Source organism: Chenopodium quinoa, unplaced genomic scaffold, assembly GCF_001683475.1.
Source record: "Chenopodium quinoa cultivar QQ74 unplaced genomic scaffold, ASM168347v1, whole genome shotgun sequence".
In the NCBI taxonomy this organism is placed as follows: Eukaryota; Viridiplantae; Streptophyta; class Magnoliopsida; order Caryophyllales; family Amaranthaceae; genus Chenopodium; species Chenopodium quinoa.
The window spans coordinates 2,249,552-2,389,119 of NW_018742461.1; the positions used below are offsets into that span (position 1 = coordinate 2,249,552).

At 37.2% G+C, this 139,568-nt stretch overlaps 20 protein-coding genes and 3 pseudogenes across 27 annotated transcripts; 7 read left to right on the top strand and 16 right to left on the bottom strand.

Moving 5' to 3' along the window:
* The first annotated feature begins 4,017 nt into the window (after positions 1 to 4,017).
* On the top strand, positions 4,018 to 9,028 carry LOC110718682 (putative disease resistance protein RGA3). The gene is made up of 3 exons (XM_021897568.1): positions 4,018 to 8,321; positions 8,455 to 8,531; positions 8,701 to 9,028. Exon 1 carries the CDS (start codon positions 4,837 to 4,839, stop codon positions 8,236 to 8,238), a length of 3,402 nt encoding a protein of 1,133 aa, XP_021753260.1. The 5' UTR covers positions 4,018 to 4,836; the 3' UTR covers positions 8,239 to 8,321; positions 8,455 to 8,531; positions 8,701 to 9,028.
* Positions 9,029 to 11,134: 2,106 nt separating this feature from the next.
* LOC110718690 (uncharacterized protein At2g17340-like) lies at positions 11,135 to 18,296 on the bottom strand. Its single transcript, XM_021897578.1, has 12 exons — positions 17,816 to 18,296; positions 16,777 to 16,842; positions 16,214 to 16,280; positions 16,033 to 16,101; positions 15,732 to 15,872; positions 15,330 to 15,458; positions 15,145 to 15,231; positions 13,998 to 14,072; positions 13,823 to 13,900; positions 13,651 to 13,728; positions 11,641 to 11,703; positions 11,135 to 11,546 (listed from the first exon to the last, which is right to left on the bottom strand). Exons 1-12 carry the CDS (start codon positions 17,974 to 17,976, stop codon positions 11,466 to 11,468), a joined length of 1,095 nt encoding a protein of 364 aa, XP_021753270.1. The 5' UTR covers positions 17,977 to 18,296; the 3' UTR covers positions 11,135 to 11,465.
* A 3,730-nt stretch (positions 18,297 to 22,026) lies between these two features.
* On the bottom strand, positions 22,027 to 22,761 carry LOC110718949. Its single transcript, XM_021897887.1, has one exon. It carries the CDS (start codon positions 22,759 to 22,761, stop codon positions 22,027 to 22,029), a length of 735 nt encoding a protein of 244 aa, XP_021753579.1.
* Positions 22,762 to 24,955: 2,194 nt separating this feature from the next.
* LOC110718700 (exopolygalacturonase-like) lies at positions 24,956 to 27,249 on the bottom strand. Its single transcript, XM_021897587.1, has 6 exons — positions 26,905 to 27,249; positions 26,673 to 26,813; positions 26,382 to 26,558; positions 25,898 to 26,187; positions 25,542 to 25,770; positions 24,956 to 25,440 (listed from the first exon to the last, which is right to left on the bottom strand). The coding sequence occupies exons 1-6, from the start codon at positions 27,127 to 27,129 to the stop codon at positions 25,213 to 25,215; spliced, it is 1,290 nt and encodes a 429-aa protein (XP_021753279.1). The 5' UTR covers positions 27,130 to 27,249; the 3' UTR covers positions 24,956 to 25,212.
* A 717-nt stretch (positions 27,250 to 27,966) lies between these two features.
* On the bottom strand, positions 27,967 to 29,911 carry LOC110718697. The gene is made up of 2 exons (XM_021897584.1): positions 29,469 to 29,911; positions 27,967 to 28,395 (listed from the first exon to the last, which is right to left on the bottom strand). The coding sequence occupies exons 1-2, from the start codon at positions 29,646 to 29,648 to the stop codon at positions 28,222 to 28,224; spliced, it is 354 nt and encodes a 117-aa protein (XP_021753276.1). The 5' UTR covers positions 29,649 to 29,911; the 3' UTR covers positions 27,967 to 28,221.
* Positions 29,912 to 31,430: 1,519 nt separating this feature from the next.
* On the top strand, positions 31,431 to 32,281 carry LOC110718693. The gene has a single exon (XM_021897581.1). It carries the CDS (start codon positions 31,595 to 31,597, stop codon positions 32,111 to 32,113), a length of 519 nt encoding a protein of 172 aa, XP_021753273.1. The 5' UTR covers positions 31,431 to 31,594; the 3' UTR covers positions 32,114 to 32,281.
* A 3,106-nt stretch (positions 32,282 to 35,387) lies between these two features.
* On the top strand, positions 35,388 to 37,916 carry LOC110718683 (pentatricopeptide repeat-containing protein At2g03880, mitochondrial-like). Its single transcript, XM_021897569.1, has one exon. The coding sequence runs from the start codon at positions 35,458 to 35,460 to the stop codon at positions 37,375 to 37,377; it is 1,920 nt and encodes a 639-aa protein (XP_021753261.1). The 5' UTR covers positions 35,388 to 35,457; the 3' UTR covers positions 37,378 to 37,916.
* A 241-nt stretch (positions 37,917 to 38,157) lies between these two features.
* LOC110718951 lies at positions 38,158 to 43,836 on the bottom strand. The gene is made up of 5 exons (XM_021897888.1): positions 43,616 to 43,836; positions 42,687 to 43,322; positions 39,765 to 40,543; positions 38,840 to 39,453; positions 38,158 to 38,730 (listed from the first exon to the last, which is right to left on the bottom strand). Exons 1-5 carry the CDS (start codon positions 43,834 to 43,836, stop codon positions 38,158 to 38,160), a joined length of 2,823 nt encoding a protein of 940 aa, XP_021753580.1.
* A 455-nt stretch (positions 43,837 to 44,291) lies between these two features.
* LOC110718689 (aminoacylase-1-like) lies at positions 44,292 to 48,250 on the bottom strand. 2 transcript variants are annotated; one of them, XM_021897576.1, is made up of 5 exons: positions 47,636 to 48,246; positions 46,319 to 46,771; positions 46,026 to 46,163; positions 45,479 to 45,718; positions 44,292 to 45,167 (listed from the first exon to the last, which is right to left on the bottom strand). In XM_021897576.1, the coding sequence occupies exons 1-5, from the start codon at positions 48,038 to 48,040 to the stop codon at positions 45,057 to 45,059; spliced, it is 1,347 nt and encodes a 448-aa protein (XP_021753268.1). In that variant the 5' UTR covers positions 48,041 to 48,246; the 3' UTR covers positions 44,292 to 45,056. The 2 variants fall into 2 exon arrangements, with proteins under 2 accessions (XP_021753268.1, XP_021753269.1); XM_021897577.1 differs by lacking the exon at positions 44,292 to 45,167 and having other exon boundaries at positions 45,504 to 45,718; positions 45,994 to 46,163; positions 47,636 to 48,250.
* Positions 48,251 to 48,636: 386 nt separating this feature from the next.
* Positions 48,637 to 51,815, bottom strand: LOC110718699 (annotated as a pseudogene).
* Positions 51,816 to 51,846: 31 nt separating this feature from the next.
* Positions 51,847 to 56,719, bottom strand: LOC110718688 (annotated as a pseudogene).
* A 422-nt stretch (positions 56,720 to 57,141) lies between these two features.
* LOC110718685 (aminoacylase-1-like) lies at positions 57,142 to 61,036 on the bottom strand. Its single transcript, XM_021897570.1, has 5 exons — positions 60,518 to 61,036; positions 59,682 to 60,125; positions 59,424 to 59,561; positions 58,385 to 58,624; positions 57,142 to 57,820 (listed from the first exon to the last, which is right to left on the bottom strand). The coding sequence occupies exons 1-5, from the start codon at positions 60,950 to 60,952 to the stop codon at positions 57,707 to 57,709; spliced, it is 1,371 nt and encodes a 456-aa protein (XP_021753262.1). The 5' UTR covers positions 60,953 to 61,036; the 3' UTR covers positions 57,142 to 57,706.
* A 4,706-nt stretch (positions 61,037 to 65,742) lies between these two features.
* On the top strand, positions 65,743 to 68,587 carry LOC110718952 (disease resistance protein RGA2-like). The gene is made up of 2 exons (XM_021897889.1): positions 65,743 to 66,767; positions 66,820 to 68,587. Exons 1-2 carry the CDS (start codon positions 65,743 to 65,745, stop codon positions 67,754 to 67,756), a joined length of 1,962 nt encoding a protein of 653 aa, XP_021753581.1. The 3' UTR covers positions 67,757 to 68,587.
* A 2,968-nt stretch (positions 68,588 to 71,555) lies between these two features.
* LOC110718953 lies at positions 71,556 to 71,999 on the bottom strand. The gene has a single exon (XM_021897891.1). The coding sequence runs from the start codon at positions 71,997 to 71,999 to the stop codon at positions 71,556 to 71,558; it is 444 nt and encodes a 147-aa protein (XP_021753583.1).
* Positions 72,000 to 79,504: 7,505 nt separating this feature from the next.
* Positions 79,505 to 84,859, bottom strand: LOC110718687 (aminoacylase-1-like). Of its 3 annotated transcripts, none has more exons than XM_021897571.1 (5): positions 84,348 to 84,858; positions 83,131 to 83,583; positions 82,492 to 82,629; positions 81,089 to 81,337; positions 79,505 to 80,044 (listed from the first exon to the last, which is right to left on the bottom strand). In XM_021897571.1, the coding sequence occupies exons 1-5, from the start codon at positions 84,750 to 84,752 to the stop codon at positions 79,925 to 79,927; spliced, it is 1,365 nt and encodes a 454-aa protein (XP_021753263.1). In that variant the 5' UTR covers positions 84,753 to 84,858; the 3' UTR covers positions 79,505 to 79,924. The 3 variants fall into 3 exon arrangements, with proteins under 3 accessions (XP_021753263.1, XP_021753264.1, XP_021753265.1); XM_021897572.1 differs by having other exon boundaries at positions 79,511 to 80,044; positions 81,089 to 81,328; positions 84,348 to 84,855; XM_021897573.1 differs by lacking the exon at positions 79,505 to 80,044 and adding an exon at positions 80,053 to 80,543 and having other exon boundaries at positions 84,348 to 84,859.
* Positions 84,860 to 85,196: 337 nt separating this feature from the next.
* Positions 85,197 to 88,142, bottom strand: LOC110718954 (aminoacylase-1-like). Its single transcript, XM_021897892.1, has 5 exons — positions 88,131 to 88,142; positions 87,352 to 87,483; positions 87,027 to 87,212; positions 85,988 to 86,227; positions 85,197 to 85,423 (listed from the first exon to the last, which is right to left on the bottom strand). Exons 1-5 carry the CDS (start codon positions 88,140 to 88,142, stop codon positions 85,310 to 85,312), a joined length of 684 nt encoding a protein of 227 aa, XP_021753584.1. The 3' UTR covers positions 85,197 to 85,309.
* Positions 88,143 to 106,013: 17,871 nt separating this feature from the next.
* On the top strand, positions 106,014 to 113,380 carry LOC110718694. 5 transcript variants are annotated; one of them, XR_002510949.1, is made up of 8 exons: positions 106,014 to 106,732; positions 106,904 to 107,085; positions 107,338 to 107,490; positions 107,645 to 107,734; positions 109,040 to 109,159; positions 110,338 to 110,859; positions 111,983 to 112,528; positions 112,831 to 113,380. XR_002510949.1 is itself a non-coding variant. In XM_021897582.1 (5 exons), exons 3-5 carry the CDS (start codon positions 107,657 to 107,659, stop codon positions 110,632 to 110,634), a joined length of 495 nt encoding a protein of 164 aa, XP_021753274.1. In that variant the 5' UTR covers positions 106,344 to 107,085; positions 107,338 to 107,490; positions 107,645 to 107,656; the 3' UTR covers positions 110,635 to 111,976. The 5 variants fall into 5 exon arrangements, 1 of the variants encoding a protein (XP_021753274.1); XR_002510947.1 differs by having other exon boundaries at positions 106,015 to 107,085; XR_002510950.1 differs by having other exon boundaries at positions 106,016 to 107,085; positions 112,156 to 112,528.
* A 5,048-nt stretch (positions 113,381 to 118,428) lies between these two features.
* Positions 118,429 to 122,070, top strand: LOC110718692 (putative disease resistance protein RGA3; the record flags this gene model as incomplete). Its single annotated transcript, XM_021897580.1, has 1 exon — positions 118,429 to 122,070. A coding segment is annotated over one exon (1,293 nt), but the record flags the coding sequence as incomplete, so codon positions are not given.
* On the top strand, positions 120,415 to 122,070 carry LOC110718691 (putative disease resistance protein RGA4). Its single transcript, XM_021897579.1, has 2 exons — positions 120,415 to 121,269; positions 121,613 to 122,070. Exon 1 carries the CDS (start codon positions 120,433 to 120,435, stop codon positions 121,216 to 121,218), a length of 786 nt encoding a protein of 261 aa, XP_021753271.1. The 5' UTR covers positions 120,415 to 120,432; the 3' UTR covers positions 121,219 to 121,269; positions 121,613 to 122,070.
* Positions 122,071 to 122,364: 294 nt separating this feature from the next.
* LOC110718684 lies at positions 122,365 to 127,967 on the bottom strand (annotated as a pseudogene).
* A 4,538-nt stretch (positions 127,968 to 132,505) lies between these two features.
* LOC110718698 lies at positions 132,506 to 133,266 on the bottom strand. Its single transcript, XM_021897586.1, has 2 exons — positions 133,013 to 133,266; positions 132,506 to 132,929 (listed from the first exon to the last, which is right to left on the bottom strand). The coding sequence occupies exons 1-2, from the start codon at positions 133,217 to 133,219 to the stop codon at positions 132,789 to 132,791; spliced, it is 348 nt and encodes a 115-aa protein (XP_021753278.1). The 5' UTR covers positions 133,220 to 133,266; the 3' UTR covers positions 132,506 to 132,788.
* An 11-nt stretch (positions 133,267 to 133,277) lies between these two features.
* Positions 133,278 to 134,030, bottom strand: LOC110718696 (protein MAINTENANCE OF MERISTEMS-like). The gene is made up of 2 exons (XM_021897583.1): positions 133,519 to 134,030; positions 133,278 to 133,438 (listed from the first exon to the last, which is right to left on the bottom strand). The coding sequence occupies exons 1-2, from the start codon at positions 133,753 to 133,755 to the stop codon at positions 133,319 to 133,321; spliced, it is 357 nt and encodes a 118-aa protein (XP_021753275.1). The 5' UTR covers positions 133,756 to 134,030; the 3' UTR covers positions 133,278 to 133,318.
* A 4,536-nt stretch (positions 134,031 to 138,566) lies between these two features.
* On the bottom strand, positions 138,567 to 139,292 carry LOC110718955. Its single transcript, XM_021897893.1, has one exon. The coding sequence runs from the start codon at positions 139,290 to 139,292 to the stop codon at positions 138,567 to 138,569; it is 726 nt and encodes a 241-aa protein (XP_021753585.1).
* Positions 139,293 to 139,568: the final 276 nt, after the last annotated feature.

Below are 139,568 nucleotides of genomic sequence, written 5' to 3' on the forward strand. Positions count from 1 at the left end.
TCTTATGGGTTGGTGGTACCATTGTAGGCTCCCACCAACACGTTCTTAACCTTAGCCGGCTGAGCCGCCTCGGTTATATCCTTGGAGAACGCAGAAGGGTTTTCCCCAAGGTTCAGCAGCTGAAGCTGCCAGTCTATAGGCTGGACATTCTGTGCTGTCTGACCTCCAAAGAAGGTCGGCTGCATGTATGTATGGTGATCCATACGGCATGTATGGCTGTTGAGGCACATATGAGGCCGGCTGGATAATATGAGTGCCAGTACGCGCGGACAGGCCGCGTGACTGACTCTATCGGTTTGTTTTAGAACACCTCATTGAGGTATTCAAGAAACTGTCTTGATAAGTCGACGTTGATGCCGACTCAGATAATTGTTGACTTCTCCTTTGCTGGATTAACATCCGGGCATCGGAGAATGTCTTCTTTGAACCATCCGGCTGTACATGTCGGATGACCTTCATCTTCTCTGATTTAGGGAATCGAAACTTGGTTAGGTCAACCACTGGCCCAGTTCCCATCCTTTGGCTTGGGATGAGGAGTAGGAACACGGTCCTGAACTGGTTTCTTCTTCCTCGAGAGAGAAGGCTTTTTGGCCGATTGACCCCTGTTAGAGCCCCCAGCCTTCTTATTTAGGAGATTCTTGATCTCCCCTTTGAAACTTGCCATGAATTTTATGAGCTCGCGCGACCCTGGTGACGGGAGTGGTACCCTTCGCCGCCTGGGGTTGTCCAGCCGGTATACTGGCTGGGTTGCTTGGACCAGCTTGCTCATTGCCCTATTCCCTTATTTCCAAGGAGCGGGTGCGTCTGGTTCTGAGTGACCTGTCTGGGGCCACATAGGTGTCGACCTGATAATCGTCACCGCTGTCTTGGTCAGTATAGGCCTCAGCCTCGGCCATCATCCGTTTGCCTTCAGCAAGCGGTACAAATTCTTTGGATGCCATATTAGACGAAGTGCTCTCCCCACATACAGCGCCAAATGTTTCGCGGTATTTCTGTGTCCTTCGGGAGAGTTACAACACCAAGACTAGAATCTGGTCGTTTGTACCTGCAAAACAACGAAAACTCCGGTTGGGTGGGGTTTCGCCTTCGACAATCAAGTTAGAACGTGTATGAAGTCTGTAATAAATGCGCCTTCGACAATCAAGGAGTGTGCTCTCGAATCTCTAGAACAGGATTAATTATTTGCAATTAATATTGCTCAAGTGTATTGAATGTGCCTCCAAATGGGAAACATCTCCCTATTTATAGGGTTTTGAAGTATGTGCCACGTGTCCAGAGGAGATTGGCCCTTGTGGACCACTCTGAAGGTGACATGTGTCACATCTGATTGGTCCACGCGACATAGGGTATTTTTACCCTAAACACTTCTCTCGTTTCTATTTATAGTCTTATTATATAGTCATGTGTTATTTTGTTAGATTTTTTTCTATATGTAGTTTTATAATATCAAGACTTAATAATTTTTGGTAATATGTAATTGAAAATATTTATGGTAAAGGGATCATCTTAAGGACCATGCATAGTCAAAATGAGAATATAAAAAAGAAACGGAGGAAGTAAGACTTTTCGTTAATTTTTCGTATTAACTTTGACCTTGACTAATATGTAACATAAAAAATTGTTAACTAATTGATTTTGGGTTAATCTATGTGTAGTATATGATAAAAATATACTTGTGTATTTTTATTGAAATTTAATTAAAGATATTTAAAGTATATCAAGCTCATTAGCATTTAGCAAAGGTGCAAAATAAAAGTGATGTAACTATTATGAAAGTACAAAGTAACTTGGGACGATTTACCAAAGTAAGCCTTATTAAAAAAATAATTTGTAAAATAGATTCATGACCAAACTATTTACCAAACTAAGTTTTCAGACTAAAACGATGCCTCAGTCAGCGTTTTACATGTTGTCTGTTTTTTTTTTTAATTTCGTAATTTTTAGATTTTAAAATTAAAAAAAAAAATTACGCAAAAACGCTGACTGAGTCAGCATTTTTGTGTAATTTTTTATTTTTAAGTCTTCGTTGGCGTCTTGTAACCCTCGTCATCACCGTCAATTTCAATCATTCTCGCTTCTTCATCACCATAAAACGATTCTCCTTTGTTGTTGAGATTCTCTAATTTACATAAATGCCCTTGTTCATGTTCTTTGTCTTTGTTTACGATCTGAATTTTCCATGATTTGGTATTTTCCTTGAAAAATAAAATAAAATAAAAAATAGAAAATAAAAATTGGTTTATGTAGAAGAAGGGAGGAGAGAGAAAGAGGGGAAATCAGGAAGAAAAGTGGATTTGGTATTCATAGTACACACTTTGGTGAAGGATCGAGATTTTACTTATTAGTTGCTTGTTACGCCATTGTTGAAGCTCCAAATAATGACGCTTTTTTAATTGAGGACGAGGTGGGTGTTCTATGAATATTCCAGAAATTAAGAAAAGAAAAAAAAAATTAGAAATTAACAATTTTTTTTAAAAAAATCAACATTAACAATTTCTATGAGGACGATTCAGTTTGATTTTTTCTTTTTAGAAAAATCAGGGGTAAAACACTATTTGAGACAACGCTTTACCCCACAAGCTTAGTTTGGTACATAATTTTACCACACATTTACTTTCGTAATTAGTTTCGTAATTAAGCTTAGTTTGGAGAATCATTTAGTAACTTGACTATTTTTACTAACTTATATTTTTTTTAAGGTTATGACTACTTTACCAACTAATACTAGATTATACCTATTTAAAATTATGACAGTCATACAATGTAAAATATTCAGTAAAAAAAGATGATATGCAGATTAATTCGAATAGAAAGTATTGATTTGTATTCGAAAGTGACTTTACATAGTAATAATTCGACCATAATTCTAATTGTTCCATCTTCTCATTCTCATTGAATGGTGGTGCTAGGTAGTTTCGGTGTGTTGGGTGGTGCTAATGGCGGTAGGTTATTTAGTTTAATTATAGTTGATTTTTTTTTTTTTTTGGTTTGATTAATACTTATATATATGCCCTTATTTTTCACTAATTACACTTAAGATCTTTTGTCTAGGAGTCCGCAAAATACCTCTTCATTGCGAGTAACAAGAACCGGAGGTAGTATATAAACACTTCATTTCTTTCTTGTACTATCCATGTGGGATAAAACCACATACATAACATTAATACTTTTTTTTTACAACTAACATTATTGTTGGAAATTAATTCCCACACCTACTTGACTACTTCCACAAATTTTATAGGAAACATTATTATGTTGGAAATTAATTCAATTCTTCCATAATTATTATTTAATTAGGAAACGAATTGAATGTGTACTGTGTAGGTATGTAGGCAAGGCAGGAATAGTCCAAGCTAAGAGAAAACTAGCTACAATAAGTATTGTACGAAATAGTGTTGAGCTCAAACTTCTTGACTAAAGGGCCCATCAATCTAATGCTATTGTCTCGAACATATGGAGCTTTTTCTATAGTCGTAGAACTATCTTTAAGGAGTTGCCTGCACGGCTCCCGCAGCTCAGCAACCGTGCCATGGTAGTGATAGTACTTCATTATACTGTTAGGCAGTTGTGTTGATTTGCCTACAAAGTTCTCTGAACCATGAATCCCTGTTGCATACACACTCTTTGGTTGTATAGAGTACTTCTGATCTCTCCTCATTTTTTTCGCATTCTTGTACACCAACTTCTCGAAACCACATTTCCTGATAAATTTGGAAATAGTAAGAAATTTGCACAAATCAACAACGCACCATAACACAAAAATGATTAACCCAATCTTTAAAAGACTGGTTGATAGCGAAAAAATAAAATAATATACCTTTGTTACATTCAAGTCAATATCTATTTCTTAAATAGCGAATTTCTTACTTTTTTTGGTTTTTTTTTTTTTTTTTTTTGAAATATCAAATTTCTTACTATATATTTTGCTTAAATAACTAAATATATTAATATCCAATTTTTTTTGTTGGCAAAGATGACTCAAAGTTCAAAAATTGTGTTAAATAATTACATTATTAAATGACTAATTCTACGTGTTTTGTGTATTTGTGTTGCTTCTAAATTCTAATATTCTCAATCAAAGTTTATCAATCATGTTGTTAGTAAATTCCAATATATAATTGCTAGAGGACCAGTTTCAAATTAGCCATCACACACCTAACCTAAAGATAATAACATGTAATTAAACAAGTAGATTCATGTGCAACTTGACCATATTATACGGAGAATGGACAATAAACAGCAATAATTGAGATTACACAAGTGGTTGTGTACTCTGTTCTCATGCCTCTTTCCGCATTTCATTCGCCATTGTCCTTTTAGGAAGCTCCCTTCAAAAAAAAAAAAAAGTACTTTTAGGAAGCTGCTAATTTCTACTCCATTTACTTAATTAGCCATCACCCACCCAACCTAATGATATAACATTTAATTAAACAAGTACATTCATGTGCAACTTGACCATATTATTCTCATGCCTCTTTCCGCATTTCACTCGCCATTGTCCTAGCCTTTTCTTCTCTTTAATCATATTTTGGTTATTTTAAGTACTTTTAGGAAGCTCCCTTCAAAAAAAATAAAAAAATACTTTAGGAAGCTGCTGATTTCTACTCCATTTACTTAATGTTCACATGTTAATTTACACCGTCCAATAATGAAGTGAGCCCCAGCAGTAAACAATTGGAGCTGATTATATATGTTTGGTAGTGGTGAAGTACATACTTATTCATTCAACACTACTCAATAATTATTCCTTATTCAAATTACATAATTATTCATTCAACACTACTCAATTATTACTCCTTATTCAAATTACAGCTTCCTTCTAAATCTAAATCTTCAATGGCCGAACTCGGAATCACCATTGCTGAAAAGCTCCTCGAAGTTACTGCTTCTGTGGTCATCAAAGAGATTTGTGACATGTGGGGTTGCAAATCTCAACTTGAAGACCTCAACAAAACTGTCTCAACCATCAAGAATGTGCTCCTTGATGCTGACTCCAAGCGTCAACTCTCCCACGAAACACGAGGCTACATCGAGGAACTCAAGGCTGTTGTTTATGATGCTGATGATCTGTTCGATGAGTTCTTCACTCTTGCTGAGCTCAAGCTGCTTGATGGCAAGAGGGATGATAAATTCCTTAGAAAGGTACGCCGCTTTTTTTCTGGTAAGAAAAAGGAGGTGAGTCAAGCTCATAGGATGTCTCGTCAGGTTAAGGACATTAAGAAGCAGTTGGATACTATTGTTAGTAACCATCACAAATTTAGGCTTAGTGTGGACTATAATCCTATTTGTAGAAGGAGGGAGGAAACTTGTTCCTACGTGGATGCAGGGGATATCATTGGGAGGGAGGACGATAAAAAGGTTGTCATTGATATGCTGTTAAGTCCCAATGATGTTCAGGAAAGTTTCCGCTTAGTGACTATTGTGGGACTGGGAGGTTTGGGCAAAACTGCTCTTGCCCAGCTTGTGTATAACGATGAAAGGGTTGTAGCAGAGTTTTCGGATTCCAATTTGAGGTTGTGGGTTTGTGTGTCCGATCAAGATGGGGAGCAGTTTGATGTCAAAGTCATTCTTTGCAAAATTATAGAATTACTTTCTGGTAAAAGGCCTGACGATACCTCCTCAATGGAGTTTGTGCAAAAGCAATTTCAAGAGCAGTTAAGAGGAAAGAAGTACTTGCTTGTTCTTGATGATGTATGGAATGAAGATTGTGAGAAATGGCGTAATCTGTGCAGGTTCTTAACGCTGGGTCAAGAGGGTAGTCGGATTGTGGTGACTACACGTTCGGAGATGACTGCAATGATTATTGGAGAAAAACATACGCACAAGCTGCAAGGTTTATCCGAAGAGAATTCGTGGCTCTTGTTCGAGTCTGTAGCATTTGATAAAGGGGAACACGAGCACGCAAGTCATCTTGAATTAGTTGTAATTGGGAAGAGGATTGTTGAAAAATGCTACAATATCCCATTGGCTATAAAGGTGGTAGGAAGCCTTCTATTTGGGCAGCCTGTGAACAAGTGGCAGACATTTGAGCATAGTGGATTTGCTGGAATTGGAAATGGTGATAATGATATAATGAGTATACTAAAGCTTAGTTACCACAATCTTATACCTTCTTTGAAGAATTGTTTTAGCTATTGTGCACTGTTTCCCAAAGATTTTAGACTTGAAAGGAAGGTGTTGATTAGCCTTTGGATAGCACAAGGCTACATTGCTTCGCTGGACAGAGATCAAAGCATAGAAGATGCAGCAGAGGAGCATTTCCTGATTTTGGTACGCAGATGCTTCTTTCAGGATGTAGAGAAGGACGAATATGGTGACATTGAGTACGTGAAAATGCATGACTTGATGCATGATGTTGCTCTAGAAGTGGGGAGGGAGGAAATTGGTGTAGTGAGTTCTAATACAACCAAATTGGGAGATAAAGTTCGTCATATGTATTTTGCTCGTGGTACCTTTTCACAAACTTACTCATTTAAGAGTAAGATACGTTCGTTGATTTCAAGGGGTGATTACAAGTTCCTCTTTTCCAATCACCTGGTGTTGGGTGATCCGGTTGATGCACGGATTGATAGTTGGATTGGTCTAAGGGTGTTGTGCTTGCCGTCAATGGGTATGAAAAGGTTTGATTCAATTGGTAAGCTACTGCATTTAAGGTATCTTGACTTGTCTGAGAATAGTCAGTTACAGGAACTCTCTGATTCTATTACTAGACTACATAATCTGCAGACTTTAGTTTTAAAAAAGTGCGAGGGTTTGAGGGAGTTGCCAAAAGATTTTAGCAAATTGGTAAAACTTAGGCACTTGAATTTAAGTGATTGTGATAATTTGAGTGGTATGCCTTCGGGCATGGATAAATTGATAAGTCTTAGGTACTTGGATATAAGTAATTGTCAAGAGCTGAGTAGTTTGCCTTCCAGCATGGATAAATTAACTAATCTTAGGTACATTGATTTAAGTAATTTTAATAGTTCAAAGTTAACTAGTATGCCATCAGGCATGGGTAAGTTGACTAATCTTAGGGTGCTTCCATATTTTGTGGTGGGTATGGAAAAGAGAGTTTCAACAGAGGAGCAATGTATGGGAGAGCTCAAAGAACTTAAACCCCTGACCAACTTGAAAGGTGGCATACAGATCAAAATCGGCGAATTTTACAAGAATGATGGAGGAGAAGAGTATTTGAAGGGTTTGAAATATCTCACTGAAATTTTAATCAATTTTTGTGATTATGGAAATGATGGATGTTTAGAGTGGGAAGATGTGATGGAAAAGCTAGAGCCACCTTCAAATCTCAAGACATTCTGCTTGTGGGGATACATGGGTACGACAATTCCAAGGTGGGGTAGAGCACTTGATAACTGGGCACTCTCCCTCCCACTTCTTGTCAATATCTGGCTTTATGGCTGTAACAATTTGGAGCAAATACCATTGTTGAGTAAACTGCGTAATCTGAAATTACTAAGACTTGAATCTCTACACAAGCTGGAATATATGGAGAATACAAGCAGCAACAATGCCAATGAAGGAGAAGATTTTACGGCATTCTTTCCCTCCCTTGAATCACTCTACATTTACAAGCTCGGTAGTTTGAAAGGATGGTGGAGGGAGGAGGAGTTGGTTGAGGATGAGGATGATGATGACTGTATCTTGAGGAGTAGCTTCACATTTTCTCGTCTTTCCAAATTGGAAATCAATAATTGCCCTAAGTTAACTTCATTTCCTTCCTGTGGAAGTCTCGAATATTTGGACTTGGATGACGTTGACGTGGGTCTTCTAAACTTTATAAACTCTCCAGTCAATGAACTACACATAAGCCAGAATAAGGTGGAGAGTTTATCAGAATATGGGGATGTATTCCGGAAATACAAATACACTTCTTACCTAAGAAGCCTTCGAATTTCTTATTGCTCAAATTTGAGGAGACTTGGAAGAGGGGGGTTGGAGCATCTCACTGCCTTGGAGTCATTAGAGTTTCTAGACAATGAGCAACTTAGCTTCTCTGAAGACGAGGTCGATGACGATGGCATGCCATGGAAATCCCTTCAACACTGTCTCCGTTCCCTGTATATTAGTGGAGGCAGGGCCATGAAGTCACTCCCTGAATCAATCCGGAACCTCACCTCCCTTCAGAAACTTAAGATAGTTGGATGTCCAGAAGAACTAGAAGAAAGATGCAAAGAACCAGATGGGGAGGACTGGCCTAAGATTCAACACATCCCCCACAGAGTAATACATTGGTAGTATTAGTCATTAGCCAATTATCTAGCAAGATTGACAGTTTCAATTTTGTATATAGCTTGTTCATCGGGGTCCTCAACCTTCAGGTTAGAATTCTGAGTCACTTTTCTGTTTAGTTTTGAAGCACTACGTGTTGTTTTCCATTCAACCATCTACGCTTGTATGCTTGGGTAGAATATACTACTCGTACTTATATAGTGTACTGGTAATTAATTGCAGGTGAAGGCGTAAATAAATATTTTCTTGAAGCATGAAGTTGATATCAAACTTTCATTATCATAATTCATTATTAAAAGGTATTTTGATCATTTATATTCTTGATTTGTAGAAAATTGAAGATTTTACTTTTTGAGTGGATGGTGTACAATCTTTTATTTTCGCATGTATGTACTTTGCCTGATGATTGACTGCCTATGAACCCTCTTATAATTCTATAATGTCCATGTACTTGTTAATGTGCTTCAGATTGTACTCATGTGGAAGCTGCTAAGAGCGTCACTTCATTGGATGAACATGATGTGGAGGAGTCAACCAATTCTCAAGTCTCTCTGACTATGGACGGTCTGCAGGAAGCTGCTGTGAGATTTGATGTGGACGACTGCAAGACTTGGTTTGACAGAGTGAATTGTAAAAAAATCTTTCAAGAACGTATGACTTAGGATCATGTAAATACTTCATAGTCTGCGCCTCTGCAGTGCTTGTTAATTTCAAATAATGTATTGTGAAAGAAAAATATACAAATGACTCTTTCAGACATGTAAGCACGGCAATGCAACATTTAGTATTGTTTGTATCTCAATTTTCTCCTTAACAAAGTAGAGTATCACTGAATGAAAAACTCTTGAGTTTATATAATAGTGAGATTATTTCCTAAACTACTTGTGTTACAATGTTACATACATTTTGTCACAAAAGGTTTGGTCATTAGTTCATCACAAATCTTGTATGAGTATTGTTTTGAGTTAACAATATTCTCACTTTCAAGAGTAGAGATCGAAGTCATCGAACAACCATTTTAACAAAAAGTATTACAGGAGGGCTGATGATGTTGCTTGCTCAGAACAAAGTATCATGAGAATTTAAACCTCTTACACATAAAACTAAATCCACCCAATGTAGCCATTTTTCAAGAAGCAGCCTAGGAGCATAAGAAGTCAAGAAGGAAAGAGCAATTATTGGAAACTGAAAATTATAACATCCAAAGTCCCAGTATAATAATAGTGGAATGCAGTAAGAAACGATACAAAAAATGGGGGTAATAAAGTAATATGGGTCATATATTACAGAACGGCTAAAGGGAGCGTAATCATTATTTTGAAATGGCTAGTGTAATTGTTATTTCGAAATGGAGTACTCATATCAGTCATATGGAAAGGAGAAAACTTTATACACAGTTGTCAGTGAGTTCAGTTCTGCACTTTGGCCGTGCTAATAACATCAATAAACCCGTAAGTTTGTGAAACCTAAAACATGAAGTATGGAAGTTCCAAATTTACACAGATGAAGCTGAATCAAGTGAAGTCGTCACCAGGCAAACAAAACACCTGACTGTTTCAGCAACAGATCATTCTGACATGCTATGTAATAGGAAGTACTTGAAATTGGAAGAGTGAAATCCTCCAAAGAATTATGATGCAGACTCTTGGGTCTTCTAAAAGAAAATACCTCTCATAATTCATCTTTGGAGACGGAACCTTTAGCTTCAGCATGCTCAGCATAAGATGCATAAGCTTTGATAATAGACACATATATGTCGACTCCTTTTAGATACTCTGCTTCATTTAAAAACTGCCACAAGGAAAATGTGTCAGAAATATCGAGTATTTCTTTTGCTTGTAAAGGAGACCATAAGACATGCTCCGTAGAAGTTAGTAGGATTCATGATTGCTAAACGCAACTGATAAGCCAGCCTTGGATTCCAAAACAGAACCCAACAGATTGAAACAAAGGCAAGAATTGGTGAGTTTTTATGCTAGCAGCCTTACACATTGAGAACTTTCGAAATGTTAAGACTTTAACTGCTTTTCTAGTGTCTGATATCTACTGGGTGCACCAGAAATATGTCATCTTACACTTTACTATAAGGTGTAACTCATTATTCCTAAACTAGTGGATATGCTAGAACCCATGTCTGTATACTCCTCTTGTAGGATATGATTTCCCATAATTGTGTGTGAGGGAGTAAAAATCAATTTTGGAGGGTAAAAATTAACTCCCTATAAACCCACCCACTGGCTTACTGCTCACACTGACCTTCAACGAAAAGAGATAATGAAGTATATTCCATCAATGAGAACAACAGAATTATAAGTTGGTAAGATTAATTCCATCCCGGCCACAGCCAGGGTTCAAATATAGTGACCATTTTCCTTCCCGGTTGAGCTATGTAGAGAGTGCGTGGTGGCAGTTAAATCTAATTCTTTTGAGTAAAACAGAAAATAGGAAGGGGGGTTTCACCCTTCCTTGATTCATCTTTGAAAATGGACCGTTGATGTTTACCGTGTACTAAGTAGCTTCATTTTTGTTTCTTATATGCAGGGAGTTTTTGACGGGCCTTGTGAAACTTTGTTAGACCATAGAGTAACAGCTGTAGGGTACGGTTCAACAAAGGGATCAGATTACATCATTGTGAAGAACTCATGGGGACCAAAATGGGGAGAACAAGGATACATAAGAATGAAAAGAAACACTAGGCACCGCGAGGGACTTTGTGGTATTAACAAAATGGCTTCTTATCCAACTAAGAACAAATGAAAATTTTGACACAAGTTTCTTTCCTCAATCACCCTCCTTCCTGCCTTTGCAGCAATCCAAGCAACAAACAATAATAAGTGTATATGTTTATACAAGTTTATCATTGAATATGATAAACATCATTCTATGTATTTCTCATGAGAAATAAGGAAATTCAAAACATTTATTCCGATATCTTGTTGGTTCTCACATTAGTATTACTATTTTCGAGTACAATAAAAGAATGGAAAGTATTTCTGTTCCACAGCCAGAGCATTAGCATACCAATACATGTGTAAATAAGACTATGAAATGGCCTGTCAAAATGGCATTCTACATGAGCGAATTAGCCTCTGGTTTAATGCAGAATACTCAAGGAAATACCAATAATATGCTGTACAGGAAAACCAGCACGTCACCAGGTCCTGATATTGCACATCTGTGATACTTTAAAGAGAGTAAAAGGTGATTCTTTTTGTGGGCATCAAAGATTTACATCAATCAGAGACCTCATTGTATTTGAAGACACAATCGTAAAGCCTTCCTCCTAGAAACTGGGCAACTTCTGGATGCTTTACCTGTGACCAGCACAAAGGATGAGCAAGTTTCTCTATGCATGTGAAACTTTCCTGAACTAAACACAGATAAAAGAGGCATAAACCATATATATACCATTCCTATCTTGATGGAGTCACACTTGAATTGAGCATACAGATTTGTCTCTATTCCACGCCCCTGCAAAAGTGACGAGGAATCCAAATCAGTATTATATGAAAGCTAGATACACAGTTCAATACCAAAGCTCTATAGCAATTTTCTATAGGTGAGAGGGATTTACTACATATCAGCAAAACTGGTAATATAAGTTGCTACAATAAAAATAAACAATAAAAAAAATATAAAGAAAAGAAAAGGAATCAACTCTACAAACTCCAGATTTCAGCTTTAGTTCTAAGTATCCATTGTGGTATGACCGCGTAGACCAAATATTTAAAATTAGTCATATTCACACTTGTCACATTATTTTTAAAAGTAACGAAAGCTGAAAACAAATAACTACTCTAGTTTTCTGGCTTAAATGAAACAAAAACCTAAAACTCACAATGACAGAATAAGCCCTAAGCTTCCAAGAAACAACAAAACTGCTGCATTAACTAATTGCAACAGGAAGTTTTGAGGATAAGAAATCCTGAGGGAACAATGAAAGTAGATTAATTGAGGTATGTTAGTCTTGGCAAATTGTGAAGTCCAAATTATTCTCTAACCGTTTTCAAAATTTTCTTAAATTACTAGTTTCCATTAACCAAGTAGAACATAAAAGAACGAACATAGTGGTTTTTTGAGGTTATAGTTACTGGATGGGTTCACTTTATTAATGTTTTTTATTAGGAAAGTGGAATAGATGTGGGTACAAAGGGAGGGGAGAAACATTAAGAGCATGTTTGGTAAGAGTGTTTTTTTGGTTTGGAAATGGATTCAATTAAACCATTACCGTTACCAAGTGTTTGGTTGGAAGGCTTGGGTAACAATTACCATTACCTAAGGGTAATGGTTTCCACCCACTTGTTACCTCTCTAAAACCTAAGGTAACAATTACCCTTACTCTCCTCAAACAAAAATAAAGGGAGATAGGTTTAAGTGATTCCTTTTCATGGTTAAACCAAACAAATGAAAAGGTAAGAGTTAAATGATTCCTTTTCTTCCTCTTATTTGTTTCCTTTCCCCTCCATTTCCATTATTCATACCAAACGCCCCCTAAAATAATTTGTAATAGGGAGTCCATGAAAGAAATAGTAGTATTGCAAGTAATATGGGATAGGCCAATAAGGAGGAGCTGCTAAAAATATGGGAAGAAGGGAATAATACAGAGTAACAGAGTACTACGGAGTAGTTTATAGTCTTCTTAAGAAAAAGATAATATGAAAAAAGAGGTGTGGAATCGTAGTACATGAACATACTGGTAGTAAATCTTAATCGTGATACAGAAGTAAAGTTTAAAAGGCCAGTTAAAGGGTCTTCTGTTAGAAAATTCAAATCCTAGTTGTTATGACTTAAAAACACGGCCTTGCAAATAAACACACTATGACACTACTGTACCATAATTATGCAAACTCTGAAAATTGAATTCTCTGCATGACTGCATAGCACTCTAACAGAATCCAATCACCTATAACAACTACAAAAGAAGCAAAGAGAACAATGCTGAAAGGCCCGGACAGCAATCAGAAATCTGCTGAGATTGCCAGATCATATGTTGTGGCCTTGTCTATTGACCCATCAATTGGATTTAAGACTGAGTGCTGGGCTTCGTTTGTCCTACAGCTTCACTAGCGCCTGTTTGCTCTTAAGTTCAGAAATTCTAAAGCCTGGTGTTACCAAAAATGAAAAAACATGTACTTTCCATATATAAAGGAGATTTACACTGGTAACTAGTAAGACAAATAGTTCGAGAATTCATGATGAACCAATCAGTCCAGCTTAGATTAGAGTACTGAAGGAGACAACATCAAACCCCTACAGAAATGTGTGAACTAGAGTTCTGTGATTCAGTCACGCAGTATTCTTGTGTTGGCTAAAAAGAGACCATCTGACCCATACTGCACATTTTGTTGATGGGTAGATGCATGTTTTGTGGTATACACACATATCAAAAATCATTAGAAGCACAGCAAATTAACATACCATTCCTTCCAGAATAACTAGGTCAGCATCACTAGCTACATATGCAAGTTCTTGTGACACGCTTCTAAGATCAATGACCTGTCAGAAAGTTAATATGAAGGACATCATATAATAGATTCCAGAAGAAAATGCATTTGAATTCTGAAAGCTAAATTTATAACTTTTCACTGACCGGCAAATCATTGCCAGAATTGGCAATCAAGAGTTTAGAAGTATCGACACCCATGAGCTGTCCATTTTCATCCTTCAACTGATAAAGAAAATAGGAATACCAGCAAGCCCATAAATTGAGAGGCATTACAAATGGACAGATTTTAAGAAAGGCATAGTGTGAGATGCAAAAGTACCTGTGATAAAATATCAAACAATTCTGTATATGTAACATCATTGATAGAAGGCAATTCATTGGCTGCCAAAATAACCTGCAACATTACAATATGTTGAAATCAAGGTAATGGAATCATCTGCCATACAATGTGTATAGAATATAACATAATCTCAAAGCTGATCATTGGAAAGGTACAGTTAACCAAAAATTAAAGCTTCTAGACAATAAATGCATGTTCGAGTATTATTTTATTAATTTCAAAGTATATTTTTCCATAAATAACCATACCTTTTCTCATCATTCTTTTAATCAATTTTCGAAGATTATTAGTTTTTAAGTGTATTACTGTATTGCTCACCTTTCTTAGCCTTCTGTTTTCCATATTTTTTTTGTTATGTGTATAGAAATTAAAGGAATTACCTAAAGCTGAAAGAAATTGTTCCCCTATACAATTATAAGTCAGTGCAATCCAAGGTCGAGGGAGCAGTTCATTGCACAATCTTCTATATTAAAGGGCCACAAACACATCACCAATTGCAGCAGTTGAGGTTTTATCTTTTTTTCAAATCCTACTCTTCAGAAGGTCAAAAAAGGTATCCCCTTATACTTCCTTTCCTTTTTCTAATTACATCTGGTATTAAGTTCTTATACTCTTCCAAATTTCCAATCCTCATCGTTTTTAAAATGAACCACTAATTTCTTTAAGACAGCTCCATTATAATTACACCTCACTTTGTTGATTGACAAGATATATTGTCCTATTAAATACAAACAAGATTGATTTACAAGAACATGGCACATTAAAAGAGATAATTCTCTAACTGTGAACCAAGCCATATCATAGTCTGTCAAGCACCATTCTCAGATTGCAACAGGCCCAACTTTCCATACATATATTTCATTGACAAAGACAAACCAGACAGATTTGCAAGATAACTGTAACAAGAAATAATTATTTTGCATTCAATAGATAAGGTCAGTACGTCACAGCTGCTGTGAGCCAATCCTATGGTCGAGGACCAATTTCATATGATTTTGTATTGATAGGTGATGTGGAAGGCTTCAGATTTTGGAGGACTGCAATCCTCCAAGTCGGTGTGTTAGTGCAAATTGTGTGTGTACCAGAGTGTTAAGTGGCACTGTGTGCAAATCTTGCAAAAACAAACCTGTGTACCACGGCGTAGTAATTCCCTCGCAAATGGTAAAATTCCCAAGATTATATCTGCACCAGAATTATCAACAAAAAACACAGCCTGTCATATCGAAGTAAACAGACTGACTGTCAGCACAAGAATTACGAGTAAATAAGAATCATTTGAATGCAGTACTATCAATCCAATTAAGAACTCGCCTTTGTCCAAGACTTCTTACTCCAGTTCAGTTTGAAAGTGTCAAGATCATCAACTACCCAAGGTCGAGGGAGCAGGTTCTGACAACTGGCCAGAAAGGACATCCCATCCTTTGAAAATACTTCTGCAAGCTACACAGAATACAGAACATGAAAAATTCAGCAAGCCAATATTTTATTTTGACAACAGAAGAACAGAATTCAGACAAACCTTTTGTGCTTATTTTTATAAAATAACTTTAATAAAAAAAAAAAAAAAAAAAAAAAAAACCAAAAAATATCTACAAAGATCCAATTGCAATCCAATACTTCTGGCTAATTGTATTTTTGAGATGAACAAGTAAAGTTATCATATCAATTACTAAGAAGACAGTGACCAATGTATACAGCACAATGTAGGGGTACCTCTGCAGAGCCAAGGTCGAATATGTTTCCAGCAAATATTCCTTTGACCAGATTCTCCAAACGTTTAACTGGATCCTCAATAGCATCATTAAGACTCACCACATTGCGAAATAAAGATATAGCCTTTGCATTCTCGTCATCCTACATATTATAGAATCGATATAGTCAGTAGACATATTGACCAATTGTACAACAGCACAAGTATCTAACTCATCTCATATAAGTTATTATAATGCAGACTTTATGTGATGACCGTAAACATTGGAAGAGCTAAAAAATTATCAATAACCAAATCTATTACCTTAACTTTTTTAAATATATCTCTAAATCCTAATTCCCGAAGCACTTGCTCCCGAAGCCTGCAAAGTAGCTACATTGCAGAAGAAAAGGAAAAGCTACAGTGAGAAAATTGCTAGGATCAAATATATAAATCACAAAAAATATTTCAGCAGGACTTCTATAAGGCTACAATTATCACTTACAATGCAATCAGGAGGGCCACCATGACTCTCTGGGTCTTTCTTCAAATCTTCAAGTATTTCACCATATCTTCATAAATACAGATGGTGTCAAATAGTATTATTTGGATTACAAGTTTACAAAAAACAATGCACTTCCATTATTACACTAACACTCAAAATCTTAAAGCTAAAGTACTGGTTCTAGCACAAATTTAACACTCTTCGCCAACCATAGACACAGGGGTACCAATTTCCCCACAAATCTTTAAGCTACTATGTATTTAGACCAAATAGGCAAACACTAAGATAGAAGACAAATTACATGTTGCATATTAGTGCACTAAAAAATTGCTTTTGGTCAGATTAGCGTAAAGTTTCAATCATGTAAGACATTATGAATCAGAAGAAGATTCGCGGAATGCCAAATAAATGAAAAAACAAAGAAAGAAGCAACAAAATTATTGTGTAATCTCACAAGCAACTTGAATAAACTACTCTTCTCAAGATATTTGCATCAACTTTAGGAGTTCAACCATGCAGAGAAGAACTTCAGCAACATATAGAAACTTGAATGTAAAATCTACCTTTCTGCAAACTTTTCAGCTCTAACTTTAGCATCTGGCACTGTGTTATCGTTCTCTGCCCGTTGTCTGAAACAGAACCAAGCAAAAAAGCCTTTCTTTATAAGCTTCATGTAACATATGTATATAAAACTAAGCAGCTCAGAGCACCAAGGTGCACTGCACATCATTGTATAGCATATTTGACAAAGAAACTATCCAAATAGATAGTAAAATAAAGTTAGGCATTCAACAACTTCACAACAGCACCATACAGCAACTTGATCTTATAAGAGACGACATTATCAATTATCATTCTTTCCCGCTGATGGATGAGCGTAAGTTAGTTCATTATACAACTAAAATAAGTTTTAATACATTCGAGTAAGTTCATATTAAAAAGTTCGGATTGGAGCTAATAAGTTGAAAAGAATGAAACTTAAAGCCTAAACTTTTTTCTATTTATTATTTCCATTAAACATTCAAGGTAATATGTTTAATGACTTATATTAGTCATCAATTCTTTATTAACATCTGAGTCCCAACCCCAGCTAATAAAAAATAGCTAGTACTTATAATTAAGCCGCATATAATTAAAAATTTAAAATGCTTCTCTACGAAAATGAATTAGGCCATACTTTTCCAGATTTCACTCTAATAAATTAAAATTTAAGGCCTAATTAATTCGCATTAATGCTAATGAGTTCGATACACGACTTAAAATAAATCACAATAAGTTCAGATACGGGTTAATAAGTTCAGGAAGAAAAGAGCCACTCAACCTGTTAAAGGTCAAAATGATCCCAATCCCCATCTCCTCCTCAAAAAACATTAAACAAATAAAAAACAGAAAAACGACAAATTTAATGATCATAATGCTTGAATTCTACTAAAATTGATGCAAACAAGAATTGAATCCAATTAATAATACACCAGATGAAAATCAAAAAATCACACTACAACATTACGCAAACATCCGATTAGCAAATCACAAAAATTCAAAATTCGCAACAAAATGAAACATCAAGAAATGAGATTTAAAAAGGAGAAAGAAAGAAATTACTTGAAAGAAGGAATGGAATTAGCGAAGAGATTGATCCAAGAAATTTCAGTAGGAGTCGGCTTTTTAGGGTTATCATTCGGAAATCTGTAAGGAATAGTACAAGCTCTATAATTCGATTCAATTAAGAAAGGAAATGCCACCATTTCCGATGAACTCTCCATTGATATTCTCTCTGTAAAAAGCTGCGTTGTTGAATTTGGGAGTGTGAGAGAGAATTAGAGTGAAGAAGGAGGAAGATGGAGAAAATTGGAAGAAGAGGAGAGAGAAAAAACGTTGGAGAAGCAACCGTGTGTAGTGGTAATGAATGATCCAGGGGAGTGGGACTTTATAGATGCCACTTTTGTTTATTGTTTTATTCTCTGTTTTTGGTTTGTTTTCTACCTTGGTTACAATGGTATCGACTATCGAATATGGAATTTTTTTTAGGTGCACTCGGGAGTCGGGATCATCTATTTATTTTGTTTTAGGAAATTGTTTTTAAAATTTATATACTTCCTCCGGTTTCGATTATTTGCAACATTTACCTTATTGGGGTGTTTGCTATTATTTGCAACAAATAGAATTTTTTTCATATTTGGTACATTTTTTAATTGTCAAATCGGTAATGCCCTTAAAAAAAACTGATTATAATCTAATCACAAGATTAAGTCCACTTACCTAAATTTAATACCCACCCAATTAATATAACCATTCCCACCAAAAATTTAGGGTTCCCATCCCATCCCATTTACCCTCTAGTGTTCATCTTCCCAACCACCATATTCAATGCAAGTTCTACCCACCACCATTAATGGCGACTGTTCAAAATCCTCGTTCTTCCCCCTTTCTACACCAGTTATTCCTTGTTTCGTCTTTTGCTGTTTCACTCTCACTATTCTCACAGAAACTTCCTTCTTTAACTCACTCTCTCTCCATTTCGAAACCCTAAAAATTGGCACATCAGGGTTTTCCACTACCTATTTCTTCCAAATTTTCTGAAAAATGAGTTCCCCTAACCAAAAAAAGGAAGATCCTGAGGTTATTGCCACCTACAAGTGTCACCCACGCACGGGGAGGATGCATTTGATAGGTACACGCACTGCAATGTACCTTGATATGAAACGTCGAACTGGAGGGGGGTGCAAAGCTGACTCCTTACGTCTCCGATGAGGAGCGTGGTCCAGATCTGGGCAAAGATGTTGAGGTTTCCATCAATAAGCCTCCTGAAATTGTTGTTCTTGACAGCGATGATGATGAAACCCCAATTGCAACCCCTGTCCAGGCCAGATCCGTTGCGGAGGAGGTGGGAGTGGTCAGATCTAAGACTACGCAAGAGTTCTGTGGGAAAAAGCGCGTCAGATCTGAGTCCCCTAAGGCTTACAGTGTTGAAAGTGCAGGGTCTTGCAACCCTTTCACCACTACCACCAACTAATCTAGCAGCGTAACGCATTTCTAAACCTACTTCTTATTCAGTCCTTTATCTCATGGTTTTTTATTTTTCTCTTGATTTGATGTGGCGTTCTTTGAAAAATTTGCGTTGAGTAGCCTGATTTTCATGCTTATTTCCGTATTAAGTATGTGGTATATGTGTTGTTGGTATTTCATGCTGGTTGCCCTAATTGAGATTGATTGCTAGTAACTGTGTTGTTGGTATTTCATGCTGGTTGCCCTAATTGAGATTGATTGCTAGTAACTATGTTGTTGGTATTTCATGCTGGTTGCTCTGTATCCAAATTGAGATTGATTGCTAGTAACTGTGGGATTATTGAGTGTATTGCCCTGAGGCTGATGCACATAATTTCTATGATGTTGGCTGTATTGCTTGCTTGTTGTGCATCTTCACCTGTTTGGAATTCTGTTGGGTGGTGGTTGACCTATTCATGCTCTGTCTGCTATTCTTTGTGGTTAGTTGTGTGCTTGGTGGTTGGGATGTTTAAAAAAAATTGAAGAATTGTAGAAAACAGGTTGGGCTGTGTAGGCTGTGCTTGTTGTCCTAGGCTTGTTGTTGCCCTGAGGCTGATGCACATAATTTGTATGTTGTTGGCTGTATTGCTTGCTTGTTGTGCATCTTCACCTGTTTTGAAATGGGATTTGTTAAACATCGCCCGCAAATCTCCACATAAAGCCCACAAATTAGACATGGTTTGACAATTTTGCCCATTTCTAAAATCGTACCCAAAGTGAACAAATCTCGATCTAACAAATGTGGAGTCGTACTGGGTTGCCCAGGGAGGCCGGAGAGGCGAGGGTCGCCGGAGATACGTCGTCTTCGACGGAAAACGAGGTGGCGCCTAGTTTGGACGCCGGAACCATGGCAAGGACGTCCAGGCAAGGCGCCACAACCAGTGCACTAGCGTCCAGGCCAGACGCCACAACCAGTGCACTGGCGTCTAGCCCAGGCGCCTCAACCAGTGCACTGGCGTCCAGGCCAGGCGCCACCACCAGTGCACTGGCGTCTGGTTTGGACGCCGCCCTTACTTTTTAATTTTTTTTTTTTTGCCTTTTTTTTTTTAAAATTATGTTTATTAAATTTATGTTTTGATTTAGGATGTGGAAATTTATGTTTTTTATTTGATTTTATAAAAAATATATATACTAGACTTATAAAAAATAACACATAAAATTAATAAATATTAAAAAAAAAAATCAAACACATTAAAAAAAATTAGAAAAATTTTCTGATTTTCCAAAAAAAAAAAAAAAAAAAAATTAAAAAAAAAAAATTTAAGGCAGCTGGGGCTCCTGGCCAGGACGGCCCGTGGCTGGTGGTGGCGCCAGGTCCGGCAGCCACGTACACCGGCCTGGCGTCTGGGCAGGACGCCCAGCCATAGTGACTGGCGCCTGTCCCAAACGCCACTCACCGTGGCTGGGCGTCCTGCCCAGACGCCAGGCCGGTGGACGTGGCTGCCGGACCTGGCGCCACCACCACCTTGCCGCCACGAGCCACCACTACCTTGCCGCCACGAGCCAACCACCTTGCCGCCACGAGCCTCGACATCCCCGTACTTTGATTTTTATTGAGGTTGTGTTTTTTTTTTAAGGTCAAGGGCAATATTGTAACTTCAATATAAGTTTGTGGGCTTTATGTGGAGATTTGCGGGCGATGTTTAGCAATCCACTTTGAAATCTGTTGGCAATAGGTTGACCTATTCATGCTCTGATGCACATAATTTGTATGTTATCTAAAATTGTTTAAAAAAAAATTAAGAATTGTAGAAAACTGGTTGGGCTGTGTAGGCTGTGCTTGTTGTCCTGAGGCTAGTGCATATAATTTGTATGTAGTTGTTGGATGTATTGGTGGCTTGTTGTGCATCCTCACCTTTGAGGAATTCTATTGGTTTCTGGTTGACATGCTCTGCATGATATTGATTCTTGTGTGTGGTTTGCTTGGTGGTTGGGATGGTTAACAAAAATTAAAAAATAGTGGGAAGGTGGTTGGCCTGTTTATGTTGTGTTTGTTGTCTTGAGGCTGGTGCACAGACTGATGACCAATTGGTTGCCTGCATGAGAGTCCCTGTATGAGTCCCCCCATGTGATACCTGTCCCTAGGTGAATAGAGTCCCTCAGTGTGTTGTGTTGCGTGTGCCTGCAAATTCCAAGTGATGAAGGGACTCATTTGACACTTAACATTCATAACTAGGAATTGCTCCAACAACTCCATATAAGAGTTGTTGTTGAGGGAACCAGTTATTTAATGTTTGTGAAAAAAAAAAACCCCATCTGATGGAATGATGCTTCCAGCCTGATTTGCACATATAAATCATCTTGTTTGTAAACACTTGTAAATAATTGAACCATCAATGAAGTGGTACCACTTACCAAAAACTTGTACATTTCCCAACAATAGGATCTTAAGACTGCCTTACAATAATAGTTTGCAAAGATTTAAACAAAAGACACCTAACCAATGATTGAAACAGTGTACTTAATCAAAATAAAAAAAACAGCACATACTGTGTTGCATGCTTGTTGTTTGATTTTCAATGGTTATGTGTGGCAGCCTCAGTCTGTTGATCTTCTTCATTTGTTTGAGTTGAGGTCAATCAGCATCTACTTGCGTAGCTTCATCTTCTTCAATACCTTGGCCTTGGTGGACTGGTATGAAAATGTTGTTGAGGTAATTAACAGCCTGTTGCACCACATTCTTGTCCACCTCCGTGGCAGCATCCCCATCCTCTCAAGCCTTTTTTTGCCTTTGTGGGGAGGGATAAAGTTATTCCCTCCTTGGTTTATCAGAATTCTTCCATAAAACATTGTAGACTTATCCAAATTTGCTTGTTCAACTCTGGGTTGAACATCTGATAAGCCTCTGTCACTCTTTCAATGAGTTCCTTTAGGTTTTTTGGGAAGGATTGGTATTGTATTGATTGGATTACATTGAATAGCCCTAGATCCAACACATTTAAATCTGGGGACTGAAGTGGTTGGTAAATAAATTGAATGTTGAATCCCTCAGAGTGACAAGCTGTTTGAAATTCCTCATCCCTAGGAATTTGATGAGGACTGGCATTATCCCACTGAATAAATATGTCCTTGGGTAGATGGGCAGGCCATTTAGCTTTGATTGATGGAATGACATTGTTGATTAGCATTGCTCTTATGGCTTCTTTGTTGATATTCTGTGTTGCCTTGATTTCCACAGCACCAGCATCCCTGTTTTTGCTTTTTTTCTTTGCTATGCTTTCATAGACAAATGGAAAAATTCCATACTTTCCATCATGTATTAATGCTCCATTAGGACCAAATATGGGTTTGCCAATTGCTGCCATGAACATACCTTTAACTTTGAACCTCTTGGACTGTTGGCACATATATGGGTTTGCCTCATTTGGTAGAAGGTAGAACCTCCTTGTTTCTGGGTTCAAGTAGAACCATTTTTCATCTACATGGATAACTTGTTGCATGTCCACAAATTTGCAATCCCCATTCTGAGTGGCTGGCAGTAAATGAGTTAACACCCATTTCATTCTTGCTATTTTGTGATTGGACGTCAATGCTGGGTGATTTGTTGCTGTATGTGTTCTCAATCTGCCTTGTTTCTTTAGCTTGTGGATGGCTGAATGTGAGATCTTGAGAGCACATGCATAGCTTCTCTCTGTTGTCCTCTTATTCAATGGTGCTGACTGTAGGAACTCATTAGTGTACTGTCTGGGTTTGGGTCATGTTTTGCCCAGTTTCTTGCTTCTCACATCTATGACATTGCCCTGTGCCATTTGTGTTTTGATGTCTGTAAATAATCTCAGGATGGTTGACCTGTGTACATTGAATTTTCTTGCTTGTTTTGATAAGTACCCTCTGGGCAACTCCCCCCCCCCTCTAACTTCAGTAGAAAACCATTTACCAGCTCCCTTTTTTGCTGAGTAGTCAGTTGTTTTCTTGCTGTTGGTCCCTGAAATGAGTCCTCATGCTGATTGTTGTTGCTGTCATTCAGTTCAGTCCCTTCTTGGTGGTTTGCTTGACTTTGTCCCATACTGTTTTCATCGTTCAGCATCTGATCAATGCCAAAATATGGATCATTTGCATAATCTGACATGTTCAGATTACTAATTTTACTAAGTTCCAGTTGTCAGGTACTGGTGATGAGGTGTGGGGGCTTTTTTTTGAATGGGTTGCTGTTACTGAACCAGGGAAGAAGAAGATGAAGCTGCAACTAACTTAGTACTGTAGATTTTCATGTCTGGAATTTAGGCTGAACATTTATTTTGGGACTGATTTTTCTGTCTGGAATGTAGGACAACTATTTTGTAAAGAATATTTGTGAACTATTATTCTAGTAGCTTTAAATACCCCCTCTTTGAATGAAAAATTTAAAGGGGGGAGGGAAATTTGAATGGGTTTTGTAAATTTGGATTTGGTGGGAAAAAAAAATTCGGTGCTTTTTAAGGGGTTTGGTGAATGACTTGAAAAAACAGGAGGGAAAAAAAATTTAAGGGGAAAAAAAGGTGCCAAAATAATTGGGGCCACAACACCCCCAATTATTTGAAATTTTGGGACCACATGTTTCCCTTTTTCCTCTCTCCTCATAAAATTAGAATATCTTTCCCTCCATTTTTAATTTATTAATCACCTACCCCACTACCCAATTTTCCACTACTAAACACTTCATAAAAGTTTTGCATTGGTATCCGTAAACGGTACCATTGTTGCAAATAACCGAAACCGGAGGAAGTATGTTTGTCGATATAGATTTGATGATGCGTCGTGTAATTTTTTTTTTTTTTTTTTTTTTTTTGACAAAAGCAAATTATATTGATAAATCAAAGTTTACAACATACGAAATAAAAATTAAACCTTACTACTACTTGGCTTTTAACATTTAAGCCTTTCCAACTTTCGACACTAAAAACCAAAATGCGTCGTGTAATTTATTGATGCGTAAATATGTCCACTTGAAAAAATACAAATGAGACAAGTAAAGAGGGATGAAGGAAATATTCTTCATTTTTTTTCTTTTTCAAATAATTATTTCTTCCATCGAGTCCGATTATTTTTCACACTATTTCAAAATATTCTACTGTTAAACCAATGCCTTTTTTGTCATGTTAAGGTTAAGGAAGTTGAATCCAATTTGGTTCTTTTATGGCCTCTCCACTTAAATTGGGTAAATAAAATGTTTCTCTTTTCCACGATAATTATGTTTCCCCATTTTTTCACTTATTTGTATGACATGAATTTCAGTGACCAAAAAGGGTCAAATCCTGTCAAACCACTAGAAAATTGTCAACCACAGGCGCTTTTCAAAAACCATTTGCTAGCAATAAATTAAGTGGACATGTTTGCCTTCAACTAACCTAATAGAGTAATAGGTAAGCTTGAACAAGTGGTTAAGTACGCTTACTGATAAACCAAATCTTTTTTCCTTACCAATAAAAGAGATTGAGTAATAAAAGATAAAAAAAAAAAAAAAAAAAAAAAAAAAAGCATGATAAGTGCTAAATTGACTAGGGAATAAAAAGAAGTTCACTACTTGAAAGATGGCATGAAGCTTCATTCAAATGTTTAAATCTATGCTTCAAACTCTATAATTGGCACTAAAAAACCGACTTCAAACCAGCCTTGATTGATAATGGGCCACTCACTAATAGTTCGTATGAACCTTCAACTTTTTCTTTACAGATTTAAGTATTTGACCAACTGTAATATTAAGGTCCAATTAGACCATTTAAAGTAAGTCATTATCTACTTAGGACCTAACATAGTGTTGTCAATGTCTCCAACTATAGTATGATTGAATTATGCATAGAAATGAAGTAGATAAAACTAAAAAGTCATTCTCTCAAAACAAAAGATTATAGTACTCATCCACACCATTAGAAAACATTAGTATTAGCACAAAAATGTTCCATCTAAACCCCTCAGCTAACTGATACAACAAATCAATCTCAGCCTACTTGTTACTGCAAGATCTACAACCCTTATTAAGGGCATGGAGGAGGCATCTGGATACCAATGTATCTTGCTTTTACATTCTCACAAGTCGAAACCGGATGTCGTTCCCCTGATGTCAAATTCAAGTGAACATTCTGCAGGAAAATGTTCCTGCATGGAATTCCCTTACTACATGAAAGTGTCACTGCTACTTCAGACAGTGAAGTACCCCTGATGTTCTTAAAGTATATGTTACTCAATCTTACCCTTGATGGTGCCTGCAGGAAAAATTGCATAGTAGTTACATAATGTCTGTTAAATTATCTCATTTAGCTTAAATTTGGTGGACAAAGATTATATTGATGTGGGGATTAATTACCTCAGATGAACACGAGTCGAAGGGGCAATATGCCTGATCAATAATAATTGGATTCCTTACATGCTTCATCACAATGTTCTCGAATTTTATGTTAGTAGCCGCGCTTCTACCAGGAGAATTAGCCCATGTTTTGATCCTAATCCCATTTGTAGTCCCACTAATCGTACAATTTCTTACAAAAAGTCCATTTACATCTTGTTCATGCAGGTATTTTCCCAAGCTTCCAACACTAAACAACCAACAAACTAGATTAATCTAAATCACAAACATCAAAAATTAAACCTACTAGACTATAAAACAAATTGGTCCTATTCCTATATATACATGAATTATGATTGAATGTATGTAGGTTATACCTTATACCATGACCTGGTCCACAAGTGATATTTGATATGGAAATTTGAGAATTTCCTTGGCCAATAGAGATGCAATCATCCCCTGTACCAATGTTCAACCAAGAAAAACGAACATTAGAGCTACGTTCGAGGTGAATGCCATCCGTGTTAGGACTGTCTTCTGGGGCCAAAATCTCAAGTTTACTCCCTTCAAAGTCTCTGCATTCTACAAGAGCTAAATGAAAAAACTTGCTGTTCAGTGAAGTTATATCATGAACAGTCGTTCTGTTCATACCCACAAACTTCAAATTCTGCCACAAAATGAACAAAACAAACAGTTATTACACATAGAGTATAACACAAGTTTCACCACAAATTTCTTTACATAATCAACATTTTCATTTTCATCAATTTCTGTCCTGTACTACTGCAACATTGAAACTGAATTTTAGTACATAAAGTTCTATACTTATATCAAAATTTGTAAGAGAATATTGTGACATACAGTAGGAAGGAGGTCACAATTAGAACTAGTAGGGCAAGTGTTGTAAGGCCAAGCTTTGGCACCTTGACCATCAAAAACTCCACCTCCTGTCAAGGTAAGCCCATTGATCCATGCAAACTCGATCCACCCGGATCCAAATTCGTAATCAGATAAGTCTGTTTTCGCTTTCAAAATACCCTGTACAAAAAAGATCAGTATAATTTCCTCAATCTAGCAAACTTTCTACAACATTTATAGATCAAATTAAAATCTATCATTTAAAAACTACCGCATTTTGTTCATCAATTTTACCTTGAGTAATACTGTGAGAGATGTTACTTGCTCACAAGGACCTCTTAACTTAAGAGGTCCTACGAGATAAGTTCCATTAGGGATCAAAAGAGTAACATTGCCTTTAGAGTTACATGCTTTCTCCCAAGCTGCATTAAAGGCCTAATCCAAAATCATGTAAACCAACATTAATCAATAATCCCATTTTCATACCAAATATCAGTTTTTTTTAACAGAAATGAATTACCCTTACCCAACTATCATCGCTTCTACCATCAGCTCGAACCCGAAAACTCCTGACATTGATGATAATGCCATTGCCGAGTTGTAAAGTTGTAGAGTTTCCTAGATAAAATGTGTTAGCAAAGATTGCATAGATCAAGAAGTAGTAGTTGATTGTGGAAATTCTGCTCATTGTTTTTGTTCTCCTAGTAGTAACTGAAGAACCGTTTTTATAGAGAGTGCTATGCAGTTGCATGGTTAAATTCTACTGACTTTATGCTAGTGGACGGTTATTTCTATAATAACCCTTAAAAGTTTTGAAGTCAAGAACTGTGTTACAACTTCCAACCACGTGCTACTATTTAATTTTTTTAAAATAAAATAATTTCTTTAATAATCTTCTTTTGCAAAATCATTTAGCTAATAATTTTTCCTTTAATTGGGTAGTTTTGGCTGGTTATTTTCGTTATTGGAGAAGATGGAGAAAAAGAAAGGAAGAAGTAGATAGGGAAGTTGCATAATGTTACTCCATTTGACAAAGGAGTGACATTTTTAATTTTTAGGCTGTAACATTTATTTTTCTTTACAAAGTTGAGTAATTGAATTTTTGAATTTCATAAAATCTTGTGCTTGGTATTCAACCCCTAAATCATATGAGGATGACGATGGTGGTATGTTAACAGATGACACTTTTTGGTTCAAATAGTATTCTCTGTTAACCTCCAGCTATAGTCTCGGCGCTGTGAAGCACCAAATTGCTGTGTTGTGTTTATGTTGCCTTTGTTGGTGGGAGGGAATGGGGGTGTTTAAAAGCGAGGGAAGAAGCAGTAATGCTGTTGAACATGAAAAGTCCACACTTAAACCTTACTGTAGGTTCAATAAGAGTGAAGTATACTAGTATGTATCAAATGTGAGTGTACATATGAATACTAGTATGTGTGAGTGTGCAAACGCAATAGCGTATCCGAGCACTACATCGTCACGTGACCGCAATTTCAGTCCATCCCATCTGTAGAAACATGGAAGAGAAAGGGATAGCAAATCAACCATGGAGTCTACAACAGGTAACCACACAAAAATGACGGGCGAAAAAAAAAAAAAAATTCAAAATCTTTTGCTTCTGGTAAGTGCAGGTCATCTTTCAATTGCTGAATAACCATATACCACAGAGACGTATATGTAGTTCCTATTGCAATTATAAGCTACCATGTACAAAAACAATTAATTGAAATGAATATAAACTTGCTCTGCACATAGATGCATACACAGTTACTCTGAAAGCAGCATACAGAGCAAAGTTTCGCCGAGATTGCAGCTACTGAGGCAAGTAAGCTGAAGCCAATAGCAATCATTTCTTAGCCTTTGAGAACCTCAAGCATCGATATTTCTCCCCACTGACAGTGATCTCAAGTGCTCCATCCTGGTTATCTTGATTTGATGCAGTTCCCATGAGAACACTTTTCTCTTTCTCCAGATTCTCTCTTTCCATCTTTAGTCTTGCTTCTTGACGAGCAATCTCGGCCTGCACAAAGAGAACAAGATCAATTCCTCTGAAAAAAAATTAAAAGACCAATCAATGAGAAAGAGAAAAATTAGCTCATATGGCAGAAAAAAGAATCAGCAACACACGTACTGCACAATTGTCACCAACTTATAATGATGGTGCAAGAGACACGAGACGTTAACTTAAATAAAATGGACAGCAGAAACTACACCGTTTTTTTTTTTATCTCATAAGCTTTCTTATTATCAACTCTGACTTCTGAACTATCCTAAAATTCACCTGCTTAGACATCAAAATTCACCTGATCCTAAAAAGGCATCAGTTCTCACTTGAAACAGCATTTCTATACTACATCATTGTATTCTGTACAAGACAAGGATTTCCAAGGAACCTATGCATTAAACATGGATGCGTTTTCAATTGCACCTGTGACACTAAACTAAGACTTCCTAACTTATTATGACAGCAAAAGCAAAGAACTTCGGAAATTGGTTGAGCCTGCCTTAGCGAATGAGAGATGATCGTCTCATTGTCATAGATTATTACAAAGTCATAGTAACCTTACTAACATTAAGCAACTTTACCAATAACTATCATTATTTGAAAATGCGCGATGGCAGCTTAGCTAATGATACCACTTAATAACACCCCAAGGGTTTACCATCCATAACTCATTAGCCAATGGTTTCGTCTTTCCGAACCCATCAAGTTATGCAAACCTCAAACTAGCAGAGTCAGCACTGCAGTTGTAAGAAATTTAACAAAATCAACATTATATTTCCTCAAAACTATAACCAGCTTCAATCCAACCCAATTATATACCAATTCAAAAATGGGTCAGCAAAACTACCCTAATAATCTACAAATGGCAAAAATTTAACAAAATCAGCACTACAATTTCTTGAAACAGTAATTAACATAACCCCTAATTAACCAATCATTAGGTCAGCAACACCATACATAAATACCACATTAATTCCTCAATTTCGCAACCAAAACACCAATTTAACCAAAACCCAATTGAATTGAGAAATCTAAGAACAATTTCATCAAAACAACAAGAATTTGAAGAAAAATGAGCTGAAACATACCTCTCGACGAGATAATTCAGCTTTCCAAGCAGCTTCACGTTCAGCGACTTCACGTTCACGTTCTTCAATGTAACTCTGCATTTCTCTCTCCTTCATAATTCGATCTTGAATATCAGCTTCCAAAGCTTCCTTTAATTCTTGAACAAACTTATCAACCACTGATTTAATCCTCAACGACATTGTCACTCCTCAAAAACAAATTTTACCCAGAAATTGCAGGTATAAATTAGGGATTTGAATGAAATCCCATTGATGATTGAAATTTGATGACAGAAAATTAATGGGTTTTCTGGAAATTGTTAGTGTTAATTTGGGGAAATTGAGTTGTGGACTAGGTTTAATTTAGAAAGTTGGGGAAGAAAGAAGGAAGAGTGTACGAGTGATTGAATGGAAGCAAAAAAGTGGACGAAATGAATATTGGCCTGTTCTCGGCCCATTTTTGGTGCTTTTTTCAATGAGAGTGATAGATAAGGAATCATTTATTTCATAGTCATGGGAATAATATGAAATTTTAGACAAGTTAATTGAAAATTAGTATTGATTCCTAATTAAATAAGTTAATGATTTTTATAAACATTTATTACATAAGAATGCGTGATAAAATACACGTCAATTGGTTTTATTGATGTTAACCATGCTTAATGATTTGATTTCTAACTCGACATGTAGCTCTAAAGGGTGATACATCAGTTTTCTTTATTTGATAATGGTTATATGAATCCCTTAATGTATGGATTTCTTAATGTATGAACTTCTTTCAAAATTAGTATTCTCTACTATGTAGTTGTGGATTAATATTACAAATTCCCTATTTTTTTTTATTGATTTAGCTATTTTACTATTTTGAACTAGTTATAAAACTTATAATCATAAAGATTACACAATTTGGCCATCTATTGGCCAGATTTCCTTGTGTAAAAAGGTACTGTGTAAACAAAGAAGTTGGATGTCTATGCTATATGATAAACCTAATAACAAAATGCACGCTAAGAAAAAACTTTGGATAGCCTACAAAGTTTGATGAAAGATTGGATTTGATGATGAGAAATTGACACAGTTGGACCATGGTATGAAAGTTATGGAACATCCAATATGTTCCGATTGTAGCTCAAACGGTCAAACCCGTCAAAAACTAAACAACTCAAGCTTACATATAACAATGTTGAAAACAAAATTACAATTCCAAAACATATGTTATAAAAGCTTCATCTTAAACATTAGTACAATACTCAGTTATACGAATGTACATCTATGAATCTATACTCCACATGGACCACCCACAAGTATTAAGATAGCCACCAGGCACATCCATATGCACCACACTCTTGAAAAAGGCCCCAAAGCCTACACTCACTGCAATCTGGCCACAAGTTACTCAAAGTCCTTCCAAGCTTACAATTTTGGACAACATAATGAAAAAGTAGTACTCACAAGATTAAGGACAAAAGTCAAAAAGTGAAAAGGCAGTGAAAGAAGAGTTGGTTATATTACCGCCAATTACCAAAGATTTCAGCGTCATCATCGGAGACTAAATATGACAAATAACCCAGCGGCGTTCTTATGTCTTTTTCTCTCCTCTCACCCCTCCATGGCTCCACCCCCCTTTCTTTATTAACTGTTTTTTATTACATTTGGCCCCGCCCTTAACATGTTTTTTTACCGACATATAATCACGCGATACACCAACCTTAAGTCCAAAAATATACTTCCTTCATGTTCTTAAGTGCTTTAATTTAACTGTCACGTATAATTATATACTAATGGGAATTTAATTAGATATATTTGTTAATATAAAAGTATGATTTATATTCTGTAATATCCATAACTATCAGTCTAATACAACAATTTTTTTTACATGTAAAAAATCACTAATAAAGTAAAATATGAGAGTAGTATATGATTCTAATGTATAATTTGACCTTTAATATTGTTATATGCTACAGGGTATAATAAGTATATTTAATATAAAAAAAAATGATGAAGTAACACGTTAACAACCCAACAACATATCTTCCAATTCCATTTTTTGTCTCTCTCATTCCACATTCTTTCACTACCTCTACTCGCTCACTTCTTCTCAAACTATCTATCTTCAAGCCTTAATCCAAACTCTAGAAAATTATTATATGATCACAAGAAATCCACGAAACGCTGTCGTATCGACTCCAATGGCGAAATTACTAGCAACTTCAGTGGCATTATTACTGGCAATTGTCATCGGAGAATCACGGGAGCTTCGGCCATCAGAGCATGGATTACCGTACCAGAATCTTCCAGTGAAGTCACCGGACATGATGATGTTCTTCGGCGAACAAGCCTCTCCGCCGGAGAAAAAGCCGCCTTCACCGGAGATTCTAGATAATTCGAACAAAACGGCGTCGTTGGATACGTGGTGGAGAGAGACGCCACCGGGTAAGAAAAAGGAGAATAAAGTAAGAAATGCGTTGTTAATTGCAACAGTAGTTTGCGGAGGTACAGGTGTCGTTTTGTTATTGGCTGCTGCGTTTCTGTTTGCGGTTCATTTTTATAGGCAAAGATTGGAAACATCGTCGGGTTCAACTATTGTTGTTGCTAATAATAATGTCAATCAATCTGCCTCTGTTTCTGGTAATGATACTGGTGCAACTGTTCCCAATAATAAGTGAGCTACTGAGCTCAGATTGTGGAGATTTTATTTATTAATTTATTTTATTTCGAAGTTATTAATTTTTTGTGAGAGATGAATTATCGTTGTATTGTAAGAATTTTGGTTGATTTGTCATGGAATGAGATGCACAAAGTTGTTAATTTGAGTGGTATTGACTCCTGTAGTAGATTTGCTAGTGTGGTACATGTACATCTTTTAGTACTATATCATCGGTTTGTAGTCATCGTAATAATCAACCTATTCAATTGACTTGAGTCCACTTAATTTGAATGTAAATATTTAGAGTAAGAGAAAGATTGGTTGATTTTTGGTCTAATTAGAGTGGATTTACCAACTTAAATCTTGAATAATGCATTATATTTGGTGTTGCAATCATAAAAGTGAGAACTTAATTTTGAATTGAAAAAAAGTCCAAATATTTAGCTAATGGGATATTGGGTTAATTGGGATGTCATTGATTTTCTAAGTTTAATTTCAGTTTACATTTTAATATAATTATATTCCGTATAATATTTACAATTTCCAAATCAAGAATACAAAATTGATGGGAAATTGCACTTGCTCATAGATGTTGTACCGCTTGCATCATTACTTTTGGGATCATAAATTACAAATTTGAAAATAACAATTAGTGTACACCTTTATGCATGGGAGAAAGAAAATTAAAGGCCAAAACAGAATCTCTCAGATGATTGCCAATCTCTTTATTCAAGGATGATTCTACAAAAAAGAAAAAAAAAAGATGAATAGAATTGCCTTATATTGGAAGGAAGAATACTAGAATAGGTCTTCTACTTGAATTGTATGAGGGTTTTGATTGAAGGAGTTGCCAATATTATGCTTTAGATATTTTCTTAAAAATATTTTATAAATTTTTTTTTTTTGAGAGAAATGTAATGCTTTAGGTAAGAATTTGCTTTCTCTACAGTAATATTTTTTACTCTTTGTGGATAAAACATAAAATTTAAATTAATATGGCCCATCCTCACATGCTGCTAGGATGTCTTTTTTTTTTCAATTAGTCATTTTGTACTTATTCCAAGCATCATGTTGATTAACTTACATTATCATCTTTCCATGGGCTACACTAAGGTGTTGTTTGGCTGATCTTCAAATATGTGGAAAATAAAAATCATGAGAATTTGCAAACAAGGTAGTTGTTTGGTTAACAACAAAAAGTGAAAATGGAGGAATTGGTAATTCATGGGAAATTTTTACTTCTCACAAAACATGGGAAATTTAATTACCTACCTCCTCCTTAGTCACTCAAAATTCCCATGAATTTCAAATTCCTTTATAAGAACTAAACAACTTATGGTCATTTCATAAAAATTGTATGAAGGAAATAAATTCCCATAAATTAAAATTACCATAGGAATTTAATTCCTATGTTAATCAAACAGGCCCTAAGTCACTAACAACCTCATATGATCTTATTTACATATGTTTATCCAGCTATAGTTATTACATCATCTATATAGCTTTTGTGTAACTTTGGTAAACCTTTCTAACACTACTAGCCATATTACTATTAATTCTATATACGTTTCTTTCTCAAAATGTTAAATCCATTTAATATGATAAGAAGTGATGGATAAAACCTGACATGGCTACACGAGTTAACTTGATCCAACGAACTTAGCAAGTTAACTCCACTAAGAATTTAATATAAAGAGAATCTCCCTCCTCAAAAAGCCCAAAGTCGGCTCAATTCACCAACCTTAAGTTTTGTAATATAAACCTTACCAAATAAGATGATTAATACTTAATATCATAATATCTAATAAGAAATAGATCAATTACAATATTTAAAGGAATGGGAATCTCAATTTTTTACTTTATTATATTTAATATTAAGGTTTGATTGCTACCATAGCAATACCAACCAAATGCTTCACATAGATTAAAAAAATAAAAAATAAAAATAAAATCCAAGTAATAGTCATTTCTAAACTCGTTTAACAAGCTAATTAGGTTCGATTCTCATTACAAACTTGCAAGGATTTTTCCCTTATTATCATCAGTTGTCAAAACTGACTTTTTATTGATACGTACCCTGTCAATTGAATTAGTAAATGATTCACTTTACCTTAGTAGGGGGTGGGTGGAAGCTTATACAAATCAACCCATTCTTACAAGATTAGACATCTTACCATCCAAAACATAATCAATGAAACCTAATAAATGCACCATATGTCTTGTCAAAAAAAATAAAAATAAATGCACCATATGTCATCAATTTTGGTAGGCTATCACACGAATGTCTAAGAAGAACAAAGGCCCAACGTAATAGACCTGATCAAGTTTGGCCTGACCCGACCCGACTCGACTCTATTATGGGCGGGTTTTGGACATAATTTTCTAGCTTCGGTCCGGCCCGGCCTGCCCAATGATCACCTCTACAATATATATCAGTAGTTAATGCCCGAGGTCACGCTCAGCCAATGGTCGTCGCCAAAATTGAACATTTACTATAACAAAAATGAACATTTTTTAATTAAACATATTTTACAATAATTTTGTATTTCTCAATAATCAAATGTTCATTTTCATGCAGTATGATGTTCATTCTTATAAAACAAATGTTCATTTCATACCGTATGATGTTCATTCTTATAAAAATAAATGTTCATTTTATTTTTTAATTAATACAAATTTTTGTATTTGTTCACTTGTATAAAATGTTCATTTTTATAAAAAAAGACGTTCAATTAGCATTAGAATTTATAATTTTAGACATTAGCATTTTGTTCATTATTAAAAAATATATTGTTGATTTATTTAATTGGTGTTAAATCATATAGCTCAATTGCAAGATATCTATCAAGAGAATTGAACAAATCAAGGTTTTTAACTTGAAGCTTAAAAAAATTGTTGATAAATAAGCAATAACATCATATATTCATTTTTATTTACAACCGAAATGTTCAGTTATATAATATTAAATATATAATATTTTTTTTCAATTTTATAATCTCTTTATTTTACTCTTATATTATAAATATTTATTTTTATATAATACAATATTCAAAAATAAATATTCATTTTTCTTCTAGTAAATGTTCATTTTTTTTTTCTAGTAAATGTTCATTTACTGGGCATAACCTACTGGCTTAGCGCGACCTCAACCAAAATTTTATGAGATATTAATGTAGTTGCACAACATTTAAGCCCACATTCTAGTCAACTGTTGCCCAACATATTAGTGTTTTTTAACATTTCGTGATTTTACTACACTTTCATCCCATTTTTTTTTGCAAATGCATCAAAATGTTGATAGATTTTAAACTTTAATCTGAATCCCTGAAACAATATAATTCTAATCTCTAACCCCAGTTAACTATGAATTTAGTATTTTCAAAGTTAAAATCAATCGAAAAATGCTCTCTGTTCTTCTTACGTTCATACTTAGTACCAGCAAATTTAACAGAAAATGCAGCAGTTTTTCCAAATTTAATCGAAGAATTTACCAAATTCTGCTATCAACGAGATTTACCCAGATCAATAAATTCTATGAAAAGCTTGGAAAATCATGGTTTAATGGCGGATTGTGTTGCTTACTCTGAACTCATCAAATGCTGCATTTCTAAAAAAGCAATTGAGGAAGGAAAACTTGTTCATAAGCATTTGGTTTCAAATGGGAACAAACCCAAATCTTTTTTACTTAGTATGTTGGTGAATATGTATGTAAAATTTAACCTTTTGGGTGAAGCAGAGAAGCTGTTTGATAAAATGCCTGAGAGAAATGTTGTGGCTTGGACTACAATGATATCAGCGTATTCTAATGCTAAGATTAGTCATAAGGCTTTGGAGTTCTTGATTTTGATGCTTCGAGAGGGTGTTAGTCCGAATATGTATACGTTTTCCTCTGTTTTGAGAGCTTGTGATGGGGTGTTGAGCCTTAGGCAGGTGCATTGTGGTTTATTTAAGTATGGCTTAGAGTCCGATGTATTTGTAAGGAGTGCTTTGATTGATGTTTATGCTAAGTGGGGTGAATTGGATAATGCACTGGCTGTTTTCGAGGAGTTTGTGACCGGAGATTTGGTTGTTTGGAATTCCATAATTGGAGCTTTTGCACAGAACAGTGACAGTGATGAGGCTTTGAATCTCTTCAAGAGAATGAAGAGGGCTGGTTTTGCGGCTGAGCAAGCAACATTGACAAGTACTCTGAGAGCAGTTACTGGGTTATCATTGTTAGAATTAGGGAGGCAGGTGCATGTTCATGTGCTGAAGTATGATCAAGATTTGATCCTCAACAATGCCCTTTTAGATATGTATTGCAAGTGTGGTGGGTTAGATGATGCGCGTTTGTTTTTTAGCCAGATGAAGGAGAGAGATGTTATCTCTTGGAGCACTATGATTATTGGATTAGCTCAAAATGGATTCAGCAGAGAAGCCCTTGATTTATTTGAGAAGATGAAACAAACTGAGACCAAACCAAATTATATTACAATGGTTGGTGTCTTATTTGCTTGTAGCCATGCTGGTCTATTAGAGGAAGGGCAATATTACTTTGAGTCCATGAAGAAGCTGTTCGGTGTTGATCCTGGTAGAGAGCATTATGGATGCATGATTGATCTTTTAGGAAGGGCAGGTAAGATTGATGATGCTGTTAGATTACTCCATGAAATGAACTGTGAACCCGATGCAGTGACTTGGAGAACTCTCCTTGGCGCTTGTAAGATTCACAAAAATGCAGATATAGCTATTTATGCTGCCAAGCAAATCTTGAAGCTAGAACCAGATGATGTGGGGACGTATATACTACTATCAAATATCTATGAGAACTCTCAGAGATGGGAAGATGCCATGAGTTTGAGAAAGACAATGAGAGAAAGAGGACTTAAGAAGGAACCAGGATGCAGCTGGATTGAAGTAAATAAGAGAATTCATGCTTTCATCTTCCGAGATATGTCACATCCTCAAATAGATGACATTATCAGAGAGCTAAATCAGTTAGTTCTGAAATTGAGAGGGGTAGGTTATGTTCCTGATACAAACTTCATCTTGCAAGATCTTGAGGGAGAGCAAAAGGAAGATTCGCTTCAGTACCACAGTGAGAAACTCGCGATTGTATATGGGTTAATGAGCTTGCCTAGAGCAAGTATTATTAGGATTAAGAAGAATCTTAGAATTTGTGGGGATTGCCATCTCTTTGCAAAGCTTGTTGCTAAAACAGAGAAGAGAATCATTGTGATTAGAGACCAAGTAAGATACCATCATTTTCAAGATGGTACTTGTTCATGTGGAGATTATTGGTAGAAAAATAGGGTAGCAAGTGAAGTACTATAACAGATGAAAACAACCGTGTCGTTAATGGGAGATTTCTTGTCAAAGTTGGCAGCAAGAAGGTAAAGATAGAAGGACGGCTTCATTGAAAGTTTGGAGAGCAGAAAATTTACAGAGAATTTTCTAAGAAGTTTACAAAAACATAGAAAAAGTGTGAATGAATGAATTAGCTTTCTTATCAGCTAAAATATATATAACAGAATTTTGTAACTAACTTGTAACAAACTTTTCCTTAGCTGATGTCAGCAATCCAATACTCATGCTTCTTGCGTGTGTAGTCCAACTCAGCTTTACACATGCTCCTTCAATTCCTCATCATCATCAGTTATTCTAACACCCCCACTCAAACTATGCATTGTGTTAACCATGCCTAGTTTGGATAGTAACTCATTGAACTGTCTTGAGGGTAGTACTTTTGTGAACAAGTCTGCAATATGTGAAGTTGTAGGTAAGTATGTAATCTGTATTAATCCTTCTAACACCTTGTCTCTTGTAAAATGAACATCAATCTCTATATGCTTTGTCCTCTCATGATGTACAGGATTTTTAGCTATGTGAATTGCACTCTGATTATCACAGTGTAGAGTTACAGGCTTCAAATTCTGAACTCCCAATTCTTCTAGTAATCTCACAATCCATGCTACTTCTCCTGTTGCTGCTGACATTGCCCTGTACTATACTCTGCCTCTGAGGAACTTTTTGACACAACACCTTGCTTCTTTGACTTCCAAGTTATAGGAGATTTTCCTAAGATCAAAATGTAACCTGGATGGATCTTCTGCTATCTAAACAAGCTCCCCAGTCTGAATTAGAAAAGGCTTGTAATATCAACTTTTTTGCACCTTTCAATAAAATACCTTGCCCTATTGTCCCATTTACATATCTCAAAGTGTGTTGTAATGCCCTGAAATGAGGCATTCTAGGTTCTTGAAGAAACTGACTGAGATGTTGTACAGCATAGGATAAGTTTGGTCTGGTATGAGTCAGGAAATTCAATTTCCCAACAAGACATATGTATCTACTAGGATCACCATAAAGATCTCCTTCTGTTGCTTGTAGTTTAATGTATACAGGTGGAGGAGTTACAGCTGTCCTATCTTCATGTATATTAGCTTCTTTCAGCAGTTCATTTGTGAACTTCTTTTGTGACATACTTGTAGCAGCATCCATGTACCCAATTTCCATCCCAAGAAAATAGCTAAGCTTTCCCAGATTTTTGATACTGAAAACAGCATCAAGATGACTTTTCAATCTGCAAATTTCCAACTCATCACTTCCTGTGACAATAATGTCATCTACATATACTGCTACTATGATGATGCTATTCTGTTTTTGTTAATGAGATAAAGAAAGAAAAACAAGTTAGAAGTGACTAGCTAGAGAGAGAGAAAGGCGAGAAAATTCAAACTCCCATCTTCACAACTGGAAAAAAAACTTCATCATAGTCAATCCCCCACTTCTGATTATAGCCCTTAGCCACCAATCTTGCTTTGAACCTTTCAATAGAACCATCAGCTTTGAGTTTGATCTTGTAAACCCATTTACAACCAATGGCCTTTTTTTTAGGAGGGAGAGAAACCAAAATCCAAGTGTTGTTCTTTTGTAAAGCAGTGAGTTCTTTATGCATAGCTTCAACCCATCTATCATCCTTCACAACCTGTAGATAAGAAGTAGGTTCTTGCAAGCTTTCTGCAGCTGAGACTAAAGCATGTATTGATGGTGAAATATGGCTGAATTGAACAAGACCACACCAGTGTGACTGAGAACTGCTGGATTCACTAAGGTTACATATGAAGTTATCAAAATGGGATGGAAACTTTGTAGGTCTGGAACTCTTTCTCACTGTGGGAGCAGGACAACTAGTAACAGTTTCAGATAAGTCAGTAGAAAGAGATGTGTCTGGTTGCATGTCAAGGGAAGAATCAGAAGAAGAAGTAGGGTCAGTGGGAACAGGAGTATCATATTCCCTTATGATTACAGGAAGGGAATCATAAGAGAAAGAGGAGAAATCAGTGGAAATGGGAAGGAAGAATTTATGCTGTGTTTTGGCTGAAAAATGATAAGGAAAGTGTTGTTCATGGAAAACTACATCCCTGGATACAAATATCTTCAAGGAGTCTAAGTAAAGCACCTTATCCTTTCTGGTAAGAAGAGTATCCTATAAACACATGAGGTTCTGCCTGGGTGTTCAAATTTTGTTCTGTGCTGTTTTGATGTTGAAACAAAACATAGACAACCAAAAACCCTCAAATGGTCTAAGGAGGGTGCTAAGCCAAATACCTTTTCATATGGTGAACAATTACCAAGAACATGTTAGGGCATTCTGTTTATTAAATGGACATCACACATGACACACTCACCCCAAAACTGTATAGAAAGGTTAGCTTGGAAGAATAAAGCTCTGGAAGTTTCAAGAAGATGTTTGTGTTTCCTTTCAATAACCCCATTCTGTTGTGGTGTATCCACACAGCTTCTTTGTTGGGAAATACCCTTTGCAAGAAAGAAAACCTTTAATTCCCCCTCACAAAGCTCAGGAGCATTGTCACTCCTCACCATTGTAACAGTTTTGACAAACTGATTCTCAACATACATAACAAAATTTAAAAAAATTTGAATAGCATCTGATTTGTAATGCATTAGAAATATCCAAGTCATTCTACTGAAATCATCAACAATTGTCAGAAAAATTTTACAACCATTGTGGGTGGGATCCGGATTAGGACCCCATACATCAATGTGTAAAAGTTCAAATGGTGCCTTGGACTTAATACTACTAACAGGAAAAGAATTTCTAGTCTGTTTGGCAGCAGGACAGATTTGACAAAAACTATCCAGAGTACACTCTTTAATACAAACATCAGAAACAGCATGATGCAATCTATTGACAGGAAGATGCCCTAACCTAAGATGCCATAACTTGACTTTATTAAGATCATTACTATGTACAATAGCATCAGCAAGAGACTCTGTATGACCTTTCTTTTCTAGGACTGAATCATCCAAACAGTATAGTCCATTCTTGAGTTTACCAAGAAGAGTTGGCTTTTGTGAAAAGCCTTGAATATAACACTCATTGTCAGTGTAAATAGCATGACAACCTAAATCCTTACACAACTTACGTATAGAAATCAGATTATACCTAAAATCAGGAACATATAGTGCATTATTCAACACTATATGACTGTTTAGTGTTATTGTACCTAAGTGTGTGATTGTCACTTGTTTCCCATTAGGTATAGTGATTGAATTTTCTGTACCACTATATTGATTTAATGAAATACCCCAAATTTTTGAGTATTCGAGGACGAACTTTCGTTTTAGGGGAAGTAGATGAATACCCCAAATTTTAGAGTATATTTAATCAACGAATTTTTGAGTATATTTAATCAACGATTTTTCTAGTATAGAGTTTTAAATTTATAGTTATTTTTCAAATGATATATTAAAAAAAAAAAAAAACTGATTTTGAAAAATTTATAAGTATTATTATTTTCGGATTTATTAAAAAAAAAAAACTGATTTCGGATGTTTTCAGAAACTGATTTAAAAATTTGAGCTTATCTTTTCAAGAACTTTGAATTGAGACTTATCTCCGGAATACTCTAGAGAAATTTAACCTAAGTTTTCTAAAGTTATATATATACCTAAAGCCTAAAGCTGATACAATACCCATGCCTCTCAATTTACCAAGTCGTTATTCTCGACCGGTCTTTCGTCGGTAAGCGATGGTTTTCTTATTTTGATACACTGATAATGATCTCTTACCCACTCAATTTCTGTAAACTATCGCCTGTTGTTGTAGTTGACGAACTGGAAGGGGGGTTGTTTTCTTAAAAAAAAAGGAGAATGGACACCATTGAAGAAGAAAACTATGGAGTTGGTGCGTGGGAATTGTAGTTCAAGAGGAGATGAATGTTGTAGTGGGCCATCAAATAAAGCAATACCTTATAATCCTAACACAGTAGACTTACAAGTGTTTTTTTTTTGTTATTTCCGTCTCGTGCTACTACGTACTAACTTCGTAATTAGACTATTAGCTATACGAGTCAGACTAATTTAGTTTTATTATCTGTTTATTTGTAGACGGAGGCTACTAGGTGAACGTTTCGAAGGTTACCTACCTTGAGATTTACGCGTAACTCAAGGTAAATTTCAATGTCCATCATCTTTAGAATCACGTTAGGAAATTGTTTTAAATTATTGTGTGCCAACTATGTGCTTACGTAATTATATGTGATGGATGTGTTACCGTATGATATTCTGGAATTATATTATATACTAGTTTTCTATAATTGTGTACTAGTATAATATTTTCGAAAATTTGATTATTTAGTATCGTATGAGTTTTTATATAGTTAAAATCTTGGGAATTGGATGATTGATTATATGTGGTTGATGGTCTCCAAGACCTATTGAGAAACGAGTTGTAACTAGTATGTCCTTTTAAAATGACTCTGTTTTAAAAGTACAGAAACTAAAATATTGTTACTTGGGATTAAATTGATTTGTGCAATACTCGTGTGCAATGTGATCGGACAATTTAATCTATTAAAATGTACATTAAATTAAGAAGGGAAATGAAACCCGAAAGGGTGAAGAACAGGTTGCCCACTAGTGGTTATGGTTGCTACTAGTTGGTTTAAATTGACGTATATTGCTGTTTAGTCTTCCTCCTAATCAATGGGTATTAGTGAGGGGTGTGCACACTCAGGACATTCTGTTTAATTTATGGCCATTTGGGGTTACGCGCGACCCCTCTGTAAAGTAGGTGGTGACAGGGACTAGTCCCGGCTTACTGGTGTTCTCTTTCCCTTTCTTAACTAAAGTAATAAAATTTATGTGACAATTTGGTTTGACTTATTATTGTAATGTCGATAAAATTGGGTTGTGTAAAATATTTTTCGAACTAAAATTATTATTTTACAGGATGGAGTTGGAATTACTCGGTTTATCTGATTTTGGGAGTTTTCTCTCTTTTCTTGTTTCCGATTTATTTTGCAGGTTGGTAAAAGGGTACTCGGTTACGTGTGAGGAGACGTTAGAATAATCACGTAGCTAAGACATTTTAGTTAATTCTGAACTTAGTTATTTTCCTTTTATTTAATGTTTTACGGTTTGGATGTAACGAATATTTAATTCTTGTCGCCACTTAGATCACTTAGTTATAAAATGGTATTTTGTTTTTGCTTTGCACTTGTTTTCTACGGAAAATAAGTGTAACAGTAACACTCCCAAGCTTCGATGTCGGTTTTGAAAAGAAAAGGGTTACTCTTATTGTTTACAAAGACCCGAATTTTGGGGGTGTTACATTTAAAGAATCAAACAAGGATCTATCATAACACATATGATCTGTAGCTCCACTGTCCAATATCCAATTTCCATGAACTGGAGAGGTGAAACAGAATTTACTTGCCACATGAGCAGATTTAGTCTCTCCTGAACTTGGTGGCTGCATTTCTGCTTTCTGTTGAGTCAACTGATACCTCAAGAATTTTTCATACTGCTCTCCAGATAATATAATCTCATTCCCCTGATTCTCTTTCTCTTCATGACCAGTAAACTCTACATTTGCAGCCACTCTTTTACCCTTACCAGAATAGTTAACCTTGCAATGATCATAGTAGTAGTTGACTCTTCTCTGATCATTGTGTTTGTGATTGTAATAGCTCTGTCTGTTTTTATCTTGATCAAAATATTTCCTGTTGTTCACAACAAAAGCCATAGGTTCAATGGAGTTACCATGCGTCTGATACAATTGTTTGTGCTTTTCTTCTTGTACAGGCAGTCTGTAAGCATGTGAAATGTTAGGCAAAGGATTCAACATCAGTATACTTCCTCTGACCACCTCAAAACCATCATCGAGCTTCATTAAGAACTCAACCAACCAATCTTCTGTCCTGCTGTGACTTGAGCAATCTCTGAGTAATATCACCGTTACAAGTTACAGTTGATGCAAGAACACATAGGAATTGGATCAATAGCATCTAGCTGATCTCAAATCATCTTTATCTTGGTGTAAAATCCTGAAATATTGTCTTGATCTTGTTTAATCTCATGTAAGGCTTGTTGTAGAGAGTATAACAAAGCACCAGATGATTGCCCAAATCTTCTTTCAAATCCATCCATATTTCCCTAGCTGAAATATAACACACTTCTTGCTATGTCTTGTTCTAAGACACCTAACAACCATGAAATGATCATATTGTTGCACCTTTCCCAAGCAAGGTAAAGATCACTAGTTACAGCAGGTTTAATCAAACTTCCATCAACAAAACCAAGCTTATTTTTGGCTGATAAGTGAATCAACATTGAACGCTTCCAATCTCCATAACTGTTTCCATCAAACTTAAAATTCACCAGTTTCTGACTAGGATTATTAGATGGATGCAAATAAAATGGTGAAGTAGGATTTTGTGAAGGATCTATTGCCATTTCTATACTTCAATTACAACCACAAAATCAAGAGTCTAATTCAATATCAAACTCAGTACACAATTGTATCACAAACAAATGTTCACCAAACGATTACTCCTCAAATGCAATAAGAACTTCTGATTGAGCAACTAATTCCAGAAGAATGAACAAAATATACTGAACTTCAATTGATCGTAGTACTGTCTTGCAGAATTTGAACAAAGAATCAAGAAATTTGATCGAACTTGAACATCAGAAAACTTCGAGAATTTGATCGAAAGAAGAATACCTCAAACAAACAATTTCAGCAAGAAATGATCAAGAACTTCTTCATCACCAGATCGTAAACCTGCTCTGATACCATGTCAAAGTTGGCAGCAAGAAGGTAAAGCTAGAAGGACGGCTTCATTGAAATTTTGGAGAGAAGAAAATTTACAGAGAATTTTCTAAGAAGTTTACAAAAACATAGAAAAAGTGTGAATGAATGAATTAGCTTTCTTATCAGCTAAAATATATATAACAGAATTTTGTAACTAACTTGTAACAAACTTTTCCTTAGCTGATGTCAGCAATCCAATACTCATGCTTCTTGCGTGTGTAGTCCAACTCAGCTTTACACATGCTCCTTCAATTCCTCATCATCATCAGTTATTCTAACATTTCTCTCTGTCTCTCAGTTTTGGGAAAGAATGTGAAGAACTGTTCAAAAATACAGCAAGAAGAAAAATTCTGTACTTTAACTGTCTCCTTGAGCAGGACAGATTCACCGTGGTTGTGAATTATTTGTTGTGATACTATGTGTAATAACTTCGGCTGAAAATCTATGAACAGACCAATCGGAATAATTTGAGGAATGGAAAGCTTCATTGATCGCCATTTCTTCCCTCCCTCATTTTTTTTTCCTGTATGCGTGTGCGAGAGGCGGGGATGAGCAGCCAAATTATAATGATATTTGTATCTGAAATAATAAGTCACGAAAAATTTGTTTATTTATTTATATGTTTGATTGTATATAACAAAGCACTGTTGAAAGACGAAGTACAAAGATGAATTCAGAAGCTTTCTCTATAAATAGAAACTAAAGTTAACCAACTAAAAACTGATGCATTTACAGACCCCTATAACTTTTGCTTAATTGACATTCTTGAAGGATTCGAGTTGCTGCAGGATGATTACATTACAACCTGTGAGAGCAGTATCCCAAATCCACCTTTCTGGAAGTGCTGATAATTTTCTTACTACTCGTATTTAGAAGCTTTTGCTTCTGTCTGTTCATCATAAGACGCAAAAGCGTTGATAATAGCAGCATATATGTCTATACCTTTGATATATTCCTGCTGATTTAGGAACTGCCAAAAGTAAATTCATGACTGTTAGAAACAGAAGAATAGATTAACTTGAATTTAGAATTAACACTGCAGAAGTGAAACAGACAATCTGAATCAAAAGTACAAAGCATTTGAAAACAGAAAGAACAGTAAATATAAGTTTGCAGCAGGTAAATCAAATACTTACTGTTAATACAAAGTTTTTTGAGAAAACCATTCCATGACAGCATGGAAGAGAATGGTTTTCAAGATATGCAATGCAATTGCCTGGCTACTTTCAGCCTTAAATTTTCTGATTGACGTAATCATGAATAGATAAATTTACTATCTACCTCATTATGGTCATGTGCAAGGCTTGGAGTATTTGCAATGGGAGAGAAGCCTATTGCTGGCAATCCTCGTTGTCTAAAGAAACTAGCATCTGTTGCACCACGGAATATATCCGGCTTTTCCAGTTTCCCTCCAGCATTCTGAACAGATTCTTCTAAGAGAGCCCACCATGGATTTGAACTATCAGCAATCGTGACAGCTGGCTTACCAAATATGTCAAGTGTAGAAAACTTCTCTGTAAACTGTGCATATGATTCTTATCAGCCAAATGGAAGAAGAAAGAACAGAAAAACTAAATTTGCAGGGATATAGGAGTGAACTTGAAGTGGAAAGTAAATGGAAAAGGAAACTAGTATATCAACCACCGGAAAACTTAAATGAAAGCAAGTATGTCATTGTCAAATAATGACTTGGTTGTTTATCTGAAGATCAAATCAAAATACAACCATAATGGAAGGATTGAGCATCACTTCAGTTAGACAATAACAAGTGGGAATTTAATTTGATTATCACAAACCTATAACAATTCCTATAGGCAGCACCTTCTACCTCAAATGTCATGTTACGGGAAGCAGGGGCCCATTCCTCAGCAATTCGTCTTTCCAGTGCTGCTTGATCAGCTGTTGGTGGAACCCGAATATCAATACCTGCTTCAGCTTCAGAAGGTTGCATATTCATGACAAAACCCTGATAAACAAGATTACCTCTTCATTTAAGAATAAGAACTAAGGTAGGTCTACCCTCACTATAAAATTAAGGCCCCTTACTAAGTTGTTACACCTAATGTAACTTATGCATATATGTGAGTTATTGAAATAAAATCTGAACAAATGCAGACTTACAGTATGAGATCGAGTGCCAGCTTTCAGAAACACCAAATTTACTGAAATCAACTCTCCTGCTGTTTTCAAACCAGCCTTTAGCATGTCAAATTCTGATGCTCGAAATCTCCTTATACTTTCAATACTCTTCAACAAGTTCTCCATTGCAGTATTATCATACAACTTTGCCCCATGCCCAGGTGCTCCTGCAGCCTTAATCACCAGCCACATCGGTGACCTGTCTGCATAATATGCCCGATACTTCTCATCTGCTGAAGGTCCTCCTTCATCTAGTACAAAAGCGACATTCATCTTTTCAAACACATCAGACTCCGCCAACTTCTCAGCCCCATCACGTCCCCCAATCTCCTCATCAGGGACGTAAGACAAATAAATGGTACGAATGGGCTCAAAACCAGAATCCTTTAGCTTCCGAATAGCTTCTAAGTACTGCATACCTACACATTTCATGTCCTGCACATACATAGACAAACAATGCATTAATTCGTCGTAGACCCTTACTAGTGCCATAATTAATTTCATTCAAGGTTTAAAACAGCCTCATAGGAACTTATGGAGAAATGACTGGAAATTTTGACAAAAAATACAATCTGTTTTAGCTAGCATTAGCTGCAGTTGGTTCTTCACAGGCCATAAGCATGATACAAATCTTTCTATACACCCTATTTTTCAATTTTCAAGAGAAAATCATATTATAGACCCATAATTTTACTTTAATCTAATAGTTCATTCAACAATCAACACACTATTTCAAGCTACCGTATACTACTCCCTCCGTTTTTAAATATTTGTTGTACTTTCCATTTCTAGCCATTTTTATTTTTTAAATACTTACTTCATTTTCTTATCTGAAAAGCTTTTGCAATATCTAATGCCAATACAAATCATATTTTATTAATTTCATACCCTCTCTCCTTCAATTCTCTCGACAACTTATACTCTTTACAAATTTTTATTCTTTCACCTACCCCACTCATCTCTATATTTTATTACTTTTTTCAATTTCTCCTAAAATTGCTTACATGAAAAAATGGAACAAAGTTTTTAAAATCGGAGGGAGTATAAGTATAAGTCACTCCCACATCATTTACTGTATGAAATTGGGTAGGGAACATAATTCCCTACCTAATTTTGTCAATCGCTTTTTCCAAATATGTCTCGTGGAAAAGCCCTTAATTACGAGGGACATGACATCCTAAAGTATTGAATTTTACTTGGGTGTTAATATTCATCAAGTTTGTCAATTACAAATACAAAATAACATCACTAAAACAAAATTAACCATAAAAAAATTGTGAACTTGATAGAAGTGCTTGCCTGAGAACCTCTGGCATAAATATTACCAACAGAATCAATGTGAGCTCCAAAAGGGTGATAAGTCCACTTCTGGGATTCCACCGGAACGACGTCGGTGTGAGAGTTGAGGAGAACTGAGGGCAAATTGGGGTTTTTGCCAGGCCATTTGAGCAAGATTAAGGGTTTGTTTTTGACAAATTCAATAGTCTGAGATTCAAGAGACAATGATTCTGCTTGAGATAGGATGAAATCAGCAGCTTCAAAGTATTTGGGGTTTGGATGAGCAGTGTTAATCTGCAGATATTCTTGGAATCTGGAGATAATTGAAGATGATGGGTTTGGGCCATTTGGGGTTGTTTCGCAAGTGATGAATAGTAGAGAGAGAAAGTAGAGATGGAAAAAATTGTTGCAGTTGACTATTTTCATTGGTGTCACCTGTGATTCTATGAATCAGAGATGGGGTTTTACTTGAAGTTCTCGGTATAAAGGCACAACTGAAAGGAGAACGGAGGCTATAAAAGTTCTATGCTCCGGGTTCGAATGCCGGGTGCTAAGTTATGTTCACAAGCACCATGGTAATCCCCACCTTTTTTTAGGTAGGGGTATGATACTTCACGCACCCGGGGCACGTAGCTGTATAATTTGTTTGCATTTATTGGCGCATGAGGTACACGCAACTCTTTACATCTATCATAAAGTGGAGTAGTTGCTAAACTAATGCAATAGTTGTTTTATTTATTTATATACACGCATCACAAAATTATTGTTAAATGAGTATTGAAGTACTTGTAAGTTGTAACACAGGCTTTTTACACACTTCGAGTTCATAACATGTGCCAAAGTTACAAAGCATTGACTGAATTGTTCTTCTGAAAACTAGTTTCTGAAGTCTGAACCACAATTTGATTAAATGGAGGTGCTATAGGATGAGTACAATGTGACAGAAGAGTGGCGAAATCCAGATATCTCAGTTAGGCTTGCTTGCTGTTCTTTTACAGCTCATATTTAAAAGCTTTAGCTTCAGCAGGCCAAGCATATGATATTATGATGCATAAGCTTTGATGATTGATGGGTATATGTCAACTCCTTTCAGATATTCCTCTTGGTTTTAAAACTGCAGAAAGAAACATGTTTTTGTTAGAAGAAATGCCAAATTCTAAGCTAAAAGTATGCTTGGACTTAAAGACTGTAACATTAGATTTTCTCCAAGCATACTAGAAAACTGTATGGTTTCCCATGTAAACGCCAGTTTGCATTGCCATTAGCAAACACTAGAAACTGTTGATTAAATTACATTGCTTAAAGGTTCAGCTATGGAAAACAGATGTTTACCAGTCTGACGCTATCTGAATCAAAAGAAACAGACAATCTGAATCAAAAGAACAATGCATTTAAAAAAAGAAAGAACAGTAGAGGATAAACCGAAACTTGCAGCAGATAGATCAAACACCAACTATGAATACATGTTTTTGAGAAATCTGTTTCATGACAGCATGAAAGAGAATGGTTTTCAAGAAATGCAAGGCAATTGCCTCGCTAAATTCAGACTCAAAGTTTCTGATTGACATTCACAAATACATAAAAAAAAGTACTATCTACCTCATTATGGTCATGTGCTAGGCTTGGAGTATTTGCAATGGGAGAGAAACCGATTGCTGGTAATCCTTGTTCTCTAAAGAACCTAGCATCTGTTGCACCGCGGAAAATATCCAGCTTTTTAAGTTTCCCACCAGCATTCTGAACAGCTTCTTCTAAGAGGATCCACCATGGATTCGAACTATCAGCAGATGTGACAGCTGGCTTACCAAATATGTCAAGTGTAGAAAACTTCTTCAACTGTCCACATGATACTTAGCAGTCAAATGAAAGAAAAAAGAGCAGAAAAAAACTATTTGCAGGGATATTGGATATAAGTGGAAAGAAAATGGAGAAAGAAACAAACATGTCAATCAACTAAAGCTTAAATGAAAGCATGAAAGCAATTATGTCATTGTCAAATAATGACTTAGTTTTTCATCTGAAGATCAAATCAGAATACAACATGAAGGAAGGATTGAGTGTCATCACAGTAGGAATTTTATTTAATAATCACATTAGCCGATAAAAGTATTCCTATAGATAGCAAATCTTACGGTCCTACCTCAATTTCATGTTGCGCGAAGCAGGGGCCCATTCCTCAGCATTTGTCTTTTAAGTACAGCTTGATCAACTGTTGGAGGAACCCGAAGGTCAATACCTGCTTCAGCTTCAGAAGGTTGCATAATCATGAAAAAACCCTGATTGACAAGAATAAATCTCCATCTAAGAAGAGGAACTAAGAAATGTCTAAATTGTCGACCCTCACTACAAAATAAGCCCCCTTACTAATTTCATACACCTTATGTAAGTAATGTGTTATGTTTTTTTTTTTTTTTTTTTTTTTTTTTTGGTGAAAATGTGTTATTTATGTGTATATGTGGATTAATGATATGAATGCTGAACAAATGCAGACTTACAGTTGGAGATTGGGTGCCAGCTTTCAGAAACACGAAATTTGCTGAAATCACCTCTCCTGTGGATTTCAAGCCAACCTTTAACATGTCAAATTCTGATGCTCGAAATCTCCAAATACTTTCAATACTCTTCATCAAGTTCTCAATTGCAGTATTGTCATACAACTTTGCCCCATGCCCAGGTGCTCCTGTAGCCTTAATCACCAGCCACATCGGTGACTTGTCTGCATAATATGCCTGATACTTCTTATCTGGTGAAGGCACTCCTTCATCGAGTACAAAAGCCACATTCATTTTTTTGAACACATCAGACTCTGCTTACTTCTCAGCCCCATCCCGTCCCCCAATCTCCTCATCAGGGACATGAGACAAATAAATGGTACGACTGGGCTCAAAACCAGAATCCTTTAGTTTCCGAATAGCTTCTAAGTACTGCATACCTAGACATTTCACGTCCTGCATATACATACGTAAAACAATAATTCGTCATATAACCTTATTCGTGCCATAATTAGTTTCATTAAAGGTTTTTAACAGCCTCATAGGAGCTTATGAATAAATGGCTGAAAAATTTGACTACGTATATACATTCTGTTCTAGTTAGCATAAGCTGCTGTTGGTTGTTCATAGACCATAAGCATAATACAAACCTATCTATACAACTTGTTCTTCAATTTGTTTTAAGAAAATCATAGTCAAGACCCACAATTTTCCCTAAATCTACTACACAACACACTATTCAAAGCCACTAGATTATAAGCCTCTGATAATTCGCTGTATTAGATTGGGTACGGGAACACAATTTGCTACCTAATTTTATCAAAGCTACTATATACTATAATTCTCATGAAAAGCCCTTAGTTATGATAAAGTACTGAATTTTTACATACAATTATAATATTCATCGAGTTTGTCAATCAAAACAAAAACAATTAACATCATTTCAGAAAAACTAACCATACAAGAAATGTTAACTTGATAGAAGTGCTTGCCTGAGAGCCTCTGGCATATATATTACTATCAAAATCAATGTGAGCTCCAAAAGGGTGATGAGTCCACTTCTGGGATTCTACCGGAATGACATCAGTGTGAGAGTTGAGCATGATTGAAATTTGGGGTTTTTGCCAGGCCATTTGAGCAAGATTACAGGTTGTTGACAAATTCAATAGTCTGGGATTCAAGAGACAAAGATTCAGCTTGAGATAGGATGAAATCAGCAGCTTCATAGTATTTGAGATTAGGATGAGCTGTGTTGATTTGAAGATATTTTTGGAATCTGGAGATGATTGGAGATGATGATGATGGGTTTCGGGCTGCTTGGCAAGTGATGAATAGGAGAGAAAGAAAGTACAAATGGAAAAAGTTGTTGCAGTTGACTATTTTCATGGGTGTGACCTGTGAATTCAGAGAGGGGTTTTACTTCACTTGAAGTTCTCCTGATGGTGGTAAAGGATATGAAGCCTCAACTGAAAGAAGAGAACAAAGGCTATAAAGTTCTATGTTTCGGGTTCGAATGCTGGGTCCCACGTTCAACATTCACAAGCAGCATCACATCCTGAACACATCAAACTTATGTACCTTTATTTTTCGGGAAGTTTATAATATTTTACGCACCCGGGTGCACATAGCTGCATGTTTTTTTATGCATCAGTGGCGCATGAGGTACATGCAGCTTCTTGGTACATCATATAGGAATTTGGGGGTGGGGGGGGGGGAGGGGTGGGTTATTATGTATCACAATTGGAGCAGTTGCTGAAATATATTATTGTTAAAAATGACTATTGAAGACTTGAAGTATTATACAGGGTTTTTACATACACACCCATAACATTTGCCAAAATTGACAAAAGCACTGAATTGTTCCTCTGAAAACTGGTTTCTGATCCATAATTTTATAGAACGGAGGTGCTGCAGGATGACTACAACAAGACAGAAAAGTGGGAAAATCCAGATATCTCAGCTAAGCTTGCTTGCTGTTCTTATACAGCTCATAATTAGAAGCTTTAGCTTCAGTATGCTCAGCATATGATGCATAAGCTTTGATAATTGACACGTATATGTCAACTCCTTTCAGATATTCCTCTTGATTTAGGAACTGCAGCAAGCAAACATGTGGCTGTTAGAAGAAATTACAAATTTAAGTTAAATTATGCTAGGACATAAGCTTTTAGTGCTGACAAATGCAGAGAGAGCGACCATCAAACACCAGTTGTCACTGCTTGCAGCCTTGCATGTTATTAACAAATAAACTTCTGTTTCATGTTTTTGAACTTAAATTTGCAAGTAATGCTATAGCAAAAGAGGCGAGAGGGTTAAGTTTCAGCCACTTTCAGGCATTCTTATCTGTATTCCTAAACTGTTTATTATATCAAAAACAGAGAACATTAGAGAGTGTACTGTATTTCTAAGTTTGCACCTTGGTAAAACATCCACCATATATGAAAAAACAGAGGCAAACCTATAGTTTAAAAGTTTAAAGGCTTAATAAGAAAATAAAAGAAGCAGTATGAGCACTTAGAAACACAAATCTGTGATTGCAACAGACTAGGTTCAGGATACTTCAGAGGAAAAACACCAAGGAAATGCTAAGATTGAAAGAAGTACTAATATTAGATTTTATCCTAAACATGCAGGATCTAAGTATGTATCATCTATACTAATATATTAAAAGGCATTTCTAAGAACGTCGATGTGCCACGTAGTCACTTTTGTATTGCGCCACGTCACCTTCCCAATATCTCATGCCGCCACATCATCACTCAAACAATCTTAATTATTACGTCACGTCACCCAATAAACCAATATTATTGTATAACACGCCTTATCACCCAAGTAACCAATATTACTCCATATAAAAACATAAAGATAAGGAGATTCGAACCATCAATCTCTTATAAGAAAGATGGCTATTTAACCATCTAAGCCCCTTATCAACTATGTTATTACTACGTAAAATAATTTATAAAGTGCACACCACAAGCTAAGGTTCAATTAAAAAAATATATAAGATACTCAAAGAATAATTCAGTTTTGTTTTGACAATGACAATTTCAGTTTTGAAAATTAAGCCTTTAAAAAAATTATCGATTGCACGTCTACAACAGTAGCAACCTGGGGAAATGCCAAGGCTACTCACTAGTTTCCAATTATAACACGGAATTGTTGATTCAAGACATTGCAACTACCACTACAACTCATACCCACTTCTCTAAATTTTAAATATACTGCAGCAAAGGAAGATAAATGTTTACTTATGGACATGTATTAGCTCGGAGTGGTCAATTAATAATTAAAAAGAAAATTATCATGTACCTCATTGTGATCATGAACTCGGTCTGCAGTATTTGCTATGGCAGAGAATCCTATAGCTGGCAGACCTCTTTGCCTAAAAAAACTAGCATCTGTTGCGCCAAGGAGAATCTCCGGCTTCTCAAGTTTTCCACCTGCATTCTGAATGGCTTCTTTAAAGAGGAACCACCATGGATTTGAACTGTCCGCAACTGTGAGGATTGGCCTACCAAACTTGTCAAGCAAAGGATCCTTCTGAATAAACTGGCAAGCAACAATCAACACAGTCAAAGCAAACACAAATTAGGAATAGAAAACCTCAATTACACACACAAGGGCAGAATAAAAGTTATACTTAGAATTGCTTATGGATACATACAGAGTTACAGATAAAAGTTATCAAGCACCCATCTATGTGAGAAAGTATCAGATACATAGCATTAGAAAGACAAACAGCAAGTTTACATGCATTAAGTAGGCTGCACTAGGAACCAGCACTTATTCACTCCAGATCTTGCTGCCAGTTTTATTTCCTTTTACTGAACCCTCCCCTCCCTCTACTCTTGCTGCATCACATTTTCTTTCAGGCCAATACAAGAAAATCCCAAACTGTTTACTTCGTCAGCTGAGAATTTACAAAATGAGCAAATTAATTATATGGACCAAGTAGTTTTTTGGTTCTTTTGACAGTTTATACATGTAATTTAAGATACACTGAAAAATATATATCCTAGGACTCTGGAGGGTAAATCATATACCTGAGTACCTGACTCAGTCTTTGTTATCAAGTTCAAAATCTAAAACACAACAGAGGAGGAAAAGATTACTACTGAAGCATATGGCTGGTCATCAAAATAAAGGCGGGACATTTAGGAGGTCAATTGATTACCATGGAATTAAAAAAAAATTGATCCTTGAGACAAACAACTCCTACCTCAAATGTCAGCGTGAAGCAGGGACCCACTCCTCAGCAATACGTTTTTCAAGGGATTTTAGGTCAGCTGTTGGTGGAACCCGAATGTCAAAACCTGCTTCAGCTTCAGAAGGTTGCAGGTTCATGACAAAACCCTGACAAACATTAAGAAGTCCCATATTAATGGAGCTGAGACAATAATTAATTGATATGTTATAAAGCTAGATTAAGCAATCATAAAGATTATGTATTTTCAATCCGGGTAACAGGGACCCCACGTGTATCAGTTTCAGAATGAGAAATGATGAATTAAACTGGATAAAAAAGCTCACTTTTATGCCTGCTAAAGCTTTGCCCGAAAAAAAGGTAAGCAACCAGTTCCAAGAACACAACATTAGCTTCTTAGAATCTAGAAACCTTTCTAAAGCTCTGCATAAAGTTAAGACCTTTATACTCAGACATTTGTTTGTAAACAAAATCCACCAAACGACCAATGACTCACAGTTTTAACTTTACATAGTCAATTTTATGGATTAATGAAATTGAAGCCACAAACTTACTGTAGGAGTTTGTGTGCCAGCTTTCAAAAACACCATATTTACTGAAGTCACCTCTCCCTCATCTTTTAAGCCAGCCTTTACCATATCAAATTGTGATGCTCGAAATCTCCGTATACTCTCAATACTCTTCAACAAATTCTCCATTGCAGTATTGTCATACAACTTTGCCCCATGCCCTGGTGCCCCAGTAGCTTTAATTACCAGCCACATTAGTGACCTCTCCGCATAATAAGCCAGATACTTTTCATTTGGTGAAGGCATTCCCTCATCAAGCAAAAAGGCCACATTCATTTTCTCAAACAATTCTGACTCAGCCAACTTCTCAGCCCCATCAAGTCCTCCACTCTCTTCATCTGGCACATATGACAAATAAATAGTACGAGTAGGCTCAAAACCAGAATTCTTTAGCTTCCGAATAGCTTCTAAGTACTGAGTACCCACACATTTCATATCCTGCATGGCTAGGGTACATGGTTATTACATCAACTATCATATCCACATACACACAGACAAATCAATGCATTAATAACAGAACACGCAAGATACCCATAAGATGATAGTGTGCTAGCATCGGTATAAGAATTTCTTCAGACCCGGGAGTGATACAGGGTATACAATTATCTTATAAGAAAACATTACTATCCTCAAGTTTAGAAAACATCATAGTAACTTACAGATAAATGGATAACAGCCATTAGTTCAATGAAATACAGAACTTTTTACATATTACAATTTCATTTTTCACCCTTATTAGAGTCCAAAACCCACTATCTCAATTCTCAAGATTCAACATACAACGCCAATCTATATTCGCTGTAAAACCATTGCCCTTTAGACACAGAATTCAATACTCAACTGTCCTGGGAATGAAGTAGCAAACTAATAACCCCACTATCTAGAAAACGGATACTCCCTCCATCCCATAATAATTGACACACTTATTTTCATCCGTCCCAAAATACTTAACACTTTACTAATTATGGAATGGAACCACTAATAAAAAAGAATTTTCCTATACTCTCTTTCGGACCACAAACCCCAAAACCCAATTAAATCCTGTATTTTCTCTCTCCTCACTACCCCTATATGTGTCCATACTAACGTCTCAAGTATTATGGGACGGAGAAAGTACTGTTTTTTATTAACTTTTCCTTGAATGCTAACCATTTAAATCGAATGTTAACAAGTATTTAATTTCTCAATATACCCTTAATTACTTTAGGTGTCTTCTAATGAATGCATATTATAATTTTAATTACAAATGTGACAATTAATGGACATATCAATAGAACTTGATCAAAAGATACAAAAAGAATATAAATTTAAATAAAAAAATTAAAATATTGATTGGAGTGCTTACCTGAGAACCTCTAGCATAAATATTGCCATCAGAATCAATGTGAGCACTAAAAGGGTGGTGCGCCCATTTGTGGGGTTCAGCCGGAACGACGTCGGTGTGAGAGTTGAGGAGAACTGAGGGCAATTTGGGGTTTTTTCCAGGCCATTTGAGCAAAACTAAAGGCTTATCTTTGACAAATTCAATAGTCTGGGATTCAAGGGCTAAAGATTTAGCTTGAGAAAGGATGAAATCAACAGCTTCATAGTATTTGGGATTTGGATAAGCAGTGTTAATTTGAAGATATTCTTGAAATCTAGAGATAATTGATGAAGATGAGTTTTGGGTCGCTTTGCAAGTGATGAATAGAAGAGAGAGAAAGTAGAGATGGAAGAAGTATTTGATCTTACAGTTAATCGTTTGCATAGTTTCTTTAGAGAAATAGGTTTTTCGCTTAAGCCTTTACTTAATTTGCTTCTTTCAAGTTTATTTGACTTTCTATGACAAAGCATGTACTATTAACCTCCAACTAATTTGGATTCGAATCGGTTGTACTCCAATTAGGATAAATACACTTGTAATAAATGTTGGATTACCTAAATACTTATTAGTACAAGCATTGAAATCGGCAATAATGTGAATTAGAATTTAGAAGCATATAAGTTTGTATGAATGTCAATTAACTTTGTTGGTATGATAGTTGACCTGTAGAGCTAGGTGGCTTATAAGAGGTGTTGGTTCAATAAGATCTTTCATCTTACCTTAAAAAAACATATAAAAAAAAAAAAAAAAAAACTTTGTTGGTATGATATTTGATACATACAGGCATACAGCTTAAAGTCAGTTTAGTTCAAAGTGATGAAAGGCGAAGGGAAAGGGGGATGGGAGAAAGTAAAAGAATACCCAAAATTATCCAGTGTGTTTGGTCATATTCAATTGTTCAGAAAAGGAATCAAGTTCCCTCTTTCCTTTTGCTGTTGTTTGGTACAAAGTGCCAGAAAAACAATTATTAAGATCAAAGATTCAAAGATAAACATTGAACATGCATAACACCCAGAATTACTCAAAGTACAAACCTGAAAAAAGTTCCTAATTGATAAATTATTTGAGCCTTAACAATAGATACAAGTGAAGTTCCAAGAAGTTTAACTGTACTTTATTTTTGTAGCTGCAATAGTGACCGAAATCACTTGAAATCTTCACCTAGAAACGACAAATGTTTCCGCCCCAATTCAATCAGCTCCTGGCAGAATAGTCAAGTGAAAGGTGGGGCCAATCACTAACAACAATTCATCCTAGAAAGTCTCAGCTTATTTCCATAACCGGTCAGCATATGTTGCATAAGCCGGGATGATAGAAGCTTATTTATCTGCTCCTTTGAGATCTGTCAGGTTGCACCAAGTTATAAACAATGGTGTTAGAGAGAAGTTCAGTTTGGTTGCATGGGTGATGAGGATGAAAAGTACAGTTTTCTAACAATGGGCAAAGATACTAATCGTTCTTTTACAACTCAGCTTTGGAAGCATTAGCTTCTGTCTCCTCTGCAAAAGAAGCATAAGCTTTGATTATAGAAGCATATATGTCAACTCCTTTAAGATATTCCCGTTGATTTAGGTGCTGCAGCAAGTAAAAATGCAATTGTTAGAAAGTAAGTATAAACCTAATGTAAATGATACAAGTAGTTTGTAAGAATGCAGAGTAGAAGAGCAACAATTGCTGGCTCCCACAGCACACCGAACAACATTCAGAGGGTTGTATTTCAGTTGAGGACCTGAATTTAAATCTGATACAACTGGATAAAGTTTCTAGTACATCCTATATAGTGCACAAGAATAGAAGTTAAGTTCAAAATTTAATCAGCAAAGTATAAAGAAGACTCCAAAAGTATCAAGTACATAAAACACTCCTAACAAGTACAGAATTACTAGTTACAAGTAGAAAGAAATTTTAACCAAAACTAGCACTTATGAAGTTAACAACTCCACACTAGTAACAGGCTGGATACATAATCTATCTCATATTCTCATAAAAAGGCAACCTTGGTAACATGCAATGTAAATATGTGCTTGATTCCACAAATAAATTTCTATATCAATACTTACAATCAGAAAGAGAGCACATCAAATTTGAAATTGTTTCCACCTGAAAGATAAAACAAATAAGGCAGAAGCTATTATGTACCTCATTGTGGTCATGTAGAAGGAGCGGAGTATTTGCAATAGGAGAGAATCCAATAGCTGGCAGACCTTGTTGCCTAAAGTAACGAGCATCCGTTGTTCCAAAGCTTACCTCCGGCTTTCGAACTATTCCACCAGAATCACGGACAGCTTTTTCTAAAAGAATCCACCAGGGATTTGAATCATCAGCAGCTGTGAGAGCAGGCTTGCCAAATTTGTCAACCACAGGAACCTTCTGCTTGAACTGCACATGCCAAAACCATATCAGTCAAACAGCAAAGGGGATATCAACAAAGTACTAGTGTAGGGGTGTAACTATCACATGTACACACATGCGTCTTCCCAAAAATTCATGATACAGTCTGCACTATAAAATATACACTTGTTAGTATGTGCACCTAAACTTGGGATTTGATATCTAAAGGTTGGATTCATGTACTTTCAGTTCAAGTTCAAATTCTCTGCAGATTAGAGCTCATGCTTAAACAGTCCATGAAAACCTCGGTGATCAATTGATTATAATTTTATTATAATTACAAAATTGAAAATTATAAGTTAAAAAAATAAAATAAAAACTATTTGACTGAAGCCCATAAAGCACATTTCTTACAAGTTTTCAAGCCTTATAGCACATGTAAAAAACTTACAACGTTACAAGGCTTCAACCATAGAAGAAAAAATTCAACATGTGGCCATATGAACAGGAATTTACATAACAGATTCAGATGATAAGAGAGAAGAATAATGCTCTTGCTGGCATTTCTTGTTCATTGATTCTTATCAATTGCAATTTGTGATTAAGCTTTTAACATTCCTGATGCAGTCTATACACTTGAATCCCTTTCCGAGGCAAGTTCTAAACAAGTAGAGCCATAGAGAACCACCACAATTGAAACAGCTACATTAGTACAGCATATACCATCGGATCAAATAATAGCATAAGCATGCATATTAAATGTGAATCACAATGCAAGGCAACAATGGTTATTATTTCATTGTATGAATCAGCAAGAAAATAATCTTGTAAATCAAGCAACTGCTACCTCAAATGTCATGTTGCGTGAAGCAGGAGCCCACTCCTCAGCAATACGCCTTTCAAGTGATTTCTGATCAGCTGTAGGTGGAACCCGAATGTCAATACCTGCTTCAGCTTCAGAAGGTTGTAAATTCATGACAAATCCCTGACAGACAATACCAAAATCACTCAAGAACAATTGTATCTTAGGCAACTGTTATCTAATGATTCTCATCATTAGCATGAGACCCTTTGACACAATAAAGACAGTAAGACACAGACTTACAGTAGGTGTTTGTGTGCCAGCTCTCAAATATACCAAGTTTACCGAAATCACCTCTCCATCAGTTTTCAAGCCAGCTTTTATCATATCAAACTGCGACGCACGAAAACCCCTGATACTCTCAACACTCTTCATCAAGTTCTCCATTGCAGTATTGTCATACAGCTTTGCCCCATGCCCAGTAGCCTTGATAACCAGCCACATTGGTGATCTCTCCCCATTATATGCCAAATACTTCTCATCTGGTGAAGGTATTCCCTCATCCAGCACAAAGGCCACATTCATTTTCTCAAACACGTCAGACTCGGCCAGCTTCTCAGCCCCATCCCGTCCCCCAATCTCTTCATCCGGCACATACGATAGATAAATAGTACGAATTGGCTCGAAACCAGAATTCTTCAACTTCCTAATAGCTTCGAAGTACTGCATTCCTACACTTTTCATATCCTGCTTGCACATTGATCAACATCCATCATAATTTCATAATCACATAAATTTATAAGTAGAAATGATGTACATAAACAACAGGATGCATCTTATAAATCACTTTCAAATTGGAATATTTCCACAATATCATAACACCTTAAAATAGACTTCTTTTTTTTTTCTTCAGAAAATACATTTTTCAACCATATTATAAATCAGACTTTACAATTAAAACATATAAACCCTGATATGACCCAGTTCTTCAAACTACCAAAAAACAGAAAGGTATAAGCTTTCAAATTGCTACTTTGATAATCATAAACTGCAATGATACCCTTTAATCAATTTGCATTCAACACAACTTACCAAAAATAAATAAATAAAAAATAATAAATATTGATGAAAATACTTGCCTGAGTACCTCTGGCATGAATATTTCCATCAGAATCAATGTGAGCACCAAAAGGGTCATGAACCCACTTCTGGAATTCCACTGGAACGACGTCGGTGTGTGAATTGAGGAGAACTGAGGGCAAATTGGGGTTTTTGCCAGGCCATTTGAGCAAAATTAAGGGTTTATTTTTGACAAATACAATAGTCTGAGATTCAAGGGATAAAGAATTAGCTTGAGAAAGGATGAAATCAGCAGCTTCATAGTAATTGGGGTTAGGTTGAGCAGTGTTAATTCGAAGGTATTCTTGGAATCTGGAGATAATTGCAGATGATGGGTCTTGGGTAGTTTTGATAGTGATGAATTGAAGGGAGAGAAAATAAAGAATGAAGATGAATTTGAAGCTTATTACTTTTGGCAATTTCATTTGCATGAAGTTTGTTTCCAGTGCCAACATAATTATTGTGAATTTCTCATTTGAGGAACACGGTTGTAAATTTGTACTTTGATTGGAAAAATAAGGTAATAAAGAAAGCGTATAATAGTGACAGAATGATAGAGTAACAATATTGTCCGAGTAATCACAGACCAACATATTAAGGGGGTATTTGGGTTGTGGAATATAGATATGAGGTATGAGGTATAATGTATGAAATTAGAATGATTAAGGCCTGTTTACTTCACTTTAAAAAAATAATATTCAGTAAAAATAATTTAAGTTCAGCAAAAATAATTTTAGTTTAATAAAAATAAGTTAAGTTCAGTAAAAATAATTTCAGTTCAGTAAAAATCAGTTAATATAAAGAAGAAATATAATAGAGAATCAGTAAAAACAATTTAAATTTAGCAAAAATAATTTCAGTTCAGTAAAATTAATTTAAGTTCAACAAAAATAATTTCAGTTCAGCAAAATTAAGGTAACGTGAACAGGGCTTAAAACCCATATCATACGTATAATTGTCAAAAGTATGAATTTTAAATTCATACATCAAATCCAGGTATTGGGTTTAGAAATCTTGGGGGAGGTGCCTTTGGCTCATTTCATTCCTTAATATCAAATAAAAGGAGTGAATAGTGAGAGATTCCATTCCATAATTGAGTCAAACACATAGTATTAAGTATCAAGTTCCAACCCAATATCACCTTCACCTCATTTCTGATTTCAAACTCATACCAATCTACGAACCAAACGTCCCCTAACGAAATTACCCAATGGGCATACAGTGTGTCCGTGTAGGCAGTCGATGTAGCCAACTACTTCATACACGAGTAAGAATTTGTGTTATTCCAATTATGGGGTGTTTAGTATGTGAGAATGAGAGTTGTGAAAATAAAGAGTGGGAATGGGAATGAGATTGAGAATTGGTGAAAATATGTCAATTACCTTGTTTGGTACTGTAGTAAAATGAAATCGGATAGATAATAAATAACAAATTTAACAAAATACCCTTATTAACATTTCTTCACATCACCCACCTTTTTATTAATGGCAATAGTTAATTTATCCATCTTCCAATTCCCATCCCTTAATGCCACCCCTATTAGGTCATGTGCTACCCACGTGACCTAGAGTAGTCCCAACAATTAACCCTTCTTTTGAGCATTTGCAATGGGAGTACTCCACCCCATTTTTCTTCAAATTGGGAGAATACTCCCATTGTAGGTAATATGCCCAAAGTACTCCATGTTGGAGTATTTGGAAGCATACTCCAAAAACGGAGTAGTATATGGCTAGCTAATTGAAGTCAGGAGGTTGAAATAGTGGGATTAAACAGCCCAAAAAGGTACATTCAAAGTTTGTTCTGCGTTGTGAATTTCAACTTTATACAAACTGAGTATGTCATGCACATTCTTCAGTAAATTTCTCTCAGTCTACTTAATCTGGGTATAAGACCTTTTAAATTTTCCAAGTCCCAATTTTTCTTACTACTATGAATGCCTGTATTTCTCATTCCATCCTAATTTAATAATTTCAAAATGAAATATTGCCATCTTAATTAATTACTATTTGTTTAATTTTTACTCGTATTTTAGGTAATGCTTTCAGGTGAGCTTTGAGAAGCGGCTGTAATTCCTGTTAATTCAATGGGTTGCATTTCATTGCCTACGGGGCTCATGCTTCAGGTTTTTGTCCAATTTTTGACTATTATTGCTTTTGTTTTTGGATGAAAACTTGTTTTTTTTAAAAAATAAAAATAAAATTAAAGTAAAAGTTATGACAGCATATACTGAAACTCTGAATAATTTCCTGATACGATTGCCAAGTAAAATCAAAATCTCACAGTAATATTAGTATGAATGATTTGTATTCTTGCTGAGTAATGAGATATTGATTTTCTGAAACATGGAAAAAAAGTGCAAATTAATTTGGTGTCATAGTTTTCATATACTATGAAATATTGCACTGTACAATATAATTTAGAAATTAAAAATTAAAGTTTGAAATTTATCATCTAAAAATATAATAATCAGTCATTACTTTTAAAAATCATCTAAAAATTTTAAGTTTTGAGGAGAGAGATGGGGATGAAAGTAGAGTTAATATGTTAACTTAGTTAAAGTTAGATTAAACATATGTTATAAAACATAACATATTTTATAACAAAAATTTTCATTAATGCCATTTTAAAAATGATTTATACTCTTGATTTTGAGAATAAGGAAGATTTAATTGTTTGTTAAAGGGGTTGTTTATATTCTTGCTTTTGAGAATAAGGAAGATTTAATTTTTGAAAGAATGGTGTACAATCTTATTTTCATTTTGCTTGTTTGCCTAATAATTGGGCCTATGTATCCTCCTATAATTTTATGATTTCCAGGTACTGGTTAATGTTTTTCAGATAGTACTTGATTATTCATTTTAATATGGTGTTTTTTTTTTTTTTTTTTGAAACAAAAGTACTCCTTACTATGTTAGAGCATGTACAATGGTGGTGATTCATGAATCTCCTTAATTCTTCTCTCTCATTCTCTCCTTTTGACACATCATTTCTCTTTCTTCCACGTCATTTTTCACTATCTCCATCCTCTTCCTCTTCCTCTTTCTTTATTTTTTCCCACAACAAAGGGGATTCATGAATCCCTTCCTTTCTATTTTTATGCCCACCATTTTCTATTAAATTAGATATTTGCAAATTTAATATGACAAATTATTATAATTAGATTAATGACAATTTTAATATATTACAAAAATGTACAATTAATGATAATTTATAATGCATAATTAGTAAATAGAACGATCGTCACACATATAATAAATAGTTAGAAAGGAACATTGCAATACATTATGTAAAAAGATTTTGAAATATGGCAAATTTAGGTCATTTTATAGAGAAAAAAAAAAATATAACCTTTAGTGTTTTTTTTTTTAAAAAAATAAGTTACCGTTTTTTTTTTTTTTTTTATTACCGTTTGAATATTTTTAACCGTTGTAAATGTCAACCAATTACAAATCAACAAATGTTAGCAAAAGCAAGCAACACGTGAGCCCCTGCCAACCCGGCCAGCCAGCAGGAAGCTGCCACGTCGCTCTTGCTTGTCCCCTTCCCCACCTTTTCCAATCCCCTTCCCCAAAGAGGATTTACCATATTCCTCTTCCTAAGAGGACTCCCCATTTCACCTCTACAATGAAGGGGATTCCTCTTAAGAGGAGAGAGAAGGCTAGGAGGAGGGTGAATCCCCTCCATTGCACATGCTCTAAGAGACGGAGTGGATAAATTCAAAAATAAATTTGAAACAAAAGTACTCCTTACTATGTTAGAGACGGAGTGGATAAATTCAAGAATAAAAAAACCACAAGTAAGTTGCAATACTTATGTGCTTTCATAGTTGATTCATGTCCCCTTAATCATCTTCTCATCACTTGTCAAGTTGTCATATATAGTAAGCTATTCTAATATATTAGAGAGTAATAACTAATAAGGGTTTCTTAATAAGTTTAGATTTCACATGTCACTCTCCATTTGGGAGTTTTAATCCATATCATCTACATTCAATTAAAAATATTAAAACATGGTTTTTCCTAGATATGATCTCATGACCTCAAGATTATAAGATCATGATCTCATTGACCCGGACAACGCCCAGCCTAAAACTAGTTTACCTTTTCAAAAATAACAAAAAAAAAAAAAAAACACCATGTTAGTTTCCATGCTAATCGGCATTTATTATGCTGTCTTCCTTTAAAATAAGCAATTAACCACTCCCCTACGGTTTACCCTATATGTATTGATCAAAATCCCCTTTCCTAATCATACTCTTTTAGAAGTTTTAGTCGTGCCTATGCAAGAGAAAACAATGTGATTGGATTAAAAACAAACAAAATTTTGATCACTTTTCTCAAAGTAGTATTGAAATGCAATAGTGTTGCCATTTTAATATACAATGGATAAAATATTACACTTTCCCTCCATCTAACTTGCAAGATGAGATCATTTCCAAATATATAATTACAAGTTACGGTGGGAACATTACTACAACTATTACTAAATAGGATAATGTTGAATATGTTTGAATCTACTTGTCGCTTGGAGGGATCCAATAGGCCATTAGTTATGGTTTGTAACATGTAATTCACATATTATTAGTTAACCAGACTGAATTTAGCTTCCTTTAATTATTTGTGCATTTAATTTGTTACGATCGACTTAAGAGGTTGACTAACTACAAATGGGCATACTGTGTGCATTTTCGTGGAAGCTGATACAAGAAGACAAAAATAAATTAATAAATGAACACAGTATCTAATAGTGGATGGTGCAGGACATTGTATATTATAGTAAGTGTTGAGGATATAAGTCACTACATTACCAAACTTTAGCTTTCTCCTTGTAATCTTTGCTTAATTTTCCATTACTTCACCTGCTTTATTATCATCTTACTGAAAACACAATGGTCCAACTCGGAATCGCCATTGCAGGAGGCTCATTGAAGTTATTGGTTCCGCAGTCGTCAAAGAGATTTGTGACATGTGGGGCTACAAGTCTCAACTTGAAGACCTCACCAAAACTGTGTCCACCATCGAGAAAACGTTCCTTGATGCCGACACCAAGCGGGAGCTCACCAACGAAGAGCGCGGCTACATTGAGGAGCTCAAATTTGTTGTTTATGATGCTGATGATTTGTTCAATGAGTTGCTCACCCTTGCTGAATTGAAACAACTTCGACCCCCTAAACAAGGGTAGTAAGCTCATCAAAAAGGTACGCTATTTTTTTTCTTCTGATAACCAGCCTGGTCTAGCTTATAGAATGTCTAGTCGGGTTACGGAAATTAAGAAGCAGCTGGATGAAACTGTCGATAACCATAGAAAATTTAAGTTTAAGGTCGACAATAATCCTATTGTTAGGAGAAAGGAGGAAACTTATTCTTATGTGGTTGCAGAGGATATTATTGGGAGGGACGATGATAAGAAAGTTGTCGTAGATATGTCACTAGGTCCGAATGATGTTCATGAACATTTTCGTGTCGTGACTATAGTGGGGGTCGGAGGGTTGGGAAAAACCGCACTTGCTCAACTTGTATATAACGATAAAAGGGTTGAAGAAGAGTTTCCGGATCCCAATTTGAGGTTGTGGGTTTGTGTCTCTGATCAAGATGGGGAGCAATTTGATGTCAAGGCAATCCTTTGTAAGATTGTAGAAGTAGTTCAGAAGCTTAGTGATACTGCCTCATTAGAATGGGTGCGAAAGAGGATTCAAGAGATATTAGGAGGAAAGAAGTACCTGCTCATACTTGATGATGTTTGGAATGAAGATCGTGATAAATGGCTTAACCTGCAAAGCTTCTTGATGATCGGTGAAGGGGGTAGCAGGATTGTGGTAACCACTCGTTCAGTAGAGACTGGAGAAATTACCGGAGACAAGAATATCTATAAGTTGGAAGGTTTGTCCCAGGAGAATTCTTGGCACTTGTTTGAGACTGTAGCATTTAATAAAGGTCAAGAACACGAAAATCATCTTGAATTAGTTGAGATTGGGAAGAAGATTGTTAAAAAATGTTGTAACATTCCTCTTGCCCTTAAGGTGGTAGGAAGTCTTCTTTTTGGTCAACACATGAATAAGTGGCATTCATTCAAGAGGAGTGGTTTGTCTGAAATAAAAAATGGCGAAAATAAAATTATGTCTATATTGAAGCTGAGTTACCACAATCTTAGACCCTCTTTGAAGAATTGCTTTAGTTATTGTGCAGCATTTCCCAAGGATTTTGAAATAGAGAGGCAGGAGTTGATTAGCCTTTGGATGGCGCAAGGATATATTGAGTCACTTGACGGGGGGTCAAAGCATAGAAGATGCAGCAGAGGATCATTTTTTGATTTTGCTACGCAGATGTTTCTTTCAAGATGTAAAGAAGGACGAATATGGTGCTATTCTGCCAGTCAAAATCCATGATTTGATGCACGATGTTGCTCAAGAAGTGGGGAGAAAGGAACTTAGTGTGGTGAGTTCTAATACATCCGAATTGGGAAATAAAATTCGTCATGTATATAATGTTAGTGATAACTGTCCACAAAGCTCCTTGCTCAAGAAGAGTAAGATACGTTCATTTATTTTGAGTCGTCCTCGTCATAGAACTCTGGCGGAGAGTATACAAATGGACCGCTGGGTATGCCTAAGGGTATTGAGCTTAAAGTCTGCAAATATTAAAACCTATCCTGATTCAATAGGTAAACTTCTCCATTTAAGGTATCTTAATTTGTCTAGGAATCACATACTAGCGGCACTCCCTGATTCTATCATTGAACTTCATAATCTACAAACTTTACTTTTAAGTGATTGTAATAATTTGAGGGAGTTGCCAAAAGGTTTTAGCAAATTAGTAAAACTTAGGCACTTGGATCTAAGTCGCTGTAGGGAGTTAACTGTGATGCCTTCGGGCATAGGTAAATTGACTAGTCTTAGGCACTTGGGTTTAGAAGAGTGTTATAAGTTAACTTGCATGACTTTGGGCATGGATAAGTTGACTCATCTTAGGGTGCTACCCTTCTTTGTGGTGGGTAAGGGTCAGAGAGTTTCAAGTGAGGAACAATACAGTGCAGAACTCAAAGACCTTAAAGCATTGGCCAACTTAATTGGTGGCATACATATTAAAATTGGTAAATATTACATAGAAGGCCTGAATAATGGAGAAGATGAATACTTGAAGAGCATGAAGCATATCGTGGAAGTAAACATTGGTTTTGATTTTGACATTGATGCTTATAAAGATCCTGACTTTGGAAGTTATTGTCAAAGTTGGCAGCAAGAAGAAATAGAAAAAGTGTGAAAAAAATCTATTTAGCTCTTTGACAGCTAAATATATATTACGGGAGTTTGTAACTAACTTGTAACAAACTTATTTCCTTAGCTGATGTCAGCAATCTAATACTCATGCTTCTTGCGTGTGTAATCCAACTCAGCTTCACACATGCTCTTTTATTTCCTCATCATCATCGGTCATTCTAACACCCCCACTCAAACTATGCATTGTGTTAACCATGCCTAGTTTGGATAGTAACTCATTGAACTACTTTTGTGAACAAATCTGCAATCTGTGAAGTTGTAGGCAAGTATGTAATTTTTTTTTTCCTTGTAACACCTTGTCTCTTGTAAAATGGACATCAATCTTAATATGCTTTGTCCTTTCATGATGCACTGGATTTTTAGCTATGTGAATAGCACTCTGATTATCACAGTGCAGAGTTACAGGCTTCAAATGCTGAACTCCCAATTCCTCTAGTAATCTTACAATCCATGCCACTTCTCCTGCTGCTGCTGACATTGCCCTGTAGTCCTGTACTCTGCTTCTGAGGAACTTTTTGACACAACACCTTGCTTCTTTGACTTCCAGGTTATAGGGGATTTTCCTAACATCAAAATGTAGCCTGAGATTGATCTTCTGCTATCTAGGCAAGCTCCCCAGTCTGAATCTGAAAAAGCTTGTAAGATTAACTTTTCTGCACCTTTCAGTAAGATACCTTGCCCTATTGTCCCATTTTCATATCTCAAAGTATGTTGTTGTAATGCCCTGAAATGAGGCATTCTAGGTTCTTGAAGAAATTGACTGAGATGTTGTACAGTATAGGATAAGTCTGGCCTGGTATAGTGGTATGGGTCAGGAAATTCATTATCCCAACAAGACACCTGTACTAGGATCACCATAAAGTTCTCCTTCTGTTGCTTGCAGTTTAATGTTTACAGGCAGAGGAGTTACAGCTATTCTATCTTCCCGTATATCAGCTTCTTTCAACAATTCCTTTGTGAACTTCTTTTGTGACATACTTATACCAGCATCCATGTAACCAATTTCCATCCCAAGAAAATAGCTAAGCTTTCCCAAATCTTTGATACTGAAAATAGCATCAAGATGACTTTTCAATCTGCAAATTTCCAATTCTTCACTTATTGTGACAATAATGTCATCTACATATACTGCTGCTATGATGATGCTATTCTGTTTTTGTTTAATAAAAAGAGAATAGTCATTCTTAGACTGTTCATAACCCATGGACCTCTAACTCCCCCACTAACTTGGCAAACCATTGTCTAGAAGCTTGTTTAAGCCCATACAATGATTTGACAAGTTTGCACGCCTTGTTTTCTGGGTTATGAAAACCTTCAGGGGTTGTCATATACACCTCCTCAGTCAAGTCACCATGCAAAAAGGCATTATTGACATCCAATTGATGCAAATGCCATCCCTTAAAAGCAGCCAAAGCTAAAATGCACCTAACAGTTCCCATCTTCACAACTAGAGAAAAAACTTCATCAAAGTCAATCCCCCACTTCTGATTATAACCTTTAGCCACCAATCTTGCCTTGAACCTTTCAATAGAACCATCAGCTTTGAGTTTGAGTTGATCTTGTAAACCCATTTGCAACTAATGGCCTTTTTGTTAGGAGGTAGAGAAACCATAATCCAAGTATTGTTCTTCTGTAAAACAGTAAGTTCTTTATGCATAGCTTCTGCAACTGAGGCTAAAGCATGTATTGATGGTGAAATATGGCTGAATTGAACAAGACCACACCAGTGGAACTGAGAACTCATGAATCACTAAGGTTACATATGAAGTTGTCAAAATGGGAAGGAAATTTTGTTGGTCTTGAACTCTTTCTCACTATGGGAAGGAAAGAGATGTGTCTAGTGACATGTCTAAAGAAGAACTAGAAGAAGAAGTAGGTTCAGTGATAACAGGACTATCATCATCTTCCCTAATGATTATAGGAAGTGAGTCATAAGAAAAAGAGGAGAAATCAGTGGATATGGGAAGGAAGAATTTATGCTGTGTCTTGGCTGAAAAATGATAGGGAAAATGTTGTTCGTGGATGAAGCACCTTATAGCCTTTCTGGTAGGAGGAGTATCCTATAAAAACATGAGGTTCTTCCTGGGTTCAAACTTTGTTCTGTGCTGTTTTGATGTTGAAACAAAACACAGACAACCAAAAACCCTCAAATGGTCTAAAGAAGGTGCCAAGCCAAACACCTTTTCATATGGTGAACAATTGCCAAGAACATGTAAGGGCATTTTATTTATCAAATGGACAGCACACATGACACACTCACCCCAAAATTGTATAGGGAGGTTAGCTTGGAAGAATAAAGTTGTGGAGGTTTCAAGAAGATGTTTGTGTTTCCTCTGAACAACCCCATTCTGCTGTGGTGTATCCACACAGCTTCTTTGTTGGGAAATACCTTTTTCAAGAAAGAAAACCTTCAACTCTCCCTCACAAAGCTCGGGAGCATTGTCACTCCTCACCATCTTAACAGTTTTTACAAACTGATTCTCAACATACATAACAAAATTCTTAAAAATCATCAACAATTGTCAAAGAAAATTTTACAACCATTGTAGGTGGGATCTGGATTAGGACCCCATACATCAATGTGTAAAAGTTCAAATGGTGCCTTGGACTTAATACTACTAACAGGAAAAGATTTTCTAGTCTGTCTAGCAGCAGGACAGATTTGACAAAAACTATCCAAAGTACACGCTTTATTACAAACATCAGAAACAACATGATGTAATCTATTGACAGGAAGATGTCCCAACCTAAGATGCCATAGCTTGACTTTATTAGGATCATTACTATGTACAATAGCAGCAGCAAGAGACTGTGTGTGACCTCTATTTTCTAAGACTGACTCATCCAAACAGTATAGTCCATTTTTGAGTTTACCAAGAAGAGTTGGCTTCTGTGAGGAGCCCTGAATATGACACTCATTGTCAGTGAAAATAGCATGACAACCTAAATCCTTGCACAACTTAGGTATAGAAATCAGATTATACCTAAAATCAGGAACATATAGCACATCATTCAATACTATATGACTGTTTAGTGTTATGGTACCTAAGTGTGTGATTGTCACTTGTTTCCCATTAGGTATAGTGATTGAATTTTCTATACCACTATACTGATGTAAAGAATCAAATAAGGAACTATCATAACACATGATCTGTAGCTCCATTGTCCAATATCCATTTAGCATGAACTAGAGAGGAGAAACAGAATTTACCAGCCACATGAGCAGATCTATTGTTTAAGGCAGTCTCTCCTGAACTTGGTGGCTGCAGTTCTGCTTTCTGTTGAGTCAACGGATACCTCAAGAACTTTTTCATACTGCTCTCCAGAAAGTGTAATCTCATTCCCCTGATTCTCTTTCTCTTCATGACCAATGAACTCTGCATTTGCAGCCACTCTTTTACCCTTACCAGAATAGTTATTCTTAGAATATCCTTTAAGCTTATAGCATCTCTGAATACTGTGCCCTGGGATCTTACAATGATCACAATAATAGTTGACTCTTCTCTGATCATTGTTTTTGTGATTGTGATAGCTCTGTCTGTTTTTATCCTGTTCAAAGTATTTCCTGTTGTTCACAGCAAAAGCCATAGGTTCATTGGAATTACCATGTGTCTGATATAATTGTTTGTGCTTTTCTTCTTGTACAAGGAGTCTGTAAGCATGTGAAATGTTAGGCAAAGGGTTCAACATCACTATACTTCCTCTGACCACCTCGAAACCATCATTTAGTTGCAGTTGATGCAAGAACACATAGGAATTGGATCAATTGCATCTAACTGATCTCAAATCATCTTTATCTTGGTGTAAAACCCTAAGATATTGTCCTGATCTTGCTTAATCTCATGTAAGGCTTGTTGCAAAGAGTATAGTAAAGCACAAGAGGATTGACCATATCTTTCCTCCAAATTCAGCCATATCTCCCTAGTTGTGCTAAAATATAAGACACTCCTTGCTATGTCTTGTTCTAAGACACCTAACAACCATGAGATGATCATATTGTTGCACCTTTCCCAAGCAAGGTAAAGATCACTAGTTACAGCAGGTTTAATCAAACTTCCATCAACAAATCCAAGCTTATTTTTGGCTGATAAGCTAATCAACATTGAAGGTTTCCAATCTCCAGTACTATTTCCATCAAACTTAAAATTCACTAGTTTCTGACAAGGATTATCAGACGGAAGCAAATAAAATGGTGAAGTAGGATTCTGTGAAGGATCCATTGCCATGTCTATACTTCAATTACAACCACAAATTCAAGAATCTATTTCAATCTCAATCTCAGTAAACAATTGTATCACAAACAATTTGATCTAGTCCAATAACCGAATCCAAAAAGAAATATTCACCAAACAATTACTCCTCAAATGCAACAAGAATCTCTGATTGAGCAATTAATTTCAGAAGAATGAACAAAAAAATATACTGAACTTCAATTGATCGTAGTACTGTTTTGCAGAATTTGAACAAAAAATCAAGAAATTTGTTTGAATTTGAACATCAGAAAACTTCGAGAATTCGATCGAAAAAAGATACCTCAAATGAACAATTTCAGCGAGAAATGATCAAGAACTTCATCATCACCAGATCGTAAACTCGCTCTGATACCATGTCAAAGTTGGCAGCAAGAAGGTAAACTAGAAGGACGGCTTCATTGATCTTTAGAGAGAAGAGAATTTACAGAGAGTTTTCTGGGAAGAAGATTACAGAAAAATAGAAAAAGTGTGAAAAAAATCTATTTAGCTCTTGGACAGCTAAATATATATTACAGGAGTTTGTAACTAACTTGTAACAAACTTATTTCCTTAGCTGATGTCAGCAATCTAATACTCATGCTTCTTGCGTGTGTAATCCAACTCAGCTTCACACATGCTCTTTTATTTCCTCATCATCATCAGTCATTCTAACAGTTATGATGGAAAAGCTAGAGCCACATTCAAATATCGAGGTTCATCTTGAATTATTGTAGGGGTACGATCATTCCAAGATGGGGAAGAGAAGAGGATAATTGGGCTATCTCTCTCCCAAATCTTGTTCATATCAAGCTTGTAAGTTGTAAGAAATTGGAGCAGTTACTGTCTCTGAGTACACTGCGTTACCTGAAATCATTGGTGCTCTGTAAATTATCAAAGCTGGAGTATATGATAATAAAGGCAGCAACACTGGCAGTGGTGTTGGAGAAGATTTGACAACATTCTTCCCCTTTCTTGAATCTCTTATAGTTCAAAGCCTGCCAAATTTGAAAGGATGGTGGAGAGGGGAGGAGTTGATTGCGGATGAGGATGATCATACCTTGAGGAGTAGGCTCACATTTCCCCGGCTTTCGAATTTGGAAATCACCTATTGTTGTAACCTGGTGTCATTTCCTTCCTGTTCAAGCCTTGAATATTTGAAATTATGTGAGAACAACAAAAAGTTATGAGTAGTAGTTAACAGAAGGAATAAGAAGAAGGTTGATAACGCTGGGAATGCACAAAGTGACATCAGTTTGAAGGTAGAAATAGACGACGCTGGATATCTGAAGTCAATACACTTACCATTCCTTGCTTCCCTCAGCATAGTATCCGATAAGAACATGGAGAGTTTATCAGAGTTTGGAGCGATATTCCAGAGCTGCACTTCTTCTTTACGAAGCCTTAAAATCAATAATTGCTCAAATATAAAGACTCTCAGGAGGAGAAGAGGGATTGGAGCTTCTCACTGCCTTGGAGGAATTACAATTCTCCTTCAATGACCAATTGAGCTTTGCTGAAGACATGGCTGATGACGATGGCATGCCTTGGAAATCCCTTCATCAGAATCTCCGTTCCCTGAAATTTTTCAGCCTCCAAAACATGAACAATCTGCCCAAGGGATTTCAATACTTGACCTCCCTTCAAATTCTCTCCATTTATAATTGTGGGAATGTCAAAGCCCCCCTACCTGAATGGATAAGCTGCTTATCTTCTCTTCAAAACTTATCCGTTGTTAATACAAGTAACTAATAATCTACAGGGATTGACTGTTTCATTTTGCATAAAGCTAGATCCTGAGTGCCCCCAACGTTCAGGTTAGAATTCGACTATATTTTCTTTAGTTTCAAGTACTTTAAATTGTATATGCAACAGCGACTTTCAAAAAAGAAACTTATTATACTACATATACAACTGCTTGATTCTTGTCTGAAGTCTTCACTTAACTATGTATATGCAACAAGTCTTCAAAATGCAGCCAAAACATCTCTGTCAAGTGTTTGATTCATCAGGTAGAGTCCAATGCCACCAGGCTGAGCAGTGAGCTAAGTATACTAATAAGTGCTTTAATCTAGTACACAACATAGTACTAAGTATACTAAGTTAGATACATAGATACATGAGTGACAAAGCAACTTAATCAGCCAGTGTTCTGCTGGAACATTGAGAACATTTAAAAGGTTGTATATTAATCATGAACTAAATCCTAAACTTCTTTCCATCATGTCAACTGACAACTGATGTCTTAGGAGTCTAATAAATGGTTTGGAATTTGGACATCCCATTATCAACAACCTTCGTAGCATATGTGAATCTAATGAACCCAACTACCTACCCAATTCCCCTGGTTCACCGTTCACCCCACCTCCAAAAAGAAAAGATGATAGAAAATTCATCAATGAGAAGGCTTAAATTAAAGTACTAGCTTACTCAAGAGGGAGCCCCAGTAAATCTTCATAATAACAAAAAATCGACTCACTAATTGATGATAAACAAAATTGTAATGGCCAAATTTCAGAAATTTTGACAGTACATTCTCCTTAATTTATAAGAAAAAGTCATGTGATATCTTGTTAATTATAAATCTGTTCAGATTTTGACTCACTTTTGTATATAGTTTTGGAATAATACAAGGCATTGTTTTTCCGTAGACTCATCTATGTCTGAATGCTCATGCAGAAAAATTCTTTCTTGTGTAATTTAATTTGTGTACTTGGTTATTACTTTATTGTGGACCAAAAGTATCATAGCAATGCTTGTGTATGTGCACCTGATTGATGATTCTAGAGCTGTTACTGGGTTGGATTTTGGAATTAAGATGGCAGCATAAACAACACATTTTCTGCTAAATCTAGCATTATTTAAATCACAGAATTAGTTAATTATACTTATAAAATACTTTTACTGAGGTTTCAGCATTTACAAGTTTTCCTAACATTTTCATCATTGAGCTTTAAGTCAATGTTCAATTCATCTTACAACAAAATAATATTCATTAAAAATAGTTTCAGTTTAGTAAAAATAATTACAGTTTAGTAAAAATAATTTCAGTACAGTAAAAATAATTTTAGTTCAGCAAAAATTAGTCTAGTCTGTTCACTTCATCTTAAAAAAAATATTTAGTACAAAAAGTTCAGTTCAGCAAAAGTAATTTCAATTCAGTAAAAATAATTTCAGTTCAGTAAAAATCAATAATTTCAAAGAATAAATATAACAAAAAATCAGTAAAAATAATTTCAGTCCAATAAAAATAATTCAGTCTAGTAAAATTAATTTTAGTGCAGTAAAAATAATTTAAGTTCAGCAAAATTAGTTTAAGTTCATTAAAAATAATTAGGTTTTTCTATATAGTAACCCTATTAATTTCACTTTTCTACGTTGTGCCCCAACTTATATCACTTTCTACACTGTAAACCCAATATACATTTTGTTTCCATACGGTAACCTTGCCATTATTCCGCCGTTAAAAAATTCCGTTAATGGGACCCACTCTCTATTTATTAATATTTTTTTTATCGATTTGCGTGTTGGAAAACCTTCCGTTAAAGGTTTTGGGGGCTATTTTAGGGCTTAAGGGGCCAAATTGAGCTTAGATTTCACAAAAAAGTAACGTAAATGCCTCGTTTTGCTTATTAAAATGTGAACACGTAAATCGAGACATTGACAAAAACGCTAAGTTTGCATGAAGCTCCAAACTGGCCCTTGAAAGGCAATGTTAACTAGTCCAGCCCAATTTCTTATCCAGCCCAATCCTAGGTCACAAACCCACGGCCTGGCCCACCTAAACCCGCTTCGCTCCACTGGCCACTTTACATTCATCTCATATAGTCACCTATTTTACAGTGCTAGAAATTTCTACTGTATAATATAATAACCTCTGAGAAGGTTTGCATTCTACTCATATTCTTGCAACACTATTCTAAATGTCAAATGTCATTAGTAGAACACGTTGTGGATGTTAACCCACTCCCAAATGTCAATAATATGATCATTGGTAGAAATGCAAGTATACAAAGAAGAAAGATTTATTAAATCATATCATTGTCTTTTGGATCAGTATCTCTTACATTGTTTGCATTTTTGGTTTAGTATTACTTGTTACTTGTCAAGTGTGAAAACAAGTGTTTCCACGAAACATACAAGTCCTTTTAAAGGTATATATCATCTTTAATTGCGTTCTATCTCCATGTTTATACTTGATGATAGCTACCTACGTGGCTAAATAGTACGGAGTAGTAAATCTCGGACATCAAAAAATTCCGATAGAATTGATTTCTTTTCAACGTGGATTTGTGGACTTTGAGCACAAGTCAGGGCCACCAACCACTAAACATTTTACTTTATTAAAGTCTAAAGCTATAAGATAATTGGTTTTAATTTTTTTTTTTTTTTTTTTTTTTTTTTTTTTTTGACGCAAGATAATTGGTTATTGTTGGACATGAATCACATGATTGTACTTTCTTTATCTCATTTGGTGTACTCCGTAATACACTAATACATAGACTTAACTTTTTTTTTTCCTTGTTAAAGGAAAATGGTTTAACTTTTTCCACTGTTTATTACTTTCTCCATTCCTCACTTCATAATTTCATTATACTTCTCTCGTTTCTTTTTATAGTCTTATTATATAGTCATGTGTTAAAGTGTTATATTTGTTTCAATATGTAGTTTTATAATATCAAGACTTAATAATTTTTGGTAATATGTAATTAAAATTATTTATGGTAAAGGATCATCTTAAGGACCATGCATAGTCAAAATGAGAATATAAAAAAGAAATGGAGGAAGTAAGACTTTTACATTACTTTTTCGTATTAACTTTGACTTTGACTAATATGTAACATTAAAAACTGTTAACTAATTGATTTTGGGTTATGTGTAGTATATGATAAAAATATACTTGTGTATTTTTATGATTTTTATTGAATTTAATTAAAGATATTTAAAGTATATCAAGCTCATTAGCATTTAGCAAACGTGCAAGGTAAAAGTGATGTACTTATTATGAAAGTACAAAGTAACTTGACTATTTTTACTAACTTATTTTTTTTTTTTGTAAGGTTATGACTATTTTACCAACTAATACTAAATTACACCTATTTGAAAATATGACAGTCATAAAATGTAATATATTCAGTAAAAATTGATGATATGCAGATTAATCCGAACAGTCATACTATGCAAAAACTTCGTATGATTCAATTATTTCATAACTTTACTTTGTGTTGTTTATTCTATTCTATTTCATAAAAGCCAACTGAAAAATATTAATTTATATTCGAAAGTGACTTCACAAGTGAGCCCCGGTAAAAATGGAGCTCATTATAATTAAAAGTGACTTAATAATTTTTGGTAATATGTAATTAAAATTATTTATGGTAAAGGATCATCTTAAGGACCATGCATAGTCAAAATGAGAATATAAAAAAGAAATGGAGGAAGTAAGACTTTTACATTACTTTTTCGTATTAACTTTGACTTTGACTAATATGTAACATTAAAAACTGTTAACTAATTGATTTTGGGTTAATCTATGTGTAGTATATGATAAAAATATACTTGTGTATTTTTATGATTTTTATTGAATTTAATTAAAGATATTTAAAGTATATCAAGCTCATTAGCATTTAGCAAACGTGCAAGGTAAAAGTGATGTACTTATTATGAAAGTACAAAGTAACTTGACTATTTTTACTAACTTATTTTTTTTTTTTTGTAAGGTTATGACTATTTTACCAACTAATACTAAATTACACCTATTTGAAAATATGACAGTCATAAAATGTAATATATTCAGTAAAAATTGATGATATGCAGATTAATCCGAACAGTCATACTATGCAAAAACTTCGTATGATTCAATTATTTCATAACTTTACTTTGTGTTGTTTATTCTATTCTATTTCATAAAAGCCAACTGAAAAATATTAATTTATATTCGAAAGTGACTTCACAAGTGAGCCCCGGTAAAAATGGAGCTCATTATAATTAAAAGTGAGTCCCACTCTACAATCAATCATGCCTCTTTCCGCATTTCACTCGCCATTGTCCTAGCTTTTTCTTCTCTTTAATCATATTTTGGTGATTTTAAGTACTTTTAGGAAGCTCCCTTAAAAAAAAAAAAAAAAAAAAAAAAAAAGTACTTTTAGCTAATTTCTACTCCATACACTTTATATTCACATGTCAATTTACACCGTCCAATAATGAAGTGAGCCCCAGCAGTAAACAATTTGGTAGTGGTGAAGTACATACTTATTCATTCGAACACTACTCAATTACTCCTTATTCAAATTACAGCTTCCTTCTAAATCTTCCCATCTCTTCTTTCTCCTCTCTTTCAAATCTTCAATGGCCGAACTCGAAATCATCGTTGCTGAAAAGCTCATTGAAGTTATTGGGTCTGCGATCATCAAAGAGATTTGTGACATGTGGGGATACAAATCTCAACTTGAAGACCTCAACAAAACTGTCTCAACCATCAAGAATGTGCTCCTTGATGCTGAATCCAAGCGGGAACTCTCCCACGCAACACGAGGCTATATCGAGGACCTCAAGGCTATATCTGTTCGATGAGTTCTTCACCCGTGCTGGGTCAAGAGGGTAGTCGAATTGTGGTGACTACACGAGCGGAGATTACTGCAAAGATTATTGGAGAAAAACATACGCACAAGCTGCAAGGTTTATCTGAAGAGAATTCGTGGCTCTTGTTCGAGTCTGTAGCATTTGATGAAGGGGAACACCAGCACGCAAGTCATCCTGATTTGGTTGATATTGGGAAGAAGATTGTTGAAAAATGCTATAACATCCCATTGGCTATAAAGGTGGTAGGAAGCCTTCTAATTGGGCAGCCTGTGGATAAGTGGCAGACATTTGAGCACAGCGGATTAGCTGGAATTGGAAATGGTGATAATGAAATTATGTCCATACTAAAGCTTAGTTACCACAACCTTATACCCTCTTTGAAGAATTGTTTTAGCTATTGTGCACTGTTTCCCAAAGATTATAGACTCGAGAGGAAGGAGTTGATTAGCCTTTGGATAGCACAAGGCTACATTGCGTCGCTGGACAGAGATCAAAGCATAGAAGATGCAGCAGAGGAGCATTTCCTGATTTTGGTACGCAGATGTTTCTTTCAGGCTATATCTGTTCGATGAGTTCTTCACCCGTGCTGATAAGCTCAAGCAGCTTGATGGCAACAAGGATGATAAATTGCTCCATACACTTAAAAAGGTACGCCGCTTTTTTTCTGGTAAGAAAAAGGAGGTGAGTCAAGCTCAAAGAATCTCTCGTCAGGTTAAGGACATTAAGGAGCAGTTGGATATTATTGTCAGTAACCATCACAAATTTGGGCTAAATTTAATCCACCCAATGTAGCCATTTTTCAAGCAGCAGCCTAGGAGGATAAGAAGTCAAGAAGGAAAGAGCAATTATTGGAAACTGAAAATTATAACATCCAAAGTCCCAGTATAATAGTGGAATGCAGTAAGAAACGATACAGAATATGGGGGTAATAAAGTAATATGGGTCATATATTACAGAACGGCTAAAGGGAGAGTAATCATTATTTCGAAATGGCTAAAGTGTAATTGTTATCTCGAAATGGAGTACTCATATCAGTCATATGGAAAGGAGAAAACTTTATACACAGCTGTCAGTGAGTTCAGTTCTGCATTTTGGCCGTGCTAATAACATCAATAAACCGGTAAGTTTGTGAAACCTAAAAAATGAAGTATGGAAGTTCCAAATTTACACAGATGAAGCTGAATCAATTGAAGTCGTCACCAGGCAAACAAAACACCTGACTGTTTCAGCAACAGATCATTCTGACATGCTATGTAATAGGAAGTACTTGAAATTGGAAGAGTGCAATCCTCCAAAGAATTGTGATGCAGAGTCTTGGGTCTTCTAAAAGAAAATACCTCTCATAATTCATCTTTGGAGACGGAACCTTTAGCTTCAGCATGCTCAGCATAAGATGCATAAGCTTTGATAATAGACACATATATGTCGACTCCTTTTAGATACTCTGCTTCATTTAAAAACTGCAACAAGGAAAATGTGTCAGAAATATCGAGTATTCTTTTTGCTTGTAAAGGAGACCGTAAGACATACTCCGTAGAAGTTAGTAGGATTCATGATTGCTAAACGCAACTGATAAGCCAGCCTTGGATTCCAAAACAGAACCCAACAGATTGAAACAAAGGCAAGAATTGTTGAGTTTTTATGCTAGCAGCCTAGCACAATGAGAACGTTCGAAATGTTAAAATTTTAACTGCTTTTCTAGTGTCTGATATCTACTGGGTGCAACAGAAATATGTCATCTTACATTTTACTATAAGGTGTAACTCATTATTCCTAAACTAGTGGATACGCTGGAACCCATGTCTGTATACTCCTCTTGTAGGATATGATTTCCCATAATTGTGTGTGTGAGGGAGTAAATCAATTTTGGAGTGTAAAAATCAACTCCCTCTTGTATTTGTATTGTATTGGCATAAGTGAATCCTATAAACCCACCCACTGGCTTACTGCTCACACGACCTTCAACAAAAAGAGATAATGAAGTATATTCCATCAATGAGAACACTAGAATTATAAGTTGGTAAGATTAATTCCATCCCGGCCACAGCCAGGGTTCAAATATAGTGACCATTTTCCTTCCCGATTGAGCTACGTAGAGAGTGCGTGGTGGCAGTTAGATCTAATTCTTTCGAGTATAGAAGCCCCTCCAGCACTAACCCCCTAAAAACCAGAGTACCAGATTATGAGATGGAGACAGTTTGTCACCCTTCCCACTCAAATACATACAGATATCAAACAGACCGCGCCCATAATAAGATTATAAGAGAATTAAAAGAGGGGAAGCCAGATCTTTAATGTTTCAGGTTTTAAGACCAAGGATGATTAGTTCATAACAACAATAAAATAGGGTTCTCAATATGATTATATGATCATGGGATTGAGTCCAGGCTTGGATTTCTTATCAACAGTCTCAGAAACTGAATTTACATACAACTAGACAAAAGTGGATTAGGTCCATGCAATACAAGGAAGAGAATAAGAATCAAGGCAAGAATATTCTGTACCTCATTGTGGTCATGTAGTAAAATTGGAGTATTTGCCATAGGAGAGAAACCTATAGCAGGTAGACCTTGTCGCCTAAAGTAACGACAATCTGTAGAAGCAGGGAAAATTTCTGGCTTTTCAAGTTCTCCACCAGCACTGCGAACAGCCTCTTCTAGAAGGGCCCACCAGGGGTTCGAATTGTCAGAAGCAGTGACAGCTGGGTTACCGAAGTTGTCAAGCACAGATTGCTTCTGCTTAAACTGCCCATACTACACACATATTAGTCAACTGGCATAATGAAGATAACAGATAATTACACTATTTCACCTTCCATATCCTTGACCTTGTTTGGTAAAGAGAAAATGATAATAGACATCATCAGTAATATAAACACAGATTGCAGCACATGACATTACTTTATTCAGCTAGCAGATAACAGCAGTAGATTCTGTAGAAAATGTTCTGCAAGTAGCCATATAATTAACAAGTACTACTACATAAAATTTTAAGCATGTAAAATACCATACTACAAGGAAATAAACATACATAATTGTAGGCTGAGCATGACATAATTTTTTGAGGAAGAAGCAAGTCAAACTTTTGAGTACCTTTCCATCAGAAAATATATCGTAATTTTTTACAAACATTAGGCAAATTTGTCTCTGCACTTTGAAATCACAGTCTAAGCCATAGAAATGCTGATAGGAACAGCATTTTGGATATTATTATTAAGTTTGGTACAGTCAATTAACAACAGCATATTCATTAGTCAGATTCACTGTAGTGATTCAAATCTACTTCAATTGTCGAATCTACGCTTAGCCAGACAACCCTAACACAACTGTAGCATCTACACTTTCTACGGTATAAGTTGGGCAACTTAGGAAATCTAATTCAGTCATTTGATTTACTCTCAATGGATTCTAAATCTGGAATTTTTGAGAAGTGGGACTTTTTCCATTTGTATGTCCTTAATTCACTACATTCAGGGGAGTTTGAAATCTAGGAAGAATAACCTAGAGGACAAATACTGAATTTTGATCTCTTCCCATGCTATGATATGTTGAGTGTAAGCAATCTAAGAACCAAAAGGATGGATAAACTAGAACAAGCATTGGCAATCATCAAAGAAAATCCCATTTTTCCTCCAACTTCCTTAGATAAAGACTGCGTAGAGGAAGAATCTAGAGTCGCCATCCCCGCAGGCATTTATTAATCATAGCTCATGACTCATGGCTATCTATTTGACTAGTTATCAAAATGTTAGGAAGATTAATGAGATTTTGTCAAACTAATAAACATGAAATACACACATCACATATAATTCTTCAATAAATTGGGAGGGGAAGGGGCACTAGGTTGGGAATATTAAATGATTATCACGTAAACTGATAGAAGAGTCCTTCAGACAAGAAATTTTAACCTCAAATGTCATGTTCCGTGAAGCAGGAGCCCACTCCTCAGCGATACGCCTTAAAAGGGCTTCTTGATCAGCTGTTGGTGGAACCCGAATATCAAAACCTGCTTCAGCTTCAGAAGGTTGCAAGTTCATGACAAAACCCTGAAAGAAAGAAAATCTCCATGTTAGAACTTAAACTAAGGCATAAGACATCTCATCACTCATCCTACTATCAAGTACTATATTGATAATTAACCATTATCTGTCCCATCTCCCTGACCTTCACCAGAAACCAGGCCCTGGAACAGGCATGCTTCAACGAGCAAATTGATAACTGGGATGAAAAGGCAACCTTTGCTGTGTACAATTGGTACATAACTGAAAGTCTCACTACGAGCTAACAGGCATGATTCCAGCACTGTGGAGAGAGTCAACTATTTGTTTTCAAACAGATTATGTAACTTTATGTCTACTTTTAAGATTTTCCTAGATTGGCACTAATAGTTTCCTTTGCTCAATCCAAAGCTTTAAGAAATGAAGAAAAAAGAATGAAGATAAGAGGACAACAGGGCTCGAGAGCAGAACTAAACATTCAACATGGAAGCTGCTTCTACTACTGACTACAGTACATAAAGCCTGGAGAAAATCAGGGCAGAGACTTACAGTTGGAGTTCGAGTGCCAGCTTTCAGAAACGCCATATTCACCGAAACCACTTCTCCTTCAGCTTTCAAGCCAGCCTTTACCATATCAAATTGTGACGCTCGATATCTCCTTATGATCTCAATACTCTTTAACAAATTCTCCATTGCTGTATTATCATACAACTTAGCGCCATGTCCAGGAGCTCCTGTAGCCTTGATCACTGTCCACATTGGTGATCTCTCTGCATAAAATGCTCGGTACTTTTCTCCTGGTGATGCAAGTCCCTCATCTAGAACAAAGGCCACATTCATTTTTTTAAACAAATCAGACTCAGCCAACTTTTCCACCCCATCATGCCCTCCAATCTCTTCATCCGGCACAAAGGTCAAATAAATGGTACGAGTGGGCTCAAACCCAGAATCCTTCAGCTTCCGAATAGCTTCCAAATACTGTAAACCCACACATTTCATATCCTACACAGCCAACAAAAGTCCCACACAAGATAATCAGCCATCTACAGAGTATACAACAACAATACCTATGCACCTTTATAAGCTCCCATCCTTAACATGTTTAAGGAGTGACATGTACACAGCTTTACCCTATGATTATAAAGACTTAAAAAGAGGCGGTATTTAATTGACCAATACAGATATACAGATATGCAGCAGGTTATTGTTACCTTACAACAAATTCTACATGCAGTATAACCATTATAATCAAAGGACAAAAATTTTGACTTCACAACTATTAGGCTTGCAAGTATTTCATCACAATTCATAGCCATATAAGAATGACTAAAAAACAAGGTACATCATCTTGGACTTGGCAAAGTTCAATTCTATTACAATAAAACAGGTTTTCATTGCAAAATACAGTATTTTCTCTACTACCCACCTCTTCCTTTTTCAAATACACAATCCCTTCTTCATGTTCAACTCCACCGCCCTCAATTTAAAGCCGTTATACTTCTTCCAGCCAGAATTAATAATCATGTGGATAGTATAATTTGAACCAGTAATGCAACAACTAAATCCGGACAAAGGTAGTATTAAAATCATGCAGCAAGGAAAACATAGAGTCAAAATTGATAAAACCATAATCACTACGTGAGTATAAAGTATGAATTATACAAAGTTCATCTCCACAAAATACCCAATAATAGTACTACTTCGTATATAGTTTTTCTTCATTTGCAATAAAAATAATTTTCTAAAAATTAGATTGAAATAATTACCTGAGAACCTCTGGCATAAATATTGCCCTGAGGATCGATATGAGCACCAAAAGGGTCATAAGTCCATTTCTGGGATTCAACCGGAACAACATCGGTGTGAGAATTAAGGATAACTGAGGGCAAATTAGGGTTTTTTCCAGACCATTTGAGCAAAATTAAGGGTTTATTTTTGACAAATTCAATAGTCTGAGATTCAAGGGATAAAGAATTAGCTTGAGATAGAATAAAATCAGCAGCTTCATAGTAATTGGGGTTTGGTTGAGCAGTGTTAATTCGAAGGTATTCTTGGAATCTGGAAATGATTGATGAAGATGGGTTTTGGGTTGCTGTGATTGAGATGAAGAGAAGAGAGAGAAAATAGAGAATTGAGAAGAGGAAGAAGATGGGTTTTGTTCTTGATTCCATTTTAATGGAGTTTTGAGTGAACTTTGCTTAAGTTTCAGATAGCGGCAGGGGATATAAGTCAACAATAAGTCAATAACTATGGCTACGCTATGACCAAAACTATAGATGCACACTTGCACAGCCTCTATGTTTTAATGTCCCTTTTTATATCATATTATTTGGGAATAGTTGGGATGAAATGTCCTTTCATGGGAGATGATTAGTTGTGAATTCTAACTAATGATGAAGCGAAAAACCATCTCCATAATGTGAACTTAGCAGATTCAGATTTGATTGACATCTCATGTGATATCACGAAGTTTTAAATAATTTGATTTCCCTAATTACTTTCCATATTTAGTGAATACAATAATATCCTATTATAATTCTTAAACACTTGCTCATATGATGCATAAGCCGGGATGATAGAAGCTTATTTATCTGCTCCTTTGAGATCTTCTGTCAGGTTGCACCAAGTTATAAACAATGGTGTTAGAGAGAAGTTCAGTTTGGTTGCATGGGTGATGAGGATGAAAAGTACAGTTTTCTAACAATGGGCAAAGATACTAATCGTTCTTTTACAACTCAGCTTTGGAAGCATTAGCTTCTGTCTCCTCTGCAAAAGAAGCATAAGCTTTGATTATAGAAGCATATATGTCAACTCCTTTAAGATATTCCCGTTGATTTAGGTGCTGCAGCAAGTAAAAATGCAATTGTTAGAAAGTAAGTATAAACCTAATGTAAATGATACAAGTAGTTTGTAAGAATGCAGAGTAGAAGAGCAACAATTGCTGGCTCCCACAGCACACCGAACAACATTCAGAGGGTTGTATTTCAGTTGAGGACCTGAATTTAAATCTGATACAACTGGATAAAGTTTCTAGTACATCCTATATAGTGCACAAGAATAGAAGTTAAGTTCAAAATTTAATCAGCAAAGTATAAAGAAGACTCCAAAAGTATCAAGTACATAAAACACTCCTAACAAGTACAGAATTACTAGTTACAAGTAGAAAGAAATTTTAACCAAAACTAGCACTTATGAAGTTAACAACTCCACACTAGTAACAGGCTGGATACATAATCTATCTCATATTCTCATAAAAAGGCAACCTTGGTAACATGCAATGTAAATATGTGCTTGATTCCACAAATAAATTTCTATATCAATACTTACAATCAGAAAGAGAGCACATCAAATTTGAAATTGTTTCCACCTGAAAGATAAAACAAATAAGGCAGAAGCTATTATGTACCTCATTGTGGTCATGTAGAAGGAGCGGAGTATTTGCAATAGGAGAGAATCCAATAGCTGGCAGACCTTGTTGCCTAAAGTAACGAGCATCCGTTGTTCCAAAGCTTACCTCCGGCTTTCGAACTATTCCACCAGAATCACGGACAGCTTTTTCTAAAAGAATCCACCAGGGATTTGAATCATCAGCAGCTGTGAGAGCAGGCTTGCCAAATTTGTCAACCACAGGAACCTTCTGCTTGAACTGCACATGCCAAAACCATATCAGTCAAACAGCAAAGGGGATATCAACAAAGTACTAGTGTAGGGGTGTAACTATCACATGTACACACATGCGTCTTCCCAAAAATTCATGATACAGTCTGCACTATAAAATATACACTTGTTAGTATGTGCACCTAAACTTGGGATTTGATATCTAAAGGTTGGATTCATGTACTTTCAGTTCAAGTTCAAATTCTCTGCAGATTAGAGCTCATGCTTAAACAGTCCATGAAAACCTCGGTGATCAATTGATTATAATTTTATTATAATTACAAAATTGAAAATTATAAGTTAAAAAAATAAAATAAAAACTATTTGACTGAAGCCCATAAAGCACATTTCTTACAAGTTTTCAAGCCTTATAGCACATGTAAAAAACTTACAACGTTACAAGGCTTCAACCATAGAAGAAAAAATTCAACATGTGGCCATATGAACAGGAATTTACATAACAGATTCAGATGATAAGAGAGAAGAATAATGCTCTTGCTGGCATTTCTTGTTCATTGATTCTTATCAATTGCAATTTGTGATTAAGCTTTTAACATTCCTGATGCAGTCTATACACTTGAATCCCTTTCCGAGGCAAGTTCTAAACAAGTAGAGCCATAGAGAACCACCACAATTGAAACAGCTACATTAGTACAGCATATACCATCGGATCAAATAATAGCATAAGCATGCATATTAAATGTGAATCACAATGCAAGGCAACAATGGTTATTAGTTCATTGTATGAATCAGCAAGAAAATAATCTTGTAAATCAAGCAACTGCTACCTCAAATGTCATGTTGCGTGAAGCAGGAGCCCACTCCTCAGCAATACGCCTTTCAAGTGATTTCTGATCAGCTGTAGGTGGAACCCGAATGTCAATACCTGCTTCAGCTTCAGAAGGTTGTAAATTCATGACAAATCCCTGACAGACAATACCAAAATCACTCAAGAACAATTGTATCTTAGGCAACTGTTATCTAAGGACAGAAGCTATTATGTACCTCATTGTGGTCATGTAGAAGGAGCGGAGTATTTGCAATAGGAGAGAATCCAATAGCTGGCAGACCTTGTTGCCTAAAGTAACGAGCATCCGTTGTTCCAAAGCTTACCTCCGGATTTCTAACTATTCCACCAGAATCACGGACAGCTTTTTCTAAAAGAACCCACCAGGGATTTGAATCATCAGCAGCTGTGAGAGCAGGCTTGCCAAATTTGTCAACCACTGGAACCTTCTGCTTGAACTGCCACATGCCAAAACCATATCAGTCAAACAGAAAAGGGGATATCAACAAAGTACTAGTGTAGGGGTGTAACTATCACATGTACACACATGCGTCATCCCAAAAATTCATATACACTTGTTAGTATATGCACCTAAACTTGGGATTTGATATCTAAAGGTTGGATTCATGTACTTTCAGTTCAAGTTCACATTCTCTGCAGATTAGAGCTCATGCTTAAACAGTCCATGAAAACCTCGGTATCAATTGATTATAATTACAAAATTGAAAAATATAAATTAAAAAAATATAATAATAAAAAATAAAAAAACTATTTGACTGAAGCCCATATAAAGCACATTTCTTACAAGTTTTCAAGCCTTATAGCACACGTAAAAGACTTACAACGTTACAAGGCTTCAACCATAGAAGAAAAAATTCAACATGTGGCCATATGAACAGGAATTTACATAACAGGTCCAGATGATAAGAGAGAAGAATAATGCTCTTGCTGGCATTTCTTGTTCATTGATTCTTATCAATTGCAATTTGTGATTAAGCTTTTAACATTCCTGATGCAGTCTATACACTTGAATCCCTTTCCGAGGCAAGTTCTAAACAAGTAGAGCCATAGAGAACCACCACAATTGAAACAGCTACATTAGTACAGCATATACCATCGGATCAAATAATAGCATAAGCATGCATATTAAATGTGAATCACAATGCAAGGCAACAATGGTTATTATTTCATTGTATGAATCAGCAAGAAAAAAATCAAGCAGGAGCCCACTCCTCAGCAATACGCCTTTCAAGTGATTTCTGATCAGCTGTAGGTGGAACCCGAATGTCAATACCTGCTTCAGCTTCAGAAGATTGTAAATTCATGACAAATCCCTGACAGACAATACCAAAATCACTCAAGAACAATTGTATTTTATAAATCACTCTCAAATTGGAATATTTCCACAATATCACAACACCTTAAAATAGACTTCTTTGGATGATTTTGAAATAGAGAGGGAGGAAATGAATAGTCTTTGGATGGCGCAAGGATATATTGAGTCACTTGACGGGGGTCAAAGCATAGAATTGAAGATGCAGCAGAGGATCATTTTTTTATTTTGCTACGCAGATGTTTCTTTCAAGATGTAAAGAAGGACGAATACATGATTTGATGCACAATGTTGCTCAAGAAGTGGGGAGAAAGGAACTCAGTGTGGTGAGTTCTAATACATCCGAATTGGGAAATAAAATTCGTCATGTATGTTTCGGATGAAAACAATGGGACCTTGCCGGAGGTCCGATGAAGTGGAGAAGACTGGATTCGGTCCAAGTGATATTGGGCCGAAGCTCTCCTGCACAGTAAACACACGTAAACTAGCCTCGGGGGTGTTGCCGAGGAAGGCCCCTCCGATGCTAGAGTCAGTACTGTGTGTAGAAAGAGAACACTATGCAAGAGAATTAATTGCTTGAGGCTTTTTTTGAAAATCCCATAAAAATGTAATATTGATGGCTTTTATACCTTGGCATGTATGGAAAGGTTGGGCCTTAGCCCAATTGGCTTGCCTTGAGGACTGATCTTTGACTTTGGCGCATTTGGAGAGTTGAACCTTGACCTTGGGCTTTTAATTGGATCATTTAATGACTAGGCCCAATTGGACTAAATTGGACCCAAACAACTTGCCCCCCAAACCCGATTTGGAAGGATGACGGGTCGGGTTTGATTTAATCAGAAAAGGAGGGAAGTGAATGATTCAATTAATCCACAAATGTGAATTTAAACCGTAATTAAACCGCAATTAATGAGATAACAACGGTTAAGGCGGATAATTGTGGAAGTTGGACGGATAATGGGCGGTTTAATCGCAAGGTCGCGTGTTTAACGGTTACTTAGTGGGGTATTTAAGAGAAATTGAAACGCGAACTCTCCAAATTCCCATTTCTGGAGATATAATTAGAGGCGCGTCGTCTCTCCTCACTTATTCACCAACACAACCCAGAACTTTCGAGAGAACCCAAGAACCCGCATCAAAACTTCGCAGATTCCCCGAGCATTAAGCTTAGAAACTGAGACTCGTCACTACCAATTCGTAAATCGGCGACTTTCGCTTCAGATTAAGGTAAATTCCTTTGACTTTAGTTTATTTTTCTTCAAATTTGAACTCCTTCCCCCTTTTTTCGACTTTTTCTTCGAAATTATCAATGACGAGAGGAGTTAGGGGTAGAGCCCGTGCTCCAAGAAGAGCAAGGCCAATTCCCGATCCCAGGGACAGGATTGGGACCTGGAATGGACGAAGAGCAGAGTCTGACCCTGCTGAAGGGGTTAGGGCGACTCCCATTTCTTCGGCTCCTCCTCAGAGAACGGAGGGGCCGAGCGCTTCTGGGCGAGACGATGAAGTTCCCGCTGTCCTTTGGGATATCCTTCCCGGGTTTTCAGAGTGGGAGGATGCCGAAGTAGCTTCGGCCATGATAAAGAACCGCCCCTACTCATGGTGGGTGGAGAATGCCGAACAATATCGGTTTGCCGAACAAATTGAGTTGCATTACGGCATCCTTGAAGCTGATGGGTATTGGTGCCGAATGCCCGTGGCATCCGATAGAATCCACCGTCCACCCCCGGGGTATGTGGGGGTGTACACAAGACAACTTCAGTATGGGCTGAGGTTCCCTTTGGACGTATTCGTCCGAGACTTGCTGATCCATTATAATATTTCCCTATGCCAGCTAACTCCCATTAGCATCCGAAGGGTGATGACATACTTATGGGTCTGCAAGTTCTTCAGGTATGTGCCGAACCTGCACTGCTTCAAAAAGCTCCATCGGCTAGTGCCAAATATTCAAAGTGGGCACGGAAGTCATGGCTCTGGGTGGTACCGGATTGAGTCTCGGCCCCCGTACCTAACCATGTGGCCGAACGACTCTTCAGACAAGGACTGGAGAGGCCAATGGATTTGGGTTAGAGCACCCACGGACCCGAGCCACCCTTGCGTCTTCAGCGCTCCCCGGTATCTTGCTGAGCCTGATCCCGACATGGGAAGTTTAGGTCCTCCCGAAGATAACGGCCCAGACCCGAACCTTAATCAACAGAACATCTTCGGCAAGCTGCCGAACCGGGGGGGGCAGCGGCCGAATGCAGCACATCCCGGAGACTTGGCTCCCCGATACGCATTATGTTTTCCAAGAGAACATGCTAGCAGCTGTCGGCCTCAGCCGAAAGTTTAAGGATGGTAAGCTTCTTCAGCTGGGGCCGAGGCCTTTTAATTATCTCTTTTCCTCTTTCACTTCACTTTTTTATGATGTGCCAACCTAACTGAACTGACCTTTCTCCTTTTCTTCTTCAGAGCGGGACGAGACCAACGTCGGCATCAACTACGCTCGTCTTGGCGTCAACCGAGAACGAGTTGTATCTGATCGGGCCCCCTCTATCACTAAGCCGAGGCACAGGGAAGTTCATCTAGACTCTTCCCACTTCCAAATTGAGGTTGTTGCTCTGTATCAGAGGCAAAAGCCTTGGTGGAAGAAGAGAGATCCCTGGTTTCAGCTGCTGGACGAAGAAGCTGAAGCTGCCCGTACGGCCGAGGAGGTTGCACGGGTTATTGAAGCTTGTGAAGGAGGAGAAGGGTCCTCCAGGGCTGCTGAAGAAGAAGCTGCAGCTAGGGCAGCTGAAGAAGACGAGGCTTTGCTGAAGACCTCGGTGAGTTTTTAGACTGTCTGTTTCTGTTGTTTTGTTTGTTTTTTTTTTACTCACATTCTCCCTCCCCCCTGTCTTTTACAGTCTGAAGAGAGTAACAGACACATAGAAGGGAAATCCCCTGTTCGTCCCGAAGACCAGATACAAGAAGAGTCTTCAGACTCAGATATGGACGAGCAGCCGCTTCAGAAAAGGCGCCGAAGAATGGCCATCATCGGCCCGCATGACTTTCAGCGGAGGCCGATGACCATCGGCGTTGATATAAGGGAACCCGAGGAAGTTAATGGATCGCTGAGGGTTCCCCGGCCACCACCTCAATCACCTCTGAAGACCTCTCCGCCACCTCCCGAGATGGAGGTGGATCAGAAAACTCCCGAACCTAAGGGAGGGGTCCAAGAAGAAGTTCAAGAGAGTGCTGCTGAGCACAGGAATGAGGATGCTGTGATGCCCCGTGCTGTGGGTTTCACGACAGACATTGCAAGAGAGGTTGAGGCCTTCGTCCTCACACCTGAAGAAGAAGAAGTCATAATAATTGACTCTTCTGAGAAGAAGGGGGATGCCGAGCCATCCAAAGTTAAAGAAGCTCCATCGTCATCCTTTCCTTCCTTCCAGACGCTGCAATCTGGAGAAATGGGTTTCTCGGCCCCCCGAATTCCAATCCCAGATCACATCTGGGACCTCATATGGGGTCGGAACCGAGAAGGTGCTGCAGCCTACTTCGGCGATTTTGCTGGCATGTCCGAAGTAGATAGGGCAAGAATCTGGTCGCTGAAGGCCACTGCTGGGATGGGCGAATCCAGCAGATCGGTTCCTGACCCAGCCAGGTCTAACCAACTGCTGATGATGCAGGTGATTCTCCTTGCCTTTATTTCCTTTTAAATTCAGCTCTTCAATTATCATTATTATTATTATTTTTTATTTTAACTTGTGCTCCTGTTTCCAGTTCGTGCACAATCAGACTCTCACTGTAGAGCTGATAGATACCCTACAAGATAGGGTGGACGCTGCCGAGCACGACAAAAAGGTAGCCGAGGAGGAGTTAAAGCTTGCTAAGCTGAAGCAAGCAGCAGCTGAAGAGCAGCAGCAGAAGGGTGAAGAATATGAGAGGAAAGCTGCTGAAGCCCTCAAAACCTTCTGCGATGCTATGGAGAAGGAAGTTTTTCCCCCACTGATGGAAGGGGAAAAATTTCTCCAAGAGCACATGGGAGTGGACATCTCCAAATTCAAGGCCGCCATTGAGAGCCGATTCCAAGGTGGAGCTGCTGCACAAGCTGAAGTGCAGCAGCAGCTAGAAGCTCTTGAAGCCAGCAGAATGGTTGCTGAAGAGATGCTCCAAGCCAGGGATGTCCAACTCTCAGAGGCTGCTGCTGCTGCTGAAGCTCAGAGAGCTAAGCTCCAAGAAGTTGAGGATCAGCTGATGGCACAAAAGGAAGAAGTGGCCCAGGCTCAGACTGAGGCTTCCCAAGTTCAGCAGGAGCTAAATGAGCTGAAAGGTTCCTCCTCCAAGCTCGCCGATGAGCTGAAGAAATCCAAGGAAGACTTGGAGGAGACAAAGAAGAAGTTGGCCGATGCTGAGGCTCTACTCAAAGTCCGTGTCTATACCCAAGAAGAGTATGAAATGGGTTTCAGAAACGGGTTCAGAGTGTGCCGAAGAGTTTGCCTACATGCTGAGCCGAAGTTGGACTGGTCCAAATGTGCTGAATGGGTCCAGGATCCCGAAGACCCTCACATGAAATATGCAACTCCCATCGAAGCTGAAATCCTTAAGGCCGAGGAAGCCGAAGAAGAAGCTGAGAGAATGGAGTTGGAGGCTGAACAGAGGGAAAGGGAGGCTCGGCAGAGTGCAAAGCCTGCTTCTTCTGCCGCTGGGGCTGAGACCACCATAAGGCCCAACAATGCTGATCAGTCTGGTCCTCGGGCTGAAGCATAGGAACTCGGGCAGTCGTCTTCAGAATCTTGCGGTTCATCATGCGCTCAACTTTAGACTTGCCGCTTTCTGAATTTTTGCCTTGTTTGTTTTTTGCTTCAGCTTGCCTTGTCGTACAAAACAGTTTATTTTTTTGCTTCTGTACGTATTTCGGCAGCTGTTATTTTCCGCTTGTGGGCGGCTGCCGATATAGTTTGTTAACTTATTTGAACTTGTAGCTCAATTTCCGAGCATGAATCATCAATTTGATGTTCTTTCCTTCAGCAGCTTTGTTTTTGGATGCTTTGCTGTTTCTTCAATTCTGCTGAACATAAACTTGCACTGGTAGTGCTTCTGAAAATGGGTATCCGAAACACAGGGCCAGCTAAAGGCAATGCTTCGGATAATGACTTTCTGGGATACAAGGCTCAGTTAAGGCAATATCCCAGAATCGTCCATGGACTCATGCCTTTGGAGAACAAATCTTTCTGAAGCTTAACTTCAGCTGAAAGATTAGAGTTCTTTAAAAAGACGAGTTTTGTCAGCAGTCTGAAACCCAGTTACCCGAAGGCGAAGGTTTCAGACGGTGCTGAATAAACAATTTCCAACTATTGCTGTTATCCTTGATTTTCTGTCTATCATTAAAAAATGGATATCCGAGACACAGGGCCAACTGAAGGCAATGTTTCGGATAATGGCTTTCTGGGATACAAGGCTCAGTTAAGGCAATATCCCAGAATTGTCCATGGACTCATGCCTTTGGAGAACAAGTCTTGCTAAAGTTTGACTTCAGCTAAAAGACCAGTGTTCTTTAAAAAGACGAGTTTTGTCAGCAATCTGAAACCCAGTTACCCGAAGGCGAAGGTTCAGACGGGGCTGAATAAAAAACCCTTAAAGAGTAGATAGACTCAAGGAAACTTGAAAGGATAAAAAGTTTGCAAACATTTATATAAATGGTGGCTCCAAGGCCTTACATAAATTGAAAATGCACTTACAAAGATTGTTCTGCCCCGAAGGGTTTACACATGATATTTTTTTAGTATATCAGCGTTCCAGTGATTTTTCAACTCGGTTCCATCCAACTGCCGAAGTCGGTATGTCCCTGGCTGCAGCTCATCACAGATTTCATAAGGCCCCTCCCATGCAGCTGAGAGTTTCCCATGGATTCGGCCCTTCTGGACTGCAGCGGCATTCCGAAGGACAAGGTCTCCAATTTTAAGAGGCCTTGCATGGACCCTTCGGTTGTAAAATTTGTTGATTCTCTGCTTATAAGCAGCCATTCTGTCTCGGGCTGAGTCTCTTACTTCGCCGAGGAAATCGAGAGATTCCTTCATTAGTCGCTCATTCTCAGCCGAGAAGTGGTGCACTCGTAGGCTCTCAGAGCCAATTTCCACTGGAAGAACGGCTTCGGCACCGTACACCAGTTCAAAAGGTGAATAGCCCGTTGCCTCTTTTTCAGTTGTCCGAAGGGACCAAAGGGTTCCAGGGAGCTCCTCCAGCCACTTGGACTTTTGATCTTCCACCCTCTTTTTGAGGGCATTTAGGATCTGCTTATTTGCAGCTTCGGCTTGTCCGTTACTCTGCGGGTGGCATACTGCTGAATATGCCAGTTTGATGCCGAACTGATCTGTATACCGCTTCAGCGGTAAGTTATCGAATTGCCTCCCATGATCAAAGACAAATACTCTCGGAATGCCGAAACGAGTGATGATATTCTGCCAGATAAATTTCCTGACAGTTTGCTCTGTAATGTTCGAGGCTGCTTCGGCCTCGATCCACTTACTGAAGTAGTCAGCACCAACTATCAGCCATTTTTTCTGGTACACAGCCTCTGGAAATGGTCCAAGTATATCCAGTCGCCATTGGGCAAACGGGAGTGGATTGAGGATCGGCTGAAGATCCCTTGCTGGCTGGTGGATAACTGGAGCGTATTTTTGACATTTTTCGCATTTCCGGACCAACTCCTTAGCATCTGCGATCATGGTGGGCCAGTAATATCCAGCCCTCAATGCCTTGTGGGCTAAGGTCCTTCCCCCGATGTGGTTCCCACAGATGCCGAGGTGAATTTCCCGTAGGATATAATCTGCATCTGTTGGTCCCACGCATTTCAGCAATGGGGCTGAGAAGGACTTTTTCAGAAGCTCCCCCCTGAAGACAATGAACCTTGAGCTGGTTCTCTTCATCTTGGAGGCCAAAGCTCTATCTCTGGGGGTCTCTCCCCGAAGTTTGAAAGCTAGGATGGGATCCATCCAACTAGGCTCTGGGTCAGCGCAGCACACTTCAAGTGCTTCGTCGACACTTCTTACTCGACGTACTTCCACATATACAGATCTGTTCAACTCAGTGAGAGTTGAACTGGCAAGTTTGGAGAGTGCATCGGCTTGAGTATTCTGACCCCTTGGGATCAGCTGAACCTCGAAAGTTTTCAGCTTTGCAATGACTGATTTGATCTTGGCAAGATAAGCTATCATGGAGGGCTCTTTGGCCTCGTAGCTGCCACTAATCTGATATGCAACTAGCTGAGAGTCTGTTTTCAGACAGACATGATCGGCTTCCAGGGAGATGCACAATTCTAGGCCGGCGATTGCTGCCTCATATTCGGCTTCGTTGTTCGAGGCCTTAAAAGAAAATTTTAGTGCATACTCGAAGGATTTGCCTTCAGGAGAGGTTATCACTACTCCTGCCCCCGAACCATTTTCGGTGGAAGATCCATCCGTAAACACGGTCCAGACTTTCTTTTCATTGTCTGGCGCTTCTTGGTATGAGCATTCGGCCAAAAAATCCGCTAGGGCTTGAGCCTTAATGGCAGCCCTCGGACGATAGCTGATGCTGAATTCGGTGAGCTCAAAAGCCCACTTGGCTAGCCTACCAGATTTTTCAACCTTGCCGAGAACTTTTTCCAACGGCTGATCAGTTAAGACCACTATCTGATGACAATCAAAATAGGGCCTCAGCTTCCGAGCAGCTACTACTACCGCAAAAGCGACTTTCTCGAGTAGAGGGTAGCGAGTCTCGGCATCTGTCAGTGTATGACTGACAAAGTAGATCGGTTGCTGACTTTTGCTTTCTTCCTTCAGCAGTACTGCACTGATGGTGGCCGGGCTAACGGCCACATACAGGTACAAAGTTTCTCCATCTGCTGGGCTAGCCAGCGTTGGGAGTTGAGCCAGATGCTCCCGAAGCTGTTTAAAGGCTTCTTTTTGCTCTTTCTCCCAGACGAGCTCTTTTGTTTTTGGGAGTTTCAGGGCTTTGAAGAAAGGTAACCCCTTATCCGAAGCTCTGGAAATGAACCTCGAGAGGGCTGCCATTCTTCCGGTGAGCCGCTGAACATCCCGCTTTGTTTTCGGCTCAGGAAGGTCGAGCGCTGCTTTGACTTTGGAGGGATTGGCATCAATCCCCCTCTTGCTGACTATGAACCCAAGGAATTTCCCTGACTTCACGCCGAAGACACACTTCTTCGGATTCAACTTCATTTGATGCTTTCTTAAGGTGGCGAAAGTTTCCGCCAGGTCTTTAACATGGTCCTCAGGTTTTTTGCTTTTGACAATCGAATCGTCGACATAGACTTCCATGTTTCGGCCCTTTTGGTCGGCGAAAACTTGATCCACAAGCCTTTGATAGGTTGCCCCCGCATTTTTCAATCCGAAGGGCATCATTTTGTAATTGTACACCCCAGCGTTCGTGACGAATGTCGTCTTTGCTCGATCGTCGGGGTGCATGAAGATCTGATGATACCCCGAGAATGCGTCCATGAAACTAAGCAAGGCGTGGCCACTTGTCGAATCGACTAGCTGATCGATCCTCGGCAAGGGATAGAAATCCTTTGGACAAGCCTTATTTAGGTCCGTGAAGTCGACGCACATCCTCCAGGTACCATTGGCCTTCTGAACCATCACCACATTTGCCAGCCATTCTGGATATTGGCAAGGCTCGATGAAGCCTGCCTCCATCAATTTTTTGACCTCGGCTGCGATGTCTCGGTTCTTATTAGCGGAGTAATTCCGCTTCTTTTGCTTAATTGGTCGACACGTTGGGTCAACATTAAGCTTATGGGAGATGAGGTCTGGACTTATCCCGGGCATATCAGCTGCCGAGAAAGCAAACACATCTCTGTTGTCCCGAAGGAGCTGAATAAGTTCACAACGGGTGTTCGGATCAAGGTCCATCCCGATTGATACACATTTATCAGCGTCTCCTTCGGTCAACTCGACCGTTTCAGTTTGCTGGTCCTTGTCCATTGCTGATGGACTGGACTCTTCACAATCTGGCCTGCTGTCTATGTCAGCAGGCGTCCCAGACTTTTTGTTCTTCGGCTGGCTCTCTGAGTCTTTCGGCTCAGACGAAGAGCTAGCCTTTTCCTTTTCTGGCCCTTTTTCTCTAGGCACAGAACCTTGGGCCGAAGCACTTAGGCCTTTCAGCTTTTTTGTGCTGGGCTCTCTTTCTCTTTCTTTCTCCTCCTCATCCTTGTCATCGTCATCTGGGCGACTAGTGGATGGCTTGAGGTAGTTGCACCTTCGGGCGTCCTTTTGGCTGCCCTGGATCCTTTCGGGGAATCCGGCGTCTGAGACGTAAATCATCAGCTGATGATAAGTTGAGACGACCCCTTGGATCTCGTGAATTATGGGTCTCCCCAAAATCACGTTGTACACTGAAGGAGCGTCAATGACCAAAAATTCAGTCATAACATTCCTGGCTGCCTCGTCGCAGCCGATGGTGACAGGAAGTGTCACCTTCCCATCTGGATAAGTTGAAGCCCCATTGAATCCGGATACCAGGTAGGGTACAGGCGTAAGGTGTTTGGGGTTCAGCTTGATTTGATTGTAGGCCTTTCGGAACAGAATGTTTGCTCCGCTGCCCCCGTCAACAAGGACCTTACTGACGTCGTGGTTGGCCACCGTGGCGATAATCACCAACGGATCTTCGTGAGGGAACGCTACCCCCCGGCAGTCGGCAGCTGTGAACGTCATGTTCGGCACCGGCGACTGGGAAGGCTGAATGTCAGCGTTGTTCACCTGGTGGGTCAAAGCCCTAAGGTGTCGCTTGTGCTCCCTCCGAGAGCATATTCCTCCCGAGATAACATTAATCGGAGAGAATTTTCCCTCTGGATTTTTACTGTTCTTTCGGGGGAAGTTGAGGTCTTGCCGAGAGTCCTTTGCTGACTTCTCGGAATCTTTCTTCTCGCGGTGATCCGCGATGTATTTTTTCAAGTATCCCTTCCGGACCATGTCCTCTATCTGGTCCTTCAGTTGGATACACTCCTCAGTGTTATGTCCCGGAGATTCGTGGAACTCGCACCACTGATTCTTATTTTTTCGCTGATACCACTCTGGGAGTGGTCTCGGCTTTCGGTAACTCTGCTCCTCCTTCGTCACGCTGTAAATTTTGGCGCGTGGAAGAGAGAGCGGAGTGTAGGACTCGTATCTACCTGTGTATGAAGCAGATTTTTCCTTCTTTGGGTCGCTGGCCGTGGATTGCTCCGAGGCCTTTGACTTTCCCCTTGCCTTATGGCCTTGGCCTTCAGACAAGGGTATTTGTTTTTGCTTCCCTCCCCCGAATTGAGGTTGGGTTTTCGCTTTGTTCCACTCTTTAGCTCGGATGAACTTATCCGAGGCATTCAGAGCTTCCTCCAAGGTCTGCGGGGTATGCATGACCATGAAGTCTAGGAACTTCCCGGGCTGAAGGCCATTCTGCATTGCAAAAACGGCTAGCCCCTGGTCCAGCTGAGAGACACTGGATGACTCGTTGCTGAAACGGGTCAGATAGTCTCGGAGGCTTTCGGTTTCCCCCTGTCGCAGACTGATGAGTTCTGCAGTAGTCTTCTCTCGGCGGTTTGCCGTGGAAAACTTGCTTCTAAATTTGGAGGACAGATCATCCCACCCTGTTATGGAGCCTTGCTTTACTCCCTTGGAGATCCACGCTTGCGCGACCCCCTTGAGAGTGGTTGGGAAATATTTGCACCAAGTCGCTTCGGATCTGGGGCAAAGATGCATATGAGCCTCATACGAGGCAATGTGGTCCTTCGGATCCGAAGTTCCATCATATGTGATGTGCGACGGTATTTTAACCGTGGGCACGTGCTCTTCCAGTATCCACTGCTCGAATGGCGAACTGGCGGGTAGCATAACGTCCTTGCCCTTGTTCCTGGCCGAAGGGACCGCGCTCCGCCCTCTTAGAGAGGTAGGAGTGGTTTTCGTCCCTGGCTGGGAAGTCTGGGCCTCGGCCGCAGGGAACGAGAGGCGACTGTGCACGCTCGGTTCCTTGCCGCCGAGTCGGTCGAGGACGCTTCGGCGAACAGTCTCCGGTTGTTCTCGGTGAGCAGATTCTGGCCGAGAAGCTGAATTGCTGCTCTTATGCGTTCCTGATCGGGAGGTTGAGGATCCTCTGAAGAATTGAGGGTTCTTTTTCCTCTCTCTTTCAGTTTTCCAGGTATCCTCTTCCCACTCTTCCAGTTCCCGGAAGGAAGAAAGTTTCCCACCATCATGGTCTAGCTTCCTCCGCTGATGCCGGGTATGCGGGGGAGTTCGATCACGAGGTGGTGGCATATTTTGTGCCCTCATTGCCTCCATGAGCACTGCCAACGCTCTTGCCACCTCCTCCGAGCTGGGCCCCGTCAAAGGGGTCCTCGGCTGAGTATGGGAATGAGAGCGGACGGTCGATGGTTGGCTTTGGGGCACTGAATGCGTCCTATGATCGGATTGACCCCTGCTAGACCGAGAATGACTCGGCCTATGATGAGAATTATGAATTACGGGAGAAAGGGAATCCTCCCTGTATGATCCTCGCCCCGAGCTGGCACCCTTGGGAGAGTTCCGGTCCGGTGAGGGTGATGGTGTAGGGGTTTTAGGCTTTTCGCCTGCTCCTTGACGGAGGCCTTTGCTCTTGAGGTTCTTAGCCATTGCTACTAAGATAATTGCAAGATGATCTTGGTTAGAAATTTGGCTTAAATATTTTTTGAAAGTCTTCCCCACAGACGGCGCCAAATTGTTTCGGATGAAAACAATGGGACCTTGCCGGAGGTCCGATGAAGTGGAGAAGACTGGATTCGGTCCAAGTGATATTGGGCCGAAGCTCTCCTGCACAGTAAACACACGTAAACTAGCCTCGGGGGTGTTGCCGAGGAAGGCCCCTCCGATGCTAGAGTCAGTACTGTGTGTAGAAAGAGAACACTATGCAAGAGAATTAATTGCTTGAGGCTTTTTTTGAAAATCCCATAAAAATGTAATATTGATGGCTTTTATACCTTGGCATGTATGGAAAGGTTGGGCCTTAGCCCAATTGGCTTGCCTTGAGGACTGATCTTTGACTTTGGCGCATTTGGAGAGTTGAACCTTGACCTTGGGCTTTTAATTGGATCATTTAATGACTAGGCCCAATTGGACTAAATTGGACCCAAACAATGTATATAATGTTAGTGATAACTGTCCACAAAGCTCCTTGCTTAAGAAGAGTAAGATACGTTCATTTATTTTGAGTCGTCCTCGTCATAGAACTCTGGCGGAGAGTATACAAATGGACCGCTGGGTGTGCCTAAGGGTATTGAGCTTAATGTCTGCAAATACTAAAACCTATCCTGATTCAATAGGTAAACTTCTCCATTTAAGGTATCTTAATTTGTCTAGGAATCACATACTAGCGGCACTCCCTGATTCTATCATTGAACTTCATAATCTACAAACTTTACTTTTAAGTGATTGTAATAATTTGAGGGAGTTGCCAAAAGGTTTTAGCAAATTAGTAAAACTTAGGCACTTGGATCTAAGTCGCTGTAGGGAGTTAACTGTGATGCCTTCGGGCATAGGTGAATTGACTAGTCTTAGGCACTTGGGTTTAGAAGAGTGTTATAAGTTAACTTGCATGACTTTGGGCATGGATAAGTTGACTCGTCTTAGGGTGCTACCCTTCTTTGTGGTGGGTAAGGGTCAGAGAGTTTCAAGTGAGGAACAATACAGTGCAGAACTCAAAGACCTTAAAGCATTGGCCAACTTAATTGGTGGCATATATATTAATATTGGTAAATATTACATAGAAGGCCTGAATAATGGAGAAGATGAATACTTGAAGAGCATGAAGTATATCACGGAAGTAAACATTGGTTTTGATTTTGACAGTGATGCTGATAAAGATCGTGACCTTGAAGTTATGATGGAAAAGCTAGAGCCACATTCAAATATCAAGAGGTTCATCTTGAATTATTATAGGGGTACGATCATTCCAAGATGGGGAAGAGAAGAGGATAATTGGGCTATCTCTCTCCCAAATCTTGTTCATATCAAGCTTGTAAGTTGTAAGAAATTGGAGCAGTTACCGTCTCTGAGTACACTGCGTTACCTGAAATCATTGGTGCTTTGTAAATTATCAAAGCTGGAGTATATAGATAATAAAAGCAGCAACACTGGCAGTGGTGTTGGAGAAGATTTGACAACATTCTTCCCCTTTCTTGAATCTCTTATAATTCAAAGCCTGCCAAATTTGAAAGGATGATGGAGGGGGGAGGAGTTGATTGCGGATGAGAATGATCATACCTTGAGGAGTAGGCTCACATTTCCCCGGCTTTCAAATTTGGAAATCACCTATTGTTGTAACCTGGTGTCATTTCCTTCCTGTTCAAGCCTTGAATATTTGAAATTATGTGAAGACTTTGAAATCCAATTCAAAACTTAAAGACAGGCTTTGAATTTTCAACAGATTGTAATTTTGCGAGATAAACTAAAATAAAGTAAGTATGAGAAAGCAAAATTAAATGAGACAAGACACAACAAATTGTTACACGAAGTTCGGCAATGAATATGCCTACGTCTCCGCCTAGGGTTATCCAGCTCGTAGGATTTTAAATCTTTTTACTTCCTCCGTCCTTTAGAGACCTAAAGCAACCTAGGAGATCAACCTATCTTCTTTCTGCAGCCGTCCAGCTACACTTTAGCGTCTCAGATCCTAGAAATAAAAAGCCTTCTCACTTTTACTATACTTTGAGTATTATAGATTTACAACTCTTGCTTATGTAAGATCTTATGCTTGATAATTCTTGTGTGTTGTTATTTTCTTCAATACACTTGCACCCTTTATATAGGAGTTGTAGAGCTGGAACAGCTTTTTGAATTTTGAAGCTAGCCGTTTAATTCTTCAACATTGTTTGAATTCTTCAACGTACACTAGTTGTTAGGCTTCAAAACTAACGTTCAAAGGCAGCAAAGATTCCAGCCTTATTTCAAGGGAACTGAAAAACAAATTTGAATCTAGAAGCAAGTTTGTTAGTATTAGATAACCATGCAACATATAGATTCAAATTCAAAACAGCAATATCCCTTATCTTTAGTAATCTGCAAAACAGATTTTGTTTGTGAAAGATAAACGTTTAAACTTTAAGATAAACATTAGCTTCACAAATATATCCAAAATAGTCAGATAAACATTTAAACTTCAGATAATTATAACAGAATATATTAGATACTTAATTGACCAGAATGGACTTAACAACGTCCAGCCCAAAGCACATCAAACACTAGACTTCAAGATATTAAGTATGCACTTTGACATACATATTGTGGGCTTAATAAAAGTATATCAATTCGTTGCAGAGCCCAATATAAAAACGGTACCTGTGTTAGCACATTTGGAGTTTGCCTTCAATCATAAAAGTAAACAAAAATATTATATCATCAAGGTGGACTCTTCAAGTTCAGTAAAAATAATACAAGTTCAGCAAAATTAGTTTAAGTTTATTAAAAATAATTTCAGTTCAACAAAAATATGGCGAAGTGAACAGGGTCCAACTCTAACTCTAAAGAAGAAATATAATAGAGAATCAGTAAAAATAATTTCAGTTTAGTAAAAATAATTTCAGTTCAATAAAAATAATTTAAATTCAGCAAAAATAATTTCAGTTCACTAAAAATAATTTCACTTCAGCAAAAATAAGGTAAAGTAAACGAGGCCTAACTTGTCATGCTATGTTCAAAGGATGGTACACTTATGATTTCCAAAAGTGTCTCCAACCATGTTGTTGGCACCAGTTTTGCAAGATAGATTTGCATACCATTGTTGTTGAGTGTAAAAAATTAAATCAGTGCTACTATGCTACTATTTTTTTCCGAAACAAATGGTATGGTATGGAGTAGTCCATAATAAATAGTCGTAAGTGTCAGTGTTGAAGCTTAAGAGTTTTGATGATGATGAATAAAAGCAATGTTTGATTAGAACAGGTGAAGTTGACTTTGGAAGTGGAAGAGTAACCTATCTATGAAGACTCAAGGAGATCTAAAGGAACGTTAAAGAAAGTAGAAGAAGAGTTCCTCACTGGAACTAACTGTGATCCCTAACATGAACACGAAGAGAAGTTTCCTATCAGGAGCTTGACAGCAAGCTAAGAAGATTAGTTTGGTCAGCATTGAAGACAACAAGTTCCATAAGAACTTGACCTGCGAGTTCCAGCAAGTAGCTACAGAGTTGAAGACAACAGGAACTTAGTCCTGGTGCGTAAAGCCCAAGTATCCTTACAATACAGCGATTGATGAGACAATCCAGCTATAGAATAAAAGTATTTTGTTTAGTTTATTTTACTAAGGATTGTTGTAAATATGTTAGTTTAGTTTATACATGAAATCTATTAGAAGTGTGGCAAAGCTTGGAAAGCTATTAAATATGAAAATTTATAAAAGATAAGCTTAATTTTATGCAACGATTTTTGAAATATTTTATCTTATAAAATCCGGTTTTACAAAATATTATTCTTTTCCAAAATTATATCTTTGTTAAGTTTTCCAAAAGATTTTATTCTACAAGATCGTTGTAATTATAATAACGGTAGTTTTAATAATTTCTATCTTTCGAAAGGAAAACCCTACATATGAGTACAACTTGTATATAAAGTAGAATTCATAATTTGCACAACGTGTGAGTTTATGCGTGAAAAATTTGAAGAGTGTGAAAAGTGTAAGTTTGCCAAGTCTAAACTTTGTCATATTAGTTTCGGATTTCATGTGTAGCTTTTCAATCACATATTAGAGTCAAGTGTTTGTATTATTTTGGTAATGGGGTGAGTGTTTAGCATATTGCATAGAATTAGTTGGCTTCAAGGTTGAAGCTAAGTGCGAGAGTACTCCGGTAGTGCTTAGTGAATCTAAGTCAGGGACTTAGGTTGTGTAGGATAGGGTCCTATCGAGTAGTAAGTTCAACCGGGAACTTGTGAGAAAGGTCTGTTTGTAATAAGTTGTAACTAGAAGTGTTTGGCTTATTATAGTGGATTGATTTGGTGTTTGAAATCCCTTGGAAGGTCGAGGTTTTACTTCCACCTGGCCTGGAAGGTTTCCTCGTAAAATCTTGTGTGCATTGCAAGTTCCTTTATCATTCTATTTTATTTCCGCAAAAGTAGTCACTAGGAACAATTCACCACCCCCCTCTTGTAGTGTTCGTCTCAATAAACAGTCAGCTTGTTTAATTTATCAGTCTAGTTAACCACTGCTCTTACCATCAAGAAAATGTGAAATGTAAAATTTTAAACACTTTACCTAATTTATTTTAGGTGACAAACCTGTGATTAAAGTAGAAGGTGATTTTTTGTCAAAAGGTTAGTCTGTTATTTCACTTCTGCACATGTCTTTTCTTCTGTATTGTATCTCATTTAGCAATAACAGTTTATTTGTAGCATAAATTTGAACAAGCGTAATTACACCTGGCCTTTATGTATCTTAAGTTTCTTAACTGAATACGAGATAAATATAGTAGTGATAAATATTGTTCTTTAGTTCATTTAGCAACTATTTGGTCTTTCACGGATTTAGACTTAGCCCGCGCCATTAGTCCTGATTTTCCTTCTATCGCATCATCGCATGTCTGTTTCTCATAATTTGTAATGTATGCTTGAAATTTGTTCACACTATTTCTCTGCACAAATGAGCATATGCTACTTGAAATGTTAATAGATTATTCAATTATGTGCTTCTACTTCATAGTTACGAATGAAGTATATCATTAACTTTTATGTCTTCCAGGATGTCTATTTAGGCAGTGTCTCAAAAAAGTCGACACTTCCTCTTGAAGTCTACAAGGAGGTGAGGTTGCTTCTGTGCTCTTTTTTTTTTTATTTTAGTGTAAAAACACGAGGCTTTAAGCCTATTTTATAACCAATGAACAAATTTTTACTAGTACCTCCAGTTCTTGTTACTTGCAACAATTACCAAAAACAGATGTGGGTAGACACCTGATTGTGTCTCCCCAGGCCAAAAACCAAACCCAGTGATGAGTACCTTTCACGTCTTTGATTATCGAGGTAGGTGAAGAGTTGAAGAGTCCCGTGAATTTCCTTTAGCCTTGACCATTTATAACCTTTCCTTAAATGTTTTAATCCAAAATCATTTATTTCGTGCTTATAAAGTATAAATCCAAAATCATTCATTTCGTGTCCTTAAAATCATTCATCATTTCGTGTCCTCTTTATAAAAACGTCCAAACCTGATTATTTTGGTCCATAATCTGGGTCCAATAATTGTGTAATTGGTTGGGGTTTGAAAAGAGCTTTCCAACGATAATTATAAGCCCAAATCCGAGTTATAACGAGGAAGTTATGACCAAAATACTAAACTGAGCCCAAACCAAATCTTACCTACGAACCAATGACCATGTGGAGGATAAGTTCATGAAAGTTGATTTTAATGAAAAGTTTGTAAAACTTTCAATAATTGAGATTACACAAGTGGTTGTGTACTCTGTAGTGCGGGTGACTAAGTGCCATGAAGCTGCGATGCCTTGTCTAATCGGAGCCCCACTCTACAATCAATCATGCTTCTTTCCACATTTCACTTGCCATTGTCGTAGCTTAATCACAAAAAGTCAATTTTTATTTTTTATTTTTTTTTGTCAAAATGTTTCATTTATTTAAAAACAGAGAGAGTACGTAAATTTTAGGTTATATATTCGTATGATATATATAATATGAATATCTTTTTAATAATAAATCTGCTTAATTTTCTATAAGTAGTTGCTAAAAGACTAACTATCATATTGGGAGGAAAAGATTACATTACATCGAAATTATATTTTTCATAGGAAAAAAAAATATTATGGTGAATTAAATATTTTCTAAGATGATTTGACAAAAAAAAAAAAAATGTTTTAAACGGGAAAATTTTAAACCATAAATTGACACCTGTTAATTTTTGTTCACCTTTAGAATATAGTTATAGTTATAGTTATAGTTTAGAGTCATTGAGCATAATACGTTTCCAAAAATTATTTTAATTTTACATTCCACCTATCTTTAAATTATTAATTTTTCTGTTGGAATTTCTCTTTTGTTAATGTAACAAAAATACAAAATCTATCTACCCCTTCTTTAAATATGAGAACTTTAGCTACTGTTGAAAATGAATAGTGTCTGTTTTGCCCTTCCTCTTCTCTCTACATGAACACTGAAATGGCTTCCCTCTCATTTTCTCTCCTTTCCCTCTGCTTTCCCTGTACACACATGGCTACAATCCCTTTTCTTTTTCCCCTATTCTCTTTCTCTCTTCTATACCTATTCTCTTTCTCTCTCCTCCATGAGCAGCGTACTCTGAGCTTTCTTTCTCTTCTTGATTTCTTGTTTTCCCTCTTCATTCCCTTTCATTTCTACTTTGACTGATCTTAATTTGATACTTTGTGGTTAAATTTTGATTTCGCAACTTCATACTTTGTGGGTTAGGGTTTTCTTTTTCCGATTGAACAATTTTTCCATTGCTGTAGATGAACTTAGCTTTAGTGTTTTCTCGAATTTACAAGATAGCTGCCATTTTTGTAAAGCACTATCTTTGCATGTATGCTGATCTTGCTCGTTGACCTAACTTTCCTTTTTTGGCGTTTTGGATCAGGCGGAGGAGGAAATCGCCGCCGCCGGTTATGGTGGTGGTGGGTTTAAGGTGAGATTTGGGGCTGATTATGATGTGGAATTTGGGGGTAATTCTCTCTTCTCCATTGAAGGCTTGAAGCACGTACTCTGAATTCTCCATTGGTGCGGCTTCGGAACTGTCTCATCAGTTGAACAACTTCTGAGGTAAGATCTTTCTTCTTCTATGTTCGTCTTCCAATTCCTGTGCATACTTGAATTCTCCATTGAAGGTTCGTTAGATCACTCTTTTTTTTTTTTTTTTTTAAATGTTTAATGTAAACCTTCTTTTCCCAGTAATCTGTGTGCCTCAAATGAATTGATATATTTTGACTTCTAACTCACTGCGATCAATTTGTGCTTCTATAAAATCTATTGCGTTATCAATCACTTGTGTTAATATTATAATACATGACACAGGATTTAAGAAAATGGTTACCCATTATCCTTCAGCTGCAATTTCCTGCACCGAAGTTGCACCTTATGCTGCACAAGTTTCGCAAGTAACAGTTGGTGATTCACGATATACTTATTCAGAATCTGCGATGCTTGGCCTAAAAAAAATTACATATTGTAAGTAAACAAAAATCTGTTTGAATTACTTTATACAGTATATGGGCTTTACAGGTGTCAAACTTTGTTTCTTGTTTACCTTTGCCTCTCTTACATATACCTCTGTATTGTCAAATGTTAAGGTTGCTTTAATAATGTTTGATTTTCAAATCAGTCAGCTCAATTAATGGAGGTTTTTCTTGAAATTGCTCGTAACAACACCAACAAGGATCTCGAGAGATGTGGGGTTCTTGGTGCTTCCCTTGTAGGATTCTTTTCTATTTCTTTTGTCTGTTTAATCTTAGTTGAAATTATATGCTTCAAGGACCTTTACTTCATTGTTACCATTAAGTGCTGCTCATCATCATAATCCATTAATCTTTGTTGGCTTGTGTACAAACTCCCTGTTAGCCTCTGTCCTTAAATATTTTGTAATCTTTCCTTTTTGGGATTTTGCATAATAAGTTTTACATTTTCTCTTGTATATATATCAACGCATCCCCTTTTACTTACTCTCTCTCTCTTTTTTTTATTTTTTTATTTTTTTTTAAAATTATTATATATATTTGTTTTACTTACTTAAAAATTCTAACATCACCATGGCAACCCAAAGTTTGAAGGTTGTTGACAAAGCTTGCTGGTTTATTTTTGCTGTAAAAAATAAATCTAATATCATTCGCTAATACCAAGCCAGCATTTTTGCATTAAGCCTGCTTTCTAGGATTATCTCCTTCATTTAAATTAGGGATATATATTAGCATTTTTGCATTAAGCCTACTTTCTAGAAAACAAATTTTTTGGAATTTAGAATTTTGAGTAAAGAGAGGAAAAATTAGGGATGCTGATGTTGATGAGGTCGGACAAAATGTCTACCTCTGCTACTCGCGTTGGCAGGGAAGCTTCTATATGAATTAATAAGAATACTACTGTTCTAATTCCGATTGTTTTTTTTTTTTTTTAATTGTTCAATTTATTTTATTTTTCATCAATTACTTCATTCTCTATCCTGTATTTTTCCTTTTCATTTTGTGATGCTTTTAACTTCTTCAGGACATCTGCAAAACCTTAGATATGATGAGTGAGATTGCAGTAGAAATGGAGAGACTTAATGCATCTCAAGAGATAATTTCTCCCCCAAAAAAACATTAATTTTGCCAAATTTTACTCTTCAATTCATTTTTTCCAATTTTTTTTTCAAATTGTTCACTTCACTGGTTTCCTTTTTGGTTTTTTTTTTACCCCAATCGAATTTTTTGTAAAATACTAATTTGATTTTACATTATGTTAAATTCAATCAGATTTGACATTGCATTTAATTATATCTTGCTATGACATTGCTATTTGGAATACGATATGCCGGGATCATATTTGAGGAATCTCTGGCTTTTAATAAGAGTGGAGTAGGTTTATCATGGCTGTAAGCTTGTGGGCTGTAAAAAGCATAGGGGTCAGTTTTTCTTTACTTGCGGAATTCCCTGGCAGTGTAATCTTTCTTCCTGGCAGTGTAATCAAGTTTGTATAATATGTGAATTGAATTGGTATTGTTTTTCTGGTGAAAAATTGATTGCAGAAATTGGTTCAACATCAGCCAACTCAGTATCCAACATCTGAAGAACTGAGTATTGGTAAAATCAAGTTCAAGGCCTTTGATTTGGGAGGGCATCAGATCGCTAGCCAGGTTCTACTGAAGGTATCCACTTTGTTAATAAAATCTTAGAATATTCATTTGCACAGTATGTATCGATCATACAAACAATCATACAAACTACACAGTTATATTGTGATTTATGTGGTAGATAAACCTAAATTAATGCTAATTTTTCTTTTTTTTTTTGGTCGAATTTGACAGATTAAAACGTCAAAAGTGTTATGTTGGATTTTGTGGAAAAATGAAATTGAGTAGATTTGAGTCACTTGTTGTTGTTGAGTTGTTTTGGAGCTTGTGAAATTAAGAGTTTGAGTAATGGAATGGGTTGTTGCTTATATATCGAATGGGTTCGGGGTTACCCATCTTATAAGCGAAAACCACAATAAAATATTGGCTTATATGTGAACTTTAACATGATTAAGGTATTTATTATCTGTGCATTCTGGTTTCAAGGTTTTGTTTGTGACTTTTCATCCTACGTTGTTGTTCTTTCGAACTTTATGTGTTGAGGGGTTGATATTGTGGTTGAATTGTCAATTAATAATGTCTTGTTTCTAGCACTCATAAGTGGTTCATATACCTTACAACATTACATGGTTAACATGCATGGTGTTGCTTTTAGCATAATTATATGCTTAAACTTTCTTTGAGTATGATATTTGGCTGTTGGTCTTATTATCAACTCTTAATTGTCCCATAAATGATTTTGATAATAGTGGATTTATAATTTGTATAGCTTTAATGTCATTGCAGTTGAGATAAGAAGATGAATTTGTATTGTTATGTGGGCTATGTTGAAGTATATTATCCAAAGGGATCCTACTTGTAATGTTTTGTTCTATGTTTGGGCACGATACTTGTGCATGATGGTAGGATTTAATTGGAGTTTTGCATACTCAAGTGATCAGTCTGACAAAAGTAAAAACTTCTTATACTTTAGTGTGCCTATTTGTATGATTGTGTTTGTGTAATGTTGCTTTTGTTTACCCTATATCATAGTCCGCCTTTGTAGTTGATGAAATCTCAATAAAGAAGGTGGACTCATGGTAAAGAGGTAAAGAACTGGTGGTGCAAGGATTACTTTAATGTTAAATAATGTGATACACAGTTGGTAGATGGCTTGTTTTGTTAATTTTTTTTTTTTCTTGTAATGGAGAAAGTAGAGGAGTTTTATTGCATCTTATAGATGTGGCATTGGGTGTGCTGTATGATATGGACAGGGAGAAAGTTGCAGCTCGTGGGGGTGTTTTTGTTTTGGCATTTGTATACACTGGGGGCAGGTAGTTACGTTCAGAAGGAAGGTTGTGAGAATGAGTTCAGACGGGGACAGGAGCAGGGGCAGGAGCAAAGGTAGAAGCAAGAGTCCAGTAGATCGAAAGATTCGTAGTGAACGCCAGTCATTTTGTAGTGCACCTTATGGAGAGACCAACGTCGGGGTTTCATGGACATTGTATAACAAATCAACACTCTTAACACCAGCATCATGGACATTTTCAAGCAGCTCCTTATATGACTGAATTAGTGGACATTGTTGGTCAACCCAAACGCTGTTAATGAACAAGATACAATTTTTTCTTTTTCCTTTTTTTTTCTTTTTTTTATAGATGTAACAAAGAACATTCCTCAATCCCCTCAAACACGACGACAACCTCATTGACGGCGGTGTAGTCGGCTGCGCTGAAATCGGAGGGGTGGGTCAGAAAAGCTACAGAGAATCTTAGCCTTCTGTTCATTCAATTAAGGTACAATTTTTTTGCTTTTTTCCCTGCAATTGTGGTTATAATGTCATATTAATTGGGTTATATGTGCGGGATGAATTGGGTTACTTTTATTGGCTTAAAAAAGAGATATTTGGGATCGAACAAAGACTACTACTATTGAAATCAATTATAAAATCAAAAAAATTCAAATTATACCGCATGAATTAGATATTTGTTTAGAAATTCTTGTCTTTGTTTTTGCTTGCTTCGGTTCTTATGTCAATTCATTGACATCCAAAAGCACATCCAAAACCAGAACAAAAATAACTTGATTTGACAGCCAAAACTGTAATTCATATATTGTTAACAAACTCACTCTTAGTGTCATTAAGAAACAAACACCCTTCCTAAGGTTCCTTCCCCAATCATATGTGAACCCTCAAATAACTTGATTTTGCTGTATCACCCGACTTCTCTAGAATGGAAAAACAATTATTTAATTCCTCATAAACATCATCAACTTTATTATTAATTATGATAAAGAAAAAAAAACCTGAGAGGAACAAATGGCTGGAATGATAAATTGCCTAAAGACTCACAGGTAAGAGTGAGATGAAAGGAAGTTCAAATAGCAAAAAATCAAGAGTAGGAACAGACAATGAACGGCCTTAGGACATAGCTAGCAATATCGAAGTATGACCACTTATGGCCTGAATTTTAGGGTACGTGGAAAAAACATAATGAGTAGAAAATGAAAGAGATGACAAAGAAGAGAAATTTAGAGGCTGTGGATGAAAAGCATGAGCAGTTTTGCTTTTTTCATGCAAATTTATTGTGTATATAGGTAAATATAAATCAAATAGTTTTATCAATAGAATGTACTAAGTATTTTAGTCCGAGTTTCTTGCAGGGAAATGGTAGTAATAAGAAGTATTTTAAGATGATTTATTACTCTCTGCACTAACTCTTTGCGTTAATTCCAATGTGGGTACATGTAGCTTCAAACAATATCCGAGGATTTTGAGCTGATGCTTTCTGTGTTTATGCTTTTCTGATATTTGTAGGATTTTTGCTGCTTTGTATTTTGATTGAAGATAATCAATGCTCATAGGGCATTAAAATAATAATTTAGTTTTGAATATGTATTTTTCCTTTCTAAAATTAGGTGGGAAATTGGAAGGATAAGTATGACTTCATGTTAGCCGACATTTTGAAGCAAAATAAAGTAAATAATTCAAGCATAAGATTTGATCCTGGGGTAGGACAACTGATTCCGATAGGTTTATAGCTGATTATGAGAATGATCATATTTCTTATTGTTGGTCTGCTTTGCAAAAGTTCGAGGCAAAAGAGAAGGAGACCGAGAAGGAGGCTCTTTAGGGAGTTAAAGCTCAAAAGGGTTCAGGCTCTTCATTCTCTTGTGGAGTTTGCTGCAGAACATTAAAGCCATTTTGAGCAAGTATTCTTGATACAGTATACTGTATAATGTTGGCTTTTGATAGGAGTCTCATTTTGTGGGATAAAAAAGAAGATTCCCAAGTCACCAAGTTTGCTCTTAAAATTGGCATTAAGAAGGACCTTAGTGAGTTTTTAAGTTCCCATGGAAAATTGGAGGGTTATTTTTATGAAGATCAAGGCAGAGCATAGTTCTATTACAATGCGAACTCAAGTTTGTCATTGTAGAGGGAGAGCAAAGAGAATATCTATCAAGGTTGATATTTTTCTTCTTGTATGTTTCATTCTCTATTTTTCTATTTCTAACCGGTTATATTCTGTTGTTCGTCACTGTTATAGAAAACTAATCAATTAGATTCTCATGTGGCCAGTGACATGCATGCTACATTGAACTTGGATGATGGATTATGGGATATGATTTTGTTGAAACGGCTATCATTTTGAGTCGGAATATGCCAAAACAGAATCATATACGGCTATCCCAATTGATCTCGACAATAGTTATATGATAATTAGTAGTTAACACTGAGTTATATTCTTTGGTGTCTTTGATTTCAGGCTGTTAACCTCACAGACAAGCTTCTTCGTCTGAAGTAGAAATTCACGGAGGAGAATCAATCTGAATGACTGAACCACCCAGCAGACATGCATCATCAAAAAGATCTATGAGCCCATTGTGGACAGACAATCAAATCGTATGCAGCCTCTCTTTTTGTTAGGTTACTGTTAATTTTGCGGTTCGTAGGACTCATTGTGGTTTGAAGAACCCATAATTGAATCTGCTTCTGAGAGTAAGGATCACTTAACATCAGTCTTAAATGCAAACAGGAAGACCTGACCTTTGTCAAGAGCGATGTTAGCCATTCTACCCTTTGCGAGCTCTGTCAAGGCATGAATTCTCTTATTTGTTGATTAATTAATAATATACTCAAGCTGGATGAATCCCTCATAGCTTAGTTTTTTAAAATAGATTTTAATTGCTTTGTTAAACTGTTTCAATTATACTTGATTAAGGTAAGGTTCTGGGTTTTGGATTAGCGAAGATTAGCGAATATTGCATTGTTCAAGAATCACCTGATAAACAACACTTTCTCTTTACATACATTGTTCACCATATTTCAAATCCTTTTTTTTTTATCCACTATCATTCCCCCCCCCCCCTCCCTCCCTTTCTTTTAGAGGTTATCAAAAAATCGAGTCAGGTCGGGCCTTAAGATCATATCTTGTGCCAAATCTGCCCAAAAGCAGCGGGCTTGTCGGGCCAAAACAGGCATTTCTAGGCCGGTTTGAGTTTTTAACTTAAAAAGCGTTTCTAGGCTTGTCCAAATTCGCCCCATTTTCTGGTCGAGCTAGCGGGCCGAGCCGATGTTGATCACCTCTACTTTTTCTTCCCTTCACCTCCCTCTCCTTATTTTCTTTCCTATTTCTTTATCCAAACACAACATTGAGAGAGATCATTCAAGAAAGAAAGTAAGAAATATAACTTAACAAAAAGAGAGACACCACTTAAGAATATAAAAAAAAATTAGCTTAGGAAAAAAAAAGTTACTATATGCTATAGAGAAAGAGAGATCGAGAGACCATTTAAGAAAATTAAGGCAATTAATTTATGAAAATACAATTAGCTTAGAAAAAAGGTTTACTATAATGTTACAGAGAGATCACTTAAGATCGAAATATTACTTAAGAAACCAGGGCAACTACCTTAAGAAACTTAGGGCAATTAGCTTAGGAGAGACATAGAGATAGAGCATTTAAGAAAACCAGGGCAGTTAGCTTAGGAGAGAGATAGCACTAAAAAAGATAACTTTTAAAAAATTATGTCTGTTACCTTGGGAGGAAGGGAGAGTGGGAGAACAATTAAGAAATATTGCTTAAGAAAATCAGGGCAATTAGCTTAAGAGAAAGAGAGAGATCGCATAAGAAAGATTAATTGAGAAAATCATGACAATTAGCTTAAGAAAGAAAAAGAGAGACCACTTAAGAAATATCGGGCCGATTGACTTTAAAGATAGACCAATTAAGAAATATCACATAAAAAATATAAAATAGGGCAATTAGCTTAGGAAAACACTATTAGTTTAGGAATAGAATTATTTAAATGAGAGAGAGAGAAGAACAAATAGCTTAGGAAAAGGCTTATTAAAATGTTGGACCACTTAAGCAAATTTCTTATTAAATATCACTTGAGAGAAAGAGAGACCATGTTCGAAAAAGACCACTAGAGAGAGAGAGATCGCTTAACAAAAATCATTTGAGAGAGACCACTTAAAAAACATCGCTTAACAAAATGAGATGTACCACTTAAAAAAGATTACTTAAGAAAATCTGATAAATAGCTTAGGAAAAAAATTACTATGCTAAAGAGAGAAATAGAGAGATCACTTAATAAAGAACACTCAAGAAGAAAGAAAGATCACTCAAGAAAGACCACCGAAGAAGAAAGACCACTCAAAATGAAAGAAAGGTCAATAATAAAGATAGATCACTCAAGAAAGATCATTTATAAAGAAAGATCATTTAAGAATGAAGAAAGGTCACTTAACAAAAGAAAGATCACTGTCAAAATAGAGAAATCACTTAAGAAAGATCATTTATGAAAATCAAGGCAATTAGCTTAGAAAACAAAATTGAGGAATTTTCATAGGATAAGGATATAGTGAGAGAGAAAGAGACCCTTTAAAAAAAATCACATATGGAAATTGAATTTTTTCTAGCTAGAATCGGGCCTTATCCATCATTTTTTTTCTTTAATCTTTTATGTATCAAGTATTTGGTCTCAAGTCTCTGTTACTTGTTGATGTTATCTTTATTTTTATTGTCGATTTCTTGGTTAGGTTACCAAGAGAGGGAAAATTCACCAAGTATTTGGAATTGGAACAGGTTGGATATCCGGTTACCCAACATATATTGTACAAAATATATTTTAAAAAACAAAAATATGTTGAACGTAACTAATTAGTATTATAAAAATAAATATTATTATTTAATATAAAAAAATCCATTAATTCTTCGACCACACACAACATTCCTATGAATAAATATTCTTTCCACTAAACCATTCCAAATCCAGCCACAATAGCAAACTCAAATTGGTATAAACATATTATCAATAGGAAAACCCTCAAGAACAAAATCCAATGGCAAAGTCTACAAAAATAAATAGCGATGTACACATTACTTTATATATACCAATGTACACATTAGTTTAAAAATTGATTTATACATACCAATGCAATATTCGGAATAAAGGCATATTAGCTATGTGCTTTAAACAAGATGTAAGATTTCTAAAATTAATTACTTATAACTAATGTATAATTACAAATACATCAAATAATTATTTCATAATTACACTCTAATTAATACCGATAACTTAAGGAACCGGGTCCACAACTAGTTATGATAAAAGTGCTACTTCGAATATAAGAAGAAAAAAAGGACAAAGTAAAAGAAATAAAGTTGAATATTCAAACATATGCGAATAACCTTACAATTTACTCCTTTGAATTGATTGTATGATTCAATAATTGCATAAGTTGATGTGGTTCCAGTTCATTTGATGGAAAGCAACAGGAAGCTGCTAATTTCTACTCCACACACTTAATATTCACATGTCAATTTACACCGTCCAATAACGAAGTGAGCCCCAGCAGTAAACAAGTGGAGCTGATTATATATGTTTGGTAGTGGTGAAGTACATACTCCTTATTCATTCAACACTACTCAATAATTATTCCTTATTCAAATTACAGCTTCCTTCTAAATCTTCCCATCTCTTCTTTCTCATCTCTTTCAAATCCCTAATGGAAGACCTCGGAATCACTGTTGTTGGAAACCTCATTGAAGTTATTGGGTCTGCGATCATCAAAGAGATTTGTGAAATGTGGGGATACAAATCTGAACTCGAAGACCTCAACAAAACTGTCTCAACCATCCACTTTGTTAATAAAATCTTAGAATATTCATTTGCACAGTATGTATCGATCATACAAACAATCATACAAACTACACAGTTATATTGTGATTTATGTGGTAGATAAACCTAAATTAATGCTAATTTTTCTTTTTTTTTTTGGTCGAATTTGACAGATTAAAACGTCAAAAGTGTTATGTTGGATTTTGTGGAAAAATGAAATTGAGTAGATTTGAGTCACTTGTTGTTGTTGAGTTGTTTTGGAGCTTGTGAAATTAAGAGTTTGAGTAATGGAATGGGTTGTTGCTTATATATCGAATGGGTTCGGGGTTACCCATCTTATAAGCGAAAACCACAATAAAATAATGGCTTATATGTGAACTTTAACATGATTAAGGTATTTATTATCTGTGCATTCTGGTTTCAAGGTTTTGTTTGTGACTTTTCATCCTACGTTGTTGTTCTTTCGAACTTTATGTGTTGAGGGGTTGATATTGTGGTTGAATTGTCAATTAATAATGTCTTGTTTCTAGCACTCATAAGTGGTTCATATACCTTACAACATTACATGGTTAACATGCATGGTGTTGCTTTTAGCATAATTATATGCTTAAACTTTCTTTGAGTATGATATTTGGCTGTTGGTCTTATTATCAACTCTTAATTGTCCCATAAATGATTTTGATAATAGTGGATTTATAATTTGTATAGCTTTAATGTCATTGCAGTTGAGATAAGAAGATGAATTTGTATTGTTATGTGGGCTATGTTGAAGTATATTATCCAAAGGGATCCTACTTGTAATGTTTTGTTCTATGTTTGGGCACGATACTTGTGCATGATGGTAGGATTTAATTGGAGTTTTGCATACTCAAGTGATCAGTCTGACAAAAGTAAAAACTTCTTATACTTTAGTGTGCCTATTTGTATGATTGTGTTTGTGTAATGTTGCTTTTGTTTACCCTATATCATAGTCCGCCTTTGTAGTTGATGAAATCTCAATAAAGAAGGTGGACTCATGGTAAAGAGGTAAAGAACTGGTGGTGCAAGGATTACTTTAATGTTAAATAATGTGATACACAGTTGGTAGATGGCTTGTTTTGTTAATTTTTTTTTTTTCTTGTAATGGAGAAAGTAGAGGAGTTTTATTGCATCTTATAGATGTGGCATTGGGTGTGCTGTATGATATGGACAGGGAGAAAGTTGCAGCTCGTGGGGGTGTTTTTGTTTTGGCATTTGTATACACTGGGGGCAGGTAGTTACGTTCAGAAGGAAGGTTGTGAGAATGAGTTCAGACGGGGACAGGAGCAGGGGCAGGAGCAAAGGTAGAAGCAAGAGTCCAGTAGATCGAAAGATTCGTAGTGAACGCCAGTCATTTTGTAGTGCACCTTATGGAGAGACCAACGTCGGGGTTTCATGGACATTGTATAACAAATCAACACTCTTAACACCAGCATCATGGACATTTTCAAGCAGCTCCTTATATGACTGAATTAGTGGACATTGTTGGTCAACCCAAACGCTGTTAATGAACAAGATACAATTTTTTCTTTTTCCTTTTTTTTTTCTTTTTTTTATAGATGTAACAAAGAACATTCCTCAATCCCCTCAAACACGACGACAACCTCATTGACGGCGGTGTAGTCGGCTGCGCTGAAATCGGAGGGGTGGGTCAGAAAAGCTACAGAGAATCTTAGCCTTCTGTTCATTCAATTAAGGTACAATTTTTTTGCTTTTTTCCCTGCAATTGTGGTTATAATGTCATATTAATTGGGTTATATGTGCGGGATGAATTGGGTTACTTTTATTGGCTTAAAAAAGAGATATTTGGGATCGAACAAAGACTACTACTATTGAAATCAATTATAAAATCAAAAAAATTCAAATTATACCGCATGAATTAGATATTTGTTTAGAAATTCTTGTCTTTGTTTTTGCTTGCTTCGGTTCTTATGTCAATTCATTGACATCCAAAAGCACATCCAAAACCAGAACAAAAATAACTTGATATTAAGGAGCAGTTGGATACTATTGTCAGTAACCATCACAAATTTGGGCTTAGTGTTGACTATAAGCCTATTTGTAGAAGGAGGGAGGAAACTTGTTCCTACGTGAATGCACATAAAATTATAGGGAGGGAGAAAGATAAACAGATTGTCATTGATATGCTGTTTGGTCCCAATGATATTCGTGAAAGTTTCCGCTTTGTGACTATTGTGGGAGTTGGAGGTTTGGGTTAAACTGCTCTTGCCCAGCTTGTGTATAACGATGAAAGGGTTCAAGCAGAGTTTGTGGATCCCAAGTTAAGGCTGTGGGTTTGTGTATCTGATCAAGATGGAGTGTCGTTTGATGTCAAGGTCATTCTTTGTAAGATTCTAGAGTTAGTTTCTGGTAAAAGGCCTGATGATACCTCCTCACTGGAATTGGTGCAAAACCAATTTCAAGAGCAGTTAAGAGGAAAGAAGTACTTGCTTGTTCTTGATGATGTATGGAATGAAGATTGTGAGAAATGGCGTGGGCTGCGTGAGTTCTTAACGCTGGGTCAAGAGGGTAGTCGAATTGTGGTGACTACACGAGCGGAGATTACTGCAAAGATTATTGGAGAAAAACATACGCACAAGCTGCAAGGTTTATCTGAAGAGAATTCGTGGCTCTTGTTCGAGTCTGTAGCATTTGATGAAGGGGAACACCAGCACGCAAGTCATCCTGATTTGGTTGATATTGGGAAGAAGATTGTTGAAAAATGCTTTAACATCCCATTGGCCATAAAGGTGGTAGGAAGCCTTCTATTTGGGCAGCCTGTGGATAAGTGGCAGACATTTGAGCACAGCGGATTAGCTGGAATTGGAAATGGTGATAATGAAATTATGTCCATACTAAAGCTTAGTTACCACAACCTTATACCCTCTTTGAAGAATTGTTTTAGCTATTGTGCACTGTTTCCCAAAGATTATAGATTCAAGAGGGAGGAGTTGATTAGCCTTTGGATAGCACAAGGCTACATTGCGTCGCTGGACAGAGATCAAAGCATAGAAGATGCAGCAGAGGAGCATTTCCTGATTTTGGTACGCAGATGTTTCTTTCAGGATGTAGAGAATGATAGATATGGTGACATTGAGTACGTGAAAATGCATGACTTGATGCATGATGTTGCTCTAGAAGTGGGGAGGGAGGAAATTGGTGTAGTGAGTTCTAATACAAACAAATTGGGAGATAAAGTTCGTCATGTGTATTCTGCTGGTGGTACTTTTTCACAAAGTTACTCATTGAAGAGTAAGATACGTTCGTTGATTTATAGGGGTGTTCATCGCGTGTTGGGTGATCCGGTGGATGCACAGATAGACAGTTGGATGTGTGTAAGGGTGTTGGTTTTGCGGAATGCGGGTATAGTACGGTTGCCTGATTCAATTGGTAAGCTACTGCATTTAAGGTATCTTAACTTGTCTGAGAATCTTCGGTTACAGGCACTCTCTGATTCTATTACTAGACTACATAATCTGCAGACTTTAGTTTTAAAAATTGCCTGGGTTTGAGGGAGTTGCCAAAAGATTTTAGCAAATTGGTAAAACTTAGGTACTTGGATTTAAGAAGTTGTTTTGACTTGAGTGGTATGCCTTCAGGCATGGATAAATTGATAAGTCTTAGGTACTTGGATATAAGTGATTGTACAGAGCTGAGTAGTTTGCCTTCCAGCATGGATAAATTGACTAATCTTAGGCACTTTGATTTAAGTTGGTGTGATAAGTTAACTAGTATGCCATCAGGCATGGGTAAGTTGACTAATCTTAGGGTGCTACCATGGTTTGTGGTGGGTATGGAAAAGAGAGTTTCAACAGAGGAGCATTGTATGGGAGAGCTCAAAGACCTTATACCCCTGACCAACTTGAAAGGTGGCATAGTGATCCAAATCGGCGAATTTTACAAGAATGATGGAGGAGAAGAGTATTTGAAGGGTTTGAAATATCTCACTCAGGTTCATATAAGTTTTCGTGACAATGCTGATGGATGTTTAGAATGGGAAGATGTGATGGAAAAGCTAGAGCCACCTTCAAATCTCAAGATATTCAGGTTGTGGTACGACAATTCCAAGGTGGGGTAGAGCACTGGATAACTGGGCACTCTCCCTCCCACTTCTTGTCGAGATCAGGCTTTCTTACTGTTACAATTTGGAGCAGATACCATCGTTGAGTAAACTGCGTAATCTGAAATCACTAAGACTTGATTCACTACACAAGCTGGAATATATGGAGAATACAAGCAGCAACAATGCCAATGACGGAGAAGATGTAACGGCATTCTTCCCCTCCCTTGAGTCTCTTAGTATTAATGATCTTACAAGTATGAAAGGATGGTGGAGGGAGGAGGATGATGATGAGCGTATCTTGAGGAGTAGCTTCACATTTTCCCGTCTTTCCAAATTGGAAATCAGTTATTGCCCTAAGTTAACTTCGTTTCCTTCCTGTGGAAGCCTCGAAGATTTGGGCTTGAATGAGGTTGACTGTTTTGGAAATTCACAAGGTGACGTCATATTAAGGGAGCTGCTTATAGATGACGTGGGTCTTCCCAACTTAATAAACTCTCCAGTCAATAAACTCAACATATGCGGGAATAAGGTGGAGAGTTTATCAGAATATGGGGATGTATTCCGGAAATACAAATACGCTTCTTACATAAGAAGCCTTCAAATTTTTAGTTGCTCAAATTTGAGGAGACTTGGAAGAGGGGGGTTGGAGCATCTCACTGCCTTGGAGTCATTAGTGTTTGCATTCAATGATCAACTTAGCTTCTCTGAAGACGAGGTCGATGACGATGGCATGCCATGGAAATCCCTTCAACACTGTCTCCGTTCCCTGTATATTCGTGATTGCAAGGCCATAAAGTCACTCCCTGAATCAATCCGGAACCTCACCTCCCTTCAGAAACTTCAGATAATTCATGGATGTCCAGAACTAGAAGAAAGATGCGAAGAACCAGATGGGGAAGACTGGCCCAAGATTCAACACATCCCCAACATAATAATATATCGATAGTGTCAATCTGAGTAATATATAGCTCTGATCATCGGGGTCCTCAACCTTCAGGTTAGAATTCTGAGTCACTTTTCTGTTTAGTTTTGAAGCACTACGTGTTGTTTTCCATTGATCCATCTATGCTTGTATGCTTGTGCAGAATATACTACTTATATAGTGTACTAGTAATTAATTGCAGGTCAAAGCTTAAGTAAAATTGTTATTCTTGTTGGATGAAGTTGAGATCGAACTTTCAGTTTCAAATTAAAAGGTGTTTTGATTATTTGTATTCTTGATTTTTAGAAGATTTTATTTCTGAGTGGATGGTGTACAATCTTAATATATTTTGGCTTGTTTGTCCTTTGCCTGACAATTGACTTGCCTATGAACCCTCTTATAATTCTATAATGTCCAGGTACTTGTTCATAGGATGAACTTGATGTGGAGGAGTCAACCAATTCTCAAGTCTCTCTGACTATTACAAACCAACGGCAAGCGCCCATTTCATCTGTGGGATGTTGATTAAGATTTACGATGTAGCTACGGTCGGTCTTCTGGAAGCTGCATAGAAGGTTGCTGCTGTGAAGATTCAACGTGGAAGACTGCAAGACTTGTTTTGAGAGACTGAATTTGAAAAACTATCTTTCAAGGACTTGGGATCATGTAAATACTTCATAGTCTGCGCCTCTGCTGTGCATGTTGATTTTAAATAATGTATTCTGAAAGAAAAATATACAGATGACTCTTTTAGACATATAAGCACGGCAATGTAGCATAAAGTATCGTTTGTACCTCAATTTTCTCCTTAACAGAGTAGAGTATCATTGAATGAAAAACTGTGAGTTTATATAATAGTGAGATTATTTCCTAAAATACTTGTGTTGCAATGTTACATACATTTTGTCACGAAAGGTTTGGTCATTAGTTCATCAAAAATCTTGTATGAGTATCGTTTTGAGTTAACAATGTTCTCACTTTCAAGAGTAGAGATCGAAGTCATCGAACAACCATTTTAACAAAAAGTATTACAGGGGGGGCTGATGATGTTGCTTGCTCAGAACAAACTAAATCCACCCAATGTAGCCATTTTCAAGCTGCAGACTAGGAGGATAAGAAGTCAAGAAGGAAAGAGCAATTATTGGAAGCTGAAAATTATAACATCCAAAGTCCCAGTATAATAGTGGAATGCAGTAAGAAACGATACAGAAAATAGGGGTAATAAAGTAATATGGGTCATATATTACAGAACGGCTAAAGGGAGCGTAATCATTATTTCGAAATGGAGTACTCATATCAGTCATATGGAAAGGAGAAAACTTTATACACAGCTGTCAGTGAGTTCAGTTCTGCACTTTGGCTGTGCTAATAACATCAATAAACCGGTAAGTTTGTGAAACCTAAAAAATGAAGTATGGCAGTTCCAAATTTACACAGATGAAGCTGAATCAATTGAAGTCGTCACCAGGCAAACAAAACACCTGACTGTTTCAGCAACAGATCATTCTGACATGCTACGTAATAGGAAGTACTTGAAATTGGAAGAGTGCAATCCTCCAAAGAATTGTGATGCAGAGTCTTGGGTCTTCTTTGGAGACGGAACCTTTAGCTTCAGCATGCTCAGCATAAGATGCATAAGCTTTGATAATAGACACATATATGTCGACTCCTTTTAGATACTCAGCTTCATTTAAAAACTACAACAAGGAAAATGTGTCAGAAATATCGAGTATTCCTTTTGCTTGTAAAGGAGACCATAAGACATACTCCTAGAAGTTAGTAGGATTCATGATTGCTAAACGCAACTGATAAGCCAGCCTTGGATTCCAAAACAGAACCCAACAGATTGAAAGAAAGGCAAGAATTGGTGAGTTTTTATCCTAGCAGCCTAGCACATTGAGAACGTTCGAAATGTTAAAACTTTAACTGCTTTTCTAGTGTCTGATATCTACTGGGTGCACCAGAAATATGTCATCTTACATTTTACTATAAGGTGTAACTCATTATTCCTAAACTAGTGGATACGCTAGAACCCATGTCTGTATACTCCTCTTATAGGATATGATTTCCCATAATTGTGTGTGTGAGGGAGTAAAAATCAATTTTGGAGTGTAAAAATCAACTCCCTCTTGTATTTGTATTGTATTGGCATAAGTGAATCCTATAAACCCACCCACTGGCTTACTGCTCACAGGACCTTCAACAAAAAGAGATAATGAAGTATATTCCATCAATGAGAACACTAGAATTATAAGTTGGTAAGATTAATTCCATCCCGGCCACAGCCAGGGTTCAAATATAGTGACCATTTTCCTTCCCGATTGAGCTATGTAGAGAGTGCGTGGTGGCAGTTGGATCTAATTCTTTTGAGTATAGAAGCCCCTCCAGCACTAACCCCCTAAAAACCAGAGTACCAGATTATGAGATGGAGATAGTTTGTCACCCTTCCCACTCAAATACATACAGATGTCAAACAGACCGCGCCCATAATAAGATTATAAGAGAATTAAAGAGGAGAAGCTCAGAACAAAGTATCATGAGAATTTAAACCTCTTACACATAAAACTAAATTCACCCAATGTAGCCATTTTTCAAGCAGCATCCTAGGAGGATAAGAAGGAAAGAGCAATTATTGGAAACTGAAAATTGTAACATCCAAAGTCCCAGTATAGTGGAATGCAGTAAGAAACGATAAAGAAAACGGGGGTAATAAAATAATGAGTCATATATTACAGAACGGCTAAAGGGAGTGTAATTGTTATTTTGAAATGGAGTATATCAGTCATATGTCAAGGAGAAAACTTTATACACAGCTGTCAGTGAGTGTAGTTCTTGCAACAGATCAATTCTGACATGCTATGTAATAGGAAGTACGAGTACAACTAGACAAAAGTAGATTAGGTCCATGCAATGCAAGGAAGAGAATAAGAATCAAGGCAAGAATATTCTGTACCTCATTGTGGTCATGTAGTAGAATTGGAGTATTTGCATAGGAGAGAAACCTATAGCAGGTAGACCTTGTCGCCTAAAGTAACGACAATCTGTAGAAGCAGGGAAATTTTCTGGCTTTTCAAGCTCTCCACCAGCACTGCGAACAGCCTCTTCTAAAAGGGCCCACCAGGGGTTCGAATTGTCAGAGCAGTGACAGCTGGGTTACCGAAGTTGTCAAGCACAGATTGCTTCTGCTTAAACTGCCCATACTACACATATGACATATATTAGTCAACTGGCATAAGGAAGATAAAATCAGATAATTACACTATTTCATCTTCCATATCCTTGGCCTTGTTTGGAAAAGAGAAAATGATAATAGACATCATTAGTAATATAAACACAATAGCACATGGCATTACTTTATTCAGCTAACAGATAACAGCAGTAGATTCTGTAGAAAATGTTCTGCAAGTAGCCATATAATTAACAAGTACTACTACATAAAATTTTAAGCATGTAAAATATCATACAAGATAATAAACGTACATAATTGTAGGTTGAGCATGGCATAATTTTTTGAGGAAGAAGCAAGTCAAACTTTTGAGTACCTTTTCATCAGAATATATATAGTAATTTTACTAACATTAGGCAAATTTGTCTCTGCACTTTGAAATCACAGTCTAAGCCATAGAAATGCTGAAAGGAACAGCATTTTGGAAATTTTTATTAAGTTTGGTACAGTCAATTAACAACAGCATATTTAGTTGGTCAGATTCACTGTAGTGATTCAAATCTACTTCAATTATCGAATCTACGATTGGCTAGAGAACCCTAATACAACTGTAGCATCTACAGTATAAGTTGGGCAACTTAGGAAATCTAATTCGGTCATTTGATTTACTCTCAATGGATTCTAAATCTAGAATTGTTGAGAAGTGTGAATTTTTCCATTTGTATGTCCTTAATACACTACATTCAGGGGAGTTTGAAATTAGGAAGAATAATCTAGAGGACAAATATTGAATTTCATCTCTTCCCATGCTATGATTGTTGAGTGTAAGCATTCTAAGAACCAAAAGGATGGATAAACTAGAACAAGCATTTGCAATCATCAAAGAAAATCTCATTTTTCCTCCAACTTCCTTCGATGAAGACTGCGTAGAGGAAGAACCCAAAGTCACCATCCCCGCAGGCATTTATTAATCATAGCTCACGACTCATGGCTATCTAAGTGACTAGTCATCAAATTGTTGGGAATATTAATGAGATTTTGTCAAACTAATAAACATAAAATACACATCACATATAATTCTTCAAGGAATTGGGAGGGGAAGGGGCACTAGGTTGGGAATATTATATGATTATCACGTAAACTGATAGAAGAGTCCTTTAGACAAGAAATTTTAACCTCAAATGTCATGTTACGTGAAGCAGGAGCCCACTCCTCAGCGATACGCCTTACAAGGGCTTCTTGATCAGCTGTTGGTGGAACCCGAGTTTCAAACCTGCTTCAGCTTCAGAAGGTTGCAAGTTCATGAAAAAACCCTTAAAGAAAAAAAATCTCCATGTTAGAACTTAAACTAAGGCATAAGACATCATCATCACTCATCCTACTATCAAGTACCATATTGATAATTAACCATTATCTGTCCTATCTCCCTGACCTTCACCAGAAATCAGGTCCTGGAACAAGCATGATTCAACAAGCAAATTGATAACTGGGATGAAAAGGCAACCTTTGCTGTGTACAATTGGTACATAACTGAAAGTCTCACTATGAGCTAACAGGCATGATTCCAACATGGTGGAGAAAGTCACCTATTTGTTTTCAAACAGATTATGTAACTTTATGTCTACTTTTAACATTTTCCTAGATTGGCACTAATAGTTTCTACCACACGTTTCTTTGCTCAATCCAAAGCTTTAAGAAATGAAGAAAGAAGATAAGAGGACAACAGGACTCGAGAGCAGAACGAAATATGCAACATGGAAGCTGCTTCTACTACTGACTACAGTACATAAAGCCTGGAGAAAATCAGGGCAGAGACTTACAGTTGGAGTTTGAGTGCCAGCTTTCAGAAACGCCATATTCACCGAAACCACTTCTCCTTCAGCTTTCAAGCCAGACTTTACCATATCAAATTGCGACGCTCGAAATCTTCTTATGATCTCAATACTCTAACAAATTCTCCATTGCTGTATTATCATACAACTTAGCGTCAAGTCCAGGAGCTCCTGTAGCCTTGACCACAGTCCACATCGGTGATCTCTCTGCATAAAATGCCCGGTACTTCTCTCCTGGTGATGCAAGTCCCTCATCCAGAACAAAGGCCACATTCATTTTTTTATATAAATCAGACTCAGCCAATTTTTCCACCCCATCATGCCCTCCAATCTCTTCATCCGGCACAAAGGTCAAATAAATGGTACGAGTGGGCTCAAACCCAGAATCCTTCAGCTTCCGAATAGCTTCCAAATACTGTTAACCCACACATTTCATATCCTACACAGCCAACAAAAGTCCCACGCAAGATAATCAGCCATCTACAGAGTATACAACAACAATACCTATGCACCTTCATAAGCTCCCATCCTTAACAAGTTTAAGGAGTGACATGTACACAGCTTTACCCTATGATTATAAAGACTTAAAGAGGCGATATTCAATTGCCAATACAGATATACAGATATGCAGCAGGTTATTGTTACCTTACAACAAATTCTACATGCAGTATAACCATTATTAATCAAAGGACAAAATTTTTGACTTCACAACTATTCGGCTTGCAAGTATTTCATCACAATTCATAGCCATAAAAGAATGACTAAAAAACAAGATACATCATCTTGGACTTGGCAAATTTCAATTCTATTACAATAAACAGATTTTCATTGCAAAATACAGTACTTTCTCTACTACCCACCTCTTCCTATATCAAATACACAATCCCTTCTTTATGATCAACTCCACCACCCTCAATTTCAAGCCATTATACTTCTTCCAACCAGAATTAATAATCACGTCGGATAGTATAATTTGAACTAGTAATGCGACAACTATATCCGGACAAAGGTAATATTAAAATCATGTCAGCAAGGAAAGCAAAGAGTCAAAATTGATAAAACCATAGTCACTGTGGAGTATAAAGTATGAATTATACAAAGTTCATCTCCACAAAATACCCAATAATAGTACTACTTCGTATATAGTTTTTCTTCATTTGCAATAAAAATAATTTTCTAAAAATTAGATTGAAATAATTACCTGAGAACCTCTGGCATAATATTGCCCTGAGAATCGATATGAGCATCAAAAGGGTCATAACTCATAAGTTCATTTCTGGGATTCAACCGGAACAACATCAGTGTGAGAATTAAGGATAACTGAGGGCAAATTAGGGTTTTTTCCAGACCATTTGAGCAAAATTAAGGGTTTATTTTCGACAAATTCAATAGTCTGAGATTCAAGGGATAAAGAATTAGCTTGAGATAGAATAAAATCAGCAGCTTCATAGTAATTGGGGTTTGGTTGAGCAGTGTTAATTCGAAGGTAATCTTGGAATCTGGAAATGATTGATGAAGATGGGTTTTGGGTTGCTGTGATTGAGATGAAGAGAAGAGAGAGAAAATAGAGAATTGAGAAGAGGAAGAAGATGGGTTTTGTTCTTGATTCCATTTTAATGGAGTTTTGAGTGAACTTTGCTTAAGTTTCAGATAGCTGCAGGGGATACAAGTCAACAATAACTATGGATACGCTATGACCAAAACTATAGAATTATAGATGCACACTTGCACAACCTCTATGTTTTAATGTCCCTGTAGTGAAATTTTTTTTTGGGAAAAATTTAATAATTCCATATTTGGGGCTTTTTTTTATAAATAATCCCATCTTTGGGATATTTTTAAATAATTTCAATTTTACTCCTCGATTTTTTTAATGGTCCCAATCGGTCATGTAACCTGTTATAACAAGTTACATGACACGTGGTTGCATGTGATTGTTAAAAAAGAAAATAACAAAAAAAAAAAACAGTCAGCCACCGGGGAGCCAGCCTAGCCACCATCCCAGGCCAGCCCCCTGCCGCCGGCCTCCCTCCCCTTCCCCTCCTTCCTCCACAACCCCACCTCTGTCCTTCCCCGCGTTTTTCAGCGTGGTAGCGGTGGTTTTCTAGGTGCTCGGGAAAAAGAACAAGTAGGCATGAACATTTTTAAGCTTAAAGAAGACAACAATGGAGAAAACTCCATTGAAGCTAACGTATGGAGTTCATGGCATAATGAAAACCTAATCATTTCCTCACCAAAATGCATGAAATTTGTATCAAAATGCTCATAATCCAACGTATATTCATTTGGTGCAATGAATTACAAGAGTGTCCTAACCAAACAAAAAGCACCTAATTGAATTTTTTTAGAGTTCTTAACGAAAATCGGAAAATTTGAGCATATAAAAAGGGCGGTGGCCGTGAGGGGAGAAAGAGAACGGTGGTGTTGCCATTTTCCCCCACCCCTAAAAATTCCATTTTCCTTGGTGGTTTTTGGGGTTTTGGCTGCGATATCCTTGGTGGTTTTTGGTTTTTTGGCTGCGATTTTGGTGGTTGCGTGGGGAATGGGAGGGGGGTTTTGGGGAGGGGAAAAACGGCGACGCCAAGGTTAGGGGAGACGCGGCATTCCGACGAGGGAGGGGCGGTGGGGGAAGGGGAAGCTTGCTTGGTTTTCTTATTTTTTATTTATTTTTATTACAATTTGATTTTGACACGTGTAAAATAAACTTATTAAAAAAACTTACCTCTTTAACCGGTTACAAGTCACCCGTGACCATTTTGAGCGGATTGGGTATAAAGGTGGGATTATTTAAAAATATCCCAAAGGTGGGATTATTTAAAAGAAACGCCTCAAAGGTGGGATTATTCCCATGAATTTTTCCTTATTTTTAAGGACAATACCAATACAAACACACACTGAGTTACTGTCTCGCACCTTGTCACGAAGTGAGCTATGTATTACAAGCCCGTTTAACATGATTAATAGAGAGATTTTTTTTTTTTTGAACAAAGAGAGATTAACAAAATACATACTATTTAACTTCATATCATCATAGACAATAAAAATGAATGTCCCGTGAAATTATTTTAAGCAAGGACGGACTTGTTAAACATCGCCCGCGTTTTTCTACATAAAGCCCACATTTTTTAAAAATTTTGACATTCTTGCCCTTGTTTTAATTTTTACCGAAAACGATAATTTTTCACTCACCAAAAATGTGGAGCAGGACTGGATCGCCGAGTGACACCGAAGAGCCCTCAACGTCGGCTAGATGCACCGGAGAGACGCCGTCGACGCCGGAAAACGAGGTACGAAGCCATCTAAAACCACGAATTGGCGGCTGGCGTCCTGCCGGGACGCCGCCACCGTAGCGGTGGCGTCTAGCCAGGACGCCGCCTCCGTGGATATGGCGCCTGGCCAGGATGCCGCCACCGTGGCCTTGGCGTCTGGCCAAGACGCCGCCACCATGGAAGCGGCGTCCTGGCCAGGCGCCATCGCCACGGTGGCGGCGTCCTGGCTAGGCGCCACTGATTTTTTTTTTTTTTTTTTTTTTTTTTTTTTTTAATTTAATTTAAAATTTGTTTATTTTTTTTTTTTTTTGTGTTACAATTTTTTTCCTTTTTTTTTGGTTTTTTTTGTTTTGTTTTTAATTGTTTTAAAATGTAATGTAAAATTTTGTGTTTGATTTTTGTGTTTTTGATCGCTATGTTTTTTATGTTTATGTTTTTTTTTTTGTTTTTATTTTTTTGGTTTTTTTTTTTTATTTAATCTAAAGTTTTGTTTATATTTTTTATTTTTGTGTTTTGTTTTTGTTTTTTTTTTTTTTGAATACTTTTTGTTTATGTTTTTTATTTCTTTGTTTGTTGTTTATATTTTATTATTGTTTTTGCTTTTGTGCTAATGTTGTGTCAAATGTATTAATTTAATCTAGTCTTATGTGATTATATTTATATGTTATTGTTGCAGGATTATGGTGGAGACGGAAATGATTATAGTGGGATTTTTGTACACGATGGTCTGTTCGAAGATGCTCAACAAGCGGTTGATTGGGCGAAACATGTTGCAATTAGATCAGGTTTTTGTTTAGTAGTAGCAACTCATAAATCTCAACGGGATGGTAGAATGGATCGCATTTTGAGATGCGACCGTTATCGCAAAAGGGAGGAACGAGATTTCAGTCAAGCGATTCGGTTTGATACAAAGCGGAAAGGTTGTAGGTGTCAGTTCAGAGTAAAGGTTCGACAACAGCAAAGGGGTGACGGTTGGGAAGTGAAGAGTTACGGTAAATGGGGGTATCACAACCATGAGATGATCGCATATGAAGTGGGTCATCGACAGTTAAGTGGCCTAAGTCCTGCTGCGAAACTAGTTGTAAAAGAAATGAGTGATGCTCAAGTGAAGCCTGCTAAAATATTAGCATCTCTGTTGGAGAAATTTCCTGAAGACCAGCCAAACCGAAGACACATCTACAACGTCAGACAGAAATTGAGGTTTGAACGGTCAGAGGGAAGGAACCCTATACAGCAGCTTCTACACCAGGCACAAGCATGTGGTTACCTGTACTGGTTTGGAACTGATGAAGACACATCGGAGGTGACTCATTTGTTCCTTGTGCATCCTGATTGTGCTGATATGATTTCGTCTTGGCCATCTGTGATTCTGATCGATTCAACGTACAAGACAAACAAGTATAAGTTTCCACTGGTTGAGATGGTTGGGATGACTCCAACGAACCAGAACTTTTTGATTGGTTATGCAGTTATGAAGGATGAGACGGTTGCGAGTTACCGTTGGGTGTTGGAGAAGTTGAGAAATTACATCGGCCCAAATGTTCAGCCATCGGCCATTGTCAGCGATTGTGAGGGAGGTCTCTTTGCCCCTATAGCGGAGCTGTTTCCGGAGTCGAGCCATTTACTGTGCACATGGCACATCAACAACTGCGTGAAAGTCAAAGCCTACAACCTTTTCAACAAGAACTTAGATTCAGCAGAGAGATTGGTAAATGGTAAGTGGCGGAAGATCCTGCAAGCTACCACGGAGGCAGAGTACGACCGAGCCTTGGATAACTTCAAGGATGCATACCAATGGTGCCCGACAATCGTAGACTATGTGATGCAGCAGTGGGTGCCTCAGAGGGAAAAGTTTGTCAAATATTGGACAAACCAAGTTCTTCATTTTGGAAACACTACTACATGTAGAGTTGAGAGCGCTCATAGAGCTCTGAAGGATTGGATTGATTCTTCCACCTCTGCTCTGGATACACTGTTCGAGAGAATAAACAAGGCTATTGATACTCAGAGGAACGGCATCAAGAACTCTCTCGAGGACTCCAGACGGCGACATGGCACGATGTATAGCCATTTCATATTTAAGATTCTCCATGGTCGTGTGTCACACTACTGCTTGGGGTTGATTCTGAGCGAGCACACCAGGATGAGGGAGTTGGGTGATGAAGTGGCTATTCGGTGCGGATGTGCTATATCGGTGACTCATGGACTACCTTGTGCATGCACCATTCACCGCGTAATTACGCAAGATAGGGCGTCGTTACATGTTGATCAGGTTCATCCATTCTGGCGGACGCTCGTTATCGGAGAGCATGCTGTTTCACAGACAGTCAACCGTGAACAGGAGGAGTTGGAGCAGTTTCGTTCGATGTTTGACCAAGTGTCCTCCAGCCACCCTTCAATCATTCGTAGTGCTACCCACGTACTTCATGACATGTTCAACTCGTCGTGCTTGGATCATGAGGAACCTGAGGGGGTCGAGCGACCACGGGGCCGACAACCACGGCGGGAAAGGAGTGCGTTTGAGTACATTCGTGGTCGTGGTCGTGGTCGTGGCCGTGGTCGTACATCGTCATCAAGTGGTAGTCAAACTTCTTCGTCGGTGAATATGCCCGGCACTGGTACGGTACTTTAGTTTAATTTACTTTTTAGAGTGTTTGTTTAGTTTTCTGCTGACTTGTTAACTGTGTTTTTTGATGTGTGCAGCAGGTAGAATGGACATTGAACATTTTCCATATAAAGACAGGATCCCTAACATCATGATGCCGTTCCTGGACGGGTGAAATGATGTGGTTGCAGATGGTAACTGCGGATTTCGGGTTGTGGCTGATGTGTTTCAGATGGGTGAAGACAACTACGGTTTAGTGCGTCAGTTGATGTACAGTGAAATCGCCTCAAACCGAGCTGTTTATCGTCGCGTGTACGGACAGGACTTGGATAGGTCTCTGCAGCGTATCCGGTGGGGAGGAGGACCTTGCGGTCAAAATCATTGGTTCGACACGCCACTTGATCTCTTCGCCGTTGCAAACATCTACAAGTGTACAGGTGGAACAATCTAGTTGCCTTTTCTATGTGACCTTCTATTGTTATTGCTATGTTTTTCCCATTTATTTAATTTTCGGATTCTAATTTTCGTATTTAGTTTTCCCATTTATATGTGAACTTGTATTTAATTTTCGTATGCCCACTAATTACAACTTAAAATAAAAATTATAAAAACTAAAAATATAATGTCAAATTCTAAGAACTTAAAATAATAATTATAAGAATAGATAATGTTAACTTTTACAAACAACTAGGAAAATGTTATATAAATGCACTGCCGACATATCAATAATCTCTCTGTGACGCCCACTGCCACTGCTCAAGGGCCCGTTCCAGTTCATCAATAACAGCTCTGCCTGTTGCAGTCGTCATGTTGTCCCTCTCCTCAAAAAGTCTGTGTCCCAACTGCGTCATCTTTCCCATCCACTACACATAACAAAACACATAAAATTCAATAACGACGTATTATATGAAAAAAAACACAACTACAAATGTTTTATGAGACGTACCGCATCCACGGCAGTGGGCGGTGGCACATCATCATCATCGACGTCGTCGCCGTGGTGGACGTCTCTGATCAACCTCGGGTGCGAGTGCCGGTTGTACCACTCCATGTAGTGCTGGTCACACATGGCAGCCACCCCAGTTGGCGGCCGCTGCAGCTGCTCAATCCATATGCGGGCAACCATCGGAAACTGCTCCCACGTGCCAATCATGCTTGCCGGCCATTGGACGACGTACTCCTTCGACGACGCAGATCGGATGGCCTTACTGAGCCATGCTGGTGGAGGAGGAACAACTTGGACATATCCAAGCTAGCGAAGACAGCGCTGCGGCATGTACGCCTCTACGATCTCACGATACTGAATCAGTCCCGTGTAGAGGGTCCTGGGTACCCTATTACTAGGGTTCTGGCCGAAAGGCATCCAGTTCACCTGCACATTTTTTAAAATTAGTAAGATTCATACAATAAACACATCAAACTATAAAAGTAGAAATAATTTAAACACTTTACCTCTAATGGGGACATCCTGTCAAGCAATAACCGTATCGATCGCAGGCGGTCAATGGACTTCTTCTCGACACGCGGACTCCACGCACAGGCACGTGGCTGGCCATCCCCAATAGGAACCGGGTCGCGGTGTGGTCGAAACGCCGGGAAATACTCGTATATCCACGTCTGTAACAACGTCATACATCCAGTGATACCTGCCGCATCAGCCCGGCTCGAGAATCCTAACTGGCGATACATGTACGCTAATGTAGCCGACCCCCAAGAAAACTGGCCTACTCTGTCGGGCTCACACGCGTCAACTATGTCGCGTGGCCTGAGCTTGTTTCCGCTCTTATCCGGAAACAAGGTACACCCGAGAAGAAGAAAAACATATGCAGCCAGTTGTGTGTCCTGCGTCCTACGTGAAGTGGGGTGCAAACATCGCTGCAAAACTGCTGCGATCTTAACACCGCCGTGATCCCACACACCAAGTGCCGCTGTGTACAGCGCAGCCCTATCCACCGCCAACAGCTCCGCCAGTATATCTGCCTGATCCGCATCTGTGACAACAGATGCTCGGTTTCCCTCTACGGGAATCCCAAGGATGGCCTCGACGTCATGCAACATGATCGTCATCTCACCGAACGGAAGGTGGAAAGAGTTCGTGTCCGGCTGCCATCGCTCAACGAAAGCCGTGATCAGCGTCGAGTCAATCCTCTCATGCATGGTGGCAGGAAGGTGGCTCACTCTAGTGCCCCTCAATCGGCCGACCATCTCGCTCTCCTCCGGCCAAGCCTCAGCCCAACTACACAAGAAGTTACAAGTCCTCTCCCGGGTTTGGCATTTCAAAATGCCGCTATCCAAAGCCCGCTCTTGGTCCTCCCAAATACGGGTAGCGATGTGTCCTAGAAAGCTAGGAATCACACTCCCGTCTATAGGTCCCCCAGCCACCTCGCCCCTCACCACCCAAGAATCATTAACGGCCCTCGACCGTTTTCTGCTAACCGCAGACATAGTGGACGCAGATGATGTGCCAGATCTACTAACAAATCTACCATCTCTACCCTTACGCACGTCTACCCTACGCGTCTCATACACATCATCAAGCCTCTGACTGAATGGACCGTAATCATCATATGGTCCACTCTGATCGTCCACATCCTCATCTGCATCCTCCTCCTCCTCCTCCTCCTCCTCCTCCTCCTCCTCCTCCTCATCACCATCATCATCTTCATCATCCTCAGAATAGTGCACCCGTTCTCTACGAGCCGAGGCCGAAATACCACGGGATCTAACGTGTCTGGGCCCCGAGCTCTCCATTGAGTTGATCGTACTTCTCATAATGTCCATACTCTTCCCAGCCCCAGAACGAAAATACGATGCCTAACACAATTTAGATAACGATAAATAATAGCAATTGTTATTATTATTATTTATATTAATAATCTATTTTCAAAAGTATCAACAACAAAAAGAAAAGTACACAATATCGAAAAAACAAAATTAAATAAAAAACATGCAATATAAACATACAAATGACGCAATATAAACATGCAAAAAGTAATTAAAAATAAATAACAAAACACGCAATATAAACATACAAAAAAATAACAAAACATGTAATATGCAATATAAACATGTAATATAAACATAAAAAAAGTAATTAAAATAAATAAATAAAACAATATACATATGATGGAAAATAAATTAAAAACATTACAAAATATTAACAACCTAAAAATAAAAAAATTAATAACCTAATAAATAAATAAATAAAAAATTGGAAAAAACAAAGCAAAAAAAAAAATTACCCAAAAAAAACAAATTGGAAAAAACAAAGTAAAAAAAAAAATTAAAAAATAAAACGGAAAAACAAAAACAAAAAAAAGCAAAAAAAAAATTTGAAAAAATAATTCAAAAAAAAAATAAAAGAAAATGAAAAAAAAAAAAATTAGGGTTCCGGCGCCTGTCCCAGACGCCAGAGCCACGGTGGTGGCGCCTGGGCAGGACGCCGGTGCCACGGTGTTGGCGTCTGACGTGGACGCCGTCACCGTGGCACCGGCGCCCTGCCCAGGCGCCATCACCGTGGCATTAGCGTCTGGGACTGGCTCCGGAACCGTGGTGGAGGCGTCTGGGCCAAACGCCGCCGCCCAGTCGCCGCCGTCCAGCCACCAGTCGCCGCCGGGCCGCCACCTTTTCCGGTTTTTTTTTTTTTTTTTTTTTTTTTTATAAAAAAATTAACAAAAAAAAAAAACATACCTTTCCTCCTCCAAACCCCCTTGCTCCGGCCACCGGTGCCGCCACTTCCTTGCCTTGCCGCCTCGACATTTTTAAAAAATATTTTAGAGAGAGAAAGTGAGACTACAAAGTTAAGAGAAGATGAGAGTGTGTTTTTTACTAAAGTAGAGAGAATATAATTTTAGTTCGAGGGCAAAAGAGTCATTTCACTTTTAATTTGTGGGCTTTATGTGGAGATTTGCGGGCGATGTTTAGCAGTTCACATCTAGAAATGTAATATGGAACGGGCCAAATTTCTATATCATATTCATAAGTTCAATTTTAGATTGCTATAGCAAAGAATTAGGAATATAAGAATAAAGATACATTGAGCAATCTATAGTTTCGATCTCTAATCCCAATAATTAAATGGACAATTGTGCTACCAACTCAACCAAATTATCTTCAATGTATTTGGGTGCAGCTTAAATGTATTATACTTATTTTTGGATCATGCATGGGCGGGCCACCCCCTGGATCCGTCTTTGATTTTAAGGGACAATATCAATACAAACATACACTGAGTTACTACCTCGCACCTTGTCACAAAGTGAAATATGGTATTACAAGGTCGTTTATCATGATTAATAGAAAGATTTACAAAAGATAAACTATTTAAATTCACATCAACATAGACAATGAAAATGGGAGAAAAACCGTTGTTGTATCTTGATTGCAGTCACCATAGTCGATGCATCACTCTCCCATGCCACATTTTGGTACCCAATTTCTTTGCAACGTGTAATCCATGCCTCACTGCAAGAGCCTTAGCATGCTCATGGGAAATTGCCCGCATCCTCTTTGCTGCACACACTAAAATCTGCCCATCCGAGTCTCTTAGCACAATTCCAAGACCCATTGTCCCGTCTTTTCCTTTGATTTGAGTCGGTTATGCTTTCGGGTTTTGGCTACCCGCACGAGGTTATAATTACTCACTTTTATACTCTTTTATTGGTCTATCATCTTATATTGCTCTATACAAAACACTTCATATTTTCAAGTGTTATAGACTTCGGTGTATATAAGTGGGAAAATGTTTGGATGTTTTTCTGACATGAAATAATAGGGAGAGATAAGTGGGGACAGCATATCAAAAATCGTATAGGCACACTAATAGGGATAAATTAAAATAAAAGAAAATCGCGGTAGGAAAATTTCATACCCTTTATAATCCTTCTTTGACATGTATACTAACAACAAATGTGACTAGCTTTAAGAAACAAGACGAGGTTTTGAACATTGGATGTTAGTAATACATTTTTTTTGTTAAAGCCATAGATAAATAACCACTTGTAAAATAAATTCAACTAAACTTCACTTGTGCTATATATTTAGGAGTACTTACAGTGCATACAAATACAAACTTGTGTGCGTATGTGATTCACATACTTAGGATGTGTTCTATACACATTCATCTTATATTCATCATCGTATTCGTGGTCTATATCATATTTTTAAGGAAATGTTGGGAATCTTGGGATGAAATGTCCTTTCATGGGAGATGATTGCTTGTGAACTCTAACTAATGATGAAGCGAAAAATCATCTCTATAATGTGAATTTAGCATATTGATATTTGATTAATATCTCATGTGATATCATGAAGTTTTAAATAATTTGATCTCCTTACTTACTTTCCATATTTAGTGAATACAATAATATCCTAAAATAATTCTTAAACACTTGCTCATACGACAACTAATACCATCACCAATACGCCGTCAATTTTTACCTTGAGATGGAATTTCTCTCTGATGTTTTTCATGTCAGGTTGTTTTTCTCTGAAGACGAGGTCGATGATGACGGCATGCTTGGTTTTTGCAAAAAAAGGACTCTCACTAAGATTTCACCTCTGACACTTAACATTGCTTTCAAGTTTCAACATTGAGCTGTGACTATTCATCTATGTTCAAAATATTGAAGTACGTTTTGATTTCTATAAGCTTCAATTCTCCGAACATGTAGTGATCAACTGATAGTTGTTGAGTGTGATAATTCAATTCTATTATTTAATAAGACTAGAAAAAATAATGCTTAGATTTTGTACACTACATCTCAAAGAGAAAGTGTCCTGTTGATTGGGATTTAATTTGGTTGTGCAGCATCTGTTTTACTTATTGTAGCAGCTTTCTTATTACCAAGTAGTCTTACTTATTTCTGTATATGCTACAGCTCCTTTCAGAAAGTCCCTCCCTAGGGTCATATTGTACTTAATTGATATTCTTACCTTTGAATTTAAAAAAGAATCATCAATCTTACCTCCTACACGAAGAACGTACGTATTAATAAGATTCTCCTTTTTTTTTGCCTCTCTTTATCTCAATGTACTACGTATATGGTTTCCTTCATTATGCAAAGCTTGTTACAGGTAGGAACAATTGGACTGATGATGTAAATGTAAATCAACTTTTGGTAGTCTAATGGTTGATGTATCTTAGATTGAAAGTATGTACTCTGAGTTCCGATAGTCTCAAATTAATTGTTTACGTTTATTACTAAACTAGAGCATCAATACTTTCACAATCGCATCCAAAGCTATAATATCAACTAAAGATCACAATCAAATGTCAAGTTTCATACAATTAGTTTTATATATACGTCTTAATTATAACCATATCATTGATGAATTTATAATTATTGTCAAAAAGTTGTAAAATCCTTAAACATGGTTAAAAAAAAATAGTAGATAGATTACAACGAACATATATTCAGTAATAAATGGGAACGTTTTCTTTTATACCTCAATAGTACCACCCTTATAACAACTAACACAAGGAGGCATAATAATACAACTTAATTTTCATCAAAGATCAAATAACAAGGCATAAACTTATATCGGCACAATGGACAAGTATTCTTCCCCTCAAGAATCCAAAACACCAAACACTCTCCATGAAAAACATGAGAGCAAGGAAGAAACGCGCCTTCTTGTTCACAATCATCATTAGACTTATCAAACTCCTCCAAGCAAATCGAGCAACCCCTCAATTCTTTTTCATTAATCATAGGCCTAAAGATCCCCTTTGTCCGTAGGAAACTCTTCACTTCCATCCTAAGTTCTTCATCTATATTATAATCCTTGTTCATATCTTCCTCGAAATTATTATTGTTATTACCAACTTCCTCAATATCCATATCCATAGCCTCGGCCACCTTGACTATTCTAACAGTCAATGCAAGAGAAGTACGTGTTTTAGCTACAACATCTTGAAGAAGTTCCTCACAACTTTGTTCTATCGCTTCATAAACACACTCATCAGCATATTCATCCTCGTAAAGTTCTCCAAGCCACTCCTTAACTTCCAATTCTGTAAGCTCATCTTCGAAATCAGTATTTCTATCTAACACATGCGTAACAATTTTTTCTCCGTTAGGGCTGCGGCTATCATTATAACATATATGGATTGTAAAGAAGTCGTTCGAGTTTGAGGTTGAGGTTGAAGTAGACTCATCATCAACTGCCCAAGATAACACTTCATATCCAGATATTGACCTTGAATACAATAAGGAGGAATTCATGGTTTGGGTGGTTATTTTTTGTGGGTTTTCAGTTTTCAGGAATAAAGATAATTTCAAGTGTATCTAACCTGTATATGTATAGAAAATGCTCAAAACAAACCCTTAAAAAAGAACTTTTCTTTATACACAAGGAATTTCCTAAATTATGTCTATTATATATTTCCAAATATCATTAGTTGGAATTCTATATAGATTTTGTATATCTCTCTTATTTTGTATATCCAATCCTAATTCAATTCATAGCTACAAAAACAAAAAATATATTTCCAAAATTAG

Excerpts from the sequence above, each read along its gene's own strand:
- LOC110718682 (XM_021897568.1), top strand. The coding sequence starts at position 4,837 with ATGGCCGAACTCGGAATCACCATTGCTGAAAAGCTCCTCGAAGTTACT.
- LOC110718690 (XM_021897578.1), bottom strand. The coding sequence starts at position 17,976 with ATGGAGAGTTCATCGGAAATGGTGGCATTTCCTTTCTTAATTGAATCG. Across the intron at positions 16,843-17,815 it reads AATTCCATTCCTTCTTTCAA|ACAACGGGCAGAGAACGATA; the intron begins GTAATTTCTTTC and ends GTTCTGTTTCAG. Across the intron at positions 16,281-16,776 it reads GCTGAAAAGTTTGCAGAAAG|ATATGGTGAAATACTTGAAG; the intron begins GTAGATTTTACA and ends GTATTTATGAAG.
- LOC110718949 (XM_021897887.1), bottom strand. The coding sequence starts at position 22,761 with ATGAAATGGGTGTTAACTCATTTACTGCCAGCCACTCAGAATGGGGAT.
- LOC110718700 (XM_021897587.1), bottom strand. The coding sequence starts at position 27,129 with ATGCAACTGCATAGCACTCTCTATAAAAACGGTTCTTCAGTTACTACT. Across the intron at positions 26,559-26,672 it reads CTCTCACAGTATTACTCAAG|GGTATTTTGAAAGCGAAAAC; the intron begins GTAAAATTGATG and ends TTTTTTGTACAG. Across the intron at positions 25,771-25,897 it reads GGACCAGGTCATGGTATAAG|TGTTGGAAGCTTGGGAAAAT; the intron begins GTATAACCTACA and ends TTGGTTGTTTAG.
- LOC110718697 (XM_021897584.1), bottom strand. The coding sequence starts at position 29,648 with ATGTCGTTGAGGATTAAATCAGTGGTTGATAAGTTTGTTCAAGAATTA. Across the intron at positions 28,396-29,468 it reads CTGAATTATCTCGTCGAGAG|GCCGAGATTGCTCGTCAAGA; the intron begins GTATGTTTCAGC and ends CTCTTTGTGCAG.
- LOC110718693 (XM_021897581.1), top strand. The coding sequence starts at position 31,595 with ATGATCACAAGAAATCCACGAAACGCTGTCGTATCGACTCCAATGGCG.
- LOC110718683 (XM_021897569.1), top strand. The coding sequence starts at position 35,458 with ATGAATTTAGTATTTTCAAAGTTAAAATCAATCGAAAAATGCTCTCTG.
- LOC110718951 (XM_021897888.1), bottom strand. The coding sequence starts at position 43,836 with ATGGCAATAGATCCTTCACAAAATCCTACTTCACCATTTTATTTGCAT. Across the intron at positions 40,544-42,686 it reads CCCCCAAAATTCGGGTCTTT|GTATAATCTGATTTCTATAC; the intron begins GTAAACAATAAG and ends TCCTGATTTTAG. Across the intron at positions 39,454-39,764 it reads CCTTTCTATACAGTTTTGGG|CCAAAACACAGCATAAATTC; the intron begins GTGAGTGTGTCA and ends ATCATTTTTCAG.
- LOC110718689 (XM_021897576.1), bottom strand. The coding sequence starts at position 48,040 with ATGAAAATAGTCAACTGCAACAATTTTTTCCATCTCTACTTTCTCTCT. Across the intron at positions 46,164-46,318 it reads CTGGCACTCGATCTCATACT|GGTTTTGTCATGAATATGCA; the intron begins GTAAGTCTGCAT and ends CTTGTTTATCAG. Across the intron at positions 45,719-46,025 it reads CCCGTAACATGACATTTGAG|TTTACAGAGAAGTTTTCTAC; the intron begins GTAGAAGGTGCT and ends TCATATGCACAG.
- LOC110718685 (XM_021897570.1), bottom strand. The coding sequence starts at position 60,952 with ATGTTGGCACTGGAAACAAACTTCATGCAAATGAAATTGCCAAAAGTA. Across the intron at positions 59,562-59,681 it reads CTGGCACACAAACACCTACT|GGATTTGTCATGAATTTACA; the intron begins GTAAGTCTGTGT and ends ATTGTCTGTCAG. Across the intron at positions 57,821-58,384 it reads TTCTACATGACCACAATGAG|CACCTAAATCAACGGGAATA; the intron begins GTACATAATAGC and ends TACTTGCTGCAG.
- LOC110718952 (XM_021897889.1), top strand. The coding sequence starts at position 65,743 with ATGTCTAGTCGGGTTACGGAAATTAAGAAGCAGCTGGATGAAACTGTC. Across the intron at positions 66,768-66,819 it reads ATTGAGTCACTTGACGGGGG|ATGTTTCTTTCAAGATGTAA; the intron begins GTCAAAGCATAG and ends TTTGCTACGCAG.
- LOC110718953 (XM_021897891.1), bottom strand. The coding sequence starts at position 71,999 with ATGGCAATGGATCCTTCACAGAATCCTACTTCACCATTTTATTTGCTT.
- LOC110718687 (XM_021897571.1), bottom strand. The coding sequence starts at position 84,752 with ATGGAATCAAGAACAAAACCCATCTTCTTCCTCTTCTCAATTCTCTAT. Across the intron at positions 83,584-84,347 it reads TTTATGCCAGAGGTTCTCAG|GATATGAAATGTGTGGGTTT; the intron begins GTAATTATTTCA and ends TTGGCTGTGTAG. Across the intron at positions 82,630-83,130 it reads CTGGCACTCGAACTCCAACT|GGTTTTGTCATGAACTTGCA; the intron begins GTAAGTCTCTGC and ends TCTTTCTTTCAG.
- LOC110718954 (XM_021897892.1), bottom strand. Across the intron at positions 87,213-87,351 it reads GAATAGTTAGAAATCCGGAG|TTGCCTAAGATACAATTGTT; the intron begins GTAAGCTTTGGA and ends CTTAGATAACAG. Across the intron at positions 85,424-85,987 it reads TTCTACATGACCACAATGAG|CACCTAAATCAACGGGAATA; the intron begins GTACATAATAGC and ends TACTTGCTGCAG.
- LOC110718694 (XM_021897582.1), top strand. The coding sequence starts at position 107,657 with ATGGAGGTTTTTCTTGAAATTGCTCGTAACAACACCAACAAGGATCTC. Across the intron at positions 107,735-109,039 it reads GGGTTCTTGGTGCTTCCCTT|AAATTGGTTCAACATCAGCC; the intron begins GTAGGATTCTTT and ends AATTGATTGCAG. Across the intron at positions 109,160-110,337 it reads CTAGCCAGGTTCTACTGAAG|GGAGAAAGTTGCAGCTCGTG; the intron begins GTATCCACTTTG and ends TGATATGGACAG.
- LOC110718691 (XM_021897579.1), top strand. The coding sequence starts at position 120,433 with ATGGAGAATACAAGCAGCAACAATGCCAATGACGGAGAAGATGTAACG.
- LOC110718698 (XM_021897586.1), bottom strand. The coding sequence starts at position 133,219 with ATGATTGGCACGTGGGAGCAGTTTCCGATGGTTGCCCGCATATGGATT. Across the intron at positions 132,930-133,012 it reads CGCCCACTGCCGTGGATGCG|TGGATGGGAAAGATGACGCA; the intron begins GTACGTCTCATA and ends TGTTATGTGTAG.
- LOC110718696 (XM_021897583.1), bottom strand. The coding sequence starts at position 133,755 with ATGTATCGCCAGTTAGGATTCTCGAGCCGGGCTGATGCGGCAGGTATC. Across the intron at positions 133,439-133,518 it reads ACAGGATGTCCCCATTAGAG|GTGAACTGGATGCCTTTCGG; the intron begins GTAAAGTGTTTA and ends AAAAATGTGCAG.
- LOC110718955 (XM_021897893.1), bottom strand. The coding sequence starts at position 139,292 with ATGAATTCCTCCTTATTGTATTCAAGGTCAATATCTGGATATGAAGTG.